Source organism: Merops nubicus, unplaced genomic scaffold (assembly GCF_000691845.1).
Source record: "Merops nubicus isolate BGI_N331 unplaced genomic scaffold, ASM69184v1 scaffold2824, whole genome shotgun sequence".
In the NCBI taxonomy this organism is placed as follows: Eukaryota; Metazoa; Chordata; class Aves; order Coraciiformes; family Meropidae; genus Merops; species Merops nubicus.
Window position 1 is genome coordinate 1 of NW_008603496.1, and position 102,605 is coordinate 102,605.

General features: G+C 41.5%; 2 protein-coding genes and 1 pseudogene across 2 annotated transcripts; all 3 read left to right on the forward strand.

Annotated features, from left to right (window-relative positions):
* Positions 1–250: 250 nt before the first annotated feature.
* On the forward strand, positions 251–8,736 carry LOC103771381 (cytosolic phospholipase A2 epsilon-like; the record flags this gene model as incomplete). The annotated part of the gene is made up of 9 exons (XM_008938674.1): positions 251–387; positions 825–1,047; positions 2,249–2,363; positions 2,998–3,135; positions 3,818–3,925; positions 5,102–5,293; positions 5,780–5,946; positions 7,443–7,626; positions 8,498–8,736. Coding segments are annotated over 9 exons (1,503 nt in total), but the record flags the coding sequence as incomplete, so codon positions are not given.
* Positions 8,737–13,467: 4,731 nt separating this feature from the next.
* On the forward strand, positions 13,468–45,000 carry LOC103771382 (cytosolic phospholipase A2 epsilon-like). The gene is made up of 20 exons (XM_008938675.1): positions 13,468–13,494; positions 15,420–15,492; positions 27,336–27,472; positions 30,905–31,036; positions 32,044–32,084; positions 32,485–32,527; positions 33,527–33,590; positions 34,147–34,310; positions 34,595–34,687; positions 35,209–35,246; positions 35,675–35,810; positions 36,958–37,094; positions 37,573–37,795; positions 38,353–38,467; positions 38,992–39,129; positions 41,462–41,569; positions 42,620–42,814; positions 43,218–43,384; positions 44,382–44,568; positions 44,792–45,000. Exons 1-20 carry the CDS (start codon positions 13,468–13,470, stop codon positions 44,998–45,000), a joined length of 2,427 nt encoding a protein of 808 aa, XP_008936923.1.
* Positions 45,001–61,071: 16,071 nt separating this feature from the next.
* On the forward strand, positions 61,072–83,918 carry LOC103771383 (annotated as a pseudogene).
* Positions 83,919–102,605: the final 18,687 nt, after the last annotated feature.

Here is a 102,605-nt window from a genome sequence, read left to right on the forward strand (position 1 = left end):
GCTTCAAATCAATGAGTTTGGTCTCGGTTTGTCAAAAATCTTCCCCAAAGTACCAAGATCATTTTGTATATCCCATGGAGACATCCAGCAACTTTATAACTCATAGAGTAATGTTGCTTTATCTGTCATCTATGTGTTTTATTTTACTAGTGTCTGCATGTTACTTGTGCATGTCTGTTGTCTTTTGACATGGATGTGTCTTCATGCCACTTTTCCACTTGAGCTTTCTGCCCTTTTTTGTGTTGAACAGGTGCCTATAGTGGCTGTGACCACAGCAGGGTGTGGGATAAGAGCACTCACTGCCATGTATGGCAGCATTTTGGGTCTTCAAAAGTTGCGTGTTTTGGATTGTGTTTCATATATCAGTGGCTCATCTGGCACGACATGGTGAGGAGTCATTTGCATACTATTGTTTGGAAGTTGTATTAAGAAAACCCCATGCTTTGTCTAGGGTTTTTTGTCTAGGGTTTTAATGGTTGCTTCCATTTTTGGTCTGTGAAAGCCAGGGTCACCCATGAAAGGCTTGTTGTGCATCATACATTTGGTGTCACCAAAGTAACCTATCCCTAACCAAAACATGAGACTGCACTGGAAGTGGAAGCATCCTTAATCCTATGAAAATGATCCTTTATGGTTATTTACTGTTGCTCAGAAATAGCATAGACAAGTGGTGGAGCTGCTTGTGTGCGATCCCAGATCAAGTGGTTTTTGATTGATTGCCTTTAGATTTGAGTTTCTGCTCAAAGTAAGCTCAAAAAGAGTAATTTAAAGATAAAAACAAAACAAAACAAAACAAAAACCAAGTGCTATTTCCTGCCTTGCAGGACAATGACAAAGCTCTATGAAGATGCTGATTGGTCACGCAAGGATCTTGGAGAAATAATTATCGAAGCTCGGAAGCAAGCTGCCAAGTGCAAGATGGGAGCTTTTTGCTTGAGAAGTCTGAGGAATTATTACAGAGAGCTGAGCCAGAGGACCCAAGCAGGACATAAAACATCTTTTATTGATCTGTGGGGGCTCATGATTGAATCCATGTTAAATGATGGGGTAAAGTCAATACATCTTTCTTCTCATAAAGTTGGTGACTTGATCTTTGGAAGAATTACAAGAAATTAGAATGCTAGGAAGAGACACCCAGCCAATAAGACTATGCTTGGTATATAGGCAGAACACCACTTATTTACGTCTTTCTTTTCATAAAGTTGGTGACTTGATCTTTGTAAGAATTACAAGAAGTTAGAATGCTAGGAAGAGACACCTCAATAAGACTATACTTCGTATATAGGCAGAACACCACTTATTTACATTAATAACTGGGAGATACAGTCTATGTCTACAATGGAACCTAAAGTGTGATTGAATGTAACATAGCAATGCTCAGATTAGCTCTGAAGTAACCAGCATGCTATTTAACATTGTACCTGTAAATTTCTTTTAGATTCTTAGATGTTATTTATGGTTATTTATTTATTCTTAGATGTTATTTATCACAAATCTCACAGAAGCTGTGATTTTGCAGCTGCTCTTCAGCTGCTCTGGATTTGATTTCTCAGGACCTCCTATTCCTAATTTTGTTGTAATGACACCAAAAAAAACTTTCTATGTTGTAAACTAATAACTATTTTATTTTAAAATCCTGTAAACATGGTTTACATTTTGTCTAGGTGAAACAGATAGAATGAAATACTCTCATGTCAATTCCTATTTCATGTTGTATTTCTGGCCTCAATGCAACATAGCAAAATTTGCTAGAATTTAATTTGGCTGAAATACACTCAAAATCTTTATTTCATTTGTAAGATGAGTTGTTAAGTTTGGACAGCTCAAGGATTTTTCCTCTGTGGATGTTAACTTCCACTTTATTTTAAAAAAAATTAATAATCTTGTTTAGAAGGGTCATTAACATGCTACCTTGAAGAACTCTTATTTTTAATAGATGAAGCAGGTGAAAACAGCTAAACTACCCAAATCTACCCTATTTTTTCACTTACATTTAACAATGCAAAGTTAGAATAGCATGTGAAGCAACACATTACTGTCATTCTATACTGAATATAGAGCAGGGCTGGTTATGTTAACAATTATTGCTGTTCCCATAATTTTATTGCCCTCTGTAATTCAAGCACAAGAAAGTAAATTTAGGAGGAAATTCAGGAAAACCATGTCTCATATTCTGACTTTATAAGGAATTTATTAGTTAACTGTTTGGCTGGAGTTGTTTTTTTGTTTTGTTTTGTGTCAAATCCAGAAATGCCACCACAGACTTTCTGATCAACGTCGGGCAGTGAATCAGGGTCAGAACCCCCTGCCCATCTACCTCGCCCTCAATGTCAAGGACAAAGTTGCCACCAAAGATTTTAGAGGTAAAGTTTCAGTTTCAGGAAAGAGCTTTATCTGGGGACATAAAGCATTTGGGACACTGTAAATAATGATGAATTGGTTTAAATTCTCACTCCAAGCCAGGAGAAGTCCTGTTCAGAGATCTAAAGAGTAACTGGGCAGCAACAGGAGTGACACCAACAGTTCAATATTTTGTAAGATCTCCTGGCATGTGAGTGTGCATATTCACACATTAACTTCAGACTAGTAACACAGCATAGATCTGTGACACTGTCTCAGAAACACTATGAATTCTTAAAGAAAGTGATTCACTGGAGTTTGAAGTTTGCTCAATGTATATTTTTCATCGTGGGCTAAAGGCAATAAAAGTAACAGAAGTCAATCCATGTTCTAGACCACCTTCTATGAGAAAACTTTCCATTTGCTGGAAAAAAAGGAAGTATTTAATTTTTCCCTGAGCCCTGGCATGGCTCTTTCACGAGCCCGTGGATGGTGTGATAGGTGGTTCAAAAAAGTTCAGCAGCAGCTGTCAGCAGGGTTTGCTCAGGGCACAGGCTAAGCCTGTGAGGGCTGATGCCTGAAAGGCTGATTCCACATCTGGTGGGTTGATCGTTGTTTGTAGCAGAGATAACATTTTGGGTGTGTGTGTGTTGGCAGAGTGGGTGGAGTTCACACCCTACGAGGTGGGCTTCCTGAAGTACGGCGCCTTCATTCGTGCGGAGGATTTTGGCAGCGAGTTCTTCATGGGGCGCCTGATGAAGAAGCTCCCCGAGTCCCGCATCTGCTTCATGCAAGGTGACTCACCAGCCTGGGGCAGTGACAGGATTTTAATACAAACACTAATGGTTCTGGAAATGAGTCCTCAGAAACCTGTGGTTCTGCATATGGCAGTAGAGGTACTGGGTCAGTCAGCTGAAATTCAGCATGTCCCTGAGACTCACTCAGCTCCCCTTGCTAGAAAAGGTGGTTTTATCATTTGGACTAAGATAAAATGAAACCAAAATTACAAAGAAGTTGTTATGGACCTTTATAAATGTTTTTGAAGCATCGTAATTAGCTAGCAAAAGATTTTGAAGTTGGGAATCTATGAGACTTCACATAAGCTGAAGGAAACGTTGGGAAGAAATAAACAGTATGAGAGAGAGGAGAATCGGAGAAGGGGCTGACTGAAAATATTTCTTTATCAAAGGAAAAAGGAAATTAAAATAGGAAAATGATAATGTAAAAATTTCTCAAACGAAAATAATGTTCCAGGTAAAACATGGCAGAAGGGAAAATACTTTGAAAATTTTTCTGAAATAAGTTTGACTTCTGAATCAGCTCTGTCACTGAAATAGGTGTCTGGAATTATGGAAAAATTGGATAGAAATAAAAAAAAAAAATGTTAGAGAAGAGCTGTGGAAGGAGCAGAAAGCAGTTTTTATGAGAACTCCCTTGTGTTTAACTCATCAATACTTATACCTCTCCCACTTCCTAGGAATGTGGAGTAGTATCTTCTCCAAAAACCTCTTGGATGCCTGGCATGCAGCTGACAATTCAGAGGACTTCTGGCACAGGTGGACTCAAGACAAAGTGACTGAAATAGGTAAATCTCATGTACTCTTTGATTTACAGCCTCCCTCCTCCAAGACTCTCTGATACAGGGTAACTGTGATCACATTTTTTTTTCTTTTTGGTCATCCTGGTACTCTCAGCCTCAGGATATAGGAGGCACAGAGAAAACTGAGCTATTTGATTTTACTGAATAGCCAGTGCTTTGCTTAAATAGTGAGATTGTTCTTAGAAGGAAAGGCACCATTGGAGAGACTGAATGGAAAGGAGACAGGGATGGATATATAACATGGTCCCTAAAGTGCTGTGTTTGAAAAGCTTGGAGAGAAGAACTTCTGGCAAACCTCATATCAATTATGTGTTAACCAGACAGAAGCTTGAGTCTTTACTTTCTATATACTATTTACCTTGCACAGTACATACCTCCCTCAATATCTGAATTAACTGAAAGATTTAGTGGAGTTCAAAGGAAGTCAATCTAGTGGAGCTCTATAACACCAGCTGAGAGAGGCAACTATACACTGAAAGGTCATTTCTTGAAAATACTCATTAGCACCTTCTTGTTAAAATTCAAGCAAAGCCAGTGATTTCATAGTGAACAGACTTGGGTCACATTTCGTTGGACTTTGTTTTTGAGAAACAAAATGAAACCAAGCCAACTCAAACTCTTATATTTTATTTTATATAAATAATTTGTGAATTTCCGTTGATTCCTACTGGCCACACCTGAACTAAATTGAGTAAACCATTGTTTTAAAAGTAAAATAATTTCATTTGAAAATTAAAATGTTCAAATATTCCTGTTCTTTCCAAAATACGCATTGATTTTCATATTTAACCTACATGGAATAGAAAAGAAGTAATCCCCTCAAATGTATAAGTAATTATTTTTCCCCTGTTTTTTTGTTTTCTTGGAAAAGTGAATTGCATTAATATCTACCAAAATCACATCATTTTATGAGAAAAAAATGCTCCTTTAGTCATATATAGTCAATGAGTGTTTAGAAAACAAAATAAGCTTATATTTTTGTCACAAAATTAACTGATACTCAGAGCAGACCCTAGGGAAAAATAACAGTGCTGAGAGCTCTTAATTACAAGATTACTATTAGTAGAGAAGAGTTGTTGATCTTTTCTCCAATTTGCACCTAGCCTCCTTTCAGTTGTGGTCATAACTCAGTTGTGTCCCATTTATGCCATGTGTCTCTAGAGGAACAACCAGACTTGCCTGAGAAGCCGTATGAGATGGCTACATCCATGTTCACCCCCACGAGTGGCCTCTCCACGGCTCTACGGGATATCCTGACCGACCGCCCTGCTGTCTCCAAGTACCACAACTTCCTGAGGGGCTTCCAGATGCACAACGAGTACATCCAGCAGGAGCATTTCACAAAATGGAAAGGTGTGGACAGCTCTCCTGCCTACATGCCTCAGCCGTCAGCAAGGAGGGGGCAGGGGCTGGGGTTTAGTGGCTGGTGTTTGTACATCCTGAGGAGGGCAGAGTGGCTCTTGTGGTTAGTTGTTAGTGCTTGCTAAGAGGAGAGGAGGAAGAATAAAGTAACTCCTCACATCTCTTGCTTCCAGTAAGTAACACAACTATTCGAATTTTGGGATGTTCAGTAATGAAAGTCCTCACTAGGATGAAAATCACTGGCATGAGGCTCTGCACATATAGAACACCTGCCTAGAGTTTGGTGCAGTTCATGGCTTTGGAAACCCCAACAAAACATGAGTAGAGAGGCTGAAAGAAGCTTTAGGATTGCTGCACACTATCCTAAAGCAAAGGGAAAATCTTGGATAGGAAGAAAGCTCACCTTACTTTTACTTTTTAACTTGAGGGATGTCTTTCTGCTGTTTCCTAATAGCTCTGAATCTTTTACTCCTTCAGACACTTTGCTAGACAGCTCTCCTAATGACCTGAGAGACAACTCGGAGCACTTGGAGTTGGTGGATGCAGCTTTCTTCTTTGAAACGAGCTGCCCACCCCTTATGAGACCAGAGCGGAAAGTGGACGTCATCATACACTTAAACTATACTGGTGGATCACAGACCCAGGTGAGAAGTGGTCATGGTAGCGTTGGGTTGATGGTTGGACTTGATAATCTTGAAGGTCTTTTCCAACTTTAATGATTCTATGATTCTAAGTCTCAAAACTGCCTCTGTTTAGTAATGGCTTTTCCCTTTTTTCCCACAACTTTCAGACAGGTGTCTTTAAAACTTGGAACTTAGTGGAATTTAGTAACACGGTGTTTCCAACACTCTGAATTTCATTGGGGAAGCACTTGGGGCTATTTCAAAAGAAGTTTGAGAACAAATATTTTCCCCTGTTGAAATTTCCATTCTTATTCTGAGTGACACAGTGAAGTTATGATGACTGAGCTGCAACTCCTGTTGCAATCATATGTAAGATTTAACAGGACAAAAATTTTTGGGAAAACTTTGTGATTCAGATGCTGAATTTAATCTTCATTTTCCTTAAATTCCTAAATTTGATTTGTCTTTTAATTTTAATATATGTTTTTCTAGCTCTCCAAGAGCAACCTAGTGAGTGAAGCATTTCTTCATATTTCTTTTTATCTCTTTTAAGAAACACAAATTTTCTCCTTAAATAGTGGTTTGGAAGCAAGATATCAAATGCATTTATTATGCTTGCATAAATCTGATTTTAAAATGGTTGTATAGATTGTGAAAGTGGAATTCACCACATAAAAAGACAGATTTTGACTTCAAAATGTAGTTGTGTAATTTTAAACCTGTCCCTGAAGGGCACCACAGAAAACACAAAAGTTCATTGGTTAAGATTCTGTCTCTTTTTCAAGTGGACAATACTTCATGTGTTAAAAATATTTGTCTATGTACTGTAGCTGAAAAAGAGTGTAAGTGATGATTTGCATTACATTTGTTTCTTGTACGCTGAAGTCTTTTGAAAACATTTAATTCAAACAAATTGAGGTGATGCTTCAGTGTTTGTTAAATAATTTAACAGTCGGTCATTACAAATGATCTTTCTGATGAACGCTTTTATTGCTATATTTTGAGGTCAAAAATATCATACTATTTCTAAAATTCAAAGTTATAGAAATGGATAAATTGGCCTCAAAATGTTGAAGCCAATTGAGGTCAACTCACAAGTTGTGCTGCTGTATAAGCAGGTGATGTTACTGTGAATCTTACTGTCTTGAACTGCAAATTTAGTTTTGTTTAGATCTATGTTTTTCTGACTTAGTTCTCCTTTAATTAATGATGCTCTGTAGCATGCTTTGAATGAATTTGTTCTGTTCCTATCTTGTGTTCCCATTTTAGAGATGTGCCTTGGTACACACGTAAACCCTCTTTAGCAGCTTGATATTAGGTGTTTTTCTGTAAGACTGTTTCCAAATAGCTCCTCAGGCAAGAGAAAAACAATCCCTGGGGCTGCAGGTTTTTACATTATTAAAGTCTGTTTACTAGTATCAGTCCCTTTTGTGCAACTTGGCATGAATTAATGGGCTTTAGCAGCAGCCTGATCTTGGATATCTTTTCCTTTCCTTATGCTGTTGTGCCGTGACCAGCCCCTGGAGCAGACTTGCAGATACTTCTCCCAGCAGGGAATTCCATTTCCCAGCATTGCGCTGAAGGACGATGAGAACAACCTGAAGGAGTGCTACATGTTTGATGGGGCAGACACCCCAGGAGCCCCTCTGCTGCTTTACTTTCCATTAGTAAATGACACTTTCCAGAGATACGTAGCACCTGGTAAGTTAACAGTACCCACCTACTTCTATTGATCCAGTGAACTTCCTCACTCCCTCTTTTTTTTTTTTCCTTACGCTAACACAAAAGTCCTTTGTTTGTTTGCTTGTTCCTACTGGTGAATACATTGCAAAATGGGGTGATGCAAACTGTTTGCAAAATCAGGTGAAATCTTGTGCATGATTTTAGTCTGAGTCTTGGTGCAAGTCAGTGAAAGAGAAATGTTCCTCAAGTATAGGAATGAGAATTAATTTCTTCTTCCAAAAGCTTACTTTAGAGTGTATTTTTCAGATTATGTAGTTTTATAGCAGTCAGATCTAGGATCTATGATCTGGGAACATATGGATCTAGGATCTATGGAACATTCTGTTTGAGCTGTGCTTTCTGTTTGGACTGTTTGATGGGTTGGTTTTATGTGCTGGAAAATCAGAGCAATGGTACATAAACTAATACTGTCACTGTGTCCTTTGGGCCAGTATTTGAGATTCAGGCTTTGCTTTTATGGTAGTTCCCAAGGCTACTAATACTCTGCTTCCTCCTGTACTATATATTTCCTTATTCCTTTTACCTTTAGTATGTATTTTACTCATGAACCCCCAGAGTAAGTTTTGAGCACCTGTGATCACATAAAATGATGTACCATGAGGTGACCAGCAGAAGGTGCTGGTTGCAATGGAATGATGTTTAGTGACACTTCATTTTTATTAATCTCAACAGACTTTCTGCAGAAGCAAATTTTTTTAGAGATCATACCACTGAACTTTTCTTCACAGCAATTGCATCTGTGACCTCTCTAGATTATTCTTGACACAGACTGTGAGAGTACAGTAATTTGCAGGGCCTATGAAAACACCTTCCTTTTTTCCCTTGGCAGGCATGTCACGCAGTGCTGCAGAAATGGAACAGGGCAAGGTTGATCTCTCCAGTTTCTGCTCTCCATACTCCACGAGGGAGGTCTCGCTGAAAGCAGAAGATTTCAACAAGCTCCTGAAGTTGACTAATTACAACATCATGAACAACGAGAACATGATTCTCCAGGCCTTGCGCACGGCTGTGGCACGGAAGAAACAAGCCCTGAGCCAGCCAGTGGCACAAGCACAGTCCTCTGCTTGAGCAGCTTTCTCCTCTCACTAAGGAAATACTTAGTGACAAATACCATGACAGCACCTATGCAATAGCTACTTCACTGTTCTTGGCAGAAGCCATCTCTTTCTAACTAAGCAACCTTCTCAAAAAGGAAAACTTGAAGTATTTGTTTCAAAGCCATATGGTTTGGTTGACTAAGCAGTAGCTGCTTTTTGATCTGGAGTTGTGACACCAAACACAGCAGTCTGTGTTGTCGACACCATCTCACTGTGATGCTCAAGAGATGAAGATTTGGTTGTATGTGACAGGAAAAATAGTTTGATCTCTCTACCTCCAAAATTTCTTATTGTCTTGGTGGTTAGTCGTTAGTATTTTTTCATCTGCAAAATATTGTGGCATTCCTTTGGGACCATTGATAGCAAACCTATAAAGCCCTCTTCAGATACAGAAGGTGGTGACCACGCAGTATCAATTTAAAAAATTTTACTTCATTTTATTAACTTGAATTAAATGGTGTTCTACCTTTTAAGAATTTTGTTTCTCATGTGCTTTTTTTTGTCATGAACTGTTGTGAAAAATATATATAAAATATATATATATATCTTATGAAGGATATTTGATTTTTCAAACTTGTATTGGGTTATGAATGTACACATGGGTAGCCTTTTAGGTCTTTGATGACCTCTATTCTTAACAATTAAATCAACCTTAGAAATTTTTTCTGAAGGACCTTTGTCATTTCCTCTCACAATCAACTCTGTCCTGTCTTATATCATGCACATGTGCTGCAGTTGTCTCCCCAGAATGCAATTTTGCTTCAGTACCATCTGGGGCTTGTGCACTTGAAGTATTACAGGATAGCATGTTATAGAAGAGGTAGCATGTGCAAGGGATTGCAGGGGGTGTGCTAATTCCACACACAGAATCACACAGCAGAAGTGGACTAAGATACCAATATTCTGTTCACTGCATCTTGTTAAACAACCATAAAATGTAAAATATGACAGCTAGGTATGCTAGTACAAATTAAGATTATGTGATTGCTGCAGTCTAACTAGTTATTTGGTAAGTACATTGAAATGCAGTGAATGAGGGGGAAATGTTGATTTATACACACAAAACCATAACAGCTCTCAGTGCAGTTGCCAAAGAGCAGCAGAAGAAATGCCCATCCTGGGAATGCACTAAATGATGCCTGCATACCTCTAATAAAGGACCTGATGAGCAATCTGCTATCAAAAAGCAGCACTTCTCTTCAAGCTCTACAGGAGAATGGTTTGTAGTGCAGGAAACAGTTTTGTGTCATTCCCAAGAAGCAGGAGTCTTGTCTACTAAAGCATGGATGTTGATCAACCAACACAGCACTCTGAATGTGGATGGACAGGAGAATAAATATCTTGCATTTATTCCTTTTCAGCTAATGGGACATTTCATAAGTAAATCTTCTGCTCCTTTGGAGTTTTTCAGATATTAGGAAAAAATGTTAACTGTTCAGATTTAAAAAATAAATAAAGTAAAATGAAAAGCCCAGATATTTTGAGAAGAAAGGAACCTACACAAACACACTAAAGGCCAAGAAAGGCATGGCAGAGAGACACATGTAGCTTCTGTTTCTAGCATGATTTCTTCCTCATACTTGAGTTAGTGAAGGGAGACAGGAGCTCTTTTCTAGAGCTGGAGCTTTAAGAAGTTAGTTTTTGCTGTCTTTTTGGTCACAGTCCCATGGAAGCATTGTGAAAGAAAGGCAGGTGCTGGCAGCTGGGAGTTTGTCAAAGGCCAGCCAGGATGAGACTTACAGGAGTTCCCCATCTCCTTGTGTAGCCTGGCCTAAAAGAAGCAGACAAGAGCTACAGGAGAGATTTTTCTCTTCATAAATTTCCCAACAAGGCACACAGAAAATTTCAGCCTTATCTTCTAAAATCTTGTCCACTGGTTTATCCAAGAAGCCACTGGCAAACTCAAACTAAGGTACCCACGCTTCCAAAATGAGCATTGTGGCTGAATCCTTAATACCTGCCAGGGAGGGTGTCATCATATTTGTCAGAGTCCTCCTGCTACTGCAAAGCTCTGGGTATTGCATCAGCTTTGCAAAGTCTGAGGGCTCCCTGAGGTACTCTGGCTCAGTTTCACTTTTCAGCTGTTGGCCCTTGTTGGGGATAATTTTTTATCAGGATTATTTGGATTACATGGGAAAGCATTGGTAGCAGGAGGGCTAAAGGGGTGGCTTCTGTGAGGAGCTGCTGGAAGCTTCCCCCACATCCAGCAGAGCCAATGCCAGCTGTCTCCAAGACAGAGCCACTGCTGGCCAAAGCTGAGCCCATCAGTGACAGTGGTAGTACCTCTGGGATAATATATTTAAGAATGGAGAAAAAAGCTTCATGTAATTGCATCCACAGAGAAGAGTGAGAATATCTAAGAGAAACCACCCTGCAGACGCCAAGGGCAGTGAAGAAAGAGAGGGAGGAGGTGCTCCAGGCACTGGAGCAGAGATTCCTCTGTAGCTTGTGGTGAAGACCATGGTGAGGCAAGTTGTCCCCCTGCAGCTCTTGGAGGTCTCCACAACAGAGTAGGTGGGTGCCCAGAGTAGGAGGCTGTGACCCTGTGCAAAGCCTGCATGGGAGCAGGCTCCTGGAAAGACCTGTGGAGAGAGGAGCCTATGCTGGAGCAGGTTTGCTGACAAAACTTGTGACCTCAGGGGGGACCCACATTGGAGCAGTCTGTTCCTGAAGGACTATACCCTGTGGAAGGGACCTGTGCTGGAGCAGTTGGTGGAGAACTGCTGCCTGTGGGAGGGATCCTAGACTGGAGCAGGAGAAGAGTGTGAGGAGTCCTCCCCCTGAGGAGGAAGGAGCAGCAGAGAGAACTTGGAAGGAACTAGTTGCAACCCCCATTCTCCATCCCCCTTTGTAGCTGGCATGGACAAGGTAGAGAAAATGTGGAGTAGCATTAAGCCTGAGAAGAAGGGAGGGGTGAGGTGAAGGTGTCCCAAGAGTTAGTTTTTATTTCTAATTACGTTACTCTAATTTGATTGGTAGTGAATTAATTTCCCCGAGTCAAGTCTCTTTTGCTCATGATGGTAATTAGTGAGTGATCTTTCTGTGTCATTATCCTAACCCATGAATCTTTAAAATTTTTCTCCCCTGTCCAGCTGAGAATGGGGGGTGATAGAGTGGCTTTGGAGGGCACCTTATGTCCAGCCAGGGTCAAACCACCACAACTACTCAGTGTTTAGTTAGAGTTGTGTTTTGTTGAGGCTTATTTATTTCAGGCTTTGTTTCTTTTGTTATTTTTGTTGGTTAGTTTGTTTTCTTTGTTTTTCTGAAGCCTGTGAGCAATGTCTTCTTCCACAGCCCTTCATCCCCAAGTCTGACTTTCTCAGGGAAATGGCTTATGAAGCATCCAATTAGCTGCTACAGAAGCTAAAAGAACCATCCAGGTTTAGCCACTTTTTGATCAGTTTTCTCAGTTCTAAGCAGCCGAAGCTTCTTGCCTGATTGGGGGGGTCTCGTATTTGCTGAACACAGTGTAAGGGGAATTTAATCTAGTGTCACTTCACATATCTTTAATCATCAGGGTGCTGAGGGTGTATTGCCACTTTTAGATCAGTTTTCTCAGTTCTAAGCAGCCAAGGCTTCTGGCCTGATTGGGAGAGGATCTTATTTTTGCTGAACACAATGTAAGGGGAATTTAATCTAGTGTCACTTCACATATCTTTAATCATCAGGGTGCTGAGGGTGTATTTCTAATCCTAAAATGGTTGATGTCTAAGGTAGTTTCCATTCAGTGAGAAGCTGTAAGGCCATAAATTACTTTATTATGCCATTTACTGATGTGTGTCTCTGGAAGGGGAAGACAAGTTGTGGGTGCTGTGAGTGTATAGTATCACCTCCTGCACTTCTCAGGTGGTCATTTCACATCCAACATCTGGCCATGTTGGTAGCTGGGCCTGTGCCAGGACTACTCATCTGTGTATCTGCTGCTGTATGCTTTTCTGCCAGAAAATACAAAACTTTGGTGTCATTTTTATATCATAATTTGATGGCACTGCATTGTGTTTAAAACGTGTAGGTGTTAGCATTTAAGAGGAATCAATGTATGCCCTAATTTGGAAGATAATTTCTTTTTGTCTTGGATTATTCAGAAGTCTTATGTTTGTGGAAGGATTCTGGAAACAGGAAAACACAAATCTGTTTGAAAAGCATTTGAACAAAACTGGGGAAACATCTACCAGCAAGCAACTCAACCCCCTCTACCTACAAGAAAGAGAAATAGCAATAAAAATCTGTTGAAAGAGGTCTTTTAAAGTCATTTCATCCATAATACTTTGGGTTGTTGATTGAAGTGCTGTAGAGCTCTGTTTTCCTCCAGCCTACAGGTGGAAGCTGTTATCTTCTTTGATCTGTGCATAGCTGAGGCTGCCAGCTCATAGAGATCCATGCATAAGTGTTCTGTGTTATCACACCCTTATCTTCAAGTGCTAATAGTTCTTGACACCTTGGTGTGTACAGCCTTTCCCCAGCACACACCTCTGGTGTTTTAAACAAACACCAAATAATCAAATAAACTCGGCAAATTCCCTCCCCTTCTCTCTTCACACTTTCCCTTTCATGCAAGGAGGAAGGTGGAGCATGGATAAACCCCTTGCTCCTTGGCAGGTGCCTCCTTAAAGTCTGCAGAGCTACTTTGTGAGTCACTACCAGCTCTTGCCTCTCACAGGGAGTTACATCGGGATCTGCCTTGTATGCAGCTGGGAGCACCATGGGATCATACTGGAGTGCTCATGAGGTAAGAGTAAGAAAATTCAGATCTTAATTCTTTAAAGGCTCGAGGTGACCTGAGGTGGGTTTGTGACTGGGACTCTGCTGCCTAGAAGAGGATTTGGGAGCTGTCAGTCTGAATTCATGCATGTATTTACTTATTTCTGTCAGGATGACCAATGGCTTTTGCTGATATTTGGGCTGAATCTGTGGTTTGATGCAAGCATTATGTAAGTTGGGCTCTTCTGCAGTGTTTACCAGCTATGGATATAGTCACATATTGTGCCCAGATAGCTGCCACCTGGTAGTGAACACAGGAACATGCTGATTAAAACCAGTGAATAATCATGGATGCAGAGATGGTCCTTGTTTGACATTTGACCCAAGAAAATTTCAATCTGCCTTTGTCCATAATCTCTGAGAAGACCTTTCATAAATGACTTTTTTTTGTGGAATGTAGCCAGGAGGGAAACCCCTAAGACAGCCTGTTTGGCTCCACTGAGCCAACATACTCTGTCCTCTTCTCAGCTCTGAAATTAGCCTGCTGTTTGACTATGAGCAAGTTATTTAATCTTCCTGCCCCCTACCCTGCTGCAAAATGGAGATTATAGAGCTTCTCTCCATAACATGGATGTGTCTTAGTGTGAGTGTGCATTATGGTTGGAGACCTCAAATGTGGAATCCCCATGGCTTAAGAAATAGTAAAAGAAAGAGTAAAACTGGAAATGATGGGAAAGCAGGAAAACTATTCCATCCAGAACATGAATCCAGGCAGAAGACATTTAAACTCACCCTTCTGTTTTGGAGTGAGACATAAAATAAGGTGGGATTATCATCATTCAAGAGCGATAGGGGAGTTTGTATCCGACTTCCCAGCTGGGTCAGTTCCTGAACGGAAAAAGAAGCAGAGTGACATAATCCTTCTAAAGGAATTTAATGGAGTTAATTTATTAGTAGAGAGTGGGAGAGGGATTAGGCAATGACTTCCAGTGAAGCAATAGCTGAAGTTTCAGGTACTGAAATCTGCAAGAATTAATGATGTGTTTGGATTGTGTTTAGTTATTTGTCTTTCCCTCAGTGCTTGACATTACAGCTGATGATCCTTTATGCAAATATCCAGCATCTGCTTTGGCTGGGGAAGTTTCATTAAAAACTCTTCTTAAATTGTTGACTTTCATGTAGGGTCTGCTACATTTATGCTGATGGTGCTTCACTCACTGACCAGTCTCATTTTCCTCTGGGCTCATGATGCTTTTGAATATATCTAAGATGCTGAAATCCACAGCTTTGTGGTTATATGTTTTACCATGGATTGTTTCTGTTTCCTAGCAGTTCTTTGTTCCTCCTTATTCTCCTCATCCTGACCACAACAACTGATCACCTTACAACCTTCCATGTATTTGCTCTTTGTAATTTCTGGGAAACGTTTCTGGTAAAGATTTTAAATTGAAAGTTGGTGTTTTGGTTTTTTTTTTTTTCTGAATAAAATGATCTGAAGAGAACACCTCTTTTCTGTATGAAATTTCAACTGTTCAAGAGAATGAAACTTCTTTTGACTTCGTTCACAGATGATTAATGGAGGTGCTTCTCATGCACAGTCTCTTTGCTAACTTATTTTTCTAGCTTAATTGTTGACAAGTTGTCTTTTAAATGAAAATGTCCTGTTATGTAATGCAAACATTATTTGAAACCGTTTTACTGTCTTATCCATTTTGCTGTTATTTCTTCCACCAGTGACATAAATACAGAGGAGCGTTTCCTCTTTTTCTGCCTCTTTTCTTTTTATAACTCTCCATGGACATGCTTTTAACTTCCAAAGCAGTGCGAGTAGTTCATTATCCAAACTTGCAGCACGGCTCTGGAAATTGCACCAGGCAGTTATGGGAGGGCATGCTTATGAAGCAGAAACAATTTCATATTAATGTAGGTAATAACTTTGTCCTTTTTCTGCAGATTGAAGAATGTCCATGCTGTTCACTCTCTGTGAAAGTCGTAAGAATGAGAAACCTGAGAAAGGCAGATCTGTGTGAGTATCACAGTCTTTCCTTGTGGTTTGCAGTTTGTTTCTGAAAGCAGAGAATGTAAATAAGCACTTTAACCTGTATCTGTGTATGAAGTGTCACCATGGCTCTTCAAATATTGGTGCATATTTGAATCTGTACTAAGCTTAGAATACAATTTTACATAAATAGTATCTTTTGTTTTACAGATTGTTACTATTAATGGAAATTTCAAAGGTCTCCTGTGGTGTACTGTGAAGTATCTTAACTGCTAGCAAGCTTTAGAGCTAGTTTTGCTGAATAAATTCAGCTATTAATTCTCAGTTTGGGGTTTTGATGCATTGAGATGCAGGCTACACTTCTCAACAAAAAATGCCAGCACTGATGTGGAGTGGCTGCCAGAGCCTGTGTGGCATAACACGAGAGCTTTGGTATCATCTTCTGTACCTGTCTGATTTTTTTGGAGACAGCTGAAATACAAACTGTCACCTCTGAATTTCTATTGCCTTAAAAAGAAAGATATAAAAAGAAAGATATAAAAGAAAGAGAAGCATTATATATCTTATTGTCAAACAGCTTCTTTCTGTTAAAAGTTTACTGAAATGTTTCTGAGGACTTGGTGGAATGGAAGTGGAAACAAACATTTCTTTTTTCCTCAACATTTTATAATGGTTGGAAATGACATTCCAATGAAAGGACCAAAGTCTTTATCCTGTATCTTCATTCTGAGCAGATGTTTGATGGCCTGCTTGCAGGTATGAAACTGTGTCCCTAGAGATTTGCTTCCACAGCCAGATGTGGAGGAAGGTCTTTTCTGGAAAGAGCCAGAAGCAGAGGTGCTAGGTGCCAGGGTCTGAGAGGACCAGCCTCATCCATTCCCCATCCCAGCTGCCTTCCTTTATCATGCAACAGAGCACCACATTTTATTTCCTCTGAGAACTGAACAAGTTACCTGTGGAACAGCAGAAGAGCCAGTGAGATTGTGTCTGCTCCAATCCTGTATGCTCCTGCAGAGGACTTAATTTTGTTAGTGGAGCCATGCCACGTGGTGTGATACACATCATAAGAAATGAAATTGCATTAAAAAGCATTACATTGCATTAGAAAACCAATGTGAGAGTGTAGTAGGAGCCTTTATGTGTCAGTCCTTCCATTCTTGACAGAACAGTTGTGCAGCAAGGTTTTAATGACTGAATAATGAAAGAAGTCCTCAGAGGAAGACACTCAAAGGCAGCTGTTTAAAAACTCTCATGGAAGAGAGAGGTATTGGCATGTAGAGCAAAGTTCACTTTGTAGCCTATACCAAGTTGAAAGTGGTTTAGGATGAAATGCAATTATGGGCAGTGAGAGAAGTGGAAATCTGAAAGCAAATTAGGGAATCCTAATCTATGCATTTCAATGCACATTAATAGAAACACTTGAATGTAGCAACAATAATTTCAGAAGAAAATGAAGATAACTAGTTAGGCCTACATATTGATATTTCTGTAGATATTTACTTCCCTCCTAGGATTAGTCTTTACTCAAAAGCAGGGTTCTTTTTTTTTTTTTTTTGGGAATGTATTTATTCATCCAGTGTATTTATTCAAATATTTATAAACATATGAAATATGTTTGGCTCAAAATATATTCTAGGAACAGTTTATATTTCCCACTCACATTTATTTGTTTTATTTGCCACTTCTGTACAACTTAAAGTTGTGAAGAGAGACAGAGTTGAAAGATGGCACAGAAATAATTCAAACTGCAAAGACCCATTGGTGTTTTGTTGAAGTCAGAGTCTGATTAGCTCAGACTGTAGTTTTGGAAGATTGCATGTTAATAATGAGCACACTTTGCTTTCCTTCAGCTGTGGCACTGTGCAGCTAAAGTGTCCTCCTTGTGCAGAGTGACTGTTATCCACAACACACAGTGTCTATTCCTCCTTGGATCTTGCACGTCATATAATACTGAATTATTTTTTTTTTATTATAGGATAGCTGTGGTAATCATCTATAATCATGATCTCTTGACCTTTTCCCTTTGTACCAGACAAAGGGTTGTATTTGTACGTGGTGTGAGTACAATAACAAGAATTAGGCTACTTATGTGTGTTGAAATCTGCTGGGACTAAGGCTTACTCATGAACTTTGATTTGCTCCTACATTCTGTAGGTTATCAGGTAACTATAATCTGAGTAGCACATATCACTCCCAAGACACAGCTGTTGCAACTTCTGCTGGGTATGTATGGGTTTGCCTAATTTTTCCCTGTCCAAAGTTGTAAGAATAGTGATACCAGACTAGTCCAAAATTTCATTTGGATCGATGCTACGTCCCTGACACTATAATTAATTATTTGGGGCAGGACAAACACTGAAGCATGCTCTTCCCTGCCACACTCTCCCAAGAGATCTGTGGCTCATGAGGTCTGGGGCACAGAGATCTGGCTCCTGAGTTAAAAGCAGTGTTTGCATTTAATTGCCATACCCAAAATACTTGGCACTTGGAGGCCACTAAAGGATTTTACTTTGACATCTTCCAGCTCAGTTTGCACTCGACAGGAACCCAAATGCTCTTTCTCACTGTCAAAGGAAAACACCAGGCCTAGTTTCAGGTTGTTATTCTTTGGGGAGGTCTATACATTTATATTGTTAATTAAATAGTTACAGACATTTCTTTTTTCTCTTCTTTGCCTTGCATTAGCAGCAGGAAAGGAAAGCTGGTCCTTCTCAGGCTGGCATGAGAAAGCCTTTTCTGCACATTGGTTAGGGTTAGCTCTTACACAAAGAGAACTGCCCCTTTGTATTTAGTCAAAAAAATGACACAAAACATAGCACCAAAAGCTGCATGGCTGCTGCTGTCTCTTGCTTTAAAATTGTGAAAGCTTTGTGGCTGTCACAAAACTGCCCAAACGCATCTTCTATTTCTGCAAAATCTGGGTTCACTGCAGGGATGGTGCTTTTCCTCAGCAACTACACAGGATGGTATGTGGAGATTTTGGAAAGAAGTGTTTAATTGCTCATGGTCTGAACATGGATCATCCAACAGAGTTAGCTTGAGGCACTGGCAAAATAGGAAGTCATTGGCAGCATCAGGAGCAAGAGTTACAAGCTCAGGTGCCTGGGCTCTCCATATTCTTACAGACACATTGCAGTGCACAGGGACACAAGAACGGTGGTACTGGATCAGACCAAAGGTTCCTTCTGTTGAAAGGCAGGTGCCTAGGGAGATGTATGGGAGCAGACTGAAAGTACAAAGTGTGCTCTGCAGAATGTGCTCTTCCAGCCTTTGATGACTTTGGAGTTACTAACTTTCCAGGTCAAATACAGATTTTCTATGAATTCAGGAATACCTGTCGTCTACTCTTGAACCCACACAAATTCTATGCATCAGTAACAGTCTTTGTCCAGCTTATGGCTTCCATTTCACAAGAACTTTTATTGCAATCTCAAAGTTTCATCCTTGTAGTGGCAAAAATCAGTTTTGCCTTCACTACTGAAAGGCCTTGAATTTTTCCTGCCATCCAGTACTATACTTTGTACTTCTATCCTTACTTTCCCTGTCACCTGACGTAGTAGAGATTGACTTTCCAAATGCTCCCCACGTGTGGGAAGGGATTGATTTTTGCAAACAATCTTGTCTTGCATGGGCTGGTCCACCAGCCAAGATCACTGCAAGAGGGCACAAGTCTCATCTTCAAGTCTTGCTCACTTACAGAAGCCTTTGAAGGCCCCTTGAAGCCACCCTTATGCAGGGCTCTGCATTTCCACCATTTAACCATGGGAGAGTTTCTTTCTGGAGAGAACTTGCTGGCCAAGCACCACTGCATTTCACCCCATGTGCCAATTAGAACAAGACCTAGGCCTATGCTGTGTGAACTCCTCAGAGAAATAAGAGAAATATAAAGTAATCTTCTACATATGTGTATTGCACAGAAATATTCTCTTCAGGAGAAAAGTCTTTAAAAATATTGGTTTACCCTACCTTATGTTCAAAATACCTAAAGTCCAAAGCTTTTCCTGAAATAGCCTACAGCTACTTTTTTTCCCCTTAATATCACAAGCTCATCTCAATCATCTTTATCCTTAAATAAAGCCTTAGTCTTACTGCAACCCTAGTATTGCTGTAACCCTAATATTAAATCTGATTCTTGTTAAATCTTGGCCATATTGCTCTGTAATTTCATAGCAAACTCCCAATACTATGCTGTCAATTGATTTTAAAAGCTGGAAGGAGGTATTACTAATGTCTTTCGTTATATCACCAAAATCCTGTGTAACACCATCATAATAATGAAATCCTTTTAATTGCCACGTGCTCCAAAGAAAACTGTTGTGTATAGAAAGGAGTGACTGAAAACATGTCATGGAGAGAAATACAAAAACCAGCCCAGGACAAAGGCTTGGCCACAGGAGTCAGCACAAGGACAGAGAATTAATCAAGTGGATAGATGCCAAGTTGCAACGAGGCCTGTAAACAAAGTTTTCCTAACTGGTTAAGAAACTGAAATGAACAGGTATAAAAGCAACTGTTAATCACAAGAAGCTCCTCCCTGTGGTGTCATATCCTGAAGTGGGGATTTTCTTACTGCAATTGTAAGTTGATTAGATCAAGACTGAGGTCTAATTGCATAACTACTAAGGTGACTTTTAAAATGGAGCCGTGGTCCTGACTGATGTTTATAATAACAAAGTTATAGCCTCAGTTAATAATATGAGTAATAGATGGATGGATAATCTCAGTGAATATTACATGAATCAGCTTTACACCTGCAGTTCTTTATAGCCTCTGTTCCTTTCTATTCAATCTTCTTTTTGTTTTCATCTACTTATGTTACCCAAGTCTGCTCTTATGTTATCCTCTGTCCATTGCTAAGAGACCATTTCCATGTTTTTCTCAAGCCACTGGTGGCCATGATGTATGGACACATTAAATATAGTGTATAGAGCACATTGTATGTTGTATTATATGCAGTTGGGTTGCATACATAGTAAGAAGTGTGGAGATGAAAAGTCTGCTCTGTGCCTTGATAGCAGCATAAGCTGCTACTTAAAAGGACAAAGCTATGTATAATCAAGGAGCTCATGAATATGGTATTTGTTTAGTGTTCTTGGTCAGGGACCCTCCCTATAGTTGTGGAAATAATTGCATCTCTGTTCCTAGATATCAATGGAATGAATGCAGATAGACATGCATCTTCTTTTGCAGCCATGCTGGTTTTTGCATGCTTCTGTGTGCAAGAATAGGAAACTGTTAAGGTGGTTAAAGGTATCGTGTGATGTCCCACAGGACATCCTTCAGATTCTTGGTGCAACCTTGGAGAAGATGAGTTTCCTGAAAACCTTATTTTCTCATCTCTAAAGCAAGGACTTCAGCAAGGGCAGTAGGAAACTCACAGGGTATTGGGAGGATGAACTGATTACCAGCTGAAAGACTGGCAAAAAGAGTAAAGAACCTTAGGTAAATGCTAGGTTCATCTCAGTCTCAAAGGCAAAAGTGAGAGCAGCTACTGTGCTCTAATACTGCACCAGCATAGGTGGTATTGCAGCTGCTGTCCTTCATTGAACAGAAATGACCTTTAAAGCCTTTTGTGGTAGTACTGCATGCTCCTAATAGACTTCATTAACTTATCATTTAGAGGAGACTTCTAGGTAAGAAGTGGCTGAAACAGCTTTTAAAATATTTTTAAAATTTTTTAAATGTCAAAACCTGTTTTAAAACAGGCTTGAAAAAAGTGGAGGCAATAAAAATGAACAAGGGAGAACCTTGGGTGGGGAAGAAAGGCTGGAATGAGTCGGTGACAATGGCAACAACATAGAATCACTTGGTGGTTTTGAACAGACACAGAATTTGGCTTGCAGAGTTAAATGGCAGTGGCAGACTGCTCGGATTGTGACTTTCTTGGAAAGGTCCAGTAGATCCAGATAGATGTTGCTGCAGAGCTGGGATGCATTTCATGAAGTGCTGTGCTAATAAATAGCACAGGTAGCACAAGACTAGCATGCAGTTCCTTTCAAGTGCATGTAAGCAACTTCAGCAGCTGTCAACAGATAATGATGATGAAGTATTGCTTTGATTTCTGAATAAGCTTTCTGCATTTACAGATTTCCTGGGGCTGAGCTGTGTAACACCTTCTCACCACTTAGGAAAGTAAGCTGCCTTTTCCCATGCTTACAGTCTCCCACATCTTAAAAGTTATTGTACCTTGGCATTCTGACCATAGTTGATAAGGACCATATTTTACTCTATATCCTGCTTACTGTTGCTCCATGATGTGTTGACTTCAAGGCCAAAGTATACTTTACTTGACACTGAACAGTAACCACAGTATGAATACCAGCAGTTCTGTGTTTACAGTTCTATTTGTTGTTAACTTGAACATTCAAAGAAGTTCATAATTAATATCAAGATAGATAACAGACATTTACTTGTTGCAGGAATTATTTCAGAATTTTTGAGGTTTTCTTTTGATGAGAAGGTATAATTTTTCATCTTCAATATTTTATGATGAGAAATATATTTAAATGCGTTTTTGTTCACTGATGCCCAATAGATTTTCTTATACACTCTTAAAGAACCTGCAGAATCTGTTCTAGTTCTACCCTGGTTTTTCAAGTCTCATCAAGACAGCAGTATCTGCAGTCCATCCAGTTATGCATTCAGCACTGTGGCTGATATCTGTAATCAGTGATTCATTCTTTCCTGTACCCTCTGAGCAGAGACCTGTTTTGCCTTATGCATGGGTTCTCTCTTAGTGTTCTTTCACGTGCTTCTAGGTAAGTGCTGCTGAGGTGAGCTGTACACTAAAAGCACAATGTGATAAGGCCTGTGGTATGTCTTAGTCCCTGTGGAGGTTTATTTTGAATGCTCAACAGTTCCAGGGACAGCCTTGCCCACAGGCGAGATTCAGAGAACTTGGTGACCTTTATCAGCAAATGGTCTCAGAGAGGAGCTTCAGGCAAGCTTTCTGCCAAACTGGGGATATTGATTACCTTGTAGCTATGGACCAAGAACTCAAATGTGATTTGTTTTTATGTGGGAAGCCAATGTAAAGTAGAGAGGCTGGATTTAACATGGCTGTAGTAGTCTGCATTGCTGAAAAGATATGTGAGTGTCCCTGTGAGACTATGGTTTTTCTCTTGGGCACTTTGTATGACTGCACCCTCAGCAGGAGCCAATAAAGCACTGCTGCACCAGTAGCCAGGGAAGGCTGAAAGTAGAATTCACACACAAAAGCTGGTGCTGGCACTTACATCATATTCTGCTACAAAACTGGCAATCTTTTTGAATATCTGCCCAGCAAAGGTATCAAGATTTTCCTGTTTATTCAGAACCAGTCTTGACTACCTTTTCATAAAAAGTTCCCCTTCAGTTCAAGAATGAAACAAAAGGGGTCCTGGGTATAAATGTTCCTTGTAAGTCAGAGGTATTTATTCTTAATGCTTTCATTCATTCTTACTCACAGGAAAGCTGCTGTAAACTGCTAGATCAGTTGGGAGTCATGGAGGACTCCAGCCAAAAAAATAAGCTCATTTAATTTCACTGTGGAAATAGGATTAGTTGTAGTCTTCTGATAAAAGGGAGTCTGGAGGCTGTATGTTTATCTGTGGCTTGCTTTCATGTGAAAGAAACCGATGGTGACATCCTTGTAGAAAAGATGTATCAAATATGAAGATAACTTCCAAAAGCAAAGTGCACTATTGGCAAGGCATTGAAGTCATAGTATTTATGTCAGGATGAACCATTGCTGCAATGTAAGCTTTTAATCCAGGCTGAATGAACTCTCTCCTTAACAAATAAACCCAAGCAATCAAACTGTAATCCTCACCAGTATATTTTGCCCTGTAGGTCCACAATCTAATTCATGAGATGATGACTGAGGTTCACAGACTTTGGACTGTTCCACTTTTCCAAAAGAGAGCATATGTAAAGGTGATCTAACGACATCTGTACCTTTTCTAGCATGTACAAATCATGCAAGAACAACTATGAATACCCAAAGTGCAACTTAGGCAGTATAATTTATCCCCTGTTGCTTCATGGAAAGTAAGTGGGTGTGAGAAGTTGTAGCACAGCTGTCTGTGGGCTTCTTTGCATTATATTGTGCTGCTTTTTTGTCTTGTTTCCTTTTGGCAGTTGTATTGGGATGGTGCATGGAGGCTCTAGGTATGGATTTGGGCTTTGTTACTTGGACACTGTATGTGTTTGGAAAGGGAAGGTAGCAACTTTTCCAATGAATTTACAGCCTTAATTTATACATGTCAAAGGAGGAGGTTTGGAGATGTTTTGGAGACACCGCCCAGATATCTGGGAATGGATCTCTTGGGCTGATGTGCAATGTAAGCATGTCCTATAACTGCTCTGACAGTCAAGGCTGACAGGAAGACCTGTTGGTTTCCTTGCAATATAATTGACATGACATGATTATCCTGTTTACTGCCTTTCAGCATAAACATGGGTATCATGTGTCAGCAATTCCATATGCCATCTTGTAGGTCCTCTTTTCCTGAAGCAGGATCAAGTCTAACTTGTCTGTCACTCTTATTTATATCTGGGTGTCAATACCATCTGAAAGGAGTTACCTAGAAAATTGATAAAATCTTTCTTTCTAGAACTCACTCTTAGAACTGGCACAGTTTTCCTAATATTTGTCTTTGTTTATTTCCCACTGGTCACACAGAGCCATGGATCATTGTCCTCTTTGAGCAATTCCGTATGCCACCTTGTAGGTTCATCTAGGCTAGTCCTCTTTTCCTGAAGCAGGATCAAGTCTAACTTGTCTGTCACTCTTATTTATATCTGGGTGTCAATACCATCTGAAAGGAGTTACCTAGAAAATTGATAAAATCTTTCTTTCTAGAACTCACTCTTAGAACTGGCACAGTTTTCCTAATATTTGTCTTTGTTTATTTCCCTCTGGTCACACAGAGCCATGGATCATTGTCCTCTTTGGACTTTACAGAACTAGTACCATGTTATCTAACAGTCTTAGTTTTTGTTGTTGTCGAATTAGCAAAGCAAATTCTTTCAGCTCTTTCTCCTATGCCAGTCTAAGTCAATCCTCTTCAGTCTGGACATGTTTAGATTTAATAACTGGTGACAATTAAAGCCTTTTGTGGTGGAAGGAGGAACAGAGTGTAAGAGAACTGCAACACAGAAAACACTGAGCTTCCACTTGTTCCTGTCCAGGGCTGGGACTGTATGCAAAGATATCACCTAAATTTCATCATCTGCAGTTACATTTAATATTGTGTGTTTGGGATCTGTTCCAAAATTTATCTAAACCTCTGTTGTATGTATAAGTTATCAGATTAGTCCTGTAACATTATAGTTCTGAGACATAATGTGTTTTTCTTCCTGCAGTGGCCTGACTCTAATTGCTCCTTTTCAGATACAAGTATCTTTGTCTCTGTCTTCATTCTTGTCTTGGGCTATGTTGAGATTGAGGCCTTGTTGGCTGCTAACTGAGCTGGTGTTACATGTAGATCATCAGGTTGTGGAACTTTGTTTTTGCTCTTATTAAGGGTAAACTGGACTTTTAAAAACTGGAATAACTTCTCAAGTCAGCTATAGCTCTTTTTTGTTCTGAGAGGATGGAGAACTGAACAGAGATCCTACCACAGTTCTGTCTAGATACAAGATTATAAATCAAAAGTTTAGAGCTTCTTTGATACTCTGAAAGTATTGAACGCCTGCCTTCTAAATCAAGCTTCATAGGTAATATCTACAACAAAAAAAGTATCCCAGACCATAAATGAACAAATTGTCTAAAATACACGTATATCTGTAGTCCATAACTGACATACAGTTGCTGAAGAAACAGATATTCTCACTCTTACCTGCTTCTCTGGCACCATCTGAGACATAACTATGCAAAGTTAATTCTCTTTTTTAAATGTTAAAAATTTGAAAAAAAAGCTATTTGGGTAAAGAGCTAAAGAAACTATTTTATCACTTGTTTTACCAGGAAAATGTTTACAGGTACATTGCACATATTCTGAATTTTAAAAATACAGTAGTAAGTAAAAAAAATATCCTAATATTACTTGCAAGAACTATAGACTTCTGCATTCGTGGTATGAAAGTAATTTCCTTCCTGTTATGGACAGTAAGGGGGAAACTATCAAACGCATGCTGCAAAACTGGAAGTTGTTTTGTGTTCAGACAGGATCAGGAGACCTGAAAGATAAATCATAGCTAACCTCACTGCACAAATTGCTTTAAGCAACATCTACACATTGCCACGTGGGTTATACCACAGGTTTAAAGAAAGTGTGGAATGAGAACCAAGAGACTGGTAAAGAAAGAGGAACATAATGGCTTATCAGGCACTGTCTTCTTGTGGGTCATGTGGAAATATTAATAACAGTATGGTTTTTTTTGTATAATGTTTTTAATCATGGCATGTCAAAGCAGATTCATTATCACTGTTTCATTGACAGGAAAATGCAGATAGAGAAGCAAGATAAATTTAAATGGAAACAGTTGCCCAGAGTGACTTAGCAGCCTGGAGTAGAGCTGTGACTGGGATCAACATGTCATGAGACCTTTCCCAGCAGGTTACCTGCTTGGTCATACTGCCTCTCAGCCCCTCAATATCAAACTGCCTGTTATTACACCCAAATCTGACCTGTTACTGTGATGATGAAATAGTTCTTAGAGCTGGAGACATTAGAGACAGTTGTTGTTGCCCAGCAGACAAAAAAAAAAGTCTGTTGTCTGAAAATAAATGCAAAGAGTGTAGAGGGCTGAAGAAGAGCAGATTTGCTACAAATGGCAGGGCTGGAAAGGGTGAATGACAGTGTTGGAGGAGTGAGTCCCAGCACTCATTACCCTATTCAGGGTCTTAGTTTGTTACCACAGGTTCCTGAGACATCAACTCTTTTATGTCCTTAGGAGCAGGTACCCAGCGCTGCTTCCTGCCAAAGAAAATCTTCCTAGCAGTGTCAGAGAGAATCCTAACCAACAACTACTCTACATATATTAGATTAGCACACAAAAGGAAAGTTAGTTGTTCAGATATACAAGTACCCAACCTGCCCCTCACCCAAAAGCTCTGGCAATCCACAAGAGACAACTCACCAAAACCCTGTGGCAGTGCTTGGGATAACTGCGCTCACTCAGCCAGGAGAATGTTTGCCCCAGCTTGGGTTCTTGGGACCCATCCCAAAGCAGCTGCCATGTATTATGAAGATTTAATGCCATACTTGTACCTAACTGTGCAATCATCTTTTTACATTAACACTTTTCTCAGAAATTAGATTTTTCATTGTGAAGGCTTAGAGTTCAAATTAATAAGATAAAGGGGCATGGCTATTTTTGCATATTTGTTGATGGTGAAGAGATGTGATCGCTTGTTGTGATGTTGGGTGAGACAGTCAGCTTGTTACATGGCTGGGCTGCAGCTATTTGAGGGCAGCAGACCAGAGGTGTAACATTCTTTGTACCCAGACCCTCTTTAGCTCTTCTGTTTCTCTCTAAAGAGCCAAGGACAAAGTTAGACTCTTGTCTAAATGCTCAAAGAGTGAAGTGCTTTACCCTTCAGAAAGGTTTTCTTCTCCATCACAGAATCTGTTGATTTGCAACAAACAGGGGACATATCTATAATGTTTTTTTTTTTTTTTAAAGTGTAACTATCTCTGCTTATTCTTTTCTTATCAGTTGTCTTTATTGCAATATGTTCTTTGAACCTTCGTGAATGACTAGAGCTCTCACCTGCTGGAGGAAACAAAGAGTAGTGACTGCTATTGAATAGGGACTGTAAGAAAAGGAATAGAAACAATATCACCTTTTTTTGCAGCTTGCTGTCTATACAGTGCTATAAGGTCACACTCTAAGATATTTATATTATATTATTTGTTAGTTACCATATATCTTTTCAAATACAGTTAGTCAAACAGATTGCTATGTAAGCCTGTCCTTGCCTACTGCTTCCTCGGAGACTGTCCGGACCAAAACCATCAAGAACTGCAAAGACCCAGTGTGGAATGAAACATTTTGCTTCAGGATCCAGAGTCAAGTCAAAGTAAGTTGCAGAGTACGTTTGTTTTTCTTTTGGGACAGAAATCTCAGTGGGTGATTGATATGTAGGGTGCCATAAAAGTAAATATGTGTAAGGGACTACAAGGATGTGGGTAAGGGGATTTGCAGCAGCACAATTAAATATTATTTTCTGATATATAAAAGATAACCAAGATACTTCAAAACTATTTATATACTTTTCTAACATTTTTCCTTCTCTCTCTCTCTTTTTTTTAATCAATGCTTTTCAAGGGTAAAGGTGAGAATTTCAGAGTAAACTGAACATCATGGAAGCCACGTATGAGCTAAGTAGTGGAAGCAACACAGTGCTGTACTTAGTTACTATTCCTTTGGAATGATCTGCTGAAAAAAATATCACAAAACAACAGTTAAAGTTAGCAAAAGAAGACCAGCTGAGGTTTTACCATGATGATAAATGTTAGATCTTAAGAAGATTTGCAAGTCCCACTGTCTACTCCCTCCAAGAGACAACATCAGCATCAGAGTCTAGGAGTCCACAAAGATCAGTGATAGGCCAAGTAAGCCAAACTTACCTCACACCTGGGGCAAACAAACTTTGCTTTACCACTTGCACTCTTTATTTCCTCGTGCTGGTGGCAAAACAAGACAAGAGCATCTTGCTAAGTGCCAGATCAGCAGACCAGTCCCCTGGCTCTCCAAAGCATTGAAAAACTCCTCCAAGATAGCATTCAGGATAACTCAAAGTGTTACTACACCAAAGGGTCTCCAGTGAACAATCCCTCTTGCCTTTGTCTACAGAAGTTGCCCATGGTAGAAGTTCTCAGGGTTCCTTCCACAGAGTCAGGTGGTACTGGTCATGTTTGATACAGCTTTTGGCTTTAACACACCAGCCCATTTGTGTCCTACAGCCAGTACTTTCCCTGCACACCTGAAAAAATTCCAGCTTCTTTCAAAATGCCAATGAAAGGCAATGCCAATGAGACCTGCAGGTTTACCAGGGAGGCAAAAGGGAAGGGACAAGCATTGCAGCACAGGAACAAATGCACGCCCACTGATCTGCAGCTCTTGCACCAGAGCACCTGCCCCTTGCAATGGTTTGTGGCTGACAGGTCTTTCAAAACTGCAACATCACACATGACAGCTGTGAGAGATCTTGGTCATGGCTGCCTGAACTAGTCCTTCATGGAGTAGTACTTGGGAAGACCTTATGTTTACTTTGCAGTAAGTTTGCAGAAGGAGTCAAGACACTTGGCATTACCCCCAGTAATTTTCAGTGTGGCAGTGGCTGCTGTGGCTTCTGTCCTGGAAATCTGGGACATCCAAAGTGCTCTGGCACGTCTGTCACTGCTGCCTTGCTGCTCTCTGGACTCAACAGACTAAGTCGTGGTTCTCAGAGGTTTCTCTGCACACACTGCAGTTGCTTTGCTCATTACTCCCCCGAGCAGAGCCGGATCTGGTTATTTTCTGCCTTGTGTATCTTTGAGATATTCACCTTCCTAAATCACGGGAGCCAGAGCTCGATAAAATCATATAACATACAGTCACTGTGAGAGAGGAAAAACTTGTTTGGGTATTTGGGGCTGGTTCTCATCAGGAAGAGCAGTGTTTACTGAAAGTCTTCTGTTTTGATGAACATTTAACAAAGCACAGTCAGCAAGGAAAGGCTCCCTGGGACAGTGCCGTGGGCACCCCAGGAGAGCCACCCTGCCCAGAGGTGGTGGCACGCAGCTGGCTCTGTGTGGTGCCTGCTCCCAATCATGCTGCCCTCACATCTTCTGTTGGGAATAGATAAAAATGGTGAATTGCCCAGAGCTCCTTGGCTGCTTCCCACCCAGCACTGCAGCCCGAGATCTCCCTTAGCCAGCTGGCACCCTGTGCCTGCCCCTCCTGGCTAGATAGGAGCAGCTGAGGGACTTCAGGTCAGTTGGTCACTAAGAAGATAAGTCAGATGTTTTAGCCAAAAAAGGACATTCTGTTGAGTATCACAGCCAGGAAAACTGATCTGCTTTTCAGTGTAAGCTTGCCTTCTACACACTTCCAGCTATTGCTTTGAAGCATATTTTCCCCACTGGCTTCCCCCATCACCTTCCATAATCCTTCACAGGCTATTTATTTATGGCTGGCCTGTGAATCAGGTTGCTGTGGCTGCTTGTCTCTGCCTCTTGTCAACATGTTTCTCTGAGCAAGCATGGTGGGCAGGGATCCTCCACTGACCCTCTCAGCCCCAAACAGAACTGGTTTTCTGTCTGAAGCCCAGTGATCACACATTTACAGATATGGCCTTAAAGGACAACAGCCTGTCTGTCTTTTGGCAGCCAACTGCAAGCTCAAGTTCACTGCAGCTTGCCATCTCTCACTTTCTGGCTTCTTACAGAAATGATAGATCTCAAAACTGAATATTTGAATTCTGGATCATCCTTCTTTCACTATATTTGTATATTCAATCACTTATTTGATTTAGTTATGGATCTTCTTGTGATTTATTATGAACTGTTAAGACAGCAAAGCTCAATGCTCATTTTTTTGTGTGCATGTGTGAGGCCATGTGCCTATCTGTGTGTCTTTAATAAGCTTGGAACCTGTTAGCAAGTTTCAGTTAAATCTGATACGTAATTAAGGATCTCTGAGACAAGAGATCCCTGTGACTTTACATGAAAATGAGCTGCTGAATATATGGAGAGAGGCCTGAATTAATTCCCCACTGAGGAAACAGCTGTTAATGTTAATTTTTTTTTCAGCACTCTGGGAGGCAACTCTGAGGCAGCCCATATGCAGCTACCAACCAGGCAGAGCAAGGGCTGTTACCTGTCCTGTCCATCCAAACAGGGAGGTGACAAAGGAGGGAGAGGAGGAGATTTCTGCAGTGGGAGGAAGGAAGAAGAGATTGAGAGGTGTATGATACAGGAAATAGGCATTTATTCTACTGCTTTCTGTGCGTTTTGTCACCAGTTTAACAAAAACATATCAATTTCTGTAAATTCCATAGTAATTATCTCCATGTGATTTGTTTAATAATTTACAGGATAGAATTATGCAACCATGCAATGGTTATATGGAGCTTCCTTAATGTATTTTAATCACTGCTTTTCAAGGATTATTTTTTCCCCCCACCAATAGCAGTGAAGTCCTGTCCACTAGGTGGTTTTCTACAATGGAATAAGAAGTGGTGTCATTAAACCAAGTTGGAGGTCAAGTATGTTTTTCAATAGGGGAGCTGCATATCAATAATTCTACTAGCCTTTGTTCTTTAAATTACTCTGCAGGGGAAAATCAGCAATAAACCCAACTATGTTACGTTCAGAACATCTTTCCTCAGGTCTGTGTGGATGAAAACATTGTGCTCTCAGTTCTCCTCATCCTTTCTCTGTCTTCCTTAACATGCTGAGCATGTCATCTCGTGCCACCGTAAGGTCTCAAACTAGAGATGTTCCTAATCCTGGTCCTCTGTTCACAGAACATTCTTGAGATGAAAGTCTATGATGAAAATGAAATTGCTAAGGATGACCTTCTCTTCACTGTCCTTTTTGATGTTGCTAAAATCCAGCTTGGAGAAACTGTTAGCTTGACTTTTCAGCTAAATCCAAAGGTGAGGAATAAAACTGCCTTGGCCATAGGGAGAAAATACCTTTTTGGTACTACCTCCTAAATAATTTAATGTAAAGCAACTGTAGACAGGAGGGTTTATTTCTTATTGTTCTGCACATCATGTATGCTATAAAATACCATTCAAACTTTGTTCAGCAAAGTGGAACAAGGTTTACCTCCTTACCTTGAATGTAATCCTCAAGGTTTTTACTCAAAAAAATACCTCAAACCTCTTAGCAGAGTTTTTCTGACATCAGAGTTCCATTTTATTCCCTTAACTCTGTTGCTCAAACAAATTTTGCTGGAGATAAAAGACTTAATCACCATTGCACTAAGTTTCTCTGTTAGACTTTCTTTTTCTGGGACCATTACTTGTGCTTTTGGGTATACTCTGGCACAGATGTTGGAGTATAATTTAAAAACTGATACTGTGCCCTGTAATTCTTTTGAATATACCTGAATATAACACAAAGATCCATGCTGAGGTGCTAAAACCCATTCATAGCCAATTCCTGTAACTGGTTCATTACTTCAGTGTGTTTAAACACGTGCATGATGACTTCAACATGGGATCTAGATGTCCAGTTTAGATACTTTTATAGATTTGCTATTTCACTGAATTTTCTTATAGGGTATGTACTGTTATTTGGTGCTTTGGTGATATTGGCTACTAGTCTATAGTGACTGGTCAATGCATTGCCAGTGTTACAGGAGTCCTTTCAGTCTGAAGGACAGAGAATGCCTTCTGCTATCCAACAGTATCAGACTTCTGATAACGTTACCCAGAAAAAAAGAAGGCTTTAGACAGTTTTAAAATGGCCAAGTGCAGTCAGCCCGGGGAGAGATGTTTAACAAAGGAGGGAGAATACTTTCTAAAATCATTCTGCCTTGAATGCTTTCCGTCACCTGAGCATACCCTATAGCAGGAAGGAAATTTGATTTTGAGTTGTTTTGGGAGAAAAGAAAGAAAATGAATTCAAATGCATATGACAAACTAATATTTTACAGACAGAAGAGGTGCTGGAGGTTGAGTTTGCATCAGAGAGCATGTGAGTAAAATGCATATAGGACCAAAGAACTGTCCTTTGCAAAAGCAAGCAAACACACACAAGTATTTAGTATAATAGAGTTTAAAATGCTCAGCATCACAGCACCAGCTGATGTTATATTCCTTATCTACCAAGAATCATCCTGGATGCTAATTTATCCCATTATTTGCTGGAAGGGGGAGAAGGATAATAATTACTGTAGCCACTGTGCTTTTTGCTACTATTATTCACCATTATCATTTTTAAATTTAGGAAGACACATTTCAGATGCTTCCCACAACCAAAAATCAATTACATATTTGAGATTGTCCTTGAGAAATCAAACATTAGAGAAAATGTTCATTTAAGGGTGTATTTAGGTCATATTTGTTCTGATTGCAAATTTTTCCCTCTCTTTCAGTCCAGTCCCTCCCGAAAAGCTTGTCACTAACGGTGTATTAGTGGTAATTGAAAACTTTTTCTCTCCTATGCTCATTTTCATGTTAGTGATGAATCTGACAGGTGCCCCAACACCTCACTGCAGGCAGGGCTGAAAGGGAGGGAGATGGGGAGTCAGGCACTGGCAGCCACCCTTCTGTGCTGCTCCTGGGGGGAGGATCTATTAGGAAAGAGGGAACACAGACACTGGGGACACCCGGAGCCCTGTCCACCCCCATCAGCTGATAGCAGGCCACTTGATGAAGCCTGAAGTGCTCTCTCACTGACTTAATGCCTCTGTGCCATTCCCCCTGGGGACTTCTCTTGGGAACCCCTCACAGCCATCCTGTTTTCCCCACCTCCATGGGATGATATGGAAGCTGCTTTCTCAACTGCCCCTAACTCACTCTTTAGAGGAGGTGGTATTTTTTAGTCCAGCCTCACCAAAGCAGGGCCACAAGGACTATGATTCTACCTGTGATTTGGCCATCCCATCAGTCTACCCTTGGAAGACCTCAGCACACTCCTACTCCTTCCCCTGGTATTTCCCTTCCCTTCCCAGCCCCATATCCATGGATGTACCATGGCACTACAGCCATTTTTCCTTCAGCTGAAACCTGTCACATCATCCTCCATTATGGTATTTTTTAGTCCAGCCTCATCAAAGCAGGGCCACAAGGACAGACTTCTATGATACTATGATTCTACCTGTGATTTGGCCATCCCATCAGTCTACCCTTGGAAGACCTCAGCACACTCCTACTCCTTCCCCTTGTATTTCCCCTCCCTTCCCAGCCCCATATCCATGGATGTACCACGGCACTACAGCCATTTTTCCTTCAGCTGAAACCTGTCACATCATCCTCCATTACATCTTCAGAATGCTGAGAGCTTTCTCTTATCAGCTGAACAGACACAGGGTGGAGAGTTTTCCATAGCCCAGGGTGTGACCAGAGACAGGTAGCAGTGGATTGACTCGGGTATGGGATGTTTTGTAATTATCTCATTGTCCATCCCTTCTCCAGTCTCGTGAAATTTCCTGCTTGGAAGTCCTGGTGGACAATAGATGGATGAAGAAAGAACCTTCAGGTTAGAATTTAAACTAGAAACAAAAGATCTTAATTTGCATTAATCTGAAAATGTCTACTTTTTTTGTAATTTTCCTATCTGGTAATTTTCCTACTTTGTTCTTACAATTAGAGCACAGAAATTGGATGGTTAGGAGTATATTCAAGATCACAGATCCAATATTTATAGTGTGTCTATGCTAACTAATTATAAGAACCAAACTTAGACATTGGAGTGATAATGAATCTTCTTAGTGCTATAAAATAGAAGAAAATACTACAAAAGAGAAGTAAATATATATTTCTATCTCAATAATTTACATTTTTCCCGATTTTCCTGCCTGCCTGAGTTTTTAAAATAGCTACAGCTGTTTTATAAGCAGGTAGGGTTTATTTTTATCCCACCCTTCTTTTTCCTGCAGTGTATCCTGGTTGGATAAATAATCTGGGAGTTTTTAAGCATTGTTGAATGCTTTGTATATAAAAATGAAAACTTCTGAATGACCATTTAATGTTCTGTTTCTGACATGATAGTAACTTCTGTGTATGTTTTTTCATCTTTTCTTTTTTTTTTTTAGAAAAAGACTTCTTGTTTTCAGTGAAGGGATCCTATGAAGAGAGCCAGACCCTGTCGCTGGGCTCTTCCCAGCAGCCTCCAGAGCCCCTGGGCTTCCATTACATCAAGTACAGCCTGCCAGAGCTGCGTGTGGCTCTAGCAGAGAAGAAGCCTCATTTCATCTCAGTATGTGATCATTCGCTTGAGGAAGCACAGTAAAGTTTTCCATACTTGACTGAGGCCAACAGAATTTTGTATTTTTTAATTAAAAGCCATCTTTCATGATCTTTGGCTCTGGAAGAGCACTGTAGCCTCTAAACCACCTGTATATTAGATGCCAACTTGGAAACTGCTGGACAGTGACCCCATTTGAAAAAAATAAGTTTGTGACTGGTTTTGTTTGTTTGTTTGTTTGTTTGTTTTTGTGGTGTATCCATCAATATTTTTCTACATTACAATTTATTTTTCAGTGTACCTCAGATGAAGAGAAAAAAGGCTGCCATGCATCCCTCACTTTTCCTCTGGATTCTCTTCCCTTCAAAGAGAAAGTAGCAGTGGGAAAGGTGATTGATACCACGTTTTTAGAAAAAATGTGAAGCTATGGACCAAAGAAGAATGGACATGAGTTATTTATATCAGTGTAAAGTAGAGGTTTATATATAAAACTGTTAGTGCCCTTACATTCTTCACATTAATGTCTAGAGAAGGTTATGGACTGGTACATTATCAGAGGAGCTGAGTAGAACCACAAACCACAGCCAAATGTTTGACAAAGGAATTTCTGTGACCAGCTGGGGATCTAATGCAGGTCAGAGCAAATGCAAAGGATGAGGCAAGATGGAGAACACTTGGAAAGCTGGTGCTGATTTTTACTGTGTACTGTCTTTAGTATAAAACAATTGAAAGAAAAGAAAGTGGCTTGGAAGAGCTTTAAAAAGTGGATGGATTTTCTGATTGCTATGGCCTTGTGGCTCCAACATGGCTCTTAGAAAAAGTGAAGGGCTTCAATGCTGACTGAAAGTAAAGGGCATAAAATCATCTCCACTGCTTATATTGCCTTATTATTATTTCTTTTTTTCCCTAGGATGAAACAATCAATTTATATGTCAAGTCGAATGATTGGTAAGAAATTCTGTCTTTGGGTTTCGTGGTTGTGAAAATGAGGATGCTGCTCAGATTTTTTGCCTTACTTTTTTTTTTCTGTAATTAAGAACCTATTTAGTCAATTATTATTTACTCCTGTTTACCCACTGTTAGTTACCCATGTCCAGAAGGTGAACTTTATTAACTGTGCTGGGTGAAATTTCCTGCTATGCAAGAGTTCAGTTTGGATGGTGAGAATAACCTTTTCTGGCTGCAAAATCCATGGAGCTATGAGTTTTAAAAAAAATATGTGTTTATAGCTCGCTTTCCTTACTTGTAAATAATCCAGAGTATTTCTATTTATAAAACCTGGAGCTCTTCAGGCAACAAATCCTAAATATTCCACTGTTTATAGTATCTGTGTGTGGATTGTAGTGTCTATGTTAGTTCTTGAAACTTTGTTTGAGGCCAAGAAACTTAGATGTTCGCCTGGATTTTGATCTGTGTATGGAGGAGAAAAATTTCCTACAGAAACGGAAGAAATTTGTGGCTTCTGCTCTGAAAAAAGCCCTTCACTTAGAGCGAGACCTACAAGATCATGAGGTATGGGGAGCACCATAGGAACTGGACCACGCTGTCTAACAGGGTTGTGTTTGCTTGTAGCCATCTGTGTATTGCTCCTTAGCAGTCCTGATGTATTCAGTGTCCCATGTAAAGCATCGAGCAGTGTTTAGATGAAACAATGAGATGAATGTCATTTGTTTGAGTTAGGGTTTGTATTTGTTCATGTCCATGCTAGCATGAAGATGTTTGGTGCCTTAGGAAGGGAACATATTCTGTGACCAGGCAATTCAGAAATGAAGATGGTTTCGTTTTGAAAGTTATTTTTTGTCACCTAAACTTTCCCCTTTGTCCAGGACAACTGGACCAAAGGCATACTAAACATTTAATGACAGAATGCTTTGGGTGCTGTAAATGATGTCCCTGATCACAAACTAATCACATCAGTATATTGTTTCTCACTCACATGCTAATTTCAGTGGAAAAATGCAGTTTCTTAAATATAAGAATTTTTTAAGGGAAGTACTAAGTCCAGGTTTTCCATCAAGAGAATGTTTTCTCATGGTCAGGTAAACCCAAATCAGAATAATTTGCTTTGACGTGAAGTGCTGCTGAGTATTTCCTTGATTCAATTATGTGGAAATGTATATGGGAAATGTCATTTGGCTTCTCTTCTCTCAGTGGGTTTCTTGGAGGAATTTGTTTTCCTGTAACACAATTTAGATGTGCACGTAATTAGACTTTGTGGTTCATCACTGCAATTGTATACTTCAGCTACTTTATAGGAAAAGTAATCCAGTCATTATACTTGACTTACAAAAGGGGATGAGCTCTGCTTGTTCTCAAAATAACATTCTCATGAGATGACATTCTGCTGGGGAACAGTCTAATATTGAAATACTTTGAAACAACAAGTTTTGAGCTGTTTTGATAAGCCAGCATGTAACAATTTAGAATAAAAATTGACTGATTTTGATTAAAAAAAAGTCAAAAAGTGCTAATTATCAATTTTTAATATTTTTTTTTCTGTGCAAAATACCAGGTTTTCATCTTTTTCTCTCCTGTTTGGGGAAATGGTGAAACGTTGGAATTTCTTGTGGGACAGAAATGCTTCAATTCACTCAGCTCTGGCCACATGTGCTAGTCAACTAGGTTGTTGCTTACTGCTGCTGTGCTGACATTTAAACAGGTACCAGTTGTAGCAGTCATGACAACAGGAGGTGGCACCCGGGCACTCACATCTCTGTTAGGCAACCTGCTGGGTCTTCAGAAGCTGGATCTCTTAGATGTTGTTTCATACATCACTGGCTCATCTGGTTCAACATGGTAAGGAGGTGCTGAACAAAGACATCATCCATCATCTCTGTAGTCTGTTATATAAGAGATTTATTATTTTCCTTTTGGCAAAGGAAGGTGTACTGCTTCAGCCTTGAGCTTTCTTTTATTGCTGCTTTAGGAACACATTGCCTGAGCCAGTGTATGGCCCAGGCACTGCTTGTAGGGAATGTTTTCCTTCACCCTTTGTTTCATGTCTGGGATGTTTCCTGATGAGTGACACTGGTGCAAATCATAGCTTTGTGCATAAACCTACATAGCACAGAGGGGCATTTTGCAAGTCCTCAGGCTTCAATAGTGATTTGAAGGGTTCCCCTTAATAAAAAAACCCCACAATTTTTCAATAATAAACTGAGTCCAAAAGATTATTTCAATTAATGTCTAGTTCATGGATGTGACCCTTAAATCCAAGTCTAAAAGGTTGAAGTGTCTTGAGCCTATGACAATGTACTTCCTTTCTTTTCCCCAGGACCTTGTCACATTTGTATCAGACCCCTGACTGGTCACGCCAGGATCTGTCCAGACCAATTAGTGAAGTCCGCAGACATATGACCAAGTGCAAGCTAAGCTGCTTTTCCCTGGAGAGCTTGAAGTACTATGACAAGGAGCTAAAACTGAGGAAGCAAGAGGGATACCAGATCTCCAGCATTGATTTCTGGGGGCTTCTGCTAGAAAAAGCATTAAGTGATGGGGTAACGTGTCTGTGTTCTCCCTGACAGCTACTGAATATTGTTGTATGGAAAAATAGAGCTCCAGGCACAGATGTTAGCCTGAGAGCATGTCAGCATTATCCAGCAGATGATTTCTGCTGACTAACAAAGGGGATTTGTCCCCATGCATCTCTCAGCACATAACTAGCATCCCAAGGGATACTCTGTAGACCAGAACATCTGTCTCCTGCTATCAGTATGAGCATCTGAGCATCAGAGTTCTGCTTTTGGTTTCTTTTGCTCAGTTCCTCCCTGTGAGAACGTAAATAATCCATGTAAAGTAGATGCATTTACTGGGAAGAATGAGACCATTGTACCACAGAGCTCCTACAGCTCACCTGTAATTAAATGAGCTTATGTGGATATGTAAATGTTTAGATCACTTCTTGGTCAAAAAAAGTCTGGTCACAAAATGAGTGGAGAGAATAAGAAAATGAAAATGGAAACAGGTATTTATTTTGCTGTAATCTTGCAAGCCCATACACCATGTCAAGAAGGTCCCTTGGTTTTGCTCTTTTCTCTTTCTGGTCAATTGACAGAAGAACAACCACAAACTCTCAGATGAGCGACAGGCATTGAGTCAGGGTCAGAATCCCTTACCTATCTACATGATCCTCAACATCAAAGAAGACTACAGCCTTTCAGAGTTCAAAGGTGATGGCAAAACTGAGCTGTATCTGGACTTGGTTGGTGTTCAGATTATCTGCTTTATGAGTTAGTGCATGTCCTGCAAGCACTTGGACTGCTGAAACGTAGCACTCCTAAACAGTTCCTTTTCCTCCTTAAATCTTCCATTTCTAGACCTTGTGCCTACACTTAGGGAGGAATCCATCCATATGGGGCAGGAGAAACCTGGGGGAGGCTCTTGAGGCATTCAGACACTCACAAGTCAATGCCTTAGCTAGCTCCACATGTGGGGTAACCTAGACTGATCCCTTTTGACATAAATTTCACTTGAGTCCCATCTGGAGAGGCTTGCTGGAAAGTTCTGAATGGAGAAGTTTAGGAAATGTTGCTGAGTGAGCAGCTGAATGATTCCTCCTTACCCTGAGGAAGGCCAGTCTGTGATCACTCCAACAGGGTTTGTCCTGCAGCTGCTTCCATGTCATCTCAGAGGACTTCCTGCAGGGGGGCAGGGATAGGATTGAGATTTAAAAGTTTCTTTTGTGCCTCTGCAGAATGGGTGGAGTTCACCCCTTATGAGGTTGGGTTCCTAAAATACGGCGCCTTCATTCGTGCAGAGGATTTTGGTAGCAAGTTCTTCATGGGTCGCCTGATGAAAAAGCTCCCTGAGTCCCGCATCTGCTTCATGAAAGGTGATTGCAAAAATCTGAACTGCCCAAAAACATACTGTATTTTTAATTTAATACACACCCTGTATTGCAACCAACGCCCTGCAACATGCAGGACTGAAGCAACGTGTGCAATGTGTTGTTCTCACCTCTGGCTGGATTTCTTAGACACTGGAGATGGGTTAAAAAACACTTGAAGGAAATTTCAAATAAAATTCACTGTTGGTTTTATCTTGAATGGTGACTCTCGTGCCTCATGTTTCAGGGCTGCTTTAAAGAGGTTAAGTTTGTTTTGAACTAAGCAGTAGGAGAGTTCCAAATGGGAAACATTTGTATTTTGAAACTAGCATCTTAAAACTCAATCTTCCTATGAATGGCATGATCTTATAACAAAACCCAATGTTGTTATTTGATTTGTTATAAAATGTCAATTTTATAACAGTGGTAATGTTCTGAACTGTTACTGATATTTTTGCAAGTTTTATAGTGTTCTAAATCCTTTGTAATTTTGCTAGCATGATTAACTCAGTGAGGTTTATCATCCGTACTTCAGTGAAGGGGGTAGCTCCCAGCAATACATGAAAGACAACAGCTTTGCAGTTTTCATGCAACCCTTGGTTTAATTTAGCATGATGCTAGAACTCTCCACCATACACCTTTTTACACTGGTGCTGCAGGGTGAAGTTGTCTGCAGAAGAATGTGTCTGCTCTTAAATGCTGTTCTGTCGTGTTACATGTAAATAAGCATAACACACAACAGGACACTGAGGATACCAGTAAGAAAGGGTTTATTTATGAACTGGAATATCCATACAACCAGTAACACCACATGGTATTCTTATTTGGTGTGCAGAGAAGTTGTGCACCTCAATGCACGATGCATGAGCAGTCCAGAGTCGAGTTGGTGCAATTATGAGGAAATATCTGGGCATGAGGAACAGAAGATTGTGCTTAGGCACACAGACAGTAGATCTCAGAGCTTTAATGGCTACACTGAGAGCTTTTAGTGATGTCACGAGTTAAGAAAAGAAGTGTCAGAGGGAAAAGACTCAGAAGATAGCACAGGATCCAAGAGTGTAAATATATCTGAAAAGGGGAGGACAAGTTCATGGAAGTCCTGCTAGTGGCTCTGAAGCACAGCAGTTCAGGTGCAGCCACCAGCACTAGAAGTACCAAATCCAGAGCCTTGAGATGCTGGAGAGTTACACTGGCAAAGAGATTCCTTCATACTTTCCTTTTTCTCATATTCTTCTGTTAAACACTCTGTGCTGACCACCAGAGGTAGGAGGTGGATTAGAGCTAGGTGGGACTACAGAGCCTTCTTCTGAGGACATTGTGCCTCCGTTGCAGTTTCACAATGACAGTGGTGTAGTGTGCTCATACCTGAGGTGGCCAGGCAGCAAGCAGAGCCAACACATCCAATGTGGGCTGAGCTCTGTGTTCCCACCCTCAGCACCTGAATTAGGCAGGTGACCCCACAGCCATGTTTATCTTCAGAAAGGATTGAGTGGCGAGTTAAAGCAATGTTGCCATCTAGTGATACAATATGTAAAGCCCTCATGGCTCATAATTAAAATGGGCTATTAATTACAGCATGGTAGCTTAGGGATAAAAGCAGGGAGAGGTAAGGCATTTCATAGGAGCAACGGCTAGAGCTGGAAAGATTGGATGAGCTTATGGGGTTACAAGACCCTGAGGTGTCCAGAAGAACGGCTGGGGTCCACATCTGCTAATTTCAACTCTGTCAGCCTCGTTAAAGATGCCAGCTCTCCTCTCAATTCTTACTTCAGCAAATACAGAAACCATGAAAATTCATTAGAAAAGGTTAGGAAAACACTGCTATTTAATTATGACTGAGTTCAAAGAGGACAACAGTGTTTGGAAGATATTAAAATGCATGAGCAGTGTGCAAGTCCTGGGGCTCTGGAGGTTGGAAGAGTAATGGAGTGAGAAGGTATAAAATGAAGACAGGAGAAATGAGAGGATTTGCCTTGTCTAGCAGGCCTGGAGTGAAGCTTCTGAAGCTGCAGGGAGCATGGGTTGTGTTGATGGAAACTTGCCAGTTATTCTCTGCAAATGAACAGAAAATGTTGGCTTGCAGTGTATCAGCAATAGCTTTATATGACAATGAATTATGGTGACTGAAGGCCTGACACAACATTTAAAAAATTTTATTTCCTCTTTGAGGAGAGGATATGAGTTGCCATAGAAGAACTTCACAGAGTTTTCGTTGAGAGTTTGGGAACTTTGAGGCTTTCTGATACCACTCGCAAAGCTGTGAATTACGTTTTTTAAAGGAATATTTTTGCATTAAAAGGTTTCCAAAGCAGTTTCCTTGTTGTCTACCGTGGCACAGGTCTGTGGAGCAATGTCTTTTCCTACAACCTCTTGGATGCCTGGCATTCATCGGATCCCACAGAAAGACGCTCACTGAGGTGCACCCAACACAGGACTGTTGAAGTTGGTTGGTTACATTTCTGTTTCTACTTTACCTGCTGTCTTATGAATCTTTAAATGAATGTTACATTCAGATGCATATAGCGTGAAATCTTTGGGAAGGCTTTTTAACTTTTAAAACCAAGGCAAATACTTCACTGAGATGTCACGTTACCAACAATATCTAATTAGGTTTTCTCTCTGGCTTCATTCATAGAAACATTATTTCCATTTGTCTGCCTTGGACTGAATTTATGCAAGAGATGCTTTGCCATCAAATATAAAACTACTGAAGTTTTTAAACAAAATATCATTGCCGGTGATCTTCTAGATCCCAGCATCTTTTAGATGTTGTAACAAGCATCTCAGTGCTGTGTTCTCTGCCTGCCTTGGGAGATGATACTTTTCATATGTTGCTGTTGATGACTTGGATATATCAATTACATGGCACTCTATTTTGTTTTTCTTTGATCTTGTTGTAAACTAGTGTCCTCTTTAGAGGTGTTCACTGTCCTTCCTGTGCTCAATTGTGGTTTGTGAGTTTGGTTTATGGGCTTTTCATCACTTTCTCCAGGGAAGTGTTGCACAACCCTGAGGTAAAGAAATGCTTGTGATAGAAAGTAATTAGCCCTCTTTTCCAATCTTGTAAGATGCTATTTAGCACAACACTTTTTCTTTGCTATTTTCTGGATGTCTAAGTCTCCTGGCAACATTTTTTTTTTTTTAATTTTTTTTAAAGCTGATTTGAATTCATTTTGAAAGAACCTGGTCCAGGCTCTCAGACTACCCTGACCTTCATACAGGGTATCTACCTATGACTTCTATCATGCAGTAAATCTCTTTTATCCCCAGCTTTAGGAAATTTGTCGCCACTCTCACTTTGTTTTTCATGGAATATGCTTTACTCAAGATTGATTTTCTTCTTGTTCCTACTTTGATATTAATTTGATTGTATATTACCATGTCTGATTAGTATCCTCATTCCTCTAGCTGATATTAGGTCCCATGTGGTATTTTAAGTATTACAAAGAACTGTTCAGTTGAGTTGAACAAGTTGTTCATCTCCTCTACCCTTCAGAAGGAGACGAGCCTTCCACACCAGCCAGGAGCAATGAGTTGGAGACTTACTTAGTCACCCCTGAATGTGGCATCATGGGCATCATTCGGCAGATCCTGACTGAGCGGGTGTTGGTGTCAAAGTTCTACAACTTCCTGAAGGGGTTCCAGATGCATAATGAATACCTTCAGAACAAAAGCTTCTGTATATGGAAAGGTAAACATCTCTGAATATTAATTTTTAACTGCTTAGATGATTGGTGTTTTCATCAGAGAAGGGAAAGCAGAGGATGAACAGGTTTTACTCTTCACTTTGGAAACAAAAATTTGAAGGTAACTAATTAAATCCCATCCAGACAAATCAACTCCAAGTAGTCCCTTGATTCCAAGGAAGGGCAACTACTGGTCAGGGACAGAAAAGCAGCATGAGAAGTGAAGGAGCTTTGCTTTTTTACCTGGGAAAGGTCTTTCTCCTCTGTCAAGACTGAGTTTCTGTAGCGTAGTCTTGGAAAGTGAAAGTAATGGGGAGATGAGGTGGTTTTTTTCCTCCCTTATTAACCAAACATCTGATATGTTATTTCTTAAGTGAATCACTCATCATAATGAATGTTCCCTTTTAGATACTGTACTAGAGAATTTCCCCAACCAGCTGACAGAAACAGCAGAGTTCATGTGCCTGGCAGACACAGCAGGATACATCGACATCAGCTACCCACCGCTCATGAGGCCGGAGAGGAAAGTGGATGTTGTCCTGCACTTAAACTATTCCTCTGGATCACAGACATTGGTGTGAAAACCACTCTATTTTCTTAGATAATGACTGCTGTCTTTTAGCCCTTTTAGCCTTCTTTAACTCCTAAGGAATCAAAATGTTTTATGTAGAAGAAACTGATTCTGGGAGAAAAGGATTCTTGCTGTACAGCTCCCATTTTGTCCACTGATGAACTTGTTTCTTTTATCTTCTGTTATTTATCCAAAGATATACACATGCAGTTGAAGTAAAAGTAATTTATCCAGTTGTCTTTAGAACAGTAACTGTATTTTTTTTGTTCTAAACTGTAGGGAAGAATTGCCCTTTCAACCTTCCCCGTACCTGCTGGTTTATATGCTAGCTAATAATCTAGTCTGTAATTCCTCTTACTAGATATGGATATGAGAGAAGTTCGTGAAAATGCAAATTTTCATACCTGCCAACCAGATTCAGGAACAGAAATTCTATTTTCAAAAAATTACTTGCACACTGCAAGATTAAATAAACATTTCAGTCAAGCTGATGTTTGCTCCCAGATGCCTACATCACTTTTTACAGCCACCTTAAGACATCAAAGACAGTTAAAAGCTTTTAAGTATTTCATGCCAAGTCGACAAAGTGTTTCCACCTTTGTGAATCTGTGTTTAAAAGCTGTGCCACTTTAGATTCCTGTCTGTTCTGCTCATTACAGGGTTTTCTCCAGTAAGGGGCATCATTCTGTGTCCTAAGAGGCAAGGCCACCCTTGCCCGCAGCCATGATAATTTTATTTATCTTGCAGATAAAGGCTGATAATGAGGAGGTGAGACAACAATCAGGAGTGCAAGTTGGAGGCTGGGTATTGAACTGTTGTTCTGTTAATAACTGGCCCTTAGTATCTCAGGAAAGAGACAAAGGCCAGAAGAAATGCTGACAGCAAATGCTGCTCTGAATCTTTGTGAAGGGCTGTGATGGATGTGTTGTGCTTTAGGAAAAGTTGGGAGGGTGACAAAATTTCTGACCTTTTCTTTTTTTTTTTTTCTTGTCTAAATGCAGCCTTTGGAAGAAGTCTCCAAGTACTTCCTAAAACAGGGAATCCCATTTCCCAAAATCCACCTGAGTGAAGAAGAAAAGAAAAATCTAAAGGAGTGCTACATCTTTGAAGACCCAGAGACCCCAGAGGCACCCATTGTGGTGTTCTTCCCACTGGTGAATGATACCTTCAGAAAATACAAAGAGCCTGGTAAGCTGTGGGACAGAGACTGTTCCTCCCACCACCTGGTCACCCTTTGGCTGTGTCAGGATGGGAGACATGGTCTACCATAGTTCCCTCTTTCTCCTGCCGTGGCTCCCATGGGAGAGAAATGTGGGTGTCCAGGTAGCCAGGAGCAACATTGTGCCCTGTTTGGAAAGCATGACATGGGACCACATCTAAACCCCATCACTGACTTCTCTTTATTTGCCAGGTGTGGAGCGCAGCCCCAGTGAGATGGCAGAGGGCAACGTGGATGTTTCCAGCATTTTTTCCCCATATTGCTTACACAGCTTTACCTACAAAGAGGAGGAGTTCGACAAGCTGATAGAACTGACCAGCTACAACATTCAGAACAACAAACATCTGATCCTGCAGGCTTTGAACTCAGCCATACAGCAGAAACAACAGCACAAAAAATAAACACCATCCTGAGTTTCAGAAAGTTTACCTGTTTGTAAATGAGCACTATGGATTTGGAAAAGTATAAAGACTTATCTGAGCCTGTGGTTCCTCTCCACCATGTGGTGATCCCAGATAAACCAAGTGAACAAAATAACAATTAGTCTCATGCTTTTTTTTGTGTTGGGTTTCTCTGCTGTTGAATGATTTTTTCATGTACATGCATGTATGTGTAGTAAATCAAAGGTTAGGAAATATGGGGCTTATTGGTAAGCTTTTTAAATTCATGAAGGTGGGAGAGAAATACAAATTCTTTCAAATTCTTTACTACACTAGTAGAAGTTATGTGACAACAAATGAACTACATATATTTATTTTATTCCAAACCTAGTGCAACAGAAAAATACATAATAAATTTGGACAACTTCAGGCAAAAAGACAAAACAATATTTTTCTATATTGTCAGCAAGAAATTTTGTAAAGAACTAAGATGCAAAACTAAACATAAAAGGTGTAAAAAAATCTGAGATTTCACATGGAAAATACAGATTTTATATACTTCTGAATGTCCAAGTATTATTACACCAGCAACATTTAGGTTTGGCAAATCCCTTGGAAATGACTGTTCCAAACCATGTTGTGAGTCAGGTTCAGCTCTTCTGGTGTGTAAGTACCTAACCTGGGGTTGTGCTTTTCACTGAATACTCACAGTATTTAGAGTACTCAGCTCAGCATCCACAGCCTATTAATTTCAACAGGTTTAATAGTTTTTCTTGTTATTATAGGATGGGGTGCTGCAGGAATAAAAGCACCAAAAGCTGGGAGACGTTCAGATTTTGTGGTAAAAAGACAAGCTGAGTGCTGCACACCAATAGCCATGGGTAACTGCATAATTTTGGCAGCCCTGGGCTGCATAGCCCAAATGGGCTCTATGCAACTACTATAAATAGTACAAGGCAATTTGCTGAAACTGTTTATTTTTGCCATGAAGACGAAAATAATAATTTGCTTTATGAAGTATTTTAATCATGTGAGTACTCTGTGAACTTGATTCATTACAGCGAAGATACTAATCTAAAAAAAAGGTGCTTCAGTCAGTATCAGCTGCCCTTAATTACTTCAAATTTAAATGAAAAATAGTAACTTGTGTGTGCTGAAGTACAAACACAGAGCTATGAATAACGAATCATAGCCAAAAGAGAAAACAAATCCCTAATTCAAGATGAAATGCAAACCTCTGAAACGCTGAAAATTTCTCTTCCCTCTTGCTATCATCCTCTGTGTCTCCCTTCCTTCAAGCATTCCTTTGTGCCTTGCCTTCCTCTAGCCTTTGTTGCCTTTAGTCTCCCACGCTCTCCACTGATGACCTCAGCCCCCTCAGGGATGATGTGTCCTTGCCCCAGCTGCTTTTCCAGGCCTTCACACCTCCATCCAATTTGCAGCCCTGGTTCAAACCTCCAGTGTGCTGAAATGGCTGTTTACTTGCTGGAGCTCATCAAGGGCTCCTCTCTCTGTGATCTTTGCTGCTGAGTCACGCAGTCCCATTTGGCTTTGCCTTTCCTCTGCCCCTGCTCTAACTCCCTCTCAGGCTTCCCTGTTTATGGCAAACCCATTCATGTTGACATGTTTGTTACTTCTCTCCCCACCCCACTCATCTTCCAGCTGGGCATCTTCAAGAGCTGCAAGCAGAGTTCCTAGCCCTCCCATCTAAGTCCTTTGATGACATGAGATTTCAAGAACTCTGCCTCTCTCTTCCCATCCCTACTTTTCTATACCCCTTTGCTTCCCTTGTTGTCTTTTTATTTGTTGGTTTAACAGAGGGAAGCTCCATTTATTCCCAGCATGCCACTAAGTCATGCTCTGCAGTACCTGCCAGGGGCTGAGCTCATCCCACCTTCTGGCAGTCTGGCCAGACCCACACAATGGCTCCTAGTGGTGCTTTCAGTATGGGGAAAGCTCTTGGACAAGAACTGGATCAGCTTATCAATTCTCCCCTTGCAATCCTCAAGCATCCATGACTTTCTTTCAGCTATACTCACAGCCACCTGAGTTCCACAGCAAAGTTCTTGCTGTTACCCTGGAAATACCTAAATGTCCTGCATTGCTGTAGACTGTGAAAAAAAGGTCTGGCTTAATCCTTCATCCAGCCATCCTTTTCCTGGAGCACTGGGGGCCTTCACCCAGAGATGTGTAGCAAACCCATAGGTAATGTTCTTGAGTGGAGGGGAAGGACACCAACCCCATCATGTCTTCTGCAGTTGTTTTCTTCTCTGAGGTATTGTAAAGATGTCTCCAGGTGACTGCTCCTCAGCATTGGTGTGTTCTCATGACTCCCATCCAGTCAGCACTCCTGGCTCATGTTCAGTAGAGGTGCTTTGTTTGTGACCTAGGGGGTTGGTTAACTTGTTTGGCTCAGCTTGCTTTTTATCACTAAATTTATTAATTAATTGTGCAAAACACTTACAGAAGGTCACCTGTTCTTTCAGGTCAGTGTGGAGGCTTTGTGTGGCTTTGTCTCCTGGCAGTTTTTGTTCTGTTTTAGTACCCTTCCTGTGCTCAGCCTCTGGGCTGCACTGAGGCATTGAAGGAATGCAGGTAACAGCTCCAGATGTGGGCATTTAAAAGCTCTTTTGGTTTTGCAGGTTGGGAGTGTCCGTTTTCACAGGAAATGGGAATAGCTTCATGCAATAATCCCTTCAAGGGAGGAAACAAACTGGAGGGGAGGAGCACTGCAAAAAAATCCAGGCCTATACTCTATAGCAGTGTTAACACTGACAGGAGGGAGCATGATTTTTCCTAAATATTTTAAAAGACAGAGCTCTTGGTAGCTGTGAGGTTACATGGTGACCTCTTTAGTTGTAATTAATATGTTCTGCATCTTTTCTGAGTTTTCCTTACCTATTCATTATCTGTAGGTAAGTGAAGGGATTAGCATGAAATTGCACCTTTGCCCCAACCCTTCTGATTATCACAAAGGCTGATCCAAGAACTGGGCAGCTCAGTGAGGTGAGTCAGCCTGGAGGAACCTATGGAAAGCAGCAGTGGGATCTTTTAACCCTTTGCAAGGCATGTGACTGCTTGGACAGCCCTGTTGGGTGAGTGCCACTGAGGAAGCAGAAGAATGGTTGGCAGCACCATGCTGCCCTGTTCTGTAGCCCAAAAAGTGATCAAACAAAAGATTACTGCAAGCAGGGTGAGCGAAGTGAGATATTAATTTGTGAGACTACAGGTTGCACCATGTGAGTGATGGGAATTGTGTCTGCCACAGCAGATCCAGGGTAACGTGGGTGGTAGAGCAGAACTCCCTTCTGAGAAATCCTGTGTCAAAATCTGTTCACGTGTAAAGCTCTGCTCTGTGTGTGCATTATTCCACTGTCTTACTAGAGTGCTAATGCTGCAGAGGAGGCCATCAGGGCATCATCTGAGCTTATAGCAGCCTCCCAGTACCTCAAGGGGAACTACAAGAAAGCTGGAGAGACTTTTTACAAAGATGTGTAGTGATAGGACAAGTGGCAATGGAGTTAAGCAGAAAGAGGGTAGATTTAGATTAGATGTAAGGAAGAAACTCTTTACTGTGAGGGTGGTGAGGCACTGGAACAAGCTACCCAGAGAGGCTGTGGATGCCCCATCCCTGGAAGTGTTTGAGGCTGGGTTAGATGGGGCTTTAAGCAACCTGGTCTTGTGGAAGTTGTCCCTGCCCATGGCAAGGGGGTTGGATCTAGATATCTTTAGGGTCCATTCCAATCCAAACCATTATGCAATTATTTTTCCAGCAAGGCTGTTTTCATCATGCCCTGTATGCTGGGCAACAGGTGGCAATGGATGTCTTGCATGTCATTGAACTTTTGTACCTTTGAGCTCCTCCTGAAAGTCAGTCCCTTGCAGGGTTCCCACTGAAGCCCAGCACCCCTGCAGTGTTCATAAAGCACTTTCCCAGCACTCTTCCCATTCCTCTAGCTCTTCACATCAAAACTCTGGGATGCCTTGTCATGTCTCCAGTTTCTTCCTTCAACCCACTGTTGCTTATACCCTACTGCTGCCTGTTGTGCCCTTCTATCCCTCAGCTAATAATCAGTAAACTAGCTGTAAATATAGGAAATGATTATTCCCCTCCTGTTTCCTTTCCTCTGCTGAGGTAATGGAGCATCCTTAGAGGCTGATAACTATCAGGTAAGGAGCTGCAAGTTTCTACATGTACTAATATGCACTTTTAAATCTTGAGCAATTGACAGTTGTTTCTTTAATTTGGCTACTCAGCTGGCTGACATCCAAAATTGTTCCAACCAATCCTGAAAGCAAACCCATGCTCCAAATTACTCCTTGAGCTGAAGATTGAGTTTGATATCTACTTTGTAAACATATGATGTGGTTCATTTTTTATATTTAACTGATAATATGATAACCTGGAATTTGTTATGGATTCTGTATCTTGGTCTCATGTGCAGAATATTCAGAAAATCCTTTGTAGACCCTTAAACTCTTCTGGTCATTCTTAATCTCTGTGCTGTGGTCACAGCTGGTGGAGGAGCTGATGGCCTGTAACCTGCAGCTGGTTTGGGGCACAGGAGGAAGCATTGTACTGGCCATACTGCCTTTGTGCTGATTTCCAGCTTGTGAGGAGATGACAAACTTCCATGTAGTCTGTAGGAAAGTGGAGATGGAACAATGATTCAGAAAACCTGGGGAACCACTCTTTTAGTTTACCATACTCCTTGGAAACCTTCTCCAAGTATAAAAAATGACCCACAGTGAGACAACTCCAGCCACAGAGGACTTTCTCAGTGTACAGGTTAACTGTTGAGGGCTGTACATTTGCAACATGCATAATTTATATATGGTGTACTCTCTATATGTATATGATGTGTACAAATGCCAATGGATATATGTGAGGGAAATAAATGGCTGTACTCTTCTCAGTATGATTGTCATGCTCTAAGAGGAATATGTTCTGGTGCTTTTACACTCTTTGGTTAAAGACTTGCTTTGAAATTAATTTCTTAGAAGATTCCTTCTTAACTGTGACAGGGGTAAGACTGCAGAGAGCAGCAGCACCCCTGCCTCCTAGGATTTTCTGCTCCTGCTCTACACCTTCCCTTACTAACTGCTCAAGTGGTGGTGTAAGTACCTTTGCCAAGTAATAGATGCTTCTACAAACTGAGCTGAAATGTAAGTATTAGAGTAGGAGGTCTAGCAAGCTTTAAATGAGAGTAGTGTGCTGTTCACTCTCAGGGCAGCTACAGTTAGATCTCTGAAACAGCTTATTTTGCCTCATCTATCCTTAAATTAATGAAATATGAAATATAAACAAATAAAGCCATTCCACTTAGAACTTCTGCTTTTAATTCAAAAAATGGAACCATCCAGCTTTGTAAATTCAGATTTTAAATTAGATAACACTGGTCCAGCTGTTTAATGAGAACCTTGGAATTCTGGCATTCCCTGTGAGGTCAGGTGGGAGCAGAATACCTCCATTTAGCTGAAGGCCATACAGATCATTCTAGATGGCCAAATGCACATATAATAAGGAATTAACTTTGCAGATGAGGAAGTCTGTACCCAAAATCTGCCTTTTCTTTTTCATGGGTTTCTCTGAGGACAGGGAATCTCAATTTTCTTAAGATTTGTCACCTTTAGAGTTTTCTAAGTGAGTATCATCACTTACTCTAATGTTCCTCTGAAGTAATCAGCCTTGGGAAAGCTGCCCTGCTCTAATATCAAGTGTACTGGTATTTTTAATGTCCCATGGCAGGTCTTCCAAGGTTAGACAGGTCTTCTTTTCTGATGAAACTAAAAGTAATTTTTTTCCTAAATCAAGCTGCAAGAGGAGTTCTCCAGGGTGTAGCTCAGAGTGTCCATGACCCAAAGCCAAAAGATGGTCTTGTATATCAAGTGTGGGCAGAGCTACTTTTCATGCTAGAAATGCAGATGCTATGACACAACCCACTGTTACTGGAGCTGCTAGTTTGTTATTCATTTGTTTTTCTGTGTTTGAAGACTGTAATTCCCACTGGGTATGCCTGGAGACGTTTATGTGATCTTTTGTTCATGCTTCTTGGCTGAACAAAATCTCTGTAAAATAAAAGTAATAAACCCAAACCACTGGATACTCTATTCCATTCATCTTGACATGTAATTGACTTTCTCTGGAAAATGTGCAAAAGCATAACTGTTTTCTGCTTTGCACAGCTCCTACATATTTCCTTGTTTATTTTGTTGAATTTAAGGTACTGTTTGGTGCAGTAGTAGCCCCAGGTAATGCTTGTAGCCATAGGCATTGACCTCAAGATCTCTGCTAACCCCTGCTGCATGTCCACATCCTCCCTTGTTGCCCTATCACACCCAACCTGGTACTGTCCCTCACTCACCTCCCCTACCCACAACTCACCTCTGCAAACCAAACACTCAGCCCCATGCCCTTGCCTTGTCCTTGCTCTACTGGGAAGAAGAAACAGGAGGAGCTGGGAGCTGCTGGTCCATGCAGTAACCTGTCAGGTGGTGATGGAAGTCCTTCCCAGGGGGGTGACTGTGTGACGAGGACAATGCCTCTTCACAGGCAAGGAGTTTGGTTCCCCCCATCTACAATGGAGGCTTTGAGCAAGGTGGACAGGCGTGTGCCTGCATGCACACATGTCACTGGTGGATATTTAAGCAGCTTTTTCCAGGGCTCACTTTCCCCCACGCAGGAGCTGCTGTCGATCTCTGCTCCGTGCCACAGGTGAGGAAGAGCTGGATTTGCAGGAGCAGGCTTCAGAGATGGTGTCCTTGGTGCTTCTCCTCTGCTTAGCAGGATGGTCTGGGACACTGGCCACCACAGCAAAAGGGTGGCAGCAGTGCTGGACCCAAGGGCCAAGTGCAGGCTGGGAGAGGTTCCCAGCCACAGGAAAGTTCCGCATCCCTTTTGGCTGTTGAGCTTGCCCCATAAGATCCTTCCCTGGAGCATTCATCCTTGGCACTCCACCATCTTCAGCAATGGGAGGGGAGTCCTTTACTTATAGAGATGAGATGGGTGGAGCCTCAGGTCATTTTATAAAATAACTTGTCATTGACTCCCACAGGAGTACATCCTGCAAACATGTCTCAGGAGGTGCTGCCCGTGGAGGTGCCAGAAATTCTCTACTACTTGAATCCAGGGAAGACCACCATACCATCAAATGTAAAAGGACTACAGGTAAGGAAACGGTTCAAAAATTTTGCTTAAGATCCACTGCATTTGACAGAAAAACTCCTGCTTTATGAGTGTATTTATATACAAGCTACCATACAAACTTACTGTCTGCTGGGGTCAGGTGGCAGTGTCTCTGCCTGAAGGAGTTAGAGGTGAAATGTTCTCTTTATGGCTGTCGGTGGCAAAAGTCCTCTTGTATCCATCTCTGGGTCATTTCAAGATTTGCATTTAATATTAACTATAGTGTATTATACTTTGTTTAGTGTGCTCTTTGGCTGGATGAAAGCATGTTGCTTCAGGAAGTACTCCGGAAACAGAATACTTGCAACATTTTTTATAAGAACTGTCCTTTAATGATGTTTTCCTACAAAACGTTTCAAAAGGGGGCACCCTACATTGTAGAAGTATTTTGGAACTTCTGTTTGCTGAAAAAATTAAAATGTTAGATTAAAAATTTTACAATGGCAACGTGTTTCATGCTCTGGGTTCAAAGCCAGGGAAGATATTCTGAGATCTTTGAAACTGAGATTTAAGACTCCTGAGAGCAGAAACAGATTGCCACATGTGAAACAAAAAGGAAGCTTTTATTTACAGAATAAATGCAGAGGCACCTTTTGGGTATCTCACAGCTGAAATGGGTCTTCCTTCATTGACTCATTGAAAGGGAACCCCCAACATGGATTTTGCAGCAGCACGTGCCGAACCCTGTGGTGGTTTGTTCACCATGCTGAGCACTGTAACACAGCTGGGTGTAACCAACAGCTGTTCTAATTGGGGTTTCAGCACACCTTGTTGCAAATAGGAATTAATTATCTGCCCTGATAATGTTGCTGTTGTTGTTTTAACGTTATCATTCATAATTTCTTTCTTCAGGATGGAGACTCAGACATTGATTCTTTCGGAGATGGTGAACCACAAGAAGAGAATGATGAAGAAAGAATTGAACCAGATGAAGGTGATTTTAAGGTATAATGAACAAGTGAACTATGAACCAAAGAGAGCTGAGGGGTTTGTTTTGCTCAAAAGCAGAGAAGGCACAGGTAGATAAATAATGATGGCAGCAGTTTGAAACGCCCTTAAGTTTATTGTTTGGAACATTTTATTCAATTTATTTTTAGTTTTCAGGATTGGTTGTTGCATTTCTCTGTCATGTTTCAGTGGGAACAGGCAAAATATCTGCTGGTTCAATCCCTCTGTTACTTGTAGAAGAAATGAATTGGTGAGCTTTCTGTTCCATAACATTTTTGGTAACTGAAAGGGACGAAAGTAACAGTGATGCGTGCTCTGCTGTAATGGCTTCAGCGATGCAACCTTGAAAAATCTCTGAAAAATCTCTGAAAAATCTAGGGGAGCAATCCTGGATTGTTAACTTTGCTTTTTCACACTTTTGTGCTCCGTCAGTAAAAGAACCTGGAATGGGTTTCTGTGAAGGGAGTGATGCTTGAATGTGCTAGAGCTATTTCTTGGGTTTGAAGATCAGCCGTAGGTTTGTTTTGTGAGATAAAACTGATTTTGATAGAGGTTCTCATTCTGCTGCTTTGCTATCTGTGCAGTGAGGACAGGCATGGTTTCCAATTGGTCAGGAGTAGAGAAATTTAAATGTTACTCATATAACAATGTTGTCTCAAGAACTGTCTGCTTCTGAGCCAGATAATTCTATGGGAGTTTGCATTATAATTCATGCAGACAAGTAATATTGAGGCAAGATGAAGCTGAAAAGGAGCTTTATCTGGAAGTTGAAGTAATATTGTGGACATGTGAACTTTGTGATTAAATAGTTACCAGGTATTCCTGGTAGTCTTTGTAGGCACCAAGAAATCAAATTCTTATTTACATTCACAGTAGTTTTACTTTTTCACATGCACTTTTCAAAGTTCAGCTTTTGCATTTGCCTGGTATTAGGGTTTTGTTTTGTTTTTTTAAAGAATTCTGTGGCATTAAAAGATTATACTCGGTTTTTTTGTTTGTTTCTTTGTTTGTTTTCCCTCATGATATATTTTATCAGTTTTGGGTCTTTATGGGGTTTCTTCTTGTAAATATTTAGCTTACAATGTTTGTAATGTCTGCTCTGTGGAGATATTGAAATTCTGGGCCATGCACAGGAGGAAGAATTTTGTAGATAGTAAAGACAGGCTGAAAAGCAATGAGCTGAGTATTCTTTGGTATAACATATGCTCCTGACAAGTGGTAATGAACCTAAAATCATGATGAAAGCCAAAAGATATGAACTCCTAGGCTATAACTGCCTATGGTAATTACACATATGCCTGGTAACTTCTTGTCTCCATTTCTTAAACAAACAATGATATGTTTGTTTTTTCATTTTTATGCTCAGGTTGTAGGCTTATCTTAAACATTTAAAGGTTGTGAAATTTTGAGGGTGAAGGTGAGATAATAGTGGACCAAAAGAACCATCCTACATGTATGGGACCTTAACTTTCTTCTAGACCACCCTACTGCCCCTGTGTCTCACTGGAGGATAGATGGTACTTTGCCCCACAGGCAGCTCTGGTATTTCAGACATCAGTGCTTAAGTTAAAATATTTTAGGATTGCGGCAGGTCTCATACAATAATTAATGTGAGGGAAGGGGAGGGGGAAAATTGGATGCATAGTTCTGAATTCAGCATGAGCCACGTCTTAACGAGGGTAAGATGCCTCATACCTCAGGTCAAGTGGTACCTCATTTCCTTGCCAGGCAAGGGCTCCTTGTTCTTGCACAGTTGTGCAGCTGGGATCACAGCAGCCCTTTATCACATTAAACTCTTACCCTTGTGCAAAGCAGGAGCTCTGGCTTCTGCTGGGTTTTGGAAGCTGGAAGCAGCTGAGATCATGGGAAGAGTGGGGAGCTACCACAGTGCATGGTGAGAGATTAGGAGATTGCAGCTGCTGCCTCTGAGAGAGGTGGCACTCTGCCAGTAGGAACTAGGAGCTGAGGCAGGCAGGAGGACTGAGTCCCTGCTGGTGCTGGACATGGTGTCCCTGTTCCCTATAGGGCAAGAGCCTGCTGTCTGCAGCAGCTCCAGCCCCGGGGCTCAGCAGCAACTCCAAAGGCAAGAGGCAACAACTCCTGACCCACCCTGAGCCTCTGGTGCTTGCAGGAGTGTGGCACCAGCAGTGGCTCTGCTCAGCTGTGGGAGCTGTTCTGAGCCCTGAGTGATGGTATGAGGATCCCTAAAATATGGGCTGCTGAAATGACACACCCTGCTTCAAAAATGAAACTTGAAAAGTCAAAGGAGACCTCTTCCCATCAGACTCTGAAAATATGAAAATATAGTTCCATCAGAGGGAACTTTGAAATATGGTTTGTCTTATCTACATTTGACATAAAAATGTAAACCATCTATGTCTGAGATAGACCTCTAAATTCTCTTGAGAGTCAGTAGTGAGAGATTTTCAGTGTGATGCATGTCCTGTGGTAATGTCTACCTTAGGATGGGACTCCAGAAATGCCTAACAACTGTCAGATGTAAACATCTATTTTACAGCTATCTGGAATTAGGTGTGATGAGTCTCAACCCTCAGTGCTCAGTCTAGGTTCTTTCTCTTGTATTTGCTCTGGTTGGGAAGGGCAAAGCAGTATAAGAGGGCTCTGTCTTTTCATGGATGAAAATCCGTGAAAAAATCCTTGGCTACCTATGGAAATTAATCTGTACATATGGTTGGATGCTCTGTGTGGACCTATTTTTCAAAATCAGAAAAAATCTGGTTGTTAAGCCTCTGGAAACACTAGAAGATGGAGGCCAATGTTAATAGTACTGAAAGGGCTATGCAACTAGTCTGAACTATCAGTCAAATAACAGATCTCCACAGAAGCTGGGATCACTGAACTGAACTGAGAATATCTTTGTTGTATTGACCAATATTTGAATTTCTGCTCTTTGGAAATATGTTTCAAGCACAGTATCGTGTTTGTAGTCTTAGTCCTCGAAAATGTTCAGTCCCATGATAGAGATAGATATAGATATAGATGTAAAAATATATATTAACAGGTTACCAAGAGAGGTAGTGGAGGCCTCACCTGACCTAGTTAGAGATGTCTCAAACTAAACCTCCTATTGTAGGGGGTTTGGACTAGTTGGCCTTTAAAGGTCCCTTCCAGCCCAATACATTTTATGATTATATATATATGAGGAAGCAATGATCTGCAGGACACAATTCTTGTGGCCTTGCACATACCTGTCATGCTTACATGGACACCTACAAGCTTTCCCTGCTGAAACTGAGGTTACTGTGGACACATACATGAAAAGGATGTTTCCACCCAGCTGTGGGAGTTTTTAATTCCCTGATATCCAGCCAGGACCTCTGATAATTCTGGTGAAAAGGCAGTCTGATTGGAAGTTATGTTACTAATACAAAACGTGAAGCACACAGCTTGTGAAAACCATCTGGTGGCAGCGATGGCCCTCGGCACCCCCCAGCCCCTGGGCAGTCTGCAGCCATCAGTGGAGGTGCCACAGCCCCATTGCCTGGAGGAGGTGAAGGAAGGAAGCAATTACAGTGGCTGCTTCTCCCGACGTGGAGCCTGGGCTTGTCAAGAACGAGGAAGAGCTTCAGAGACATGGCCAAAGGCAGCATGCCACAGGAGGGTCCCCTGGCACATGCCACAGCAGTGGGAGGTAGGCTCTGTCAGGCTGGGGAAGGGCTCGGCTGAGTGATGTTCACAGCCTGAAATGTCCCCATTATAGCTGTGAAAACCTTGACAATGCACGTTTTCTAAGGAGACACTTCTTCACACACCACCAGATCTAGATACGTTGTCAGCAGCAGAGTGTTTTAGTTCTTCTGATTTGGTCCCTGGCTCCCATCTAGTTCAATTAGCACTTAGAGCTGAAGGAAGGGGTGCCCCGGTGACATCCTGTGGATGATTTCATCTCAGCAGAATGCTTCTCCAGGCCAGGAATGCAAGGGGACCTTAGTCAATGCAGGGAAGCTGCCTTTGCCAGGAAAGGCTGCCGTGCCAGTACATGACACAGGAACGGATAGAGGCATTATTACTGTGTGGCTGCAGGAAAAACGTGTGGGTGGAGAGGAAGCTCTTTTCATGTTTTCCATAGATAACACCATTTTTTTTCAGGTTGGTCTGTAGAAATGACCACTTCAACCATTGAAAAAGCAAATTGATTTTCCTCAAGGTATTTTTAAATCTTGTCTGATCTTTGCAGGATGGCTTGTGGAATAGCATGCACGTGGTTGCACTGAAATAGGTAAGGGTACCAGCACACTGTGGCACATAGTTTTCCATGCTTCCTCATAGCAGTTTTTCATCCAGCATGGCAAAGGCCAACTCCTCATGAGACCAGGTGAAAGGCTTTTCACATTTCATGGAATGCATTTCATGTAGAAAAGCAGCAGCTGAGCCACCCACAGAGGACAGCTGCTCTGTGATGATGCTACAGTTCTCAGCATGTACATTGAAGTTGAATTTCAGGATCTGCATTATTTTTCTGTTATTTTATGATTGCTTCAGAATAAACACCAATCTGAAAAGGGCAACAATCAGGACTGAGAATGTGTTGTCTGGCCCTGGAGCTTCAAGAGAAAATTCTCCTCTCTGGATCAACATTGTTGGATGACTGCTCTCTGGTTTTGGGAAGGCAGCCACAATATTCTGCCACCTGACAGACTATCCATGGTAAAAAAATGGAGCTAAAACTTAAAACTAAAATATGCATTGACTCAGCATCCATTTGACTGTTGTGGAACTGCAGAACTGGAGTAGTTTACAGTAGGCAAGGTGGAGTGGTAAATATCTGTACCACTGATATCACAAGCTGGGAAGATGCTGCTAGCAACAGTGCACGCTGGAAGAGTCTGTTAGATGAAGAAGCCTAGAGGCTGAAGAAAGGTGCTGAGAGAAAAGCAAGTAAAAAATGGTAAAGAAGAATAGCCATCCTCTGCTCTCATGGATTCTTGTCTCACTAAGGAGTACTGTCATTTTGGAGCTCCATAGCCACTTGTGATGTGACAGGATGCATTATACAGCTAAACTAGTGGAGTAACTTAAAGCAGTACTTCTGGAGATGGGTGCATGCCACACATACCTACATCTGAATATAAGGATGACTTTAAAAAGGGTTGGGATAGACCTGCAGAGGCACAAATCTGCCAGGAATGCAGACAGCCTGCATCGCCAGGGTGTCACGACAGAGAAACTTCTGTCTACAAATTCTTGCTCACTCAAGTGGGAGAAAGTTGGAATCATTCATGTGACAGAGGAATCCTTTACTTCTACCAACAGAGTAATCTGGTGCCAAGTACCATGGCATGGTGCCAGTCACTGTGTTATCCTTTTTTAGGGGAAAACTGGAAGGAGAGACTATGGGTGTGTTCTACATTTGATGGAGCTGTTGTGACAGCACTAAATGGTTGTTGCAGTATGACCTTGTTCTCCCCACGGCAGGATGCTGCCTGGGGTCTTCCTCCACTCAAGGCTGTGGTGGAAACCTCTCCATATGTGGAACATCATGACATAGCAGCAACCTTTCTTTTTGTTGGTGGTGAAGAGATCATAATAGGCTTTAAGTAAACAGAACAACAGAACTTCTGTCCTGTGTTTCATGCGTGCATAGCTGCTAATTTCTTTGTTAGTATAACTAGACCCTAGAACATCATGTTATGTTTGTCACAACTGTTATTTAAACACATTCATCTTGTTCAATATGTTACTGGAATTAATTAAAATAGCAAATCCTCCTGGGAGCAGTAGAACTAGTGAGGCCTGATCCTTGGGTGACTTCTGCTCTCCTTGTTTGTCTTTGCTACCCCCAGCAGGTGCTGAGGCTGACAGAATGGCCAATGCATGGCTGCTGCTTGTGATTTCTGTAGCTTCTGTGAAGCCACTGATTTTTATTTTTATTTTTTTATTATTATTATTATTTTTTGTGAAGTCTTTTTGGGAAACCCACATCTCTGAGAATTTATTTCCCCACGCCAGATAGGGAAATTTGGCTACCACGTTGAAAGTCATTACATGGGAACCAGGAGATGAATGAACAGATAGCAGAAACCACGTAATAATAATTAAAAACAAACAAACAAAAAAACCCCATACCACCCACAGCACATCCTTAACATCTCCTAAGACTCTCAAACTGGTTTGCCAATATTTGCCATCAGTTCTCTCTCAGGCAATGCCATTTGCCTGTGGAAGTGTGTCTGGAGCTGAGCCAGGAGCTGGCAGCACCTTGCACAACCTCTGGAGATAAATGGCTGCAAGAATTGCTCCATGCTTATGCAGATCCTACTCAACAATGAGTTTCTGCCTTCTAGGGCATAAGCTGAGGTGCCCAAGCTCATTCCTAACATGTGAGTGTCGTGATCCACCTTTGCTAATTACCCAGCTGAGAAGATGGGTTAATTAACTGGGTGGAGAACAGTATTAATATAGCCTATACTGTTTCTGAAATGTGAACCAGTGTCCTTGCATGGGGTAGCTCTGAGGACATACTCCTCCATCAGTTGTTGTTTATAAGTTTTGCAGCTTAAGTTAGGCTTTTTGTTCTTGGAGAACTCTTGAAATAGAAAGTGGGTGGATTACCGAGGGTGAATTTCATGAAGAACTAACACAGTGAGAAAACAAAGAATTCTTGAGGCACATAGAGGAGGGGTGAATGCAGGAACATTTTTAAGACCTTGACAAAAACTTTTTAACATGATAAACTTTTATAACATTTAACATTAATTTTTGTAACTTTTTTATAACATGATTAACTTTTAAAAAGGAGAGAGAAGATAGGATTTTGAACACACATTGAAAATGTGATTTGTTGTGACAAAAGAGGCATAATTGCCTTCCCATCTGAAAATCAGGCCCTTTTTGCTCTGTTCTCTTAAAAAAATAATTGGCAACATTACACATATTGTTTTAAGCTACTTCCAGCTTCTCTTTATCTGCCTTAGCATCTATTTTGCCTGTTTATAGTCATTCTAGGAAGTCTCTGAAGTGCTATAGAAATAGAAGGATGCTCCTAAATGAGAGGAAAAGAGTTGATAAAAATAGCAGTTGTCAAAAAGAATGATTTGGAGGGCTCTGCTGTAACCACTTATGCAGGTGGAAATGTTTCTAGGAGTGTGAGGAAATGACCGTGTGTCACAGCCACAGGAAATGCTGATTTATTTATTGGCTTTGTCAGAGTAGCTTTTTTCAGATAGGTCTGAGACAGGGACAGCTTTATGGAGTGAGCCAGCAGGAAATCGCCTTCCCTAGAAGAAGGAAATCACAGTATCCTCTAATAATAAATAGGAAGAGGTCCCTGCAGTCACAAAATCTGGAGACTTGTTTTATAGAAGGTTATGCCCGAGACATTCAAAGGGACCAAAGAAAGTTAAGCACTTTCAATCTTTAGGGGTTTTTGGAGGCAAGGATTATTCTTTATTTTTCCCCAAAGGCAACCCATACCTAATTCCTTGCCCTCTAAATCCTCTGGAAACTATTTTCAGCCATTTGGTTATCTCATAGTTCTGATTTACAGAAGCTCAGATTATTATTACTGTCCTCCTATACAATGGTAAAGGGAAAAAAAAGAGAAATCTGTGTATTTGAAGCAAGAAAGCAAAACCACCACAGTATTGTGGCTGTGTTTTAGAGCTAAACTCTGCAATTTCAGAGCAAGCAGTTTTGCAGGCCTCTTACAGACGGTATCAGTTGGCAGGGATTTACCCCTTTCTTTTCTTCTATGATGACTCTTTTTTCAGAGTTTTCCAGACAATAAAAAAGACACTTAAATGTATAAAACAAGATTTCTTTAACAGTAGATGTTTGTGTTGCAAATTTTCATCTGCAGAATAGTGAGATGGTTGACACAGTTTTCACTGACTGTCTTGTTTTGTATCACTCAGTTAGTTTGCACATTTGATACTTTTTCCCACTAAAAGTTTATTCATACTCAGTTTTGTACCATTCTTCCCCAGCTAGAATCCTCTCCCTGCTACCTGCTGACCGTAAGGATCATCCGAATGAGAAATGTCCAACGAGCAGATGCCTGTAAGTATCTCCATTCATAGTGGTATCTCAAGTTTTCTTTTATAATCCTACCACAACCTTTTCCAAGGCTTTCTGAAACAATTCAGTGTTTGTGTAGGCTGATTGTTACAAACCAATAGTCCTTGATGCTTGCTGCTGTTTCATTGAGTGCCATTCCTGTGCTGTCTGGTTGGTTTTAAGACTTGAATGTGGTTTGGAGGTTATCCTCCAAAAAATACTTATGTATTTTCTCTCAAAAAAGGAGAGTTTCTGGCACAGGTAGGTGAAAAAGGCCATACTGTGTGTTTTCAGAAAGAAGGGGTTATATTGTCATTGGATTGTAGCACCTTGGGAACCATGGCTGGGGGGAGCAAACTTTTTCACCCCCCCCCAGTCTTGGTCCTGATGCTAATGAAATGAAAAATACTTTCTAAAATCATTACCACCAGGCTAATGCCGTTATTAATTACCCTGAAATGACTGTCAAAAAACGTGCTGACTGAAGGCTAGATGCCCTGTCCCTCTAAAGCTGGTGCTGCAGCCTTGCTGTTGTGCAAACGTGAGTCACTCAGTAGGAAAATGGTGGGAAGTGGGTGAGCAGGAAAGGACAATCCCATTGTTTAGTTAAAGGACATGGACATGTGCAGTGAGGAGAAGCACTCCACACAAAATGGACAAGTTAGCAGTTCATTTTGTTGGAATGAATACAGCTACACAAGTGCCTGTGAAGGGATGCTGACCCTGTCTCTGTGGTGAGGGGGAAGGGAAGTGACATAACCTCCCCATCTCTCTTCATCCTCCTGTTTCACTGGGAGTGACAGCAATCAGCACGACAGTCTCTTGCACAGGAGGAGCCAGGGAAGATGTGCCCAAAGATGAAGATCTGGATTTACCATGCAGTCCCATTCCCTTCTTGCCCTGTGGTTGCCACATATTTTTCTAGAATGAATATCAGAGGACTTCCCTGTGTCACATTTTTGAGTGAGGGATATACTGGGTCCCACTCTGCACCTGCATCTCCCACCTGGTCCATGCTTGTGGCTCATGTGTGATGATGCAATAGCAGAGAAAGGTTTCATCAACAATTCATCTCAGATCTTGTGCATTACAGGTGGCCAGACAAAATCACAAACAACTAGGTTGGAGAAAAAGATTGTGCAAGCAGAACAAAAGCAGTATTTTCCATTAAATACACAGCTGACTGGTTTGCCTGCATCTAGTCATGTAATTAGGGATTGTTTGATATGGTTTGTATCTCAAAGTACAGTGAAGATACAAGACTGATGAATCACATCAGCAGAACATAGTTGTTTGCCAGCCTAACAGCCAGCAGTCATTGCTCTCCAATGACAAACCTAAAGTCATGCAGTAGACATAGAGAATTACTTTTAAAGCACCTTAAAATCAGTATCATTACTTCTAGGATCTCCAAACACAGTTGAATACCTGTTTTTGAAGTTTCAAAATTCTTCAGGGCATTATTACCCGCAGAGAATTTCCCAGATTAGAAAACAAACAAACAAACAAACAACAAAAAAACCAACAAAACAATAAGCCCAAACCACAAAACAACAGAAAAAATGGCATAGAATCAAAGTTATCTGAGGGGGATATATTTGGGAGGTCCACTGCCACAGCCTCTGACACTTGAGGAAATGGAGTGAAAAAGGAAGCCTTAGAAAGACATCAACTATGATGGCAGATATGAAACTTTTACATGCAGGGGGATTAAATAGGCTGGAGGCCCTAAGAGTGGAAAGAATTATTGAGGAGGACATGGAAGCTGTCTCTACAAAGAGGAATAGGAGGGAGAAGGTGAATAAGGAGTCATTTTTCATCATGCAAAAATAAAGGAGCATCCAGTAAAATTATCAAACGGAAACTTTAAAATGAGTAAAAGGAATAGAGAAGTAAACTGTGGAACAAATTGTCACAAGAATGTATTGATCTTAAAATACATCTGTTCAAAATTATTCATAGAGCAAAAGTCTAGCAAGAGTTATTAAACATGGTATTCCCAAAGCAAACTCTGGTTTGGGAAATCCTTGCTCTGCCATTGCCTGATCAGGTGCACTACTACTCTAGAATTAGCTTGTTTTTTCTCCTCTGGAGCAAGGTGTAGAAGGGCTCATGACCAGCAGTTAAATATGAAGAATTTATTTTTTAATGTGAAAAAAAGCTGATGTTTTTTCTTCTGTCTCATCTTGGAGGAAAGATGAGACTTTCCCAAAATACCCAGTCCAAACCAGACATGCTTCCTGGAAATGCAGAGACTGAATGCTGGAATCTGACAAGTAGTAGGCAGTGAAGACAAAAGGAGAGAAGCCCTACATCTAATTCTTAAACCGACTCTGTCTATAAGTGAAACAGGGACAAGCAAGGAAAACATGCAGATGTGATGCTTTGTTCCTCCTTCAGAGAGAGATTGATGTGCCTAAGCAAGGCAGAAGGTGTAAAACAGCCAGACTGGCCAGGCTCACTAGACTTACCCTTACTGGGGGGACATGGTATGAGCAGCCAATGTTTTCAGTGTTAGCAGCTGGGCTCCTGGCATCCTGCTGCAACATACATCATCTGTGCACTGTGGTGTTTCTGCACTGGTTATGAATAGAATAGAATAGAATAGAATAGAATAGAATAGAATAGAACAGAATAGAATAGCATAGAATAGTTCTACTACTACTCCACATTTTTCCTTTTAGGAAAAACTTGACAGAAGTAGAAAAGTTTTTCTGCTTTTTTTATAATGCTAAAAATTAGAAAACCCATAATTAGGATGTCAGTCAACGTATCACAATGCATTATGTAGTTTTTCAAGCATTTTTGAGTTTCAGTTCTTCATTCTGACTTGGACAGAAAACCAGCAAGCTTTTTTTTGTTAATCAATACACTTTCAACAACATAAATGCAGCCTCCACCCAGTTTGAGACAGTCAATGGCTGTAGGGTGACAATTGGCCCAACCTGGTGCAGAAGGAAAGAAAATAAGCTTGTGGTGCAGCCAGGCAAGTTTTTGCCTTTCTCCAGGAGCTGATGTGCAAACTCTTGTTCCCCTGATCTACCTGCAAAGCCCTTGCTGCTGAAGGGTCCTCTCCATTTATTGCTGCCATCACTTGTCTCTCTCAAAAGTCTCATAGCAAAGGACATCCATTCACAGAGTTAATGACCTTGTGCATTACATGATATCTGATCATTTTACTGTTAAGAACCATGGAAAAGATCTTTAAAGTGCTGAAGTATTTGCATAACCTGCATGAAGAAAAGTTTCATTCCCCCAGCACACAGTACACCGCATTTTTGGCTGTAGCCATTTGACATTTAGGTGCCTTTGAGAAATGGGGTGGAATATCCCTCCCTAACCTTTTCCAGGTGTACTTCTGGAGAGACACTTGGCCCCTCTCTTCCAGAAGGTGGCAATTAGTTACCATCCAACGTTTAATTCAGTGAGCTCCTTCTGGAGGAAACCTCTGTCTTTTCCTACATCAGGGGTAGTTAACAAAGATATCTAGTTGGACTAGATGACCTTTGGAGGTCCATTCCATTCCATGCCTTTCCACTCCAAGATGCTTTCACAAATTCTCATCAAGAAAATCCCTGAAGGCAAGGCAGAGATGGAGACCTTTTGCAGTTGTTCTCAAAAGGTGGTGGAGCCTCCCAGGCCCTTCTCATCAGCTAGTAGCTGAGGGTTCGTGTGCGTGTGCATGCACCCGTGAGCACAGGAAAGCTTGTTGGCTGAGAAACTGAAGAAAGTGGCTGACTAGAAGAGGAATTTCTTACCATATTTTTATACACAACATTGGTGTTTTCTGCAAGCAATAATGGAAACCACCTCCTGTTCTAGGTAATCTTACAGTCTGTGCTTTTTCCCTCAAGGATATCTTGAAAAGAGTGATGTTACATCAGGCATTTCTGCCTTTAAATAACTCATACTTGCCGCTGGTAGCATGCAGTAACCTCCCCAGTGTTATGCAGCACCACTGGCTTGCCACATTTCCCCCCCTTTTGGGTCCTTCCCTGCACAGTGAGCCAGCCTGACTGCTATGTGTCACTGTGGCTGCCGACTGCCACTGGGGAGAAGTCCCGCACTAAAACGGTGAGGAACTCCAGCAACCCCGTGTGGAACGAGAGCTTCTACTTCAGGATCCAGAGTCGAGTGAAGGTAAGGAGCTGCAGCTGCCTGCTCGGAGCAGTCTGAAGATGTTGTGCATGGTGGGTCCTGTCCGTCTCCAGAACGGTGCCCAAGAATTAAGAAATTAAACAAGATAAGGCAGTGTTCAAATTAACAGCAGGGATGACTGAGTTCTTCAGTCTGTTCTGTGGTGCTCTTTAGGAGGGCCAGAAACTGAGCTCAGTTTAGAAGTTTTAGGGAAACTAGAGACTTATCTAGATCAGTAGAAGCTGGATACAGAATTTGGAGTTAATTAAGCTACCATGTAGGTATAGCAAATGTATTACTCATCTTACAACAATTAAATTAAACAAGGGAAGGATAAAAATTTGATTTACAGTATATTTTTCCAAAGGGGGATGATACTTAAATTCTCCACTTTCCTTCTCAAGCACATTCCCAACACTCCTTCATCCCTAGATGTAATAACATCCACACAGTAGAAGCTACAAAAAAAACCTTCTCCCTTTTTCCAGAATGTGCTGGAGCTGACGGTGTATGATGAGGACATTATTACTCCAGATGACCATCTCCTCTGCACTCTCTTTGATACTGCTAAACTTCCAATTGACAGAACAGTGCTCCTGTATTTCAAGCCCAGCCCAGAGGTGAGAGCAAAAAATAAAGCAACTAAGAAACCACGGGAGAGTTATACAACACTTTCAAAATCTTGGGGTGAGCTTTCTGAGTCCACCATGGATGATTTATACCAATAATGGGTAACATCAATTGTTATTCACAATACAAACAAAAAACTGTGATTAAAAAAAAATTGGATTTGAGGGCCTGAGCCCCTCCTCCCATTATTTTAATAGATTATTAAAGAGCATATGACTGAAACAGTGCTGTAAGTAGGGGAAGAAGCTCACTGTGAGCTATCTCTGAGCAACAGCAAGGCTGCCCAGTTGTTGCAAGGTGAATAATTTGTCATTTTTTTCCTCCATGTAATGCATAGCCACTTCCCCCTGCCCCTTCAATTGTATCTACTTTCACCCCAAAGGCAAAGCTGAAGTTGCCCCTCTGTGTACCCCAGCACTGTCCTCTGCAGTGATACCCCAGCTAGGGCTGAGCCTGCTGACCCATCTGTCAGTGTGACTTTGGAATGACTGATTTACTCTGTTTCTCATCTATAAATTGGGGCAAAGTCTTGATTCCCCTTGAAATCTATGGATGAGATCAGTGAAATATCTTGCATACAACTCTTGCTACCATGGACAAATTGATTTTGGTACTCAAACTAGGTCACTCACAACTGTCTCCAACATATCTACACTGCCTTACAGAGGCTTGCACAACTGGAACTCTGAATCACTCAGTAATACCAGTCTCCATTTATTATATTAAAGTGCTGGGTGGGAAGTATTTTTAACTCCCAAGCTAATGGCCAGAACAGTACCAGGAAGAGTTAGAAGGAAAAGGTAGAATTCAGAAGACACAGCAAGTTGCAAATTGTCTTTCTGCAGCACCTTCACACTAAGAGGTGTTATATAGGTTATTTTGATGATACCTTGAAGAAGGAAGGAGATGAGGAAGAAATAGTTAAACTATTTGGTTTCAAATGTTGTTTCAAGCCTTCCAGTCTGAAATATTTGTCCCAGGCTGTGTGTTACAACCAATTACTTCAGCATTGCATACCAAGGACCTGGGTTTAGACAAGGGAGAAAGCATTCTGTAGCTACTCCATTTAATTTGTTGTTCTTGCTTTCAGGCCCAGGAAGAGCTAGAGGTTGAATTCAAGTTGGAGCCTGCGTAAGTGATATAGACATTATTTAAAACGTGCAAAAATCATTAACTGATAAAACAAATAAGTAATGTTTGAAGCTCTGGTGCAGGGCTTTTCATCCAGCACAGCCAGCCTGCCATCCCTATGCAGCAGTATTCTTGCCTCTGTGTTGCCACAAGTTAATTGGCAGAAATAAAGTCACTTGAATGACCTGGAAAGGTGTTGGGGTTTTTTTCCCCTATGTAGTTTGTACCCAATGCCCTGTCCCCCTTGGATTGCATTTGCATAGCAGCAATTACAGAGAACCAGGCTTCCCAATGGGGATATGCTGGCATGTTAGCAAGTTACTGCTGAAAGACATGTATTTTACCTTTTATAGTTAGAAGAATAATTTGCTGAACTGCAGATTCTGTTTTAGATGATCATGAGATTGTGCTGCAGAAAAGTAGCCATGATCCACATCACTCAGCTTTGGTACAGAGGCAAGTCTCCTCAGAGCAGTGCTCAGTTCAAGCAATCATAGAAAGGAGCTTGTTACATACCTGCTGGGGTCCCTCTGACCATCACTCTTCTAAATCAGGAGAAAGAGCAACATTCTGGAAGAATGAGTGAGCATTTCTTCAATCTTAAAAAATTCATGTTTTTCATTTTGTCTCCCAGTTCTGGTCCTCATGAAGCCATTGCTACCAATGGAGTCCTGGTGGTACGTGTCTTTTTCCCAAGAAATTTTCTCTAAGTGTTTCTTTGATATAAAGGGGAAGGAATGGTGAGGGTTAGAAAAGCCAGTAGGTCAGTCCTTTCTCTTTTTTCCCCTCTTTCCTATTTAGACACTTTAAGAATGGGATACTTTATTGCCCTGTTCATTGATGCTATCCATTTCCCTTTTGTCCCCTACCCGCCCCACACACACACAGAGCTTTCCTCTGATATGACTATTCCTTCAAAAACTGTATGGCTCTCTACCAAAGCACAGTGATAAAAAAGCTGTGAAGCCACTTGCTGATAAACCTATCCAGCCCTCTCCTCCCCTAGGAGATGAGCCATGCCTGGTGGGTAAGCTCAGTGCTAAGTGTTGGCCTGTTGTAATTACATTATGTGAAAGAAGAGTGAGTGCCATAGAAAAAACCAAAACCACCCCAAAATGTTAATAGCAATGCTTCTTCAAAACCCTCTTTCTACTACCGACCCTTGATCTCTCAGCAACATATCCTTCATTTGGTTTTGCCAGTTTAACCCTTTATATCTATGCTACTAACCTAGTCTTCATTTTTTATCTTCCTCTTACTGTGCCTAATTGTATGTCGTTGTCATTGGAGGATGCCCTACAACTTCCTCCAAAGCTTTTCCTTAGTCAGTGACTGCTGGGCAAAAACCCAGAAACTCCAGGGAATTAGGCACTTCAGGTAACTAAACATGTCCAAAATCTGGGTGACTCAGAGTTCCCCCTAACGAGGTTGGGTTGTGATGATCTTTCTCACAAATTCCTCTCCTCTGTCTTTTACAGTGTCGTGAACTTTGTTGCTTGGAAGTTGAAGTGGCAGAAAAGATGCAGCAAAAATCAAGTAAGGTTATTGCTGTGTTAACTATTGGCCAATACTTGCGTGCTTACTGATGAGAGGATGCCCTTTTATATAGTGTGTTGGTGAAATAAATGGTATTTACAGCATTCAGTGCAGTCAACACTACAAAATCAGGTTGTTATAGATCTCAATGACTGCACCTTGTACTCTCCTAGATATATTTTAATGAAATCCCATTTCTATATAACAGCAAGAACTTCAAGTTGCCTTTTTATGAAAATAGCACCTGATTTGCTCCTTTCCCTTTGCTGCCAGTGCTCCCTTCAGACTGCTTTCCACCTGACAAAGCTGTGATCCAAACTCTACAACTCTGCTACCAGCTCCCCACTTTTAACCAAGCTACCATGTTTTTCTGGTTAAATCACAGTGACATTTCTCATGACCTTTGTTTTGTTTTGCTTTTTTTTCAGAGAAAGAGCTTTCCCTTACTGTGAAGGGCTCCTTTGAGGGCACACAGGATATTATTCTGGGCCCTGATGGAGTTGTCAGCCCATCAGGTCCCACCAAGTTCCACTATATCAAGTACGCAGAGCCAACCCTGGACGTCATGTTGCCGAAGAAGAGGCGCTACCACCCTGTAGGTTGGAGGTGGCTTTAATGATGAGCTGACCATGAATGCCTCTCTGGAAAGTGAGAGGTGGGGGAGAGGGTAAACCCGTGACTGTTCTTGTCCTAAAGCATGTTGTTTCCCCAGTGGACCTGTAAGTACAGCACAGAGACGGGCTCCCCGGTTGTGATGCTGAATTCGCTGCCCATGGGAAGGACGACAACCATTGCAGAGGTGAGCATCACTTGCAGCTGTTAGGAATAAAAGATCAGTCACGTAGAAACAACAGGCCATAACATTGCCCCAGGTGGCTGCTAAGAGCATCAAAAATGTTCAATTTTATTCTCATAGAATCATAGAATCATTTAGGTTGGAAGGGACCTCCAAGATCATCAAGTCCAACCACCGAGCCACCAGGGCTCTAAAGTCCTCTGCCAAAACAGATCAGAATCTGTCAGGGTTGGAAGGGACCACAAGGGTCACCCAGTTCCAACCCCTCTGCCATGAGCAGGGACACCTCCCACTAGATCAGGCTGCCCAGAGCCCCATCCAGCCTGGCCTTAAAGACCCCCAGGGATGGGGCCTCAACCACCTCCCTGGGCAACCCATTCCAGGGTCTCACCACTCTCATGGTGAAGAACTTCTTCCTCACATCCAGCCTGAATCTGCCCACTTCCAGCATTCTCAGAGTTTGAACAAACAGGAGTTTTGTTTCTCCACCTGTTTTCTTCACAGAAGCAGGTTATCCCTCCATTAGTCTCCATTACGTGCTAGTAGTTGGTACAGGGACCAACACAGATGTCAGAAAATTTGGTGTTTCCTTCACTACATCTCTCTCTGTTTACCCAAAGACTCACTGGTCCCTCCTTTGCTTAGGGTCCAAACTCCTTGGACACAAACCAGGAAAAAAAAATCAATAAACCTGACCTTAGTAAACCATGTACTTCAAAGGAAAATATACCAAAATATATTGAGAATATTAGACAAAGTGCATGGATTTTAAAGAATGTAATGAGAATATTGCTTTTAATAGATCCATGTGCTGCATAATTTTGAACTAAATAGAAGAAAAAGATCCTTACAATAAAATAAAAGTGTGTTTCTTCTGAGAAACCTCTATGGACGTCCAGATTATTAGGGACTTGTCCAAATACTAGCTGTTACGTTGTAAAGGAATAAGAGAACATCAGATTTCAGGGCAATTAAAGCATCCTCTCAGAACAGAGGACATTTTATCAGTTAATATGAAGGTTGCAATGACAGTTTTAAGACAGGGTGAGGTCCTGGCAGATGCAAATGCAGACTTGCATTCTCTTCACTGTGAGACTGGAGCCAGGATGTCAAAGATTTGCTGTGTATTAGAGCACAAAGAATTGGAAACATCTAGAAAATGGTATTTCAGGATGTTGCAGAAAGCTCGTGAAAAACACAGGAAATAGAACCTGATGCCTGAATCTCAGGAACCTCCTGTACCAAGATTGTTAAGGGTTTCTGCAGCCTGGAAGCTTTTGGGATCTGTGGGTAGGGATGTTCCAGTAAAGAGAAGTGAAACCTTTTGGAAATATATGACAAGACTTTTAGCTTTGCAATTGCTAGACCTTGCTGGGATCTAAATCAAGCTCTGACCCCAAGAAAGAAAGCAAAAAAAGAAATGTTGAAATTAAAATTAAAAAAAAAATTACAGTACACCTTCTTGTTTTCCAGGAGAAAAGATTTGACTTGAATGTAAGAGCACAAACCTGGTAAGAGATCTTCTGCTATTCCTAAAGACTCGGGTTATTGATTTTGGTATTTTTCAAGTCACTTGGAAATGACACAAAGTGACCTTCTCAGTCTGAAAACTAGAACACGCTTTTAATAAAAAATAAAATACATGTGCAGTATATTATACATCACTAGCCTTAGGAAGATGTGGCTTTAATCAATAAATGTTGATAAGCATGTCTTTATTTTAGCATTATCCCTTTTCTTTTGAGCACAGAATATTATTTTTGATCAATGTCAGTCTCCAAGACTCACAAAAAGAGCAAAGCTGACAAAAAAAAAAACAAACTAGAGTTTTGTATCATTCATTTCAGAAAGGCAAGTGATGAATGGCAATAGGAAATCCAGCGTTATTCCAGGACAGGAAAAATATTTCCTGCTTGTTTATCTTGCTTTCAGAGAACTTTAAAAGCAGTTTGTTTATATCTTGATTTACAATGGAAACTGGCTTTTGGAGCTCCACCTAATTCAATTCCCCTTGAGTGTCTTCATTTATAAATACAGACGTAATCATGTGGAGGATTTTATCCAAGTCTGATGATGGAGAAATCTCATAAATAAATTTCATTACTAATTTCGTTGAAATTATGGATGCAGTAGAAGAGAGAAGTTCTGTCACTGAAAGAAAAGGAAACCCCTGCCATTTTACAGTGCCTGGCCAGGGTGTCCATGGGTAGCTCCAACCTGAAGACACATCATGCCAGATCTCTTGCCCATTCGTGTCTTGTAGGCACAGTCCAGGAAGAGACAGGAAGGAGGTTAGTGAGTGGAAAGGCACAAATGCCCTGGGCAATAAGCTACAACAGTGGAGTTTTAAGGAATTACTTGTTAAATTTCAAAATAGAGGCAAATGAAATATTCCTCTGAGGAATATTGGATTTTACAGCTCTTGAGTCAAGGCTGTCATGAAATAGAACAGCCAGCGTTGACCCATGAGACAGCTTGTGCAAGTGCAGACAGATCAGAGCAGCAGGGGTGAAATCCTGTCCCACTAAACTCAGTGACCCACCTCAGCCCCTCCAGGTGACCCATGCTGGATGTCACCGAGGTCATCTGTCCGGTGACCAGGGCCAGGCATGGCTGGCAGGCGGGTGGCTGGGTTTCCTCCCCAGGGATGCTCACCACTAGAGGGGGATGCGCTCCCACGCGAGCTGCTAGCAAAGAGACTTTGCCTTCACATTGGAAAGGGAAATATTTGAAAATTCAGTTTTATTTTAGATTTAGAATGAGTAAAGAAAAAAATCCCTTGAAATAGGAATCTATGGGCTCACATTTGACCATTTGCACAGCTTTTTCTAAACTTGTAATTATTTTCTTTTTAAAATATTTAAATAAACATTTTGTTTCATTTGTACATATTGTACATTGTTTCTCCATCAATTAGTCATAGATAGATAGAATATCCTGAGTTGGAAGGCAGCCACGAGGATCATCAGGTCTAACTCCTGACTCCACACAGGACAACCTAGAAGCTAAACCAGATATCTGAGAGTCATCCAAACACTTCTTGAACAACACTGGGCTTGGGACCATTATCACTTCCCTGGGGGAGCTTGTCCCAGTGTTTGACCACCCTTCCAGTGAAGAACTTTTCCTAGTACCCAGTCTGAACTTCCCTTGACACAGCTTTAAGCCATCCCCTTGCATCCTCTCACCAGACACCAGGGATATAATGCTGCTCATTAAGCTTATTGATTTAAATACGTTTTCTTACTTTTAGATCATTCTCTCTTGCTCTTGTCACATTGTGTTACCCTGTTTGAAGGGATGGGTATTGTAGATTATTTTGATCTAAGTCCTAAGATTGATATGGGTGTCTTAATAAAATATGTGCCTGTTTTTTATCTTAGCAATTGTTCATGCCACCGAGACCTGGACATGCGCTTCGGGTTTGGCTTGTGTTCACGGGAGAAGGTTTTCCTGGGGAAAAGGAAGAAATATGTAGCCAGTGCCCTGAAAAATGTTTTTCACCTACAGCAAGATCTACAAGATTTTGAAGTACGTGTGTGTTGGCAGAGGTAGCTCTTGAATTTCTAGTGCCTTCAACTTCTAGATGAGTGGTCAGCCAAACAGGTCACATGTATCTACTGTACGGGTCCCAGCTTGTCTGTGTCTTAAATACCTTTGCTCCTACTGCCAAGGTTTGCTATTGCAAGAAATTCTAATTGCAGTGGTTGTATCTGTTGTGAGTGTCCATTTGGAATTTTCCAGGTTTGAGGTGTGTTCATTTCTGCCATCCTATGCTATAACTGGCTTGGTTCAGAAATACTGTGTGCATATTAAATACGTTACATAGCAAGGATTTCTTCCCTTGTTCAAATGTCATCATTTTGTGAGAGTTTAGGGTAAACAGCTCTGAGTGCTTCTTAGAATGTCTTCCCTTACTTCCAGTTTTGAAATTCCTTAAAATAAATATAATTTAATTCCTTAAAATAGATATAATTTATTATAAAGTTAACTTGACTGAAGAATAACAGCATTGATGAGGGTAGTTAAACAACACTGGCTGTGAACTGAGTGTATTTCTTCATGAAGCTGGCATGTGGATTTTCATACAGTAGTAGTAGACGTGTGAAATCATTAAAAAAGTGGCAAAGGAGTGGGAGATGTAGAAAAAATACACTGTGGCCTCTACAGGAGAGTTTCTTTTTCTTCATCTGTGCCCCTGTTTGCCCTAGAGATGGGCAAGAACCCAGATTTAAGCTAAGCTCTGAACCCATGTTTATCCAAGGGGAAGCAGCAGTAGCAGCCATTGCTTGGGTTTGGAGCCTTTCCTTTTAAAAGGGGACCCAGCCCCTGGGCTCAGGACCTGGGCTGGGTGTGGTGGGCAGACCCCGTTGCAGTCTAGGAGGTGATGTTGGCTGCTGTCAGTGTGAATGTCCCATCCTTCTCTGCCCAACAGGTCCCCGTCGTGGCAATCATCACCACGGGTGGAGGACTGAAGTCAATGACAGGACTGTATGGCAGCCTCATGGGACTCAAGAAATTAAACCTCCTGGACTGTGTAACATACATCAGTGGGCTGTCTGGCACCACGTGGTAAGTCAGCTCCTGCAGGAGGCTTGGCCAGGACTTATGGTGGCACTGCTACAGAGAAAGCAGGCAAGACCAGGAGATTTTCTTCAAATGCTGTAGAAACAAACTGTTTCTCAGTAACAGGCCATTAAATATTAACTAGATCTGAGGCACTAATTTTTTTATTAGCAACTCTTTACTGTGCTTTTCAGCTCCACATCTGCAGCAGTTAAACGTGTATATGACAATTACACTTGTCAAAATGGTTTCTAAGTAAGCAGGCACTGCAGATGTAACTGTGGATGACCACAGCATCATGCCTCTTCCTCCATCCACTGATGTCCCAGTTGCTCCTGTTCCCAGTGACTTCTGAGACTGGCTTTGCTTTCTAACTGATAACACAGAGAAAACCAAGGGCAGTGTACACTTGTCCCTGCAACCTGCCAGTTTGGGCAAGGACTGAGTTCCCCTGGGTAACATTCTCTGCTCACAGGACCTACCACTGCCCAACATCCAATGGACCCACACAGGGAAGACTGGTAAAATGGAGGATGGCATTAAAACAAAGCAAAGTGATACCATAAGATTAACATTAAGTGATACAAAGCCAAGAGACAGCTGCTGGTGTGACCTGATTCATGGTCCTAAAACCATAAATCAAACCATAAATCAAAAAATGTTTGAAAACGTTTCAAACATTTTGCTCATTTGAAAGCAAGCAAAGAAATTTTATTATCATTTTCTGCCTAATTTTTGCTTCAGAAATGTGCCTATGTTCACACCTGGCAATTTTATCCCTTCAGCTGCTGTCAGTTGTGTTTAAAAAAAATGGGAAGAACATAAATAAAACCCCCTTATCCTTCAGGGTCATCTGTAAAACAATCCAAGAAGCTCTGGAGTGTTCATTTTGCTGGCTGGAGCAGCCAAACCAGAGCATGTATGAGTAGCAGTGAATCCCTACATGCAAACCTCCTCAAAGGCACCAAATTCTATGTCTTTTTTTGCTCCTTTTGACTTTTGCTGTTTGCATTAACTTTCTCCAGGACTATGGCCAACTTATACAGAGATGCCTACTGGTCACAGAAAGACTTAGACTCTCACATTGGTGAAGCCCAGAAACAAGCCACCAAGTGCAAGCTGGGCTGTTTCTCCGTGGATCGCATGAAGTACTACAACAAGCAGCTTTGTCAGAGGAAGGAAGAAGGATACAGGACATCATTTATAGATCTCTGGGGGCTCATGATTGAGTACTTACTAAATGATGGGGTATGATGTCTATTCCATTTCTTAGAGAACCTTTTATTTTTCCTCGTAGTACATGGAGAAGAAACTCTCCCACCATTTCAGAGAATGTGCCTCAAAATACAGCAGAGTTCTCCATGCCAAGAAACAGGTTTTTTAAAAATTTCTTATAACAGTCTACGTAGGAAGAGATGCATCCTACATGTTAGTAAACCAGATTGTGGATGCAGCCATTTGAACTCTGAATAGTATTTAAGTAGAAGAGCAGGCAATCTCAGGCAGCATGCCTAAGATATGGCTTATTCATGCAAAAAGAATTCAAGATGCAAAGCAGAGTAATCTCAACAGTGTGAAAACCATCTGAAACAAGTAAGAAACCTGTGAAGTGCTTGGTGATTTGCATCCACTGGCAGGTAATGTGATCTGCAGGTACACTGGAAGCAAATGCCAATTTTACCTGTACTGAGGAGGACTGCTCAGGCAGTAGCTGGTTAAAGTGATAATAGTTTTTACAAGCAATAACAGATTTTCTTTTCTATTATTTCACGTGTTTTCTACCCCTACAGTGCAGCAAATCCACTCCTCTCCAGCCAGACCAGAGTTCAAGGATGTGTGCTTTGGCACTTGAGAGGTGGGAGGGTACTAGTGATTGAGGATTTATATTTCTTACAAAACTCCTCAATGAGTATATGTTTTTCCAGAAAAGAAGCTGTGTGGGATGCAAATAATTTGCTGCCAAATTGCAGTCCCCTTGCAAGGCTGGGCAGTGATAGCTGTTGTGTACTGAGGAAGGAAACTCAATGCCAGCATGCTCAGGGGCTTCCTTCAGCCCCAGAAGAGCAAAGACTGCTCCCTACAATCCTCATCCTAAGGGGCAGCTTGCCCCTTCTGCTTGCCAGGGCCGCACCTTCTAGTATGTACAGATGTATGCAGAAGTAGATTTCCCTCTCCTTGCCTCCTTGTGAACCCATTCACAAAGCCATACTGGACTCTGGGAGACTGGTCTGTTGCTGGTGGGTAGGTGCCTGCAGTGCTCTGTGCACTGGAGCTGCCATGGCCCATCCTGCATCTTGGGAGCAGAGCTGCCTGGCTCCTCCAGCACTGAACTGAATTCACCAGGTATCGTTTCCATCTGTTCTCACATCGTGTTTTTTCTTCAATACCAGAAAGACCCCCACAAACTTTCAGACCAGCAAGAAGCTCTGTGTGATGGCCAGAACCCATTGCCCATCTATGTGTCAGTCAGCGTCCGGGACAGCTACAGCACCAATGATTTCAAAGGTAAGGATGATGTCTCAGATCCTGGGGGGCTAAAACTGGCAAATGAATTCCTGTGATTTACCCTTCTCTGATTAGTAGTGCTTGGAGAAAACAGTCCTGAAGTGCTAGTTGCTTTTTGGACAAATAAACCGTCACCTCCATGCCTTATAATTTTAATACAAGAGCTTTCTGAGGTCAGCATTTCACTGTCTAGACATATACAGCTGAAATCCTGCCATAAAATCTATTTGGGGAATATTATCTGATCCACCTAGAATAAATAGTATTGGGACTGTCTGAGAATTAAATTCTGCTTTTTGTCAGTGCCCAGTTAAAATTTCAGTATGAAGAAAGACCACATAATTATGATAAAATTTAGGAAAGCATCCAGTTTACCCCCAACTGAATCTTTTGCTTTGCTCACTGTTTCGGTTGGTTTTTTCTTCCTATGAGGAGAGGCAGCTGGAGGAGGAGAGGCAGACAAGAAATTCAGATCAAATTTTTTTTTATGGTTGAGGTGAAAAAATGAACCACTTCTGAATGTAAAACAAATTGTGGTCTGTGATCTTTCTGACCCAGTCTTTGCTCACACTGCAGTTCTATCAACCACACTCTACCTGGAGAGGTTATCTATGAAAGTCAAGGACCAGTTCTGTCTTCCTACTACCACACATAAAGAGTATAGTTGTCATCTTACAAAAAAAACCCTCTAATTTCTGAAGAGCTGAGTACCTGTCTTTGTATATAACCAGATTATTCAAGGGGAATTAAATGAACTGTATTGATAGCAAAGGAAGTACTTTCACCTAGAGGTGGTGTATGCAAGGGCAGAGTGAAACCTCCTGCATGCTGGAGAAGCCTGGACTGCTGCTTGCACACAGGGAGTGTGAGAGCTGGAGCCTTGCTGTGCTCCTGGCCTACACTTTGTGCCCTTGGCAGCACCACCATGAGCAGCCTAACTGCTCCTGCATCCCCATCATCACAAAGCTGAGCTCAGCTGCCTGGCCCTGCTGGTGGCCCTTGATGAGCAGGGCTTTGCAAAGGCAAAAAGAAGTCAGACCAACATATGCCCTGGCTGACCCTCTCTCCACACCCAGCTGAGAGCTCTCTAAGTGTCCTCTTGTGGCTGTATTGCAGAGTGGGTGGAGTTCACCCCTTATGAGGTGGGACTTCTGAAGTATGGTGCCTTCATTCGCACGGAGCATTTTGGCAGCGAGTTCTTCATGGGGCGCCTCTTAAAGAAGCTCCCCGAGTCCCGCATCTGCTACCTGCAAGGTGATGTATTCTCTTGTCTTGGCACAGAGAAGCTTTGGAGGGATGCAACACTGTTAACCAGAGGGTGGATATTTCTGGTCTAACATACTAAATTCTGCTGTGATATCACCTGCTGGAAAATGGGGTGGGTGGTATAGTTTATCCAAAAGAATACAGTAAAAAATCCCACATCTTTTTTTTTTCAGTTTCTTGCCACTGTCTTGGTACACACAAACTCTTTAACATTGTGTCTTACTGATGGAATAGATAAAACTTCTTAATTCTTTCACTGTAACGAATAGTTCTGAATTCTTTGGTTATTCTTCGAATTCTGCTGTGAATTCTGCACTCCAGCTTAGGAAACTTTTGAGACAGCAGGAAGCCTGCAGCTGTGCTTCCACTGCAAGGTTTAACTTCAACTCCACGTAGGGAATCCCATCTACGAAAGATGCAGGCTGCTCAGGATGAAAAATGAGACCAGAAGCAGTTTCTGAATCTCTGCAACTGGTCCCTGACTTGTACTGATGGGTTGTGTGTAAAAGTAACTATAACCAAATAATAACCCAAGAGTCAGACTCACTGGCAGGTGAACACAGAGCAGTGTGAGTTTGGTTTCAGTCATCTCTTCTTACATTCATGCTGCTTAGAAGCTCTTTGGTTTCAGTAAACATGCTGTGATATTAAATTGTCCCATAATAATAAATATCATAACAAATATCTTTAAAATACCACTTCTTGGGCCAGGCATTTTGACCAGGTCCACAACTGGAAATTAATTTTCTACATACTGTGCATGCTGTACTGCTTTCTGTCCCTGCTGAAAATGAAGAAGTTCAGTTGTGATAGACTGAATACGTGGTAGAACACGTTTAAATTTACAGCAGCAGATGAAATGGTGGCATTGTGTTTTGTCAACTGAGCCACTTTTTTGGGGGGGAAGCAAAGAGGGGCAGCCCTGGGTGGAGCGAAGAGTGCACAGTGGAGCAGGAGCTCTGTGAGCCTTTGCATGCTGTGGTGTGAGACCTTCTCTAACAAACCAAATGACTAAAGTGTCAGTTCATCCCCCTGTGAAAAAAAAATGAGGGTTTATGAAAGCTGACTTGCATAAGTAAATAAGCTGGAGTGAGGAAGACAGGGATAGAAGGGATGTTTTTGTGATGTCTGCATTATCTGAGCTCTTATTTAGTTTCTTGTGTGAGTTTTTTTTTCTCCCTTACTTCTCCCTCATTCTTCTCTCTACTAACTCTGCAGCAGAGCCATGCAGTAGGTTAGGTGCAGAACTGACTGTACCATGACCTGGACCAGTGTCACAGAAAGTTCAGAGGAATTTAACAGCCCAAAAGTTTAGAAATGTTTGAATTAAGCCCCTTAAAAAAGTAATCCAGGAGGTGAAATAGAAGAAAGGCAGTTTCTTGTTAGAATGCATCTTTGTGTTCCCTTAATTGTTTTTATAGGTATGTGGAGCAGTATATTTTCTGTGAACCTACTACAAATATGGGGATTGTCCCACAGTTCAGAGGACTTCTGGAAGAGATGGACCCAAGACAGAATAGAAGAAGTTGGTGAGAAAATATTAAACCTTTCATTTATGGCCACTTAATCTGGATGTCTTTTGGTATCATCCTGTCAACTACAATGAAGCCAGCATGACAGGATCCTCCTAAGAGATAGAGACTTTCCCTCCCACCCTAAAGACTAAGATGTCAATCAAGGTAATGCTGCTGTAATTACTAGATTTCTTAAACCCTACTGATTAAAAGGTTCTGACCTTAAGATGAAGTTTTAGAGGGGTCACACATTCCTCAAGAAACGTCATTACTCATTCTCACTCAGCCATACAGAACCAAGAACCAGCAGCAGAGGATAAAGTTATTTTAACTGCCTGTGCATAGAATAAACCTGAATATCAATTGGCTAATCAATATTTCCTGGGATTTTATTTTATTACTCAGTACAGTGATTACTGCATTAGATTCATCCTGGCACAAAGATAAATGAGGCCCAGAGGGTATTTTCTGAAGCAATATAGAAACCATGGTTTTGTTGCTGAATCATTTAATATGATAGCAACTATAATTACAGACATCCTGAAAATAAAGAAATACATCTGTGCAATCACAGAAACCACCGAGTCTCTCCTGCTGCACCTTCAGCCACTAGGTCCAGCAAAGCAGGTTGTGATTTCAAGGAACCACACCTTGTGCCATTGTCACCCACATCTACTGCCATGGAGCCACCCTGCTAACTTCCTGTAGTTTCTAAATATTAATGTCCCAGGTTTGCCTGGGATGCTCTCGTTGTTCTGATTAAGCATATGCTCATGTAGCTATGGGTGATTGTCAGGTAGAAGCTGCCACTGTTGCAATAGATCTCATGATGTCCTGTTGTTAGCCAGCTGAGTGAGTGAGAGCCTGTGCCTCAGCCCTGTTTTCTCCATGCTTGTCTCTATTTCATGGTATCTTCCTCTGAGGATGTGTAACTTTCTTTCTGACATGATGTTCTCCAAATTGCTTAGTTCCCTTAAGGTGTATTTTTACCATAACTAAACACTACTTCTGAGGAGCTGTCCTCAGGCCAAAGCTTAAGACTATCATCAGAGCTTTCCTCAACAGCCATTCCTCTCCTTCAGAACAGTTTTCGTGCCTTTAGTGCCTCATCCCAGAACAACCCCTGAGATCTCCCACACACCAGGACAACCAGAAATAAACACTGATTAAGAAACGGCTCACCAATTTGTCTCCCCTCCTCTAGATGAAGACCCAGTGTTGCCTACAAGACCCCACGAGCTGAGGACTCGCATGTACACACCTCCAGGTCCCCTGTCCAGTGCCCTTCGGGGAGCGTTGACTGACCGCTTCTCCGTCGCCCAGTACCACAACTTCCTGAAGGGCTACCAGCTGCACAACAACTACATGGAGAATGAACACTTCTGTCAATGGAAAGGTGATGGAGACTTGACCTAGGTTGATCAGGCATCACTGTCAGATGGTTTTGGGGTGGGGAATTTAAGAAAGAGCCTGTCAGGTTTGGGGTGTGTGGGGAGAAATTCTCATGAATGAACATTTTTAAATGGAGAGGAGAGTCTAACATTTCAATGTTTCCAGATATTTAAGACTGTTTTTAAATATAAGCATGTTTTTATCTGCTTTAGTTGAGATCTCTGTGATCCAGAACTATAGGGTATGCTTGCAGCTGGCAGAGCCAAATTTGAAGTAACAAAGAGCAGAGTGAACACGGCAGAGAGTCACAGTCCTGACAAAATTAAGCTAACTTCAGATGCAAATGGAATGTCCCAGAAAATGTGACCTACAAGAATGAGCTGGAAAGGAATGGGGCTTTGCAGTCCAAGGAAGGGTTTTGGGGGGGAGTCATAAATCTGAATTCTAAAAGGGGGTGGGAGTATCTTGTTCTCCAAATCAATGATGGGTAAAAGATGAAACAATTCAAAAGAAACAAGGCAGATTCAGGTTAAGTATTAGAAGCAGCTTATTGGCACTGGTGAGAATGACAAGTTACTGGAATATACTGCCTGGAATCTCAACATACAAGATTTTTCAGAACATGAACTTAGGTGGCATTTTGCAGTCTCTCCCACACCTATTTGACAATGTAGTAGCGTGGCAAATAATTGAAACCAGGCATGTGGGACAGTCAGTTCCACCTTGTGTTTCTTTTTCCAGTTAAAATTCTTACAGGCAATTTCTCACTCCAAATAATATTTTCCTTTTAGACACCGTGTTAGACTCACGTCCCAACCAGCTGATGCAAAATCCTGATCACCTGGGCATGATCGATGCTGGATTCTTCATCAATACGAGCTGTGCACCCCTTTTGAGGCCACAGAGGGAAGTGGATGTCATCATATATTTAAGTTACACCACTGGATCACACACGTCGGTGAGGAGGATCTTGTTACCCTGTGTTGTCTCATTTTGCTTGTGAATGGCTAGCCTGACATCAGAACGTTGGGAAGAGCCTCTTCTGCTTTATGCTACATCAAGCAGGTTTCCAGACCCTATAAAGATAGGATGCAATTTCTCCTGATTTAAGTTAGAATATAAAAGGGGTTAAGTAGAAAGTCAGAGGCAGATCATTTCTTGGCTGACAAATAAGATGTTATTAGGAAAATTCAATGACAAGCATCTTCTTGTAGAGACTCCAGTTTCTTGGAGATAATAAAGTTAATTAGTCACCTAATTAACAACTAATAAGTTGTCTGTAAGGCCTTCCAGAAGAGAAATTTGTGTCTTTATATCTCAGCAGCTGAGGTTAGTTGGAAACTCACTATTAAGCACCTTGTCCCACTTAAGTGGAATTATTTTTTGGGGATGTGAACAGTTGTGCTCCTGTTGAGAAGCCATATGATGCATGAGACATACATGTAATGAAGCTTCATTACATGTCTAGGTTAAGTTAATGAAGAAAGGCTGCTGCAAATTTAAGTAGAAACTATTTCCTTTCTGATAGTGTCCACAATTAGGTGATGTAGACTAAGTAATACAGTGCATAGTAGGACATGATACTGCATTAAAAATTTCAGGGAAAAGATACAGTATAAGCTAGTACTTCAGACTTTCTTGATAAAAATATCAGTCTCAACTAACACTGTGCCATAATGCCTGCACAGGTAGAGACATCATTGCATGTTCAAACTGGACTTTCTTATCTCCTGGCTTCTGAACACATAATAAGATACCTCAAACATTTCCTCGTTATAGTTCTCTTTTCTAATTGATTGTATACAATATGTTAAACACAAGCTCTCTCCCTTACTAAAACTATGTACTGGACCCTAAACATCTGCAAATTGCTTCAATTTTTTTTTTAAGAGGCAGTGCCCTGGATCAGTTCTGTAACTCTCAAATTGTCTTTATGGTTTGTGATTAGCATTCTGCTTACTATGTGTGGTAATTAGGTGTAGAGTAACCCTTGATAAGAAGGAACTCCCCCAATGGATCTGTATCATTAAACCATAATACTAGACAAGTTTAGGGGCTGTAAGATAAGTTGAATTCCAGTGCTGACTCTTTCTGTGATACTCCAGACTCTAGATAAGGCATGCAAATACTACTCGGAGCAGAAAATCCCATTCCCCAAAGTTTCTTTGACTGATGAAGATAAGAAAAATCTGAAGGAGTGCTACCTCTTCCAAGATTCAGATACACCAGGATGTCCAATTGTGATTTTTCTTCCCCTCGTGAATGATACCTTCCAAGAGTACAAAGCACCTGGTAAGTCACAAGTGGCAGAGCAAAAGACACCACTACCTTCTTCCATGACTTGGACAGATCCTTTCTTTCTCTGCTGCTGGTTATCTTTGCTGGCTGGTTTCATGGGGGAAAGAACCTGGCTTTCAGGCTGAACTTTTGCAATGTCAAGATCAGTGTCTCTCCTTTTGGCACAGCATCAGCCATGGGGTCATTTTGGTCACTCTCCTGTGCTCAGGGCCTGTCATTCTTTTTCTGCCAGGCCACCTGCTTTTATTCCTCTCCTTTACTGCCAGTTACTACAATGTATTTGCTTTGCTTCTTGGTAGCAGGGAGGTAAGGTCTAAAATTCTGCTTTTGTGGGATTTGGGAGACACAAGAAATGGAAAGACAGAGATGGATCCTGGTGGGAGGCACCCTGAGACTGCATTCAGGATCTTTCATTTTCCATATGTTTCTATTGCTCCTTTCTCACTTAAATTCTAATCTGTCACTAGTAACTCCTCTCTCTCAGCGGGGGTTTGTAGAGGTCCCAGCTGCTCAGGTTAAGAGTTGCAGTGCACCAGCAATGGCTATTGGGGTCTCCTTTCAGGCTGATATCCTTGACTGATATAACGAGATGGATGCTTATGAGTAAGCTGTAGAAGACCACCACAATGCTGTCCTCATCACTTTGTACACACAACGTTCTCTTGACTAGGGGTGGGGACACATGACCTGCATTATTTGTGCATTTAAACCCTATGGATTTTCTTTCAGTCCCCTTCTTTGGGCTGCTGTGGACAGCTGGCCACTGACTGAGGTAAGTATCACACCACAGCAGCAACTTCTCTTTCTGTCCAGGTGTCAAGCGCTGTTGCTCAGAGATGGAGGAAGGAAAACTTGACTTGACCAGCTGCTTTTCCCCTTACTGCATGTTCTCAGTGAGGTACACGGATGAGAATTACCGCCGGCTGCTGAACAAGAATACAACATCCTCAACAACTCACAGACAATTATGCAGGCCTTGCAGATAGCCATGCAGAGGAGAAGGCAAAACTTCTGCTGATCACCCACCCAGCCGCCCCCATCTTCTCAGAGGAGTTTTTCCCACTCTAGGACACAGCAAGGACATAGCTTTGGCAGCACGAGCTGTTCTGCACTACAGAAGAAACTACCCCAGTTGGCTCAGTGGTTTGTGGTTGGTTTGGGTTTTTTTCTTCCATTCCCAAGAAGTGGCCTCTATAGGCAAAGGCATTGCCTAGGATATTTTCTCATTGGCTTTGTTCCCTAAATTAAGGTTGTCTGTAGAAGACTCTTTAAATCTTTGTTAGATTTTTTTTTAAAAATAGTGTTATTGTAAGCCTAACTTATTATATGACACATAGGAAAACAATTTTTTACTACATTGGTTTTGTTCCCTAAATTAAGGTTGTGTGTAGAAGACTCTTTATTTTAAATCTTTGTTAGATTTTTTTAAAAAATACTGTTATTGTAAGCCTAACTTATTTTATGACACATAGGAAAACAATTTTTTACCACCACAGTGCTGCAGCTATGCAATCCAGCCAGCACACCATGCTATAAGAAGGGGGCATAAACTTCTGCTCTCTGCAGTTCTTCATGGAACACAAGGTACATCCAACACTGGAAAATGAAGAAAAGCTGAGACACAAGTGGAAGCTGGTGATGGATCCCTGGGCCAACAGTTTTGCAAGTGTCCTGAAGAGCAGAGGTTAGAAATTTAAGAGGGACAAATGTGTGCACACAGCCAGCCCCACGAATTGTGTCCACCTCCTGGGCTCTCCAGGGCTGTGAATGAATCGTATGCAGACAGGAAGGACCCACTTAGGAGGAAGTGGCATAAGATTTTTCGTGTAAAAAATTTTATGAAATGAAAGGTATAGTTTGGGCACATCAGAATTTCCTGTGAATTGGTGTCAGTTTTGATTGTTTTGTTTGGAGACAGTATATAAAAATTCAACATTTTATTTTAAGCTTTTAAAATAAAGTACCCAGGGATTTTTATTCCCAGTGCTCATATTAAACTTGTTTTCTTCAATTAAAAAGAAAAAGTGCTTGAGATGAAAATATTTTAACTTCCTCTGGACAATGAAAACTTTGTTGTTTTACACAATGCAATTTGTTTAAACTGTTTAGGACATAAGCTCATTAAAAGTGCTTATTTCAAGGTCAGGCTTGATGGGGCTCTGAGCAACCTGATCTAGTTGAAGATGTCCCTGCTCAGTGCAGGGTTTGGACCAGATGACTCTTAAAGGTCCCTTTCAACCCAAAACATTCTATGATTCTATGATTTGCTTATTTCTGCCTCTTCAAACTGTGCAGATAAGCAAGAGTGAGTTAATCCATAACAACTAAGACCACCTTAGAACAATCTGAACAGACCCTCCATTGGCTCTAGCACAAACCCACCAGTAACACTTGTGGGTCTGCATTATTAAATTGCTTTTATTTTCCATTTTATGGAAAGTGGCTTTTCTGAACTGTTGAAAGTGCTGAGGGTGAGCTGTAAAAACTACAAATCCATAACAACCTTTGCATTCCAGGAGCAAGTGAAATTGAAAATACACTTTTTTTTTACTAATAAGTTTTGTGTACTAATGACAACTGGGAAAACTTTGAACAAAGAGTCTATACAGTGGAAAAAAACCTAATCTATCAGCTAGATGTCATAATCTACAACTAAAATAAATCAAGGAAGATGCTTGGGTAAGTTGAAACATTTCATGTTAGTATTTTACAAAATACCTTTGTTTTGAAACATAGCTTCTTTTTAGGAGACCGCCTACCTCGTCAGCCCAGGGAACCCAACCCAACAGGTTTCATTTCCAGCCAAATAACATGTCTGACTTAGTGCAAAATGATACTCTGAGGATTTTCATTTTAGCAAGAAACAGTGACAAATTATCTTTAATTGGTTCACAATGACTTTTGCCAACACTTTTGTCATTTATGATGTCAAACTAAACGTTACTTTTTTGTGCAACTGTAGCCTAATGTTGCAAGCCTAAAGACCAGAGCATAAATATTGATCTTTTAAATTCTTTAGGTTTTGACTAAATAACCCTGGGTACTGCCTCCATTTGAACCTGAAATCTCTGGTGTGAAAATATAAAAAGTATTTTTAGCCATAAACTCATGCCACCTTCAGCTCTAAGGAAATGTTATTTACATGCAAATATTTCATGTATACAAAACCAGACAATAAAGGCTTGCTCACAAAATGAAAATTCTGCCTTGCTCCACATATTCAGGCATTCCAGGAATATGCTCCAGGTTCACAGTGTGTTCCTTGTTCCAGGAAAACAAAACTGTTATCTCTGCAAAGAGCACAAGAGCATACCAAGTGTTTGCTGTGAGCATTGTGGATGAAGGAAAGTCTCAGAGACAGATTGCAGGGGAGCAAAGGGAGCCACGGTCCCTCTCTCCTGCAAGGCCTGTCTCTGATGTGGATTGCCAATGTTACTTGTGAAAACAAGAGCTTTTTGGCCACTGGCACTGTGGAAGCAGCAGCCTCAGAGCCACAATCCTGGTGGACAGTCTGATTGATAGCTCAGCTCTCCAAGATGTCATAACCAGTCCCTGTCTTTAACTACAGTTGAAAGATGCCAATATTGCCAAGGGCTTTCTGTGACCTAAGGAAAAATGCATTTCATCAAGCTACATCATTGCAGCTGGCAAATGGAGAAAACATGCCACGGATGTGGACTCAGCCCTTCACAGTGTTGTGAAATAATATAGCCTATGGCAAAAATTATTCTACCAAGCTGACCAGGATGACTGTTGACACTGTTTTGCATGGGAATGCATGAGGGGGAACTGTGCTGGCTGGTAGCAGCATTTAACCAGTAAGCTCAAGAATGCTCAGGGAATGGGTAACTTTTTGCTCATAGACCATGTACTGGGAGAGTATTTTGGAATCCTCTGGCTTCCTTTCTTCCAGAGATCTTGATCTGTTATGATCTGCAGAAGATACATCAGTCAGTGTCTGCCCTTTTTTAACCTTGTTGCAGCGAGCTGGGAGCTGTGCCAGTTTTGATGTCACAGGGTTCATCTGGGTGCTCCCAGGGATGGATGTCCTGCAGCAGTGGTGGCTTTGCAAGGTGTGCTGAGGACAGCGTGGAGGGTGGTGTATGGTTGGTGCTGAGCTTTGCCTCGGGCTGGCAGGGCTCACGGGGGGAGATGCAGGTGTTTAAATGCAGCTAGGCTACATCCAGGGTCAGTCTGAGCTGCAAAGTGGTGCAGAAGGGCTCACAGAGCGTGGGGCTAAGCTAAGGAGAGTCATTGCTTCAGGACTCTTCATCTAAACAGAAATAATAATAGCAAGCCATAGGAAAGAGGGGGGAAAGAATACAATGACTTGAGGAGAGACTCAGTGCTGATGGACCAAGGTTGAGTAGGTACAAACCACCATATGTGTGTGTTTGCTCTGCCCTCCTAGACCTGGGACTGCATGGACAGGTACTGCAGAAAGCTTTAAAGTGGCTTTTGCAGGAACCAGTGTAGTCTGAGCAGAGTAGTGTTGTCTCTCTTTGGTTTTAATGAGCTGTTTTATCCTATCTCTTACTGTCACAGATAATCTAAATCTAATTAATGTAGTGTTGCTGCATCTTATTGCAGAGTATGTATGTCTATAGGCTTTGAGGTCTTGCAAAGTCAAAAGTTCAGTGCTCACATAAAAGGGCTTCTCTCACCATTAGTTATAAACCTGCCGTTGGCCAGTATGGGTTAAAGTGACTCAAACAGCATGCTTCATCTACTGTACTGGCAAAGGTATTTTTTCCTACTTATTCAACCACAGGATTCAGCTTCATAGCATAAGAAAATGGGAGGGGAATAACTGGGTTTAAGAAATCAGGCAGAGGTGGGGCTCTGAGTCAGTTTATAAAACAGTTGCTCACCTGCATGCAAGACATTTAAGGTATTGGTGTCTGTGGAAGCCAGGAGATGTGAAATTGCATTGCCAGAGATAACACTGGACGTGCATGTGACAGCAACCACAATGGAGCAAGATGGTGTTTTGTCTCAGGTAAGAAGGGTGCAGAGCAAAGTAAGGCATCTGGGATCTCAGCTGGTTCTGCTGGCTGTACTGCAAAGAGAGTGCTGCTTTTCTGACCTGCCACTGACCATAAATGACTCTGCACAGGAGGAAGAAAGTCAGTGCTTCATGGGCTTTGTTTTCATTTTAGAGATGGGATATATGCAACCTTAGAATAAATATTAAATGGCATGGAGATGTTCTTCAAGGTGAACGATTCGTGACAGGGTACATTTCTGGGAGACAGGTTTGCTGTTCCTTTAACAGCCAGGGCTAGGAGCTGCCTTCCCTCCCCATGTGTCATGCAAAGGGTGGACCTTACCTGGCTTCTACGCCTCTGCTTGGGCTTCCTGGGGCAAGCACAGCACAGGCAGGGGCACCAGGCACAGCTGGCAACACCCCTACCTGCCGTGGCTCCACAGCCAGCAGGGACCACCAGCTCCATTCCCTGCTGCTCTGCAGTCCCCAGTTCCCAATGAGGATTGCTTTTAAGAGGCAGGATGCTTTTCCCAGGGGTAGCGTTCATCCTTCTTGTTGCAGGAGCTGGTCACTCCAACTGCTCGGGCAGGAGATGGAATAATGCAGCTGAATCCTGCTGGGGAAGAGAGGACTTCTGCTACAAAGGTACTGCAGAGGAGAATTTCCAAAGAAAACTCTAAAACAGATTTTTCTGCTGGGTGGAGCCTGGGTGAGAATTAGGGTTCAGCGTCTGCCAGAGAGTCTAGTTAGCTCCTACAACCCAACCAGCTCCCTCTTATCATTTTGATCACTCCACTTATGCAATCTTGCTTCTTGGTAAAGTCCTGGTTCTGTTTGCTGTCCTTGGCACATGAGAAATGAACCCTGTTCATAACAAGACTATTAGCTTTACAAGGATGGGTTTGAACAGGCTTTCTACAACACATGTCTTGCTAAAGCAGAGGGGCAAATTTACTGCTGGTGTAGGTAGTAAAAGCTGTGAAATCGTGCCACATACTCCCACAAAGAGTATGGTACAGTCCTGAAGTGGATTTTTAACACCTGATTTCCTGGATTAATCCTTCTTCTTGCCCCTACAAAAATAAATGTTTTTTTCCAGGAGACTTCAGATGCATTATATGAAATCTTTCCTCTAGGAAATGAGAGGACTAGATGTGCTGAAAATGGTTTTTTTGACCTTTTCCTCTTCAGTTTGAGGCTATTCAGTAATAATTAGGAACTCTCCCACATTCTGTTTCCATCGGGGCTGAGTTGCTGAGTAACAAGTGGTGTGCTCTGTTGAGTAACTGAATGGAAAACCCAAAAATGGGAAAATATGCCCTAAAATGCATAAAATTCTCTATACTGCAGGGATCGTGGCAGGTTCAAAAAAAAAAAAAAAAACAACAAACCAAAACTCTCAAATCTTTTTAGGCAAAATTCACACTGCTGGTGGGATTTTGGCCATTTTTTATTTATACCTCTGTGATGCCTAAGCCAAGGCTCCCTGGTTATTGCAGGGGACATCCACTTACCTGAGTACATTGTTCAATCTGGGTTCCCTTCCTTGGTGCTTTGGGATCACCACAAGCCATGAAGGTGGCTCCAGGGGACTTGATCCCTAAAATTCAGCTGAGCCCTTCCAGGGAAGTGTCTTCTCCAAAGCACCAGTTACAGGCTCTGTAATTACTGAACACTTTCTGCCTCGTTTCTGTGCCTTAGGAGTAAGATTTTAGACAAGGATACAAGTGTCTTTAATGGTCTTCCCACAGGTACCCTCTGGACTCTTAGCAGTGGTTTTGGCATCCTTGATTTGCACACCCTGAACAGCTTGCATGTTGCTGGTGTTTTTTTTTCTTAGAATGGGGTGCTTTGGCTACCAGGAGACTAATTTTACCTTTTTCTTCATTAGCCTACTGCTCCCAGTCTCAACCACATATATTCATTAGACTCTGATGCATGCATTAATAACTCAGGTTTAAACATTATGAGATTCATCACATGGACATATATTCCATCGAGCTTATGAATACTGATGGACTTCACTTTTTATGAATGAGAAATATGGCACATTATTAACACAGTACATACCAGATTTTTTTGCTCAGACAAGCCTACTAGAGCAAAAGTCCTACTCTGCTTTCCTGTAGTACCTGTGTCACACATTCTTCTCAGTGGGACTGATGAGGTTAGTGTCATGCTAATGCCACTTCAGCCCTAGCAATGGTCTTTCAATAGTAATTTTATAATCATATAATCTATGATTCTGCTGTATATTGTGTCTTTTCCCCCTTTTCATGACTGTAAAAATAAAGGGTTAGGTGGAAATGGAGATTAATGGTATGTATTTAGCTTTTTTTAATGGTAAAAGGAGGAGGGATGCAGACTCATGTTTGGGCTCTAACATGAGACCAGAATAGCAATATGAGAGGCTAAGAAATCAACCGTGAGGCCTTAATGTTGGAGATATGAGCTAGTGTGAAAGAGGGTAGCCAAAGGGAACAAACAAAAGTTTCTTACCAGGCATAAAACACTGATTATGGTTCTTATGCAGAACAGCTCCAGATATGAAGATTTTGCATGGTTCAGAATTAGAGAAAAGCTTCTCACAACAAAAAGTCAGAGTTGAGCTCAGCTCAAGGGGGCAGTTATGTCCCTGTAAATGAAAAACAAGCACATAGAAAGTAGCATAGTGGAAGGGCAAAGCAGTGATCTCTTCCTCTGACCTTAAAAGCAGTGTGGGGATCAGAGGTCTGTGGTTAACTATGCAGAGTACTGTACATTTAAAAGAGCAGGAATATGAGAAAATCATAACCCATAGCCCAGGAGACTGGACATGTGTAACACTGAGAATTTAACAATTAAGGCTTCTCCCCAGCTGTGTCTGAATCTTATCACTCTGTGCAGCTGGATTTTAGAAATTTTACTTGCAGAAAGCAAGTAAATTCTCTATAGTAACACAAATCCACATATCATGCTGTAAAGGTAGAGAAGTCTTTCAGTCTAGTACTTGATTTAGATATTAGTAGGAAAATAAATTTACTGGCTATTCCATAGTCATATTGAAAAATGCAACTAAATTGTTAATGATTTGGATATTTCTCTCTTTTAAAAATTTCTTTCTTCCAAATATACTACCCTGAGCATTCATTCCTTTCTTTTGTGTGGTGTTTGGTTTGGTTTTTTTCTCTTGCAGGTAGAATCATCTCTATGTTACTTACTGACTGTAAGAGTTATAAGAGCAAGAAATATTCACCAGGCAGATGTCTGTAAGTATCTGCAGCACTCTGTATGGTCCCTTTAACATTCATGGGCTACCAGCTAACCCTGCTCCAAGAAAAAGTGCTTTCTAGATTTCCTCCATGGATGGAGAAAGTCCTCTCGCTGGCATGCTGCTTCCAGCAACTAGGAGACTGTGTTGCTCTTTGCATTGTCCCTGTGCTGTGCAGAGGTAACCCCATAAAGTCACAGCTGTACCTGTGGCACACATTTCTCTGCATCCCCAAAGGGAGCAGAGGAAGCTCTGCAGTCTGTTGAAAGCAAGAAATGTGGAAAGATCTGTGTTTTTCCTCTGGAGTATATTTATGTATAAAAGACACAAACTAGTTGGCATAATGGAGCAAATAATGAAGATGGAGGAGCCTTTCCTCAAATTTAGGTTTTACTTAAAGCTTTCTCAAGGCTAAGTAACCCAAATTATCATAGCTTGAATCCCTGGGTACCAGCTTTCATAGATAAAACTCTGTTAGGTATTGTTACGTTTTGTAGGTTCACTTCTGATGGCCTGCAACTGAAATATAATAGAAGATTATAGCTTTACTTCTGCAGAAAACAAGACTCACTTTTGTTTCTTTGTTTAGGGCTTTTTATTGATGTGCTGTCTGGCTAAAATACAAACTATCACATTGTTTCCTTAATCCTTGCTGAAGGTGCTGTCATTGTCCTGAACTATTTTATCCTGGGCTAAACTGATTGCTTGATGACATAAAAGAATGAGAAAACCTTTTGGGTTTAATTCATTTATTATATCTTTAATCCTGTTAATTCAGAGTAGAATCATGTCCTTTTTTTTCTCCATTCCTATTAACTAAATTGTAAACTGTTTATGTTGAACAAAACTGTTATGATGTATCATAGTGTCTCTATTTGAAAGCAAAGCTTTGTGTTGTTCAATTTATCCTTTATTCTGTAGCAAATCCTCATTTTAGATGTGTTTGTGTTTTTTAACATACAGTAAGCCAGACTGATTGCTATGTGAGCCTGTGGCTGCCAACTGCTTCAACTGACAAATTTCAGACTAAAACCATCAAGAATTGCAAAGATCCGGTCTGGAATGAAACCTTCTACTTCAGGATCCAGAGTCAGGTCAAGGTACTGAGCTGGGACTTTCCTGTTAACCATGGGAAGGAGCTTAGGAAGGAGCAACTGCCAGGTTTTATCCTTCTGCAAAGGGGACATAAGTTATTTTCTCAAAAGGCAAGGGAAGATGCAGAAAGACATGAAAGTAACATATATCCCTGTAACAGTTTTCCATGCCATGAAAGACAAATGTCTCTCTCAGCCACGGGTAGAATATGACCTTTGAGATGTCTCTGATTTCCCCTCATTCCTCCTTGTAGGCAGATGCCTACATGGAGTTGATTTCCCCTCCACCTCCTTCTGTTCCTGCTCTTTTTCTTTACATCCTCCCACTCACCACAGCAGCTGACCTGTCCCCACGATCTCCTGCTTTGAATGAAATGTGACATATTTTCTAAAGTCCTTCCCCTCTTCTCCCAGAACGTGCTGGAGCTGGCGCTTTATGATAAGGATGTGGTTACTCAAGATGACCACCTCTTCACAGTGTACTTTGATATAGCCAAACTTTCCCTGGGAGAGCAAGTCTTCATGCACTTCAAGTGTGATTCACAGGTGAGGTCTGAAATAAGAGATGGAATAAGTTGGCAAGAATATGTTTGTCTGCTTTTGTGTCTAAAATGTTACTTGCAAAATCTTTCTCTGTTTTATTTCTTGTGTGTGGACTGCCCAAGGGAGTTGGTTTCACTCTGACAAGGGAAAGCCTCTTCACATCTCAATCTGTAGGCACATGGAAGTGTCTAGTGTTGGTCACAGAGGCTCACAGAATTCAAGTGTCTTTGCAAAATTGTCACTTTAGTAAGCCTGCCCCCATCAAGGATCAAGGAGTGTGTCTACACCAGTACTTGATGCTTTTTGTTGTAACTTGTTGCTTAACCTAGTCATTAGGAAATAACAACCCTGTGATAGGAACCAAATGTTGAACCAAACCAGTCGCTAATTATGGACTGTGGCATGGGTGTTTAAATAAGGTGTCTAAGTCCTGCCATTCAGCTTGGCAACAAGAAATATTCCTATTTTGCATGTCCAGGGAAAGACTGAAAGTTGCATCTCTCACCTCCTGGTATGTTCTGTCCGTCCCTTTCCTCTTCTAGTTCCCTTCAAGTATCTTGTGTGCCCATCATGCACCGTTCAGTTGATTAATTACCTTACCTACATATACCCAAACTCTCTCTGAAGTTCATTATAATTACATGCCTTATTTGACTATTTCTTTCTCTCCAAAATACCAGTGGAGTTGTGCGTGGACTTCCACTAGCCCTTGGTAAAAATATAAATATTTAGCTAGTTGTAACCCAGTTTATTACTGTCTGGGTCCTTACAGGTATTATCTCCAAGCTTTTCATTACTGTGTTTGCACAGCTACAGTAGCTAGAACTCATACTTTTTTAGATTTTCTTTTTTGTTTGGTTTGTTTTGTTTTTGTCCTATATTAATAACAGTTTGGTGTCTTTAATGTAGTTGGTAATCTGAGGAACTAAGTAATCTACAGCATAATCTTACTTACCTGTTCAGCATTCCTTCTGTCCCCACCTTTGTCTTCTTTCTCCTGTACTTTCTTCCTCCTAGGGATTATACTCTTCCCCACCACCCCACAGACCAGGCCTTAATGTCATTGACCTCTGCCCCAATGCCCTCAAACATGTTGCCAGACCAAGTGGCTGTCATCTTCAACAGCTGCTTCCCGTGTCACCATTTCCCCTCCTTTCACCAGAAAGTTCCTCCTCTCAGCAGACCCTTTCTCTGCTGGTGGTTGAGGTATGAGACAGCACCTCCACCTTGGTCTGTTTCTTGTGTCCCAGCAGAAGCAAGTAGGACAACTGCTTTCTTTGTTAAAAACTGGTATCACAGCCATCCAGAAACTTCCTATCAATAGAAGTCTTAAGGCTCAAGACACACAGGTGTGAGGTGGTGGGTGCCTCTGTTTTAAATGCTCTGCCAGTCACAAATAGTGCATATGTACCTATATTGTGAGGGTGAGAACTTACATTGTGAGACCTTCCAGTAGACTGGTGCCAAAAGCATTTTCCTTTCTTTATTTTCCAGAGACAAGAAGAGCTAGAGGTGGGATTTGCATTGGATAACATGTGAGTAAAGATGAAATTCCACATAATCTGTGGCAAAAAGAAACAACAATTCAGAGGCATGAAGTAATCTAGTCTAATTGTCCAGAGTGCATCATGATTCCTTGATGATGCTGATGATGAACACGATTTCCCAAGGAATCTGTGCTATGAGCTGTGTGACGAATTGGTGCGTGCCAGGATGACCTCCCATGAACTTCAGCCACACAAAAAGAACACCCTAAAACCTTTTCTCTGCATAGTGTAACGAGTACTATTTAAGAGTGGAATGCTGGGTCTGCTGGTTTTTATGGTTCTGAGTTCAGCAGCGGGCTTCACCTCTCTTCAGAGCACAACATGGAATAACGCATTGGATTTCTGATCTAGAGCCCTTTTTGTCCCATGATTTTTTTTTTTAAAAGTGGATTCTGTGAAACCATCTGCAGGCTCAGCTTTGGGCTTAGCAAAAAATCATTGCATGGTTTGGCCTCGCAATAGCTTTTCTCTTTTTTTTTTGCTGAGCTCCAGGACCAGGTGAGCTGGTTGGATGATGATTGTGCTGTGACAGGGAAGAATGGCAAAACTTGTACTGCAAGTCTCCTGGGACTTTTCTTTCAAATCCAATACACACGCTAAAAATAAGCAAGAGGAAAATCAGGATAAGGGTGTGGCTCGTGAATTATACTGTAATTATACTGAGTTATTAAAAATGTATTTTTCTTTCTATTTCCTAGTTCAGGCCCTCCTGAAACCATCATTACTAATGGAGTACTGGTGGTGAGTGTTGTTTTGTCATTTTTCTCGTCCTGTTGCCACACTTGTTTCACTTGACTCACAGTCATCAGGCCAACATACCCTTTGACTGAGAAAAGCCAGCCACTGACTCTGACTTCCCACTCCATCACCTGCCTCATGACATGTCCTTGTGGATGGCACTTGTGGAGAGGCTGATGCTGGAACAGCAGGGAGATCTCCCATGCTGGCATCCCTCTGGCGTTGCAATGGCAACACATGGGAGTGGTTTAGGTCTGAGATATTGGTGCAGTAGTGAGTTCTCCCTTGGACATCTCTTCTGAACTCCCATGTTGCCAAAGCAGCAGGGTTTGTCCCTTGCCAGGTACTCATCATTTCCTGCATTCGTAATTGCACCTTTTACATAGGGACTTTCTGATCATGCCATTTGCACATTTATTAGTTTTGCTTCCTCATTATTTTTGTTTAAATCGGTTCTCTGCATCTCTGTCAGGACCCTGGGAGTTTTTCACTTTGCCCTTACCTCCTCCTTCTTCATGCCCTGTTCATCCACACTGCAATTCCATCTTTGTTTTGACTGCATTCAGTTTCTCAGAGATTCCTCCTGTTCTAGCCAACATCTAAAATTGAGATTGTAGTTGAGACAAAATGTTTTGCTTGAGACAATGTGCACTGCCTGTACAATGTTCATATTGACATTAGTAAGGGCTTAGACTAAGAAACAGAATCTCAGACCAGAAAATTCCCTGCCACAAGGTATTTTACTGTTCATGTCTCTTACAGTCTCGCAAAATCTGCTGCTTGGAAGTTCAGGTAGTTGAGAAGAGGAAGAAGAAGAGGAAGAAAAAGGACAAGAAATCTTTGTCAAGTGAGGTTATGTCTCCATCGGCTATTTTAAAATCATGATATGCTAATATTATTATAGCAATTGACTTAAAATAAGAACAACAAAAAAAAACCCAACAGATCTGAAATGTGAGAGCACACTCATGACAGGCTCTGTAAGAACCTTCGTTTTCAATATTGATGAGAAAACTACTCCGTGTCTGCTTTTGTGTTGCTTCCTTAGAGAAAGAATTCTCCTTTAAAGTGCAAGGCTCTTATGAAGGCACTCAAGGCTTTATGCTGGGATCTGATCTGCTCTTCAGCTCTTCCTCTCCTGCCAAATTCCACTATGCCAGATACAAGCAGCCCACGCTGGATGTTACGCTACCAGGGAAGAAACAACCTCCCTCCTTGGTATGTTACATCTGGATTTTATAAAACATAATAATGGCATGTAAAGTAGCATGCAACATAAACAGTAATGTTAATTTGCATTGTGGAAAATAGTAATATTCCTTACAATATACATTTGAATATATTTTTATTTTTTTCAGCACTCCCATGTTTATGATACACGGTCTCCAAACGTGGAACTTCATTCCTTTCCAAGTGGAAAAAACATAATCTTAGCAGAGGTGAGTGCCTGCTCTTCTGTGGGAGAGGTTGAGGAACCAGAGTGTGGAAGTCTGCATTCCCCTGATGGTTACCAGCATGCTTTCTGATAACAAAAGCCTGCCACAATCTAACAGTGGTCTTTAGGTGGTAGGGCCAGGCTGTACCTTGTTCTGTTTGAACGGGTGTGGGAATATGAGGGATCTTATTCATGCTTTGTGCTCACAAGATAGAATTCTCAACTGTTGGAGAAGTAAGGACTTGAGGGGGCACTGACTGACAAGAGTCCCTTGGGAGGCAGTCCTGAAGGGCAAAGGGGTTCAGGAAGGCTAGACACATGTCAGGAATGAGATCTTAAAGGCACAGGAGCAGGCCATCCCTGTAGAATCATAGAATGTCTGGGCTGGAAGGGACCTCCAAAGGTCATCTAGTCCAACCCCCCCGTGTCCCGAAAGATGAGCTGGCAGGAAAAAGACTGGCCTGGCTGAACAGAGAGCTTTGGCTGGACCTCAGGAACAAAAGGAGAGCTTATGGCCTTTGGAAGGGGTGACAGGCTACTTATGAGGGCTACAAAGATGTAACAAAGCTATGCAGGGAGAAAATCAGAAGGGTCCAAGCCCAGCTAGAACTTAACCTGGCTACAGCTGTGAAAGGCAATAAAAAATGTTTCTATAAATACATTAAAAACAAAAGGAGGAGTAGGGAGAATCTTCATTCTTTATTGGAAGAAACATAGTCATAAAGGATGAGGAAAAGGCTAAGGTACTTAACGCCTTCTTTATCTCAGTCATTAGCAGTAGGACTAGGTGTGCCCTGGGTACTGAGCCCCTTGATATGGAAGACAGGGTTGGGGATCAGAACGAGGCCTCCATAATCAAAGAGGAAATGGTTAGCGACCTGCAACATCACTTAGCCTTACGTAAGTCTGGATGGGATCCACCCAAGAGTACTGAAAGAGCTGGCAGATGTGCTCGCCACCCCACTTTCCATCATTTATCAACAGTGCTGGCTAATCGGGCAGGTCCCAGTGGACTAGAGATTAGCAAATGTGATACCCATCTACAAGAAAGGCTGGAGGGAGCATTTGGGGAATTACAGACCTGTCAGTCTGACCTTGATACCGGGGAAGGCTGTGGAGCAAATTATCTTGAAAGCCATTATACATCACATACAGGACAACCAGGCGATCAGGCCCAGGCACCACAGGTTTATGAAAGGCAGGTCCTGCTCAGTGAACCTGATCTTCTATGACCAGATGACCCACCTAATGGATGAGGGAAGGGCTGTGGATGTTGTCTGCTTGGATTCTGGTAAAGTCTTCGACACTGTTTCCCACAACATTCTCACAAAAAGAAAAAGGGCTGCTCATGGCTTAGATGGGCTTATGTTCTGCTGGGTAAAACACTGGCGGGAGGGCGGGGCCCAAAGACTGGTGAGGAAGGGAGTTAAGTTTAGTTGGCAGCCAGTCACAAGTGATGTTCCCCAGAGCTCAGTATTTGGGCCACTCCTGTTTAAGATCTTTGTCAATGAGCTTGACAAGGAGACAGAGAGCACCCTCAGTAAGTCTGCCGATGACACCAAGTTGGGTGGAACTGTTGATGTGCTTGAGGGTAGAAAGGCTCCGCAGAGGAATCTGGCCAGGCTGGATTGATGGGCTGAGGCCAACTGTATGAGGTTCAACGAGGCCAAGTGCCAGGTCCTGCACTTGGGCCACAACAACCCAATGCAAAACTACAGGCCTGGGGACAAGGGGCTGGAAAGTTGCTTGGCAAAAAGGGACCTGGGGGTGCTGGTGGACAGCTGGCTGAATACAAGCCAGCAGTGTGCTCAGGTGGCCAAGAAGGCCACCAGCATCCTGGCTTGTATCAGAAATGACATGGCCAGGGCTAGGGAAGTGATCATTCCCCTGCACTCAGCCCTAGTGAGGCTACACCTTGAGTACTGTGTTCAGTTTTGGGCCCCCCACTACAAGAAAGGCAGTGAGGTTTGGAGCAGGTCCAGAGAACAGCAAAGAAGCTGCTGAAGGGCCTAGAGCAGAAGTCTTATGAGGAGCAGCTGAGAGAACTGGGGTTGTTTCAGCCCGAAGAAAAGGAGGCTCAGGGGAGACCTTATCACTCTCTACAGCTACCTGAAAGGAGATTGTAGAGAGGTGGGTCCTGGTCTCTACTTAGAATTAACAAGTGATAGGAAAGAGGAAGAGAAAAGAGCCTCAGGTTGTGCCAGGGGAGGTTTAGGTTTGATATTAGGAAAAATTTATTCACTGAAAGGATTATCAAGCATTAGAACAGACTGCACAGGGAAGTGGTTGAATAACCACTCCTGGATGTGTTTAAAAGTCATGTAGATGTGGTACTTAGGGAAATGGTTTTGTAGTGGGCTTGGTAGAGTTAGGTTAATGGTTGGACTTGATAGTCTTAAAGGTCTTTTCCAACCTAAACAATTCTATGATTCTAAATTTTGAGGCTCTGCTTTTCCCCTTCTCACACACTAGTGGGGCACTTGAACCAATTGAGGTAGTGCCAGTCTCATGCTGATGCTGACCACGCTTTGCAAAGCACTTTTAGGTTCATGGTTAAAAAAAATCCATATGGAATGACAGGATGATGGCTGTTGTGGGGTATAAGCCACAGAAAGGGAGGAGCAAAGTGCTGTGCAGAACAGCAGCATGGCTGCAGCCTGGTTGGCTGCCTCAGGGATGTGATGTTAGTAGGCACAGGTAAGGTATGAGTTATCATTACTGTCCTCTGCAAATATCAGTTTACTCAGGCATTATGTTCACTAGAAAACAGTGGGAATTACTGAACAGCCTGGCTGACAATAAATCACTGCAGTCAAGTCACATATGCTGTTGGATTATCCAGAGGTCCCAGTTTGTATCTGCATTGCTAGGATGGCACAAGCTAAAATTCCCCCCAGGGCTGCAGGGGAGGAGTAGTAAAGAAGGTTGTCATACTTAACACTGTTTGCATTCTTGCTTTCCAGGATAAAGGGTTTGATTTATATGCGAAGGCAGAAGACTGGTAAGAGACTTGGTTACTCTTGGAGGCTCATTTGTCCTTAGCTGAACTCGTCTCACCCTTGGCTCTTTACTGGGGAGGAGTCACTCACAGTAGGACAGTAGGTTGTGTGACCAAGGGATGTGGAATTCACATGAGCTGAAAGCAAACTATGTGTGTAAAGTAATTAATATGTACAAATAATCCATACTGAGACAAGAATATTGAAAAAGATACATAAAACAGAAGAAATAATATTACAAGCCAGTTATTGCTAGTTGGTGTTATGCTTGGCACAGTCTTTAACCTTTTCTTTAGGACTGTGTAAGAGTGCAGCTGATCAGCTGGTACTGTTGATCATGAAGTTGGTAAACTCTGCTGCCTAGATCGAAATGTGAGAAATTTTTCCTACAGCTCTCAGTGCAAGTATGAGAGAATCTAGACAGCAGATGTCTCAGAAATTATCTGCAGAATTGCCCTTCTTTAAGTTTTCTTTTGAAAATTGCTTAGAAATTTAGCAGTCCCTTTTTCTACCATTCTTTCATAAGCATTGTATACCTGCTTGGGAGGGTAGGAAAGGCTCCTCCTGTAAACACTTTGTGGATCTCGTTTACTTCCTTGCCTTTGAAACTCTGAGCTTGTCTATCAATAATGAAATGGAATATTCTTTTTTTCCCCAATCTCTGCTCCAGCCCAGACCGCCTTGATGTGCGTTTAGGGTTTGACCTCTGTGTGCAGGAGCAAGAGTTTCTACAAAAAAGGTGGAAGTATGTCGCTCCTGCTCTGAAGAAGGTCCTGCAGCTGGAACAGGATCTGCCAGACTGTGAGGTCTGTAGGGCAAACATTCAAAACATCTGATGAGAGCTTGGCACTGCGGGCTTAACAGCATAATATGAGGACATTTTCTTCCCAGTTAAATTTTTTTTCTGCTCTTTCCTTATATTTAAAGTTATGTACACTTCCAATACTGCCCCATACCTCTAATCTCACTCTGCTGTGTGTGTCCTTTGCAGTTGCTATCCTGAATGTAACTCTTGTCCTTCTACACCTTCATTGCAATCCAGGCTGGATATTCCTTATATAAAATGGCTTCTTCTACAGCCTTTACCTTATGATCATTATTCTTGTTGCTAATCCTTCCTCTTCTCTTTGATCTGTGAGATATCTTCTTAATTCCTGCCTTTAAAAGAGGTTCTTTTTTTCTCTTACTGTGTTTTTTTATTTGCATCAATACATTTTCATTTGTGTTTTTTACCAAACTTCTGCACTGAATACATTGGAGACCTGTCAGCTATCTAAGCAAAAATTTTCATGTGAGATATTTTCTTAATTCCTGCCTTTACAAGAGGGTTTTTTTTTCTCTTACTGTGTTTTTTTGATTTGCATCAATGCATTTTCATTTGTATTTTTTACCAAACTTCTGCACTGAATACATTGGAGACCTGTCAGCTATCTAAGCAAAAATTTTCATTACTTTTATTCCTGTTCTTTAGAAAATAAACGGTACCTTATGTTTCAGTAGAAACCACTTGGAAAGAATCATAGAATCAGAATCCTTTAGGTTGGAAGGGACCTCCAAGATCATCAAGTCCAACCATTGAGCCATTAGGGCTCTAAAGTCCTCTGCTAAAACAGATCAGAATCTGTCAGGGCTGGAAGGGACCACAAGGATCCCCCAGTTCCACCCCCTCTGCCATGAGCAGGGACCCCTCCCACTAGATCAGGCTGCCCAGAGCCTCATCCAGCCTGGCCTTAAAGACCCCCAGGGATGGGGCCTCAACCACCTCCCTGGGCAACCCATTCCAGGGTCTCACCACTCTCATGGTGAAGAACTTCTTCCTCACATCCAGCCTGAATCTGCCCACTTCCAGCTTTGCCCCATTCCCTCTAGTCCTGTTGTTACTCGATATCCTAAAAAGTCCCTCCCCAGCTTTCTTGTAGGCCCCCCTAAGATACTGGAAGGCCACAATAAGGTCACCTCGGAGCCTTCTCTTCTCCAGACCACGTGGTGGTGTCAGGCTTTGTGTAGCAGGAGGTCTCTGCTGAGAGCCTCAGTCAGCTCCAGCCCACTCTCTGATGCCAGCCCTTTCTGTTTGTGTGGTGCACAGACCCCAGTGGTGGCCATCATGACTACAGGAGGAGGGATGAGATCTTTGACTGCGCTGTATGGCAGCCTGCGGGGGCTCAAGAAACTCAACGTCTTGGACTGTGCCACGTACCTGACTGGCTTGTCTGGCACTACATGGTAAGTAGGACCTGGGCAGCTCTTGTTTGGAGTCGTTCTGCTGACACCTATATTGCCTTCTCAGTAGTCCTGTTTTTTTTAAATCTTCTTTCAAAATTGACAGATTAAAGTCTTTTCATGAGGGGAAAGTCACACAATTTGCAATAACATTAAAACAAATGTTTTTCTGAGAACAGCTCGTGGAAAATTGCTCCAGCTATTCTGACAGGGATAATGACTGTGACTTCAGAGAGAAGATGATAGTTTCTTAGGGAACTGAGGGCAGGAAACCTTTACTTAAATTTCAAATTGAGAACTTAAAATAAGATCATAAAATGTGTCCATTGCCTACTTCAAACCTTGGTCTGTTTTTTTTCCTTTTTCAATATATATTTCCTCTCCCTAGGACCATGTCAAACTTGTACAGAGATGCTGACTGGTCACAAAAGGATCTCGACAAGCAAATCAGTGAGGCTCGAAAACATATGACAAAATGCAAAATAAATTCCCTTTCCTTGGAGTATTTGAAGTATTACAAAAAGCAGCTGTGCCAACGGAAAAGAGAGGGCCGCAAAACATCTTTTATAGATCTCTGGGGGCTTGTCCTGGAATCTTTGTTGCATGATGGGGTACAGTATGTCATAAAGCAGCATTTACATTTGTTTACAGTTTTCTGGAAAAGAATTTCTGGAGAAGATATTTTCATGTTTGTTCTGAGAGCAGTAGTTTGTTATGAGACTGTGTGTACGCAAATGCACAGAGGATTCCAAACATTTGGTGGTAGTCTAAAAAGACATCCAGCCATGGTGGAAATCAGCATTCTTGCTTGTGAGTTTTTGGATATGTTTTTCTGAGAAAATTCCGAGATTAACATTTTGAAATAATATTATATTTTAAGACTTTTTTTTTT

Excerpts from the sequence above, each read along its gene's own strand:
- LOC103771382 (XM_008938675.1), top strand. The coding sequence starts at position 13,468 with ATGGGATCATACTGGAGTGCTCATGAG. Across the intron at positions 35,247-35,674 it reads TATGTCAAGTCGAATGATTG|GCCAAGAAACTTAGATGTTC; the intron begins GTAAGAAATTCT and ends ACTTTGTTTGAG. Across the intron at positions 35,811-36,957 it reads GAGACCTACAAGATCATGAG|GTACCAGTTGTAGCAGTCAT; the intron begins GTATGGGGAGCA and ends ACATTTAAACAG.